The 142,670-nt window shown below is 51.6% G+C and overlaps 1 protein-coding gene and 1 long non-coding RNA gene across 7 annotated transcripts in view; one reads left to right on the top strand and one right to left on the bottom strand.

Annotated features, from left to right (window-relative positions):
* LOC116153139 (uncharacterized) overlaps positions 1 to 347 on the top strand; it is a 17,143-nt gene extending 16,796 nt beyond the window's left edge. For all 3 annotated transcript variants that reach the window (XR_010380738.1, XR_010380739.1, XR_010380737.1), the window contains one exon: positions 54 to 347. This is a non-coding gene — a long non-coding RNA (uncharacterized LOC116153139). The remainder of the gene's footprint in view (positions 1 to 53) is intronic.
* Positions 348 to 44,554: 44,207 nt separating this feature from the next.
* SH3BP4 (SH3 domain binding protein 4) lies at positions 44,555 to 126,806 on the bottom strand. 4 transcript variants are annotated; one of them, XM_064485281.1, is made up of 7 exons: positions 126,671 to 126,806; positions 91,072 to 91,147; positions 90,797 to 90,951; positions 61,211 to 61,456; positions 54,518 to 56,877; positions 47,337 to 47,525; positions 44,555 to 46,534 (listed from the first exon to the last, which is right to left on the bottom strand). In XM_064485281.1, the coding sequence occupies exons 4-7, from the start codon at positions 61,326 to 61,328 to the stop codon at positions 46,304 to 46,306; spliced, it is 2,898 nt and encodes a 965-aa protein (XP_064341351.1). In that variant the 5' UTR covers positions 61,329 to 61,456; positions 90,797 to 90,951; positions 91,072 to 91,147; positions 126,671 to 126,806; the 3' UTR covers positions 44,555 to 46,303. The 4 variants fall into 4 exon arrangements, with proteins under 4 accessions (XP_064341351.1, XP_031308314.1, XP_064341349.1 ...); XM_031452454.2 differs by lacking the exon at positions 90,797 to 90,951; XM_064485279.1 differs by lacking the exons at positions 90,797 to 90,951; positions 126,671 to 126,806 and adding an exon at positions 101,020 to 101,452.
* Between the last annotated feature and the right edge of the window lie 15,864 nt (positions 126,807 to 142,670).

Raw genomic sequence — 142,670 nt, 5'->3', positions numbered from 1 at the left:
AGTGAGCGCATTTATGAGTTCTGACACCTTAATAAATACTGTATTCTACACAGGAGTTAATTCAGAGACCTTCCGTCCACGCGGACGGGATTTCACAAGCTCACTCTGTGCTGTTTGGGTCTCCAACTCTGGGGCTATACGTCCTGTCTTTACCAGGAAATGTGAAGCAAATTGTGGCAGCAGAGCGAGGTAGAGATGGAGACGCAGACTCCAGCTCCTTCACTCCCTTGTGCTGGTTTTAGTTCACACCATCGCCTACTGACCGCAATTTGAAAACTAAATGTATCCTTTTATCATTGTTAATTGTTTCAAAACTAAAGAGTAAATCAAGAAAATACAATTTACAAAGCCAGTGTGATTTAGTAGTTGCCTAAATTGTATCTTCTGTAGATGTTTCCATTTTATTAAAATCCACTCATTGGTTTTTGGACAATTATTTACACAGAACATTATATCAGGCTGTAACCAAAGGATTGTTGACCTGAAACAAACAGACTGCCAGGTATTTCTCCAGCAAAGATGCGTTTACTCAGGCTCAGTAGAGAATTGCAGTTTGGGGTCTGCAACCATGGTGAGCCATATGCAGGTCCTCATATGGCAAGGGAGGTAGCCCGCTTTTATAGAGGGAATAGGAAGCAGGAGGCGGGGGTAAACAGAGACCCTGGCTTTTCATTGGCTGAGCCCTTGCCAGGAAAGGAGTTTTTCTTCTTCCTGTTGGGTTCTGCTGGTGGTACAGGGTGTGAGAGCGCCCCCTTCTGGTCTCCTCTGTTTCACTGACGTTTCTGTTTATTAATTTTTTTTTTTTTTACAGAACTGAAAGTTTAAACATATATATTTTAGTAATTTTTTAACTTAGGGTTTTTTTTTCTTCCTTTTTTTTGGTTTATTTTTGTTTTGGGGGAAGTAATTAGGTTTATTTATTTATTTTAAAATTATTATTATTATTTTTAAATGGAGGCACTGGGGATTAAACCCAGGACCTTGTGCATGTTAAGCAGGCATTCTACTACTGAGCTCTACCCTCCTCCTGTTACATAGATTTTAAAACAGTTGAAAAAAAAAGGCATACTTACTTCCATTTTTTTGTACCAGAACATTCATTTTATTTTTATGTATTTTTTTTTTACTGATACAATTCTGTCTATGAAATTCGATAGGAGAAAATGTTCACTGGTTATGTTTCTTTTCTGGCCATTATTATTGCTTGGTCCATTTCATAATTTTATGAAAAATAATTTAGTTGTATAAAAAGGGAGGCGTGGAAGCCACTCTGGGGTCAGACAAGCATGTGAACTACCCCACATCAATGTCCCAATGTGTCCATGACCTTTGGGGTCAGAACCCTTCTGCCCTTGGGTGGGTGGGTGGATGCTGGCTGCAGGGAGAAACAGCTCTGAAGACTCCATCTATCCTCTCAAGTAACAAAGCATCTGACCGAGCTCAGGGTGAACGCCTTATTGCCTTATGGAGCTGGGCATCTTGTCTCCCGCTAATGTATGCTCTTGGTGCGCAGGCGCTGCAGGGTTGCCCCAATTATCTTTATAAGGGTGGAATCACTCCCGGGAGAAGGGGGCCTGAGGCCCCACTCCCCTCTGCTTCAGGCTCAGAAATATTGAACAAAGCTTGAGGGGCTGAACTGGCCTCAGTGGAATGGATTGAAGATATGGTGTGAAAGCTGGCTCTGAGCCCTCTGGGTGGTTGATAAGGGCCACCATCTTGACCCGGGGACCCGGGGACCATTTGTACCTGGTGGAAGGGGCCTGCCCAAGCGTGAGCTGGAAGGAGCTGTTACACCTGGGGCCCAGGCGATTCTTCTGTGGGGCAAGTCAATTCCATATCCCCCTTTTGGGGAGCCATCACTATCTGGCACAGAGGGGATGGTCTGTTCCGCCACTGAAGGAAGCAGGCAGCTGTGGGACCACTCATTCATGCACTAGCAGCTCTAGGCTTATTTGGGAATATTTGAGGGAAATATTCAGAGAAGTTTGGATCCATTTCAGAAGTGCCAGAGGGGGCCATTCTAGTCTGGGCATTAATGCCAAGGTGACCTCATTTGTATTCTGGGCTGGGGAAACCTGCAGTGAAGCACAAGGCACAAATTGTGAAGCCAGCCCCCCAAGCAATGGAATCCCAGTAACATTATCGGCCACAGGGCTCAGCTGCTCACAGGAACTAATTCATGCAGGCGCTCGCAGTCTACTTCTAGAGAAGTTGTTCTGTGTCCAGACCCTGGGCTATGTTTAAGCTGTAAACATGCCTGCTTTTTCAAAAGAGCCACACAAATGTTTTGATCAATCGATACAGCTGCTTCCAGAAAAAGTTCAGCAGGAAGATGGCTCTCTGGTGACAGGTTTTTGAGTGACCAGAAGTGAAGGAGGCACAAGAGGGAGAAGAGACAAAAAAGGAGTGAGTCAGGACCAGGGAAAGAGCAGGCTGAAGGAAAGATAAGCAAACCCGACAGCGTGGTTGCAGAGTTTGGGGATGACAGGGAGATGGAAGAGCAGCTGAAAGGCACCCCTAAACCCCAGCCTGGGCTGGACCCTGTGTTGCTAAGACAGGGTTGGGGGCACCGCTGCATCCCTGGGGTCCCGGGCATCCCAGTCTGCTGTGGTGTCAGCAGTTCCCAGCAAACAGTCCTGACCTCCCTCTAGGATCCCTCTGGCTCCCCACTACCCCTGCTACAGTCTCAGCTCTTGTCCTCCCCACAGTGACCCCTCCCTCAGCAAAAGAGGAAACCGATTCAGTTCAGCCTCTTCAACCGTCTCCGGGCAGTCAGGGCCGCCAGTCCTTGCTGCTCAGCCCTAAACCGCTGGCTCTTCCGTGTGTTCATGGAGAGCAGGGGGCAGAGCTGGCCTGGGGGAGGAAAGAGGCTGCCCTTGGAGGGAAGCCAAGGGGATGCTGAGAGCAGACTTGGCAAAGGGAAAAGGAAGTCCCTTCCGCCCCAAACTGTCAAGGATGGTTTGAATTTAAGCCACAGCAACAATGACAGTTAATGAAAGTTAGCAAAACGAGTGCCCAGTCATCAGTGCAACCAGTCATGGAAGGCACAGGTGCTGAACATAATTTAAAGTCATAAGGACCGTGACGGAAAACTAGTGACATTTGTCACGGGCATAATCTGTAAAGATTCTGGTTTTGCTCACTGAAAATGCTCTTGAATCAAGTTAAGACCCAGGAGGAACAAAACCAAACAGATTATGTTTTTTCAAAGAAAAAAACACCCAGTCCCCTAGGCGCAGACCTCCTGAGGGCCCGCGATGACCTGTGAGGGGCACCAGGCGTCCCAGCTCTGGAATCTTCCAGTGAGCTGGGCTGCCCAGATACTCCCATCTCCAAGGGACGTTATAATCGGAGGGAAAGAGAGGGGATAGAAAGGCAGAAAATGACACACGTGGGCTCGGGGCAAATGAGGGAAGCTCACAATCGCTCGTGCTTTATTTTAGACTTCCTGGGGGCCAGGAAGCTACTCTGCGCGATTCATGACTTTAATATGGAAAGCAGTCCCTAAGTTGTATTTTTATGCCGAGGGAAATCGCTTCATTATCAGTCACCAGTCAGCAACCCAGACATAGAACTTGGGCTCAAAGAAAACAGATGAGCTGTGAACGGTTCCACCCGAGCCCTGATTAGCTGGCAGGCTTGTTTGGAGCAGCCGGGAAACTCCAGTTGGCTTTACATGCTTAAAAATACCAGTCCTACATTAAAAAATGAAACTGCCCTCAAACTGTCTTTATTTTTAAGGAAAGCATCACTAGGCCCATAGCATCTCACACAAGATACAGCTGGTGTCTGCGCATCTTACCGAGAGCAGGTGTTTTGCAATAAAAAGAACACGGGTGTCATCCTGTTCCGGGCAATCTTTAGTTGAGTGACGGTGGCAGATTCTGTTTTTCAAAGATGGCCCCAACAATGTCTCTCATCCCACTTGGTCTGTGGTGTCACTTTGTCCCTCCCCATCAAGCAGAGGGGCTGAGTTCCTGCTCCTTAAATGTGGGCTGGTTTTAGTGACTGGTGGGCCAATAGAATGCGGTGGAAAGATGCCTTGGAAATTTTGAGGCTGAGCCTTGAAGACATGGAGCTTCTGCCAGGTCTTACTCTTGGGCGTCTTCCCCAGGAACCTGGCCTCCATGCTGCGAGAGGGGGCCCTGCAAGCACTCTGGTCGGGGCCCAGGTGGGCTCCCAGCGCTCAGCCACTGGTGGGCGCCATCTTGACAGCCAGCCCAGTTGGCCTTCAGATGGCCACAGCCCCACCCGACGTTTGACTACAGCACATAAGAGACCCTAAGTGACAGACACTCAGCTGAGCTCAGTCAACACCCAGGGCCATGAGAAATAATAATAAATCATTGTTCTAAGCCGCTAAGTTTTGAGGTGGTCTACTACAGGGTAATAAATCATGGAACAGTGGTCTTGGGCAAGTCTCTCAACCTTTTGGATCTAGTCTTTGCATCTGTTAAAGAGAAAGAGGATGCTTTCCTAGACTGGCTGATACTTAGGACTTTTGTGAAGATCAGACAAAAATGTTTTAAGATCTTTAAAGTGCTTTAAGTTATTACTGCTTTTGTCTCTCACTTCTTCCTTTTCTTTGTATTTCCTCTTTCTTCTATTTAAAAAAAAATACTTCTGTTTTGACTACAAGAATGATACAAATGTACCATAAAAAATGTGCCAAGTAGGCAAAAGATGCAGGAAGAAATTATAATTGCCAACAATCCTTTCAGAGGGCGAGACCTACCACTGACATTTTAAAATATTTACCATCAGTCTTTTCTGTAGATAGACTGACACTCACGTGAGTCATATGCAGTATATGTCCTCTGTCCTAACACAGTCACAAGGATTAATGGTTGGTTGTTAATCAAAAAACTAAAAGCAGGAAATCACTGAAAAATACATAATACACATACACTTTAAATATCTCATTTTTATTTAAAACCTAGATCAAACAGGAGTAGAAAAGACTGTGGCGTGATGCCTTGGCTCTTGCTGGAATTTTGAGTCATTTTTCTACATAAACCATATCAGTGATGCATTCTTCATGGTGAATCATTTCGTTTTCAGTAAAATTAAGTAACTCCTTAAGGACACCCATCAAAAATATCTAAGTGCAGAACCCTTTTAGATTTTACTTTTCTCCCCTAGCCTCACTAACTCCTCCTCATTAAATTCCGTCTGCAGGCAGACCTCATTTTATGGCACTTTAATTTATTGTACTTTGCAGATGTCGAGTTCTTTACAAACTGAAAGTTTGTGGCAACCTTGTGTCAACCAAGTCTACCGGCACTAGTTTTCCAACAGCATAATTTTTAAATTAAGGTGTGTACATTGTTTTTCTAGACATGCTATCATACTAGACTACAATATTGTAAAGTCGTAACTTTCATATGCACTGGAAAACCAAAACAAAATTTGTGTAACTTGCTTTTTTAAGATATTCGCTTTATTGTGGTGGTCTGGCACCTGTAACATCTCCAAGCTATGCTTGTTATTTTAGGGGGTGGTAATTAGGTTTATTTATTTATTTATTTATTTTGATGGAAGTACTGGGGCTTGAACCCAGGACCTCGTGCATGCTGAGTATACGCTTTACCACTGAGCTAGACCCTCCCCTGTATGCTTATTATTTTTAAATACATTGTTTTTGTTTGTCTTTCTAATGGATTCATCTTTGGTTTTGTAGAAGCACTATTTGGGTAGTAATATTTCACTTGTTTATAGTAATTAAGCACATAGAAGTGCTTAATTACAGTAACAAGTACAATAGACAAAAACAGATTTGGGAAAAAAGAAAATGCTTTGGTCAAATTTAAATGGAAGAGCTGAGCCACACAATTATTAAGCTTGAGCTCTACACCCAGCTCTGGAGAAAACATTATTTTCAAGTGCCTGTAAAATATGCACAAAAACATTAGTCATGTTTTGGACAAAAAAAAAAGGTCGTAATAAATTCCATAATAAAATACATTTTGAGAAAAGTAACAAAATATGAAAAAAAAAGCCCCATGTGATTGAAAAGTAAACAATCTTTTTCTAAACAAAGATTGGATTTAAAGGTAAGCATCCTTAAAATAATGAGATACCTAGAAGAGATTTTTTAGCTTTGGCTGAAATTATGTCAGGCGAAAGCGCTATTTAATTTACACTGATCAGCTCAGGGGGATTGGTTACGTGTATAAAATTGGCTTCTAAAAGAACGAGCATCATTAATTAATACTATCGGGGAGAAATACAATCATGAATAATAAACTGGGAGATAAAATATCTTTCAAAAGATGTCTTTTCATTTGTGTAACACTACTAAAGAATTTAAATTGCAAGACCACATCGTAAGTAGGAAGGAAAATGAAAAGCAAGATCATATTTTGAACGTGAAACCGATGGAGATGATTTGTTTTGGGGTGAAGATGCTGGAAATCAACAGACCAGATTTTTCTTCCAAGTTCTTTCACAATACGCTACAATGGATTCAGGAAAAGAAAGATTACGATTGTTACAGCCTGTTTATTTCCACCAGGGGGAAGTATAGTACTGCAAATAAAGTGAAATATTTTAACAAGTGGATAATGAAATAGCTATGTCTCAAGAGATGTCACAGCTAAGACGCCACGAGAGCGTAGGGAGGGGATAACTAAGTGAATGGACCTTTCACACTTGACCCTTGTACCACGTGAGAAGGACCAAAGAAACCCTTGTGAAGAGATTCGATAAAATTTGTCCTGCTTCCTCAGAAAAAAAGTCATATTATGCTATAATTTGGGGAAAAAATGTATTGCTATAAGCCTCATGTTTGTATTAACACTTTCAAATATCTATCATTTCCAAGTAACATCAATTTCAACTTTTGTCAAGGCTAACGGACCTGGGAGAAGAGTTGAATGCTAATAATCATGGGTTTTAACCAGAAATAGACTCACAGGCGTAGGAAACAAACTATGGTTACCGGGGGGGGGGGGGAGGTGGGGGAAGGAGTGGGGGAGGGATAAATTAGGAGTTTGGGATTGGCAGATACAAACTACTGTATATAAGACAGATAAATGACAAGGACCTACTGTATAGCACAGGGAGCTACGTTCAATATCTTGTAAAAACCTATAATGGAAAAGAATCTGAAAAGAACATGTATGTATAACTGAATGACTTTGCTGTACACCTGAAACTAACACAATGTTGCAAATCAACTATACTTCAATTTTCAAAAATGTGGAAAAAATTCTTCTTTCAACAACAGCAACAAAAAATAATAATTATGGATTTTCAGAATGAATTTAAGCAGTTTAGAATTTACCAAGTGCTGGTGCTTGAGGGAGGGTAGCTGTCCACGAGGAACCAACAGTAAAGGCTGAGATGGTTGGTGCTGCAGGACGTCAAAGGGCGAGAGGAAAAAGGCAGAGTGTTTGGGATGGATTCATGGAGGGGCAAGAGCCTGTACTCATCACCAAGGACAGGAAAGTATGGCTGAAGGCAGAGGGGCTTCAAGGGGCGGGAGCCAGTGTGGAGGAGGTGTGCTCCTGGCAGGACCATGGCCTGAGCGAAGGACTGCACAGGTGGACCAGAGAGCCAGGCCAAGGATGAAGGATGTGGCCAGGTGTGGCCAGGGGACAGTGGTGTTAGTGCAGGTGGGAGAGGACTGTGGGCTTTTCTTGTAAGGCCCTCAACTGATTGGACGAGGCCCACCCATATTATGAAAGGTCTTCTGCTTTACTCAACACTCAAAGCCTACTGATTTAAAGACTAATCACATCACAAAAACAAACAAACAAAACAAAACAAAACCAACAACAACAGCAAACTTCACAGCAACATCTAGATTAGTGTTTGACCAAGTATCTTGGCATCATAGCCGAGCTAAGTTGACACAAAAAAACCAACCATCACATCAAGCAAGCCAGTTTTTGATACTTTTAAACTTCATGTCACATATTTAATGTCTGAGTTGTCACAATTTTCAAATTTAGGGGGAGACGAGTAAAGGATTTGGAGAATACCAGGAGGGTCGGCGCACTTTAAGGCGCACTTGCTCCCAGCGGCAGCTTCCTGGTCCATTTCTCAGCTTCCTATTTCAAGAGAGTGTAAAGGATCCATTTGCACTTTTACCCTGCACACCTTAAAGACTCTGCCACCTCCAGGGAACAAAAGGCCAGTCTTGGTTTTATTGAGACCACAAATCCATGCTGGCAGCCGAGTCTGAAACATTAGCTTCACCCTGAAATGCCTTTCTATTAAGAAACTGGGATTGTGACTTCTGGGAGAAAGGCCGCCTTGTGATTAACACAGAGAGCTTCAGCATCTGAGTGCTCGCTTTGGGGCTCTTGTGTCTAAGAAATGCGTGTTCAGCAAGGCTTGGGGCTTCATTCCAGGTTTGCCTCCCTCTTGCCGGCTGCAGTTCTCCCTAGAAACCTAAGAACCTCATTTCTGGACAGGCCGTTGGATGACATTTCTTCATTTTACAACTATATTGACCCCAATGTAGGAAGGAAATCTTCATAAGAAAAAAAAAGCCTACTACTACACATCCATCAGATTGGCCAAAATTTGGCCGTCTGACATCACCAAACACTGGTGAGGATTTGGAGCAACACTGCAGGTGGGCACGCGAAATGGCTCAGCCACTTTGGAAGACAGTTTGGCAGTTCCTTGTAAGACTGAACATACTTTGACCATACAAGCCAGCAATTGTGCTCCGTGGTCTTTTCTCAAAGGAGTTAAAAACTTATGTCCACATATAAACCTGCGCATGGATGTTTATAGTAACTTTATTCATAATCACCAAAACTTGAAAGCACCCAGGGTGTCCGTCAGTAGGTGAATGAATAAATAAATGATGGTGCACTTAGACAATGAAATATTATTCAGTGCTAAGGAGAAATTAGTCCCTGAGACATGAAGAGACACAGAGGGAACATCAATGCATATTACCGAGTGAAGGAAGCTGACCTGAAAAGGCTATGTCTTGCATAATTTCAACCGTAGGACATTATGGAAAAGGCTCAACTAAAGTGACAGTAGAAAAGATCCACGGGGGCAGGGACCGTGGTCTTCTCTTGTCAGCACTCCAGCCAATCACCACTGCTGAGCCTCATAAAATACCTTTTTTGGGGAGAGGGGGAAGTAATTAGGTTTGTTTGTTTGTTTGTTTATTTATTATTTTTTAACGGAGGTACTGGGGATTGCACCCAGGACCTCGTGCATGCTAAGCATGCGCTCTACTACTGAAATATGCCCTCACCCCAACAACATATCATTTGATGAATGAAAGAACGAGTAAATACGTGAATCAGTAGCAAGTAATTTCTTTAAAAAATACTGTAGAATTTACCAAGTTAACCACTTCTAAGAGTACAATTATGTACATCCACATTATTGTGCAACCATCACCACCATCCATCTCCAGCACCCTTTTCATCTTGCGAAACTGAGACTCTGAACCCTGCCCCTGCCACCACCATGCTACTCTCTGTCCCTGTGGATCTGACCCCCCCAGGGACCTCAGAGAAGTTCCTCCTCACAGTGCGGCCACAGAGTGTTGCTCTTCTGGGACAGCTTATTTGACTCACCACGTCGTCAAAGTCCATTCATGCCGTAGCACGTGCTAGTGCTAGAATTTCTCCTGTTTAAGGCTAAATGTGTGTGTATATCATACTGCATGTATATATCACATTTTGTTAATCTCTTTATACTTTGATGGACCCTTGGGTTGCTTCCACCTTTCAGCTTTTGTGAATAATGCTGCTATGAACATGGCTGTCCAAGCACCTCTATGAGACCGTTTTCAGTTCTTTTGGGTCTGTGCCCAAAAGTGGAATGGCTGGAGCACATGGTAATTCTATTTTTAATTTTTTGAGGAACTGCCATACTGTTTGGTAGCAAGTGGTTTTGAGCTAAAATTATTTCATAAAGGGGTGTTTCTCTGCAAAACCAGACCTCAGGAGTCCTTCAGGTTCAGGACCAGTGGTCGTGGGCAGGGCAAAGGTGTACGTTTTGCACCTTTGGAGTGTGAAGCTTGATAGATGTCAGCATCAATTGTGGCTTCCTCATTTCTGCTAAGAAGAGAGGAGGAACCTTCCCAGAAGCTGACCTGGGAGTTCCAGGAACCCACAGAGGCTCCTACAGCAAAACCCATGTCACCTCCTTGTAGCTGTCTAAAAAGGGCTCCTCTCTGGGACACCTCTTGACTGAACCTCCTTTCTCATGGGTTCTTGTTGCTGAAATAAGACCTCTATACCTCACTTATTGAGTTGAGACTTGATGACAGGGTTTTAGATGAAGTAGAAAAGGCAGCTTTATTTCTTTGCCATGCAAAGGAGGTCACAGTGGGCTAAAGCCTCTAAGATGTGATCCTGCCTGAGAGAGAAGGCAGGAGGTTTTGTAGTAAAAATTTAAGAGTTCAAAGGGCATAGCTAGTTTCCATTGAGATCACATACAGGGTAACAGATTGTTGCAAAGTTGTTTTTATAGATGCAGAGGTCCCCTTCCCTCTGCTGAGTATGAAATTCACCTCGGACTTTTTGGGCTTTCTTAATATTCTTATACCTAGAACAAAGGATGGATAGGAAGGGGCTCCATGGAAAAGAGCTCTAGAGAGAAATGTACGCAGTTTAAAGTCAGGTTGAGAAATGCTTTTAGCCTTTTAAGCAGGCTGAGGACTGCAGCTCAAACAACAGGATACAAGGAAACCACAAGGGGTCAAAAGGAGGGCAGTGGGGGCAAGAGCAGGGCACTGAGCATGACCTCTGCACACAGCACCACAAGGGGGCAGACCACCCATGCCTCCTCCTCTCCAGCCCAACCCTGCAGCAAGAGCATGAGAAAAACCCTTTAAACCATATACAGTTAAGCAGTATCAGATGGTCACTGATGATGGTAGGTCCTGCTCAGTTACTTTCTCAGGCATGTTGAAATATCTGGCCAGACTTTCTGATCTCCTGAACACTACCTGTAAAGCTGTGGTTTGAATCAACTGAAAATTGGTAAAATATGAAAGACATCTGAGTTTATTATTATGTATGTTCTGCTGTTTGAATAAGTGATTAAATAACAACATGCATAATTCATAAGTTACACATCACCCACACATTTTAATCTTTTTTCAATTCAGCAGAACACACTAATTATGTTATTATAATCAATATTTCCATACAATTTGCATTTTATTGGTAGTAATGACAAATTAGAACTTTCTTGAGTCATTAGGGTTCTTAGATCATTTTTTATTAGTTTCACTTTAAAAGAAATTTGATCTGTTAAAGCTGTAGCAACTGGAATTGTCGATAAAAGCCTTAAAGGAAAACAGACTCAGAAATGCACCAGGGATTTACCTGTCTCATTCAAACATTGTAATAGGATTGTATTAAAATAGATTATCATTTTATCATTGTAGCATAAAATAATGCAACATGTTTGAATTTTATCACCAAATGATGACCATGGAGATGATTTTCACCACCCCTGACAGCAGTATTGAGGGTCATAGAGAAACATGAAGATTCAGTTTGAACATCATACATGTTATATGCAGACTTGCAGATATGCAAATTAAAAGTGAAACAGATGGTTTCATATTGGAAAATGCTCCTCTGTCATGGCACACAAGTGCTCCAAGTATTCTCCGTGCCCAGGCATATTTCTGGAATCACTTATAGGAACCCGAAGAGAAGTAAGAAAAGGAATGCTGGGCACTGCTGGGAAATGCTACTTAGTTACAGAGAATCGACTGCATTCATGTTGTCTGCCAGGAGGATATTATTATATTATAATAAATATATTATAAATGTATTATTATAAAATACAAGTGAATTATCTTGTATTTTCTCTTCCTATGTGCTCACCGTGCCCTGGGCAGTGACCACCTCCGACAGCTGCAGTCAACAACCAACAGACCATCACAGTCTTAGGACAATGTCACTTTTGGTCTCCAGGCCACAGACCTACGAAGGAGCATTTCCCTGGGACCAGGACGATGTTATTCAGGAGAGGAGAGGTTCAGGGTTTTAGATCACGGTGTGCCTACCCTGAGCTCCCTGAACAAAAGGGGAGCCCGTGTTAATATCTTTATTGGGGGGAGTGTGACTTACAATCGCGCCCTCTAAAGCGGGGTGACCAAGGACTTGGCTCCTCCTGCCCAGATCAAAGGCAGAACCAACCAGCATCTTTGCCTGAGAACTAGACGGGTATGGTCTTTGTAGCCTGGCCTTTAGGCACAGAGACCGACTGAAGAGAGTGGACTCCCAGGGCCAGCAGGTGGCGCTCACTCTCCAGCAGAGGCTCCCGTCGGCCGCTGACCACCTGGGGTCCAGGGGACCCACTCCCAGCGCAGAGGTGGGGAGCCCTGATGAGTGGAACGGGGACAGAGGCGGGGGTCACCATCCAGATGATTAACTTGTCCAAGTCCCTGCTGCTCTTCACCACCCAGGGGCTGCCCTGCTGCCCAGGAAACGGCCCACAGAACATTTAAGGGGGTTGTCGCTGGACCTGCTTCTCTCTGCGCCTGACCACCGGCTGCTGCAGAGACACAGTGGGGGAGCCCACTGCCCAGCTCAGGCCTCTCCTGGGGTCCCTCAGGAGACCTGAGGGGGGCAGGACTTTTGAAAACCCCATTTTAATTGGAAGGCAGGGTTGCTTGTAGGGCTAGGGCTGTGGGGCTCCAAGGCCGGCCGAAAGGGTGCCCATTTCTGGGCAGATGATCCAAGGAGTCTGCCCCCGACGGGCCCTCCAGTCATGTGAAAGGGCCTGGGCATGGAGACTGGGGTCCACAGAGGGTCCCCCGAGGACAGAAAGTCAGCAGGGACGGCCAGAGTAAAGATCACCAACCACGTGCCGACTGCTGTGTGCGCCCAGAACGTGTCTTCTGTGGGGCTCACACAGCCTCCTGCGTTACCATCACCCCTTCTCACATGGGAGGTCACCAGGCTTTGAGAAGCTTCCGGGCTTGGTTAGGTGGTCCGGGTGGAATCCACGCCCATCCTCTTCATTAAAAAAATGTTCTCCAGGTGGAGAGAACAGTGACGCGGGCAATGCCAACAGCAGCAGCAAGCCCACAGGAGCAGGAGGACGAGACCTCATTCAAGCTCTAAAAGATGGACTAGAGGCTAACGACACCCTGTCTCCATCAGCTTCCAACCCCCAGGTAAATTCCAGTCTGAACTAGAAGCAGCTAGAAATAGCTAGAGACAAGCTGCCAATCCAGCTTCAGGCAAGTCACCCACCCAGCCCTCCCACAGTCTACCCCTGGATCCTCAGCCCTCCCTCAGACACATTCTGGAAATTCTGCGGTCACCACTGGGCAGCAATGGGGCTGGACCTGCCCCTGCATTGACAGGTGGTTGTGGGACAACTCACACTGTAAAATTCAACCCCTACTGCTCACCCCATGGAGACATTACGTACAGACCACGGCTCACGGGTGATGCACACGGGTGCATCCTCGCGGCAGATTTCCAGGAACACTGACAGCAAATCACAAACTCACAGGCTGAAATCACCACCATCTACTCTCACAGTTGGATCAATTGGAAGTCCGAGTCCAGCTGGGTGGAGTGTCTCTCCAGGCCTGTGGAGGGGAGCAGGTTGTCTGCGGGGCTGTGCCTTTCTGGAGGACTGAGGTCCTCACTTCCCTGCTGGCCATTGCTCCCAGGGGCTGGACGGTGCTCCCAGGGGCTGGACGTTGCTCCCAGGGGCTGGACGTTGCTCTGGGGCTGCTCACAGTCCTGGTGCTCCCGCGTGGCTTCCCCTCCAGCCACAGGGCTGGAGCCTCTCCCTTCGTCTCTCTCCAGCCTCCCCTGCTGGAGAAATTTCTCTGCTCTAAGGGCCTGTGTGATTAGCGGGCCTGCCTGTGTCATCCTGGATAATCTCCCTATTTTAAGGGCCGTAATCCTAATCACAGCTGTGAGTTCCTTTTACTGTAAAACATAATATATTCACAGATTCCAGGGATCAGAGGGTGGACAACGTTGGGAGGGTGTGGATTCTGCCTCCAGCGGGCTTGAGGGGAAGATTTTATGGACCTCACAGATGTGAGTTAGGAAAAATATTATTTACGAGTTGAACATGGCCTGTAAGTTTCCTCCAACGTTCAGATGTTTTCTTCAGGTTCTTGTAGCCGTGGCTGCCCCCAGGGAGTGGGAGTGGGTTGCTCAGAGAGAAGGGGGCAGGCGGCCACTTTTCACTATTTTCTCTTTTGCAGTTTTTGACTTAATCCATAGCAAGTATCACCTGTTTAAACATTGCTTTTTATTTGTTTATTTTTTGTAGGGGGAGAGGAGGTGATTAGGTTCATTTATTTAATGGAGATAGTGGGGACTGAACCCCAGGCCCTCATGCATGTGCTAAGCATGCACTCTATTACTGAGCTAGACCTCCTCCCCTAAAAATTGTTTCTTAAATGCCACCATCTCCATGGCCATTATCCATTTCTCATTATCAACGCCTGCCTCCCCCCGCCCCGGAGGACACCCATCCCGACTCTGACTGCTATTTGGAACTGAAAGCTATTCGCTTTCATAAAAACTGCAGCCTCTGCTGGAGAAGGGGGTGCTGTTTAACTGTTTAATAACCATTAGGATACTGGCTCTCACATTTATTTAAAAAAATCACTGAGGTAGGGGGAGGGATAAATTAGGAGTTTGGGATTAACATATATGCCCTACTATATACAAAACAGATAAATAACAAGGTCCTACTGTATAGCACAGGTAACACTATATTCAATGTCTTATAATAACCTAAAATGGAAAGGAATCTGAAAAAGAATATATATGTATATATATAATTGAATCACTTTTCTGTACACCTGAAACTAACACAACATTGTAAATCAACTGTACTTCAATTAAAAAAAATGTAAAAAAAAATCACTTAGGGAATTTGTTGGAAATGCAAGTTCTGAGGCTTTATTTAGGACCCCTGGAGATTCTGACGCAGGTGGCCCATGGACCCCACTTTTAGAAATGTTGCTTAGATGAGTGAGGATTTCACCCTGATCCCCAGTTAGCTGGGAGACTGGACAAACTCTTAACGTCTTACCATCACCAGGGCTCAGTTGCCTCACCTGAAACACTGGGGCTAAAATAAAGTTGGTGCCTATGAACCGGGGACGGACTCCAGCAGCAGAGCACAGGGGCTCGGAACTGCTGGTCTGTGATTACATTTCACTTATACTCACATGTGCTGTTGCGGGAGATGGGGCACCCAGGACCCACAAGCACCCCTCTGGGCCACATCCTCTGGCCCAGAATCCCATCAACATCTCTGGAAGCCAGGCACATGGGTCGTTTCCTCTGAAGTGAGTTTCCCAGGATACAATTGTCCCTCTTCACGAATAAGCATCAGTGTCACCTCCGTCCCTCACATAGAAACACTTATCAACAAAGCCCAAACTCCAGCAATATTGACGCCAGCATGATCCTCTATCTCTGAGGGCCAAAGAAACAGCTGGCACTGGATCCCACATTGATGGGACGTGGTTGAAAGTGATTGAGATCCTAGCCCTGCTTATCAATCTAGTGGAAACCAAAATAAGGAAGGCTGGCCTGGACCCTTCTCTGGCACAGTCATTTCCTGCTCAAGAGAAACGCCGGCCTGAAAGTTGCCAGATGGAGCAGCATGTTCCTGGGTGGAAGGATTCAGCCCTCAGCATCCTGGGAAAAACACTTCTTACCATCTCTCAACAGAGGCAGTCACTCAGGAGCTTTGTTCTTTTTCCACGGTAAGCACTCTTGCCGGGGACAGTCCCCCAGGACCCAGGCCAACCTGCTTTAAGCTGCTGTCAGCAAAGAACAATTGTGGTTCCCACAAAATCCCAGGTGCTTCCTACCGACCCCGCCCCGGCCTCTTGCTGCTCCACACGCCACGCCTCCGTTCCCGCTGTTCCCTGTACCGGGATGTCCTCCCCAGGTCTCTGCGTGGCTGTGACCTCTCTTCAGGTTTTGTCTCAATTTCATCTTATCAGAGAGGCCTTCCTGGACCACCCTTTCTAGAACATAAGCTCCAGCGGGCAGAGGGTTTGGTGCAGTCTGTTCACTGCTGTAACCCCAGCACCTGATGAGCGAGCAGCCTGGCGTGGGTGTGAGCTAAATGAGTGCTGAACGGAGGAACCGTCCTCTAGGAGGGCAAGAAAAGTGAGGCAGAAAGAGGTCGGGCAGTTTGTCCAAAGCCGCTGACGAGCCACGTGCCCGGGCCAGGCGGCAGAGGCGCAGGTGTAGGGAGGGGCGCGCTCTTGCTTGGAGAAAGGCACCCTCCAGGCTACTGGCTTAGCCGGGGTGACAGGTGGGGGCGGGGCGACAAAGAACAATCTGGAAACACGGGCTTTTAAATAAACCAGGGGAGCCGACTGCTGCCAGGGTTTAAGAAGGTGAGCGAATGTTCGAATTAATAACTTTTGCAAATGTTAGATGTTAGCCCCTATCTATAAAAATAGATTTTTAAAAAATTTCTTCTGTACAGCACAGGGAACTATGTTCAATATCTTGTAATAATCTTTAATGAAAAAGGATATGAAAATGAATATATGTATGTATATGCATGACTGGGACACTGTGCTGGACACCAGAAACTGACACATTGTAACTGACTGTACTTTAATTAAAAATTAAAAAAAAATAACTTTTGTAATGGAAAGAGACAGGCTGGGGGATTCTTAACAGAGTGGTTTAAAACTTGAAGAAAACTTAGGGAGCCATTTGCCACATTTCCCCATTTTAGGAGGTTTAAAACTGGCCCCTGGAGGAACAAAGTTACTGGTCCAAGTTAGCTGACCAGTAAAGAAAGGACCAGAACCAAGATTGTTTTAACTCCCAACACGGTGCTGTTTGTTTTTTTATGATGCATTGAGGTTTTTCCAGCTGTGAATCCAATGCCTGCAATCCTTGGTTCTAGGAGAGATGCATACAATTCTTTACAAAAAAAAAAAAAACAAAACAGCGCTTGCCACTGAGATGAACGGTGCTGGCCCTCTGACGTGACCTGTATTGGTTTTCTACTGTTGTGTGAGAAACTGGCCCCCACTCAGCAGCTCACGGCAGCCCTGTTTCTTCTCTCGTAGTTTCCATGCGGGACAGGTGGGCTGGGTTCTCTGCTCAGGGTCTCCCCAGGCTGAATTCAGGGTGTTGCCATAAGGGGTGGCAAAGCCACAGGGTCCTTCTCCAGGCTCCCTGGTTGCTGGCAGAACCCAGTAACAAAGCTGGAGGCCCAGACCCAGGGTTTCTGGCTGGCTGTCAGCTCCTGCAGGCCTCCTCAGGGCTTCACCTTGTGGCCCTCTTATGACAGGACAGGTGGCTGCCCTCACAGCTGTCTGCTTCTTCCAGGCCGGTCAGAGAGTCACATGACCACCTTGTCACATGATGTGATCAAGCATCCATCCTCCTCCCCACCCTCACGCGTTCACCAGGAGGGGTGACACCCGGGCCTGCGGCAGGGGGCCGGTCCCCCTCAGTGAACGTGTACAAGCTATTTATTTTAATAAAAAGAAAGTTTGTTTTTCAAAGACATAGATGCTTCATTGCTACCCCCACCCTGTAAGACTCACATGAAAACTAAACACTTAGTGTAGAAAAAAGGAGAAAGATCAAATGAAAGGAAGAAAAGAAAAATGAGTTCACAGCATGTGATTGACTTCTGGACCCTTCTGGTTTCCTGACGGGTCTGTGCGGCCTCTTGAGTCCGCGTCTCTGAGCTCGCCACATCTTCAGCGCGAGGACAGCCGGGCACCCCGCGGCGGCACAGCCCGGCGTCAGCCCTCTCCTTCCCCGGCACTGCGTCCGGAGTCCCTTCAGCTCAATTCCTGCGTGATTTCTGAGAGAAGATTCTGCACAGGCACTTGTGAAGCCCTCCAGGTGAAACTTCAGGTCGTTCACAGCCGTCTAACCACATTTCATGTGGATGTTATGCAGACCCCTCTTTGAACCTGAATCTATTTACTCCCCACCAGAAACGGTATGTTTGGAATGTGATTTTGTTTTATATCATCCACATCCCCCACTGTCGGCCTGGCACAGACAGCTCTCAGGGCAGCTCAAGGCTTTTCTTTTCAAAAACCCGTTAATGCCGCATTTGCCTGGAAGGCTTCCTGAGCCCTCGCCGGTCCCGGTCCCTTCCTTGCTGCTCCTGGGGGCCCCTCCTCCCCGGGCTGACCTCAAGCCTCCTTCCCTGGTGGAGGCCCCAAGGGGGAGGAAGATGGGTAAAATCAAAGGGCTTCTGAAAACTTCTTTGTTCACTTTGATGTTTTGGAAATTCCATGATTAAGGAATACAAAGTTCTTTTGTTTCTAGAGCCTTAATTAATGAAGAATCACCAGGAGGCAAAACTGAGGGATTAAATCAACAAATCCCAAATCAGGGAAGCTGATGCTCTGGAGACCTATTTATTTATTCAGACTGCGTGGTGTTTGGGACTTGGTTCCATAAACCCTCTTACAAGAGGGGAAGTCCTCCCCCGAGATGGGTTTATGTAAGAGAAGGGAAGGACGGTCTGCGCTCCTGTCCTGGCCTCAGAGGCATTTCTCTGATGCCAGTGCCCTGGCTCCGGGTCCCAGGGTCGTGTTGCCATTGCCTGACCTTCAGCTGATGACACAGCTTGTCACAGCAAACGCCTTGCCCACCCCACCCCGCTAAATAGCGCAAGTTCGAAACAACTACGGTGGTTCGTGCTTATCTCTAAGAAGAAGCAGGATTTCTCTATTAAGAAGTGGCCTTGTGCTACAAGGTTATTCTACCATAATCTCCAGACAAATTATTTTCTTGGAATAAGGAGTCATGCGTTTAGAAAGTTCAAGGGCTTGTGGAGAGCAGCTCCTATAAATCCACAACAGGACGATTTTTATGGCATCATTCTGGATTTATAATTTAAAAAAACCCTCTAATTCTCAGAATGCTTAGGGATTTGATGCTCTGGTTAATTTCATTTTCAGGGACACAAAAGCCAATCTCAATCTTTGCTTCAGTGCTGGTTGTTGAAAATCTTTCTAAAATGTGATGGTTGGAAAACCAGGAGAGACTCCCCTTGTGAAAAGGAAAATGTGGTTAATTCTCTTGCTCTATAAGTTTATTGGGCTGAGGAGGAGCATGTTAAGGACTTTTGCGATATGTTTTGGGCTATCTGCCCAGCCCCAAAAGGATGCTTTTCCCTGTCCCGCCCTGGTGAGCTCTGGCCGTGCTGGTGAAAAATGACCTTGGCCTCTGGCCGCAGTGGAGTGGGCGCTGGCCCAGGAGGCCCCATCAGAACCTTTCCTCTGGGAATTTGGGAGCAGGCGCATAGCAAGAGCTCGGTCTCTCCCAGTAGCTGGAATTAGCAACATGGAAACTCGGGGGCTGGGGGCCGTCAATTTCTCTACACCACGTGGACTAAAGAACAGAGGAAGTCAGACTTTTAGGGAGAAAGATTGGAATAAAGGTAAAAGGTGGGAAGTGTCTTCACCCTGGTCCCGGCTCTAGGTCTTCCTAGGCCCAAGGGCATTTCTGCCTTTAGCTTCAATGGGCGCCCCTTCTAGCCTTCGAGGAAATCGCCCCTTTCGGCTGAAGTTAGCTCCAGCTGCCTGATGTTACTGGCGTCCCAAGGAAACAGAGCCCAGTCCCTGAAGCCGCCATGCTGACTGCTGGTCCCCCAAGCGGCCTGGCTTTATCTCCTCTTTCTCGTCCTCTGTTCTGTTCTGGTTCCTCCATCTCTCATCATCCAGGCAGGAAACTGGGATACCACCATCAATGGCTCCCTCTGTTTCAGAGCCAATCAGATGCCAGGACCCCCAGATTTGTCCTCTTTCCATTTCTCCCTGTGCCAACTTAAATTTTTTTCTTTTTAGTTTGAGATAATTGTATGTTCATATGCAGCTGCAAGAAATAGTACAAAGAGATCTTACAAATCTTTCTCCTGTTTCCCCCAAAGTAGCATCTGGCATAACTACGGCGCAGTACCTCAGCCAATATGGTACAGCATGGCGCTGACACACAGAGACACAGAGGAGAAGATGGTGGGAAGACGGAGGCAGAGGTTGGAGTGATGCTGCTGGAAACCGAGCAAGGCTGTGGCTGCCCGAGGCTGGAAGAGACAAGGATTCTCCCCTGAAGCTCTCAGAAGCACAGCCCTGCTGACACGTTGACGGCAGACTTCTGTCCTCCAGAACCAGGAGAGAACAGAAGTCTGCTGTCTTAGCCACTTGGTTGTGCTGGTTTGTTACAGCAGCCCTGGGGAATTAATGCTAACCTTATTTCGATTTCCTCATTTGTGAAACGCCATTTTGTGCAATTTTGTTTTGTGTGTAGATTCACTTGACTGCCACAGTCGAGACCCGGGAAAACTCCACCCCAGGGACCCCTCGTGCTGCCCTGTCCCTCCACAGCCACTCCCTCCCTTCACCTGCCCTCCGCCCAGCAGTCTGCTCTCCATCTCATTGTGAGGGTCAAGAACGCGATGGTCGGGGGAGGGGACAGCTCAGCGGGAGAGAGAATGCTTGAGCGCACACGAGGTCCTGGGCTCAGTCCCCAGCGCCTCCATTAAACTAAGTAAATAAACCTGATTGCTGCCCCCTACCCAAAAGAATGCAATAGGAATGTACTCCCCCAGTGTGTAACCTTTGAGACTGGCTTTTTCCACTCGGCATGGTTTCCTTGGGATCCTTCCAAGTTGTCCTGGGTGCCAGTGGTCAGGTCCTTTCTGTTGCTGAGTAAGAGTCCAAGGTGTGGACCTGTCACCACTTGTTAACCGCTCACCTGTGAGGGACATTTTGGTTGTTTCAGTTTTTGGTTATGACAAATGAATCAACAGTGAACATTGATGCGGTTTTTAGGGTGACAAGAAGTTTTCGTTCCTCTGGGGTAAGTGCCCGAGAGCACAACTGCCGGGCCGCGTGGTGAGCGTGCGTTCAGTTCTGCCACCCGCCGCCCGCGCTCTTTCCCAGGGCGGCTGGATCGTTTACGTTCCCACCAGCAATGCGTGAGCGACCTGGTTTCCTCCCATCCTCGTCAGCATTTGGTCTTGTCACTGTGTTTTGTTTTCGCCATGCTCAGTGTCTAGTCTCCCACCCCAGTGTGGTTTCCATCTGCATCCTTCTGGCCGGCCGCGTTGGGTATCTTTTCATGCGCTTGTTTGCCATCTGTGTGTCCTCGGCTGTGACACGTCTGTTTGCCCATTTTCTAATTACATTGTTTATCGTTTTTGCCAATGAGTTTTGAGGACTCTTCATTTATCCTAGATGCAAATCCTTTGTCAGAGAGCGGGTTTGCAAATATTTTCTCCCAGACTGCAGCTTGCTTTTTCAATCTTTTAAGAGGGTCTTCTGCAAGGTGGATGCTTCTCATTTTGATGAGGTCTAACTTATTATCAGTTTTTCCTTTTATGGATTGTGCTTTTGACATCAAGTCTAGGAACTCTGCTTAGCTCTAGATCCTGAACACTTTCTCCTAGGTGTTTTTATTCCTTACAATTTTTAAATCGTACATTTAAGTCCACGATCCACTTCGAGTTACTTATATAAGGTGTGGCGTTTAGGTGGAGGTTTGTTTGGGGCTTTTTTGGTCCATGGATGCCCACAGTTGCTCTGTGCTGACTGTAAATAACTGGTCTCAATCCTTTTACGGTTCCTTTTGCATTTCACTCCCATCGGAACCCCTTGCTCTGTGTGCGGGGTTGGGGGGATGTTAGGGGTTGGGATGGAGGGTGGGATGGCATTCTTGGATCAAGTAACACAAGATTCTACCCCTAATTCCTGCCAGCACCTGCCCTGCCCTCTTACCATTGTAAGAATAAAGTGAGGACATGCATGAGAAGCTAGTTTGCAACCAGACAGCCCTTGGCTGACCCGGGGAGCTGTCTGATGCTGGTCCCGTGTGGTCAGTGTGATAATGGAACCCCACCGGGTCACTTAAAATCCTCTTGTATTTATAAAGCACATTTATCCTACAGTGCTTTCACAAACAGCCTGCCTTCGCCCTCACAGGTATTTATTTATTTGCAGTCAAAAATAGGGAGGCTATTATTCACCCACTGTTTATTGAACATTTTATTTGTGCTCACAGTGAAAACAAGAGGGAAGATGGACACAGGAAGCCAGGTCAAAGCACAGGTACTGGAAAGGAATTGGAAGTGTGATCAGTTATTCTTTAAAAGTGATTCTTCAGTAACTATAGGTGCTGAGTGTCAGGGGTCAGTGAGCTGCCCAGACAAGCAGGTGCCCCTGGGGGTCTGCTGACCTGAGTGAATTCTCTGCACCTGGTTTCCAGAAACCTGATTTTGTTATTGCCCTGAGTGTGGTTCTGTCTCTCAAGGACAGACACAAGTTAACTAGACTCACAGAGACTGAAGTATAAATCTGAGGCTGATGTATCCGTCAGTCAAGGGAGATGTGACTGTCGAAGGGCTAGGGTGGCCTGTCTCGGCTTCCGGGGCTCATTCCTCTGCAGGCTGGTCTCCAGGGCAGCTGGAGGACAGATGCTGCTCTGTCCAGGCAGAACGGAAACAAGGCGGGTCTGGGGATGTGGATGCTGTCTCACCTGCTCCTGGGCAGCAAGCCAAGAACCCTTAGCCGAGCTCCCCTCCCCTCAGCGGGGCTGGCATGGCTCTGCCCATATCTGAGTCCAGATTTCTGTGTCAGACTAAGAGCTTTCTGTCTCTGACATGGCTGAATACAATTGATGGGGTTTCTGTTGCTTCACTTAAAATCCGTTTCTGCCTTGCTTCCCCCGATATCACTCACAGGTGGCATCCGACATGTCCCGCAGCTCATCGTGTCCCCCAGTTTGGGGGAGCCTCCAAGTTTGCCTCAGTGGCTGGTGACATCCAGCGTATGGGTTTCACCGGCTCGACCCCAGGGTTTTGGGAAACCGCATCAGTGCAGCACCAAGTTCTGGCTACAGACCAACACAGAGTTTCTATTAGGCTGGCACAGGGCTTCTGAAATGAAACACGAAGACTTTGGTAGGAGAAAGCTGGGGGCTTTGTAACAGCACCTTTTCTTCTCTTTCTGAGTGATTCAACCAAATGCCTCGTTCCAAAGCAGCCGCTCGTCAGCAAGAAGAGCTACACAGGCTGAGAGCACATGGTCCTGACAGACAGGAGGACCAGCCTGCCCCGGGATGCCAGTAAGTTACCTGGAGAACACATTTCCTTGTGGATGCCACATCAGGCGGGTGCCGGGCAGCTGAGGAGTATCTGCAGATGCCCCCAGCCCCAGCGGGCTGGCTCCTCGGAAGGCTTCACGCTACGAGGAACTCACATCTGATTAACGGTCACTTTCTGCCCGAGACAGGCATCCGCTCCAGCCTGGCTGTGGTCATCTTTGCAGAGAAGGAGGCCCTTTCAAACACTCTTTCACAGACTTATCATTTCATTTAGAGCCCATAATCACCTCAAAGGGCAGACGGTGTCCATCACGTGTGGGAAATCACATGGCAAAATAAAAGACTGCCCAAGGTCACTCTCCACTGAGACTAGAACCTGACCTTCTGCCCCGGGGGCCCAGGCTCCCGGAGGTGGGGGGAGGGGGCCTGTGCTGCTCAGTGTGCCTGACCTTGACTTGACTGCAGGGTGACCGCAGAAGCGAATGTAATTTGCTTTGTCTACAGGGCCCTCCTGCTGGTTGGGAAATACTTGTTGGTGGGTGTGGACGGGAGCTGGGGGCCGGGTGGGGTGTTTGTGTCCATCATAAAAAGTCTTTGCAAAATTATTCACCTTGTGAAATCTGCGTGGGCTTTAGCAGATAGATACTGAGATCTGGCCCCTCTTCTGCCAACACAAAGCCCTAAGAGAAGGTTTAAAATGGGGATGGGGGTTCTGAACAGGTCTAGAGAAAGCTGGCCAAGGACCCTCCGGGCGGAGCCTCCATGGCCTCCTCCTCAGACTAACGGACCAGGGCCCTGGGGCCTCTCCCTCGCTCTTCCTTGGCCTTGAGTGGAGGGTCTAGAGTTACTCTGGGCCCTGAGTGGCTCCCCGCAGACACACGTGTTCTGTGCCCGCCTAACTCTTACCCATGTGCCTTCTGTGGACCCACACCTGAGCCCTCACACCTGAAAAGTCCCAGTGCATGTGACGAATCACACTGGCACACGTGTGTTGGGGAGGCGAGGGGGGCAGGATGGTGCCGGGACGTGCAGGAGGCCGGTTCAGTCCACGCCTAAAAGCTTCTCATCTCTGGACCCTTGTCCTTTCTTGGCTGGCCTGAGGATGGGCACCAGCTGGCTGCAGATCTGAGTCCAGAGGAAGCCCCTTCTCTTTGACCCGTAAGAGGCGTCATGAGGGATAAGAAAGAGAAAACAGTTTTCAAGTTCTCCCCACTTTCTGTATGGAAAAGTTTCAAACTTATAGCAAAGCTGGAAGATAAATCTGCACATTGATTCACAATTAACATTTTGCCCCCTTTGTTCTCTCTCTGGATGTGTGAATGTATACAGACATATTATACTGCATACATTATATATCTGTGTATGCGCATACGCACGTGTATCTGTATCAACATCTCCAGTCCCCCTTGAACCATTTGATACTTGGAAGTTGCAGGTACCCTGATGCCTCACTCTGAAATACTAAAAATGAAGACATTGTCTGTTATAACCATTTATACCACGATTGCACCCAAGCGACTTAACTTCAATATAATAATATTGGCTAATATTCAATCCAGTTTCAAATTGCCCCAATTGTGTCCTTTATCAATTGTTTTAAAATCCAGGGTTCGAAGATCACGAGTCGTATTCAGTTGTCATGGCTCTTTTATCTTCCCTAACCTAAAGCTGTCCCTTGATTTTTGTTTATTTGTTTGTTTGATTGAGGGATAGTTGATCTGTAATGTGTTAGTTTCTGGTGCACAGCACAGTGATTCAGTTATACACATACGTTCCTTTTAATATTCTTTATCATTATAGGTTATTACAAGATATTGAGTATAGTTCCCTGTGCTGTACAGTAGGACCTTGTTTATATTATACATGCAGTTTGAGTCTGCAAGTCCCAAACTCCGAGTTTACCCCTCCCCAACCCTCTCCCCCCAGTAGCCGTAAGTTTGTTTTCTGTCTGTGAGTCTGTTTCTGTTTAGTGAGTAAGTTCATTTGTGCCATTTTTTTCTTTAGACTCCGCGTGTAAGCTGGCCATTGTTTCCTTGTGTTTCAACACTAATATTTTCAAAGAGCTCAGGCCAAGTTCTTTTCTTTTTTTCCCCAGTGTCCCGTAATTTGGGACATTGTTTTCTCATGATAGATTTGAGGATGGACATTTTCAGCAGGAGTACCACGTGGATGATGCGTGCAGACCAGCGCAGCCCATCGGGAGACACACATGACAAACACGAGTTTGTCCCATTACTGGTGATGTTAAGTTACCATTTTAAAATACACATGATCCTTTAGTAAGTCATTTGTGAAGGGACGTTTTGAGGTGATGTGAATATCCTGTTCCTCAGAAGCCTTCTATCTGACGGTTTAAGCATCAGTTTTAATCCTCATTTGAACAAGTTATTACATCAGTGGCCACAAAATGGTAATTCTTTTAGTTCTATTGTTTCTTCTCTATTAATTAGCTGATGTCACTCATTAAAGAAGATCTGGGAAACTTGGGTGTGGGCAGGGAAGTGCTTTTCATCTTAAACAACTACAGAATGAGATTGTATTTTAGTTCAAATTTTTGAATAGGTAATACATTCGTACGATTGAAAGACCTGTCTTGTTTCTTATGTATCAGTCCAGAATTTTTATGCATGTAAAAGAAAAAATAAATATGAATACAATTTCTGAAAAAAAAGAGAAAGAAAAGATTTTTCCCCTCACCACTTCTCTGAAGTATTATTTTGGACTCATGAATGCTTTTCTAAAAGATTCAATCTGTTACAATAAAAATTTTTTACACCCAAATCATTCCAATTTGTACAGTGAGAAGCCCTGCAAGTCAGCTGTTTTCACAGCCTCCCATTAGTCTTTGGACACTTCCTTCTCTCTGATGCTGTGAAACACTCCAGACAGACCCTGTACTTTCCCTGCTCGAGGCCTGGAGCCAGGCCTTTTTCCCTTTGGTGGAGAAAGGTATTTAGAAACCAAGGTCTGGGGACGAGGTGTGCTCACTGCAGCTGCGTCCATTGTTTCCGTATCTCTTCAATGGAAAGAATTCAAAATGTGTCTTTTAAAAAAATCATGTGTCTGTGCTGATGATGCCCTTACCTCTGATGTCAGAGGGTTTGTCCTCAGACTTCCACAGCTCATGTCAGTTCAGCTTCCATCACGGCAAGAATCCCTGTTTCAAGATTCCTGGTTTCTGACATGTATCTATTGACTCATTTCCCAAGTCCCAGAAAACACACGAAATAGTTTTGTAACTACTACACCAATATCATTACTGAAAACACACCTATTAAGTGCGTTCCAAATTGGTTTTTGGTGATTCTTTTGTCCTTAACATGTGTCCCACTGGAGGGTGCACAGTCAGAGTCAACTTTTCAAAAGTTACCTGACTGCACCGTTCTTTTTCTACATGGTTATGACATCAATTTGATATGTAGTTGGATTCATCTCTTTCTGCCAAGAAAAACAGAGGACACTCCCTTTATATAAACCATGTATATAGCACCATGACAATGAAAAACATTACTCAGGAAATTAAAATGCAAATTTTTATTTCAATTAAACAGAAGGTATTTCTCAGGAGATGTGGTAACACAAGGTTGCCTGGACTTAGAGAATGTGTGTGCTTTGTGTTTCCGTCACTGCTCGTTTGAGCTCTCTTTGGAGACGTAGGGAGACTTCCTAAATGGTCACACAATAAACAAAGGCAAAGATGAATTTGAGATGCAGGAGTGGGTCCTGAAAGACGATCATGGACCAACCAAGAGAGGAAAACTCCTGCCTGCTGAAGGAATACACAAGCACCTCGAGCTCTCAATGGATATAAAATAAAATAAAATAAAATAAACCCCAATATCTGTGGGATGTTAAGACTTGCCAGACACTTTTTTGACTGGTAAATAGAGTAGAAGTAACTGGCAAGATAGGGTCCCAGTAGGAATGGTCTCCATGAAGCAGCAAGGGTTTTGGCCACTTTCCACCGAGCTAATAAATCATCGCACCATTTCTTTTGGACTCACTGCTGCCATTTGATTTACAAACTGTTCTGACCAAAATTTGGCAGCTCAGTGGCTACTTGACATCTTCATTTTCCCAAAGTGTAATGCATAATATTAATTCAAATTTCAATTCTCATGTGACTCACAAATTCCATGATTTTTAAACTTTGTGATCCGAGTACTGCTGACCTCCCCAAGGAGTGGCTGGGCGTACAACCGACTGGCAATAAAATTAAAATGTCAGATGTGAGTGAAATGTGCTTTTCTGCCTTAGTAAACAACGGGACACGTGCACACTGTGAGTTCAGATGCGTTCCCCTGTGCTGCTGCTTCACCGTACCTAGCAGGGCCTCCATTCGCCCTCCCGGGTTTCCCTGGAAACCATTGATAAGATTTCAAAACACTTCAAAACAATACAGCCCTTCTCTGGAGATGTCTCCTCGGTTACCTAGGAAATCTGTCTCCTATTTTGGCTTGGGCGTGGGAGGGCTGGAGGGTCTTATGCCAGAAGCAAAACGGTGTTTGAAAATCCTCGGAAGGAGGGTCAGCCCTGAGCGTGAGGGTCCTCAGGTGTCCGCCCCCTCCGCCCGCTCCCACTGAACTCGGTCCAGCGCCCTCTTGTGGGGGCCCCTCCCACCGGCTGAAGGGCTGTGAGAGCTCTCTTTTCCTCGTGGCTTCTGGCATCGCTGAAGACGGAAACGTTTGAAAAAATGTGCAGGCAATGCAGTGTGCAGTGTCGGGGGCCCCTCTGCTTGGTTTCTTGCTGTTATCAAGATAATTAATAGAAACCAAGCCTGCAAAACCAGGTCCCACTCTCTCCTTGTGCTCCAGCCCAGAAGCTGTGGTTGTGAGAAACGGTCTAGGGTGCCAGACAGGGCGTGGTTGAGGCTACAGGGTGGAGGTGAACGGCTGCCCGGAGAGGGGAGACATCGCTCAGTCTCTCCCTCTGCCTTCCAGCCAGGGGTTCAGTCCCTGCCCCCACCTTCCCAGGGAGCAGAGGGGGTGCAGCACCCAGGTCAAGTCAGCCTCTTCCCCTGGACTGATCAGAAGGTGCCTGGGAGCTTCAGGGGGCGCGTGTACCCGGGGGAAGGGGCAAGGGAGAAGGTGGAGGAAGCTGCGTGGAGACCGGCCTGGCTGTGTGGATCCAGGAGTGGGCACGACTGGGCAGGGGGCCAGGGCGGGCTGAGACCTGGGCTAGAGGAGGTGGGAGGCTCCTGGGGAGGGGAGCGAGGACGAGCTGAGGAGGGCGCTCCCACGAGGAGCCCAGAAGGAATGTTCCAGAAGCAGCCGGAGGTATCACAGGATCAAGAGCTTCCTCACAAACACAGAAGTCCATTTTTTAGAGAAAGCACAATGATTAAAACTGATAAACCACAAGGCCCTGCTGTACAGAACAGGGAAGTACATTCAATACCTTGGAACAGCCTACACTGAGAAAGAATATCAAAAGGAATATATATATATATATACGTGTAACTGAATCACTCTGCTGTTCACCAGAAGTTAACATAACATTGTAAATTGATCACATTGAAATTTAAAAAAAAAGAGCTTGGATTTCTAACAGGAAAAAGACCCAAAAAACAAACTGTGTCACTCAGGCTCAATTTGACTAATGAGTTTGACTCCGAGTGAGGCCTGATTGCCGGCTACCCCAGCCCTCTCTGTGCCCGGGGGAGGGGGACGGAGGAGGCTGTGGGAGCCTGGCTGCCCCGGGCACACAGGATGGCCTGGACACGGCCGGCCGAGGCCGAGGGAGATGGGCGGCCGGGGAGGCGCGGCGGGGTGGGTAAGGGAGGCTGCGGAGGCGTCCCGTGGGAGGTGGATCTGCGTGAAGACTGAGATGCTGTGTACTGCTTCTCGCCCTCGAGAAGGAAGGAGGCTTGGTAAGCCTCATCGCCCGAGATGAAAGCGCGCACGTAGCCACGGGGTCTCTTCCCCTGCCCGTCCTCCTGGCTTCTGCCGTCAGAGGCTAATCGCCACCCGGAAGCCTGGGTCCACCCTCTCCTGCTCTCCTTTCTGTGCAGTTGTCAGGCTGCCGGGTAACGATGACGAGGTCATTGCTCCCGTCACCTGGAACGAGGCTGTTCCCACGTCTTGGCTAAGGTCCCCCGGGCAGTAACGAACATTCTTGTACAAGTTTCCTGTTGTACTTGAGCACCGTCTCCTGGGCTTGTCTCTCTTTTCTTCTTTTTTTTTTTTTTAATTTATTTTATTGAAGTATAGTCAGTTTACAATGTTGTGTTAATTTCTGGAGTACAGATAGTGATTCCGTTTTACATATACATATATATATATATTCTTTTTCATATTCTTTCTCTTTTTTAGATTACTTTATCCAGAACTATTTTCAATGCACACACGTCTGTCTTCCTCAGGAAATGCAACAACAGCATGTCCCCATTTCTACCGTCCTAACTGCCGTCGTTTAAAATGGTCTCCAAGCATCGGCGTGGTCCTTTACCTGCCAGCTTCCGTATTGCACAACTCGCGGCTGATGCAAACAATCCCACCACGGGTGTACTGATGGTGTAACTTCCTTTGAATTCAGATTCACATCCCCTTTCCCTTGATATCATCACAGATCACTGAAAACTAGGGTAAATGAAGCAAATGGCTCAACATGGACCTTGGGCCTCCTCCGAGCATGGCAGCCTCGGAGTCATAGGACCCCTCCCACGGTGGTCAGGACTTCAAGCCCAGGGAAATGGTGGGAAGTCCATGGGCTCTTCTGTCCTGGCTTCAGATGTCACCAGCATCACTTTGCCATACCCTGCTGGTTGAGGCCATCAGTCCTTGTAGCTTCAAAGGGAGGGTGCGGAGAAGGCACGTCCGGGTGGGAAGACTAGCTAAGTGACATTTTCCAGCTACAGACAGCAAGGTGAGGAGCCCAGTCTGAAAGAAAGGGCAGCTCTCCCCTTCTGAGAGTCCCAGGAGAGAGCACAGTGGGATGGAGGTGGGGGTGGTGGGAGCCCAGCCCAGAACCACAAAGACTTGGCACCATGGCCACGCTCTCCCCGAACTCGAGAGCTGGGAGGCTCTGCAGCATCCTGAATCTGGCCACCCTGAGAAGAGCCGACTGTCCCGACTCCACACTGCTAAGTGGTCCACGGCTCATGCTCTCTCTCCCAGTGTCCTCGTTAACTGTCCTCCAGCTTGGCGGCTCCTCCCTGAGTAAGATAAATAAGTTGAGATTTAACTGGAATAAATTTATTCTAATGCTAAAGAAGAGGATCTTTGATAATTATAGTAAAAGTGGGTTTGGGGTCCATTGGCTTTTTGGCTGGAGAGAAGGCCATGGGGTCAGGAACTGGGCAGAAACTCATGGTTTCTTTTTTTAAAAAATTATTTATTTTTATTGAAGTATTGTTGATTTACAGTGTTGTGCTAGTTTCAGGTGTACAGCAAAGTAATTCAGTTATATGTATACATAAATATATTCTTTTTCAGGTTCTTTTCTATGATAGGTGATTACAAGGTACTGACTACGGTTCCCTGTGCTGTACAGTAGGTCCTTGTTGTTTATCCATTCTATATACAGTAGTGTAGACATGTCAATCCCAAGCTCCCAGTTTATCCCCCCCCCCCATATCCCTTTCCCACCCAGCAACCTCAGTTTGTGGGAACTGATAGTTTCTTAATTGTGAAAATGGGAACCAGCACCTCTGCATCGCTATTCTGAAGATAAAATAAACATGTTATGTGAATGATTAGTAACAGAGCCCTGTGTTCTTCATTTTGCTGGTTTTTCAGGTGTGAGTAGTCTCCCCTCAGGGACCTTTTGAGAGAGGTGGCTGGGACCCCGGGCCGGTCAGGGACAAATGCCTAGACAGCATTCTGAAGTCTCCGTTCTCCCGCTCTGTGCTCTGGGCCGGTGGAAACATCCCTGTAGCCGTGGGCCTGGCACCCAGCTTGGGCACATTCCTGCACCCCTCACCACTCCAGCAGGGACTCTGCGCCGGCATTCCCTCAAACCAGTAGATGACAAAAACTGCTTACACCCAATTCCAAAAGATGTCTTGATCAGGACCTGCAGCTCTGAGGAGCTGCTCAGAGCGGGAAACGAAACGCCCACCTGGCAGGTGCTCCACACCCTGCCGGGGAGCGCTGGCGGGGCGGCAGCCACAAGTCACTTCTCAAGTCCTTCTTTCCTACTAAGTTCCTTGGGGGATCTTCAACATTTTTCACAAAGATACTTGGATTACTAAAAAGATTGTTTACACTGTTTTCCTTTAAAAAAATCTTTTGGAAAAACATTCCTCCGGTAGCAGCACACTGTACCTCTGAGGGTGCTGACCACGCTGCCTGCGTGACCCTTTAGCACAGACAGGGCTCTCGTGGGCCTGACTAACCCGAGCTTGCCCCAGGATTCAGGCCGATTTGGGCATGTCTCCGTGGCCTGTCTATGTGCCCTTTGGACTGACCCCACCGAGGTCGTACTGCTGAGAGCCTCTGGGGCTCCCTGGGGGATGGCTCACCCGAAGGGGGTGGAGAATGGAAGAGCACAGGGGCCACAAAGCCTACTCAGGAGGGTAGGGGCCACTGCGCTTCGGGGTAGCGTCTGTTCCACACACTGTCCCAGGGCCCAGCCCACACAGACTCATCTTGTGTCTTAGGAAGAGGATCTGGAAGTTAAAAAGTGAGGAGGAACAAACAGACTTAATGTTTTATTCAACTTCTCCTGTTCTTCAGTATAGACCATGGTAGGGAAAGGATGTGTAACTGATGGCTTTACAGCTTGTCCACGGAGGTTCCATGGTGACCTCTGCAACTCTCTTGTGGCACTGGTGGTCACTGAGGTCACCGACCTGGACCTGCCTGACATACCCACCTGTGGCCTGGAAAGCGAAGACAGTTCCTAGGAGCTGTGCGTGGCATGATTTCTGCATCAAGCCGTCCACAAGGCTGGAGGAGGAAAGGCATGACAGGAGCGGGGCAGAAGCAGTCAAGGCCCAGGGAGGAGCCGTGGGAAGGAGTAGGGATGAATCATGGGGGAGTCCTTTGACTTGAAAAACAAGCAACAAATAACACGGACCGGCTAAAACCGAAAGCTCCCATTTCTCAGCTGTCAAACGGGCAAAGATATTTTTAAATGATCATTCCAGCTAAACCATTAGATGAAAAGCTGATGGGCTGACAATCGCTGACCCCTCTCATCTATCTTTGTGATGACAAAGGTGGGGCAGCCACACGTCGTGTGCCTCCTGCAGCCCTGCTCTAGAAAGCTCACAACCCCACCTGTGAAATATTACTGTCCTTACACTGAACCCGAAACCAATCAAGCCTCTAGCTCTAACTGCCCATTCACAGGAAATGTGAAGTTGAGAAGAAATTTAAATGATGCCCCAATGAGTCAGCCAGCCAAAGCCAGAAGTGAGGCATTCTGTTGGGCAAATGACCTGGAAAATGATCAGACTTTTTCCAGCAAATAACTGGTATGGAAAAACCAGAGGAGGAGGTGGAACTCTTATGATTACAAGAGAATTAAGAGTCATATTAGCTGAAAGCAAAGAGTAGAGCAAATGAACCGTAAAGGCACTTCTGAGACAACCAGGAACAATTGAAGATAGACAGGTTATTAGGCAATACGAAGACATTAGTGCTAATCTTTTGGGTGCGATAATGATATTGTGTGTGCATATGTTTAAGCTTTGATCACTTATATTTTAGAGATGAACACTGGAGTATTTATGAGTGAAATGATATGATATCTGAGTTTTTTTTTTAAAAGGCCCCAGATTAAAAACAAAAGTTTTAAGAGGACAAATGAAACGCAAAGAATAGAATTCGGGTAACTGTGAAAATGAGTGATGGGTCCTGGGAGTTCATCATTCTCTTCTCTGTACTTTTATGTTTTTTTGAGATATTTTCATATTAAAAGATAAAAAAAAAATAGTTCCCTTGGATTGGTAAAGGTGTGGAGGATTTTTTATTTCTGATATTGTATTACCCAACTTATCAGTTTCCTTTGGTTTTTATCTTCTATTTCTCTCTTCAGTATGTTCTCAGTTTCCTCAAAATTCTGACCCATATTTATAATAACTGTTTTAAAGTCCTTCTCTGCTAATTCCATCATTTCTCCATCATCTACATCATTTCTGGTTTTGTCTCTGGGACTAAGTTTTATCCCAGTGATGTGTTACATTTTCTTACACATTTGTGTGTCTAGTGAATTTTGATTGGATATTGGACATTGTGAATATTCTATTATTGAATGTCCAAATTTTGTTATCTTCTTTTAAGTAGTATTGCAGGGATTTTTGGCCGGCAGTTAAAATGAATTGGATGGATTCTTTCAAGTCTTGTTAGTTTTTCAGTGACAGGTTCAGGGCAGCTTTTACCCCTGGGCTAGTTTTATCCATGACTAATGCATGACCTTTCTGGTTTCTTTTCTGAATACCCCGTACTTTCAGTGAGGTCTCTCCAAGTGACTGGTTGGAACTATGTGAGTTCTAGAAATCGTTAACCTTCAACAGTCCCAGTGTTGTTTTTTTCTCCCCCTGACCTTGGAGAGTTGGTTCTATGCACACACAGTGTAATTTTCACCAAAAAACTCAAGGAGACTGAAGGAGATCTCTCAAAGAGCATTTTTTTCTGTGTAGCTCATTCTACTTCAGTACTCTGCTCCACAAGTTCTGGCCGCCTTGGCCTCTCTGAACTCCAACCGCTGATCTTCAACTCAATGAAACCTCTGTGATCTGCTTGGACTCCCTCTGCCTGTGCTGTGGTCCAGAAAGTGCTTCCAGGTGGAAATCTGGGTCAGTGGTGGCATTCACCTCAATTGTTTTCTTTCTCTCAAAATCCTGCACTGACACAGTGACTTTGATCCAATGTCTAAAACCTGCTGTTTCCTATATTTTGTTCAGTTTTTTTCATTGTTTATGGTAGGTCAACAAGTTCAGTACGGTTACACCTTGTGGCTAGAAGCAAGACGCCAACTTTACCATTTATTTTAAACAAAACAATTTAACCAGTCTAGAAGCTTCTTTGACTAAATGAACCAAGGCAGTAATGAGGTTTAGACAAAAGTATGATCAGTGTTTTATGCCCAGTATGAGGGACACCTAAGGGAAGAAGTGACCATGACTTATTATTGCTTTGTTATCTTTGCAGGAATAAAAGAAAAGTGGGAAAAAAACAAAACAACAATAAGCCAGAATAGGAGGGGGAACCAGTTTCTATAGGCCTGAAAGACTTTTAAAGGACTTCAATCCTTAGGGTGAATCACGAACAAGATAACTGGTTAAAAAGAACACAAAAACAGAAATATCCTTGCTCTCCCAGCCCCCAACCAACAGTAAGTCCAGAGGACACGGCCTATTTCCCACATATACTAGTATCTAAATTCTATACATTATAAACTTGCATTGATCTCCTTGGCGTGCACAGGGGACTTTGAATTTCCATTCACAGTGCTTGAGTGGAGAGGAGTTGGTATAAAACCAGTTTTATTAAGAGTGTGAATTCAAAACAAATGAGCCTCTTCAAGAACAGTGAGCAAGGAGGGAGGAGAGGGGCAGCGATATCCCCATACATTTTCTCTCCCGGGCCCTCGGGTTGCGGGCAGAGCCAGCTTCTCTCAGTGCCGGGGGAGTGGCCGGCCTGGCGGAGATCACAGCTGACCTTGGAGGGTGCAAGCGGGTAACCTAGAATGCAGCTCAGGCCAGGAGGATACCGGCCACTCACAGCCACTCAAGTTCATGGGTGCAGTTGGGTCTCCAAGTTTCTGACCTGGCCTCCTCCTGACTTCTGCTTGTAACACAAAGAATCAAATACTTCCCCCTGTTGGGGGTTCAGGTTGACTTCACAGAGGTCAGCTCTTGTTTTATCTTTCTTCAGTTAACGCTGGAAATGTATGTATAACTCAGGAAGAAAAGTGGATAATGGGAAGTACCTGTTGTGGTGGGCGGTGAGAGCAGTTAAAGGCCGTACGTTTTCCCTGGAGGCTAAGAGGCTCCTCAGCCGAGCTCCTGCTGGTCCACGTACGTGGCCCTTCATTTTGATGAAGCTGTGCTATTAAGCCACAGGTAACGGTATTCAAACCAGATGCCTGCAGGCAATTTTCAGAAACCTACCGTACCTTCAGGATCTCTGGATATGAAATGGTTTTATGAAATATGATGGCGGTTTTGTTCCCTGAAGCAACTCTAAGCATAATAGAAGACGCTGCTTGAAAGCGACATTAAGAATGGTGAAGGAGCAGCCGGGAGGCCGGCTGAGCTCTCCAAATGAAGGAAATTCTTGCTCTGAGACTGGCAACGGCTGACTGCCTGCTTTTGGATATGATCAAACACCCTGCAAAATTAATACCGTGTTCAGCTCCAATTTTGAGCTCCGTAGGGTTGTCAGACCACGCCATCCATGTGAGAATTTGGGGGGCTCAGCAATGCAATGCGCCTCCCCCCTCCCCTCTGCTCCCCCCCCCAAGTGTTTACTGTGCAGCTGGGGGCGCAGTAGTGAGCAAGATCCAGAGACTCGGAGGGGAGGCCGCCAGCAAAGAAACAACCACATTAAAGATGGTGAAATTATCAAGCGAGACCAGTTCTGTGAAGGCAAGGGTCAGGGGTCTGACAGAGGAACCTGACCGAGGCTAGGGACGGAATCAGAGCGTCCCTCGGAAGTGCTGAACAGGGTGTTCCCCAGGGAGGGGCAGGAAGGAGATGGTGGGGGAGCATCTCCAAGGAGGGGACCCCACGTGTGTCAAGGAGGCATCAGGGAACTGAGAGCAGCTCCCAGGTGTAATCTTTCAGGTCTCAAATGTGACCCTTCTGATCATCTCTTCCTCAAAGAGGTTTCGGCTACGATATGGTCTCCTGCAGTCTGACAAGAACATTATTTTGGTCCTCCCGGTTCTGTCCAGATAAGGGAACTCTGGCTGCCTTTTATCCAAGTGGCCGGAACACCCTGGGGAGGGGCTGTGCCAGCCCCCAGACCCCCAGTGTATGTTTGTGGGCTCACCTCAATGGCAGACTTACAGCTCCCTACGTTTTTTACTGGATATCTCTAATTTTCCATGCAGTTCCCACAGGGACACTTTAAAGAGTCACAAGCTGTTACAGAAAGCTTCAAAACACTCTAAAGAACCAGACCACGTGAAATCCACCTCTTCAAAATATTTTCAGGCTGTGATAAACAGAAAAGAATATTTATGTTAAAAAAAACACAGGTTCAAATTTATCCTTAGGAACTAAATGAAAGGACTGATATTTCCCGAAATTAAAGCTTTTGAATCACCTTACAGTTATTCCTTTGGGTGTAGAGGAAACAAATCAAAGGTACTTTGGAAGATTTAAAAAATACCATCTTGTGTAGCCATGAAAGAGAGACTATGATCTGTATTCATTCTCAAATAATATCTCGAAAAGGCTGAGCAAGTCTCCATGAATTTTGACTTTTCTCTTTTGGAAACTAAGAAAATCTTCTTTTTCTTAAGCTCTGGGTATTTCTGTAAGGATATAATCCATCATTTTTCCCTCATGTATTAAATTTTGATCCAGGAGAATCTACCATGTTTAGGAAAACCACTGAAAGTAGAACAACGAGTGGAAGCAGCCAGGAAGCATGGGGATGAGTCTGGAGCTACGCCTGCTGAAATATCTGCAAATCACAAACCAGTGTCCACACGCATCGCCTCCTACCCAGAGATGGAGAGCATTTACATTTCTTTTCTGTCTAGCGTTTTCCCACAAGATTAAAAACTGAGCTGGTCCTCAGACTTCAGGACAGCTAGGAATCAGACAGGAATCTTGGTAAAATGCAGATTCTGTGGGCCCCACAGCATCTGACTCAAAAGGGCTAGGAAGGTCTTGGAATCTGCAACTTCAACAGCTTCCTCCTGGCGAGTCCCATTTCAGGTGGTCCGTGGAGCACACTGTAAAAATCAGGTGATGGGGGAAGTTATAGATCAGAGGTAGTGACTGCTTAGCACACACGGGGTCCTGGGTTCAGTCCCAGTACCGCCCCTTCAAATAAATAAATACATAAATACATAAATAAGTAAACAAACCTAATTACCCTCCCCCCAAAAAAGAGAAAAAAAAAATCAAAAATCAGGCAAGTGGTCACAGCAATTACATTTTAAAAAATGACCTTAAATAGCTGAAGTCTTTCATTTTCTGAAAACTGCTAAGCTGGTACCCACTTCACTTCCTCCCAGAGCCGTGGATAGAAAAACATGTGGGAATCCAAAATAATGATAATATTTAAACTGAGTTCTGTTCTGGTTTGATTAACTTGCAAAATACTGAAATAAAAGTAAATTATAAATGTCATTTGCGGCAACATGGATGGACCTGGAGATCATCATTCTAAGTGAAGTCAGCCAGAAAGAGAAAGAAAAATACCATATGATGTCACTTATATGCGGAATCTGAAAAAAAGACACAAATGAACTTATGTACAAAACAGAAACAGACTCCCAGATATAGAGGACAAACTTATGGTTACTGAGGGTAAAGAGGATGGGAAGGGATAAATTGGGAGTTCAAGATTTGCAGCTACTGACTACTATATATAAAATAGGTAAACAACAAGTTTCTACTGTATAGCACTGGGAACTATATTCAGTATCTTGTAGTAACCTATAATGAAAAAAGAATATGAAAAGGATTATATGTATGTATATGTCTGACTGAAACATTTTGCTGTGCACCAGAAATTGACACAACCTTGTAAACTGTCTAGACTTCAATTAAAAAAAGAGGCAAATTTTTAAAAAAAGAGTAAGTATTATAAACATCTGAGTAATCCAAATTTATTTTGAAGGCATTTTGAAAATAATGATGCTAATAAACTGGCCTGTTTGAAGTGAAGTCGATGAATACTGTGCAAAGCTTTTTCATGTAGGGACAGAGGAACTGTCTGAAACATCAAAGGTGTCCAGTAATACTCGAAGCAGGATTTGGAAATATTGTTATGTGTCACAGACAGAAAATGGAGTCGCTTTTACTTGGGTTTGAATTTCAGAATGCAGGACAAATGTATTCTAGTTTGGATACTTTGAGACACCCTGTGCGTGGCATCGTGACACCAGTCACCAGTACACGTCTACGTATTTGCACAAACCCAGTATTTGAAAAATGATCACTATCTCCCAGGTCCTGGGAAAAACACACACATCTCCCAGGTCTGTGTAAATTTTTCCTAAAACTAGGTCAAGTGCCCTGAGTCCCCCAGGACACATTCATCACCTTTTCTGTCTTTAACGTCTCAACTCATCTATAGCATAGAAAATGTGATAATTAGAAATACAGAAAGGTGTTATGCAAAAGGCCTTGCAGAACTGAAATCTGGCTTTCCAAAGAGATTTTTAACACATCATCTTTTTCCTGCTAATTCAGTCATCGCACAAAGAATACACCTTCCTCCAGCACTCCTGTATACACGCACATGGCGCTGCCTTTGTCTGTTTCAGTGTCACACGTCGCTAAGCTGTCTTGTCGGCGTGACTTTTACTATAAATTCTTCATCCCGGAGACGTTGATCCTCACCAGGTTCAGAGTCAAAAACGAAAGCGACTCAGTTCTCCAGACCTTTTCTTTTCTAGACGAAAAAGACAACACTGTGATTCCCCAGTTGCCTGGCAACCCCTCAGCCTGCTTTCCCCAGGTGTCAGGTGACTGTCCAGGGAGAAGCTCACCTGAGGCTGCAGGAGTTCAGAGTGTACCCACACCTGCTTTTCTCAGCTAGGTGTGATCACCCACACCTTGGCTGTGAACTGATTTTGTACTTGGAATGTTAAAAAATAGGTTGATGTGTGAAAAATAAAGCAAACACGTTTTTTCGCCCCGAAGTGTGAGTTTCATTACAGCTGAGCTGTAATCATGGGAAAACCTGTGAACTAAAACAAGTAGGGCTAGAACTGTCTAGAAAAAAATCCCAAAGGGACTCCCCACAAAATTTTTATTTATTTGATTAAAAAAATCGCTACAATTACACACAAAACCACTCGGGCACTAGTACTTGGCCTCCGTTTCCCTAAGTGAATTGGTCTGCTGTGGCCATTTGGGAAGCTGCTCGTTCAATCAGCCATTCGTCCAGGAATGTACTGGGTGTGAGTGTGAGTACTGAGTGTGAGCTGGGCGCGGTGGCATCTTCCTGCCCAGTTTGCAGCCTGTGCGGCGCAGCAAGCAGAAGCGCAGCCCTAACACAGATGCACTGAGTGGGTCATCCCTGTGGTGGGGCAGCGGGCTGGGGATGCGCGCTTGTGTTTTCTGGGTTCCACACACAACAGGTGTCCTCAAGAGGAGGACAAGCTGATCACCTGGAAAGATGACAAAGCCTATATCAGGAGGCAGCCTAAGTAGAAACAACCCCAAGAGCAAAGATCCACGGAGAGGGACGCTCCATTAGTCTCTCCCTTGTTCGTTCAACCATCCGAGACTCGAGGGGTGCACGAGGTTTGCCATCAGCCTGCATTTGACTTTGCCAAGAAAGGCATTAAAACAACTCCTGTGATTTCATTACCAGTTTCCAAAATAAAGGACATTTTGCACCAAAAAGAAATGAAGGGCTTAAACTCAGGATCCAGGAACAGTCAGTTGCTTTCCGTAAATTTGGCTTTCATGACCATCCTCAGGGCACCTCCCTCAGTCTTCTCATTTTGTGGGGACAGGGGGAAGCATCATTGGGGTGACAGTAACCTGTGCGCTGGTCCACCTGCTCTCAGCCACATGGGGGGACCTCGTGGGGTGGGGGTGGAGCAGGCCGTGAGGGGCACGGGGCTGTGTCTCACGAGGACCATTCTGGGGGCTGTGTGGGCGAGCTGAGAGAACAAGGCTGGAGTTGCAGGTACAGGCAGAGACGGCGGTGGCCAGGGCTGAGGTGGAGCCTGCAGAGAGGAGACAAAATGAAAGGGAGTCGACCCAGAAGCCTTAACCGTCAAAGGGATAGACGTGGGCGTGTATCTCTTAGTAGCTGCCCATCCCTGCCCTTCCAGAATCTTCTCAGGATGTCTGCTCTCAGGACCCGGGAGTATGCAATACTCTCACCCAACGGGCCCCCTGCTTTCCCAGATTCTCGCTTGGTCCTCCCTCATGGCTGTGACTCAGTCTCCCTTGAGGTTTGAGTATTTGGCCCCGGAGCTGGATCTTCTGTCCCGGGAGACTAACTCCTGGAGGGCCGGACACTGGCTTCTCTCCCCTGATGGGTCTCCCTTGACCCCCCGTGTGCCCATGACAGCATCCAGACCGCAGACACCGATGAGCGGCCCGTCGACCCCCCTGGGGCCCCTGCGGCCCCCTCAGCCTTGGTGGTCTCTCACTGCTCCCAGAGTGAAAACTGCACTGAAAGTTGTGCTATATGTGTATGACATGATATACAGATACTCTTTCAAAAAGTAAACCTGCTGAAATAGAAAACTGAGGAAAACGACTTTCGATGTTTAAAAAGTCATAGACACAACCAGCCAAGTTGCTGAACTGAAATTTCTTCATGTTTCCCTTCTCCCCATGAGGTAGAATGTTGGCTCAGAGAAAAAAGCTTTAAAAACACCATTCTTGCCAACCTGGAGCAGAAAATATTAATACAAGCATTTTAAACAACAGGTATAGCAAATCCGGGTGAGTCAGTCTCCTTACGTCGAGTCTTTTTTTTTTAAATAAGGGAGATTGCATTTAGATTTTCATTAACTTCCATCTGAACATTAACATTTTCTTCAAGCACATGCAAGCACATGCATGGTGACAATGAATCTCTCTAATATCAGAAATTCTTGTGATTTTGCCGACAGTTCCTAAACCTCAGCTATTCCTGTGTCCGTTAGCACAGCGCCTATCAAAACCCTCATCACTCCGCGGAGCTGCGGTGGATCCAAGGGCTGCCCCCCGACAGCGTCACCTGATGGACGGAGAAGCTCAGCTATGACAGCATCATGATTTCTCAAAACCCTCTGGGCGACTATATGTGAGTAACTGCTTTTACTTGTGACTCCAGGTCCTGCAAGCATGCACATTATTTTAAGCATTTTTGTGACTCTGATGAACCTCCAGGCTTCATCAAACCACCAAGGGGTCATGACACAAAGAGTTAAAAGCCCTGACTCTCACTCCCTAGTTTTCATAACCAGACCCAGGGGGTATGGGGAACTGTGGCTATAACTTTTTTTTCACATTAAAAAATGGTGGTGAAATGAACATGACATCGACCACCTTCCCGGTTTTTAAGTGGTCCTCTAGGATCAGCAGCATTAAGCACATTGCATTGCTCTTGGGTAGAAAGGACTGAGTCTTAAAAAAGGAAAACTTTGTTTAGATGCCCGTTGTACCTCAATAAAGCTGAAACTCCCCCCCCCCCCAAAGGAAACCTTTGGTTAAGTGCAAATATTTTAAATACTTCAGATTTGAGGGAAATGGCCACAAAAATAACGCCCAGCAGGCACACACATCCCGGCCCAGGTCTGTGCGGGTGGAGTGGGGACACGCGCCCGACCCCGGCCCGCAGCCCTGCTGTCGGGGGAACTCCCCTGGCCCTGGCTTTGGGCACCTGCTTCTCAGGAGGAGGCTTTGATGCCATTTCTGGTTTCTAACGCTCGGTCTCTGATGTGGCCCGAGGCGAGGGCACGGCTGGAGGTGGACAGAGCTTGGCATCGGTCCCTGTGCCAGCTGGGTCTGTTCGCTCTCCTTGAGTCTCAGTTTCCTCATCTGTGAAACCACGGTGGCCCCAAGGGTCAAACAGGACAAGCTCTTCCTGGACCCCAGGTGCTCAGCAAAGGCTGCGCACTTGGTGACATTCCTTCTCCTCCAAATTCAGGTTACTAGACTATTTAGGGTGAGGCCATTTCCATCTATTTTACATAAAACCAAATTTTATTACAGCAAAAATCATGGCCCAAATTGACAGCACTTCCCTTGTGCCAGGAAACACCGCTGGGGGGCGTCATCACTTTGGTGTGCACATCCTTGAGTACCATCCCTGCTGGCCTGTCCCCTTCAAACTCTTCAAAACCTGCGCTGGATTTGATGCGTTCGTCGCTGGACAAGCTTTTGCTGTTTTTTCACGTTGGCTGGAAACTCAGCACAAAGCCCACTCTATCCACTCCAATAGCCAAAGCCACCCACATTCTGAAGTGCATTTCCATTGCAGACATACGGGCAATTCCCTCATGCAACAAACATTTATTGCCCCAGGCCCCAGGGACTCAGAGGCGAGTTTAGACACGGCTGCTACCATCAAGGAGCTCATGTGGCTGCAGAAGGAAGGGCAGGTGTTTTGGCTGGAGAAGAGCTCAAAAGCAGGGGGGTCGGAGGAGAGAGGAGTTGAGAGGGAGCTGTGCAGCTGGGGTGTGGGAGGCTCAGCCGGGGCTGTGGGGGAGCCCAGAGCTGACCGAGTAGCAGGAGCAGGAGGGTCTCTGGGTTCTCCTCTGTATCCCGTGGGTGGGGGAGGAGAGCGAGTTAGTGGACAAGTGGACCAGGTAGGATGCTGTTGGAGCAGCTTGGCCATACAAAGGAGTGAGGTCAAAGGGATGAAGCAGAGGTCATTAAGTTCGGCCCCAGTGGTAAGAATGGTTGGGAGACCTACTCCAGGCTGCTGGGATCTGGTAGCCCCTGGAGAGGAGGGGCCCACGGCCAAGGCTGGCTTGGTAGTTGCGGCCAGGACACCTGAGACTACTTGGAGGGGTGGGGGCTGTGTGATCACAAAGTAAACGATTTGGCGCCTGCACCATCTGGTATGACTGCCTGTTGGGTAAAGAAAAGGCAGGGATTGATCACGGACAAAACTGCCCTTTTCTGGGAAATTAGACACAGCTTTTTTTTTTTTTTTCAACTAAATCTTTCTTCTGAATATTTGGTCCTCAAAAACACCACCAACACCATAACTTTCTATGCACATTATTTATTACCATTATCAGTGTCCAAACCAGCATCAGTCAATGACTGGAAATTTTAACTGAGCTTCTTGGACCAGCCTAGAAAATATTCAGTAAACACACAAAAGTCCATATTCAGATTCGTAGTGACCAATTCTGGATGTGCTCCAGCCAAGAAAAAGGAGTGTGACTGAGTTCTCCAAATCTGGACCTGACATCATCCAGACGTGGTGGGGACCTTTCCCTTTTAAGAGCAAACCCCTGGCCCCTCCAGCTTAGCCATCTGGGAACAGCAACCCTAAGATTAAGGTAACAGGGCTGCGGAAACACGTCACCCTTACAGCCCCCGTGGCCTGACAGCTAACTCTAGTTGCCGGACAGAAAGCCTTTCAAGGGGTCCCTGGGGACCTGGGTCCTGCAGTCTTGACTCTCCCTCACCTGTACGTCCCTGGAGTTTTTTCTATTCAATTAGGAGAGTGGAGGGTTCTATGGGCCAGGCCTGTGGCCGCCTGGATCACTTCCACTCCCATCCCGGTCACCAGAGGGAGTCACTTGGCCACACCTACTTGCAAGGGAGGGTGGGAAACACCCTAGCTGTTTGCTCAGGAAGAAAGTGGGTTTTAGTGAGACTAACAGGTCCTCTCTGAAACAGTTTTCCCTTTTAAAGATTTACCTCCTCTGCCCCCTCTGGCTTTTGCATTAAATTGGGCACAGTTCTGAGACAGATCAAACTGGACTCCTTCCCCATTCTCCCAAGCAAGCCTCATCCAAAGGCTGTCATGTAGGAGGCAGTGCTGTGAGCTGGACTCAGCCCTTCGAATAGATCTGCTTAAGTCCCATCCCCCCAACCTATGAACGCGACCATATTTGGAAATAGCGTCTTTCTAGAAGCAATGCTTCCCTGTATGTGGCACTTTGTGACGCAGCCCTGGGTGAGAATCTCCTCTGCCATGTAGGTCGGGGACTGCACCGAGCCCTTCCTCAGCTGCAAAATCCGAGTGAGGATGTGGCTGGTGGGGCTAGAACAGACAAGCATGGAGGGTCAAGGACCACTCCGAGGTTCTTGCTTGTTCAGCACACCCCAGGGCCCGGGGAAGGGTCAGCTTCTTGTGGTCCCTGTACCCTCTCTCAATGCTGCAGACACCTTGCTCCCCAGGCCTGGCCTGGCCTTGGGCTTGGTGGTGCCTACTCAGCCCTTGACCTTAGATTAAAGTCATTTCTCAAGGCTTTCCTTAGCCCCACTCTTCCCCATCACCTCCAGGCTGGGCTGGTCTCCATCAGCAGTTCCCCATCCTGTTCATTGCTAGGACAAGGTGAGGGCAGGGTCCATGGGAGTCCTGCATGCTCCAGCTAGTGCCTGATGACCATCCCCGGGACACAGACGGCTCCGTCCTCAGCTGTGTACTGTGGGTTTGGGATTGCCGGGTCCAGGTGCCCAGGTCCAAGAAAAAGGCAAACCATCCACTTGTACCCTTTGGGGACTTTGGGCAACACTGATTCCCTCTGGTGACTGAGACACTATATTCCAAGAGCAATTAAGTTAATAGCAAGAAACAAGATGCCCGCTGCACCAGTTGTCACGCTGTCCTCTAGGGGTGACTGTGTGTGTGGGGGTGACTGTGTGGGGGAAGGAGCCATCGTTCCACGCACAGATACTTACAGGAGATTTTGTTTTTGTTTTATTTAAAGCCCAGTGGGTACAGAAAAACACACACACACTTAACAGGTTAAAATATCCAAAGAAAATTTACTGCAACTTTGTAGAATTTAATTTGTGCTACAAGACATGTTGCATAGGAAACTATTTAAAGCCCCTGAGGAAAAAATCTCCATATTTAAGGTGCGACGGGTTTTATTTCTTCTTTGGGGAAAAGTGAGAGATGCTCTCTGGGAAGACAGAAGGTGGAGAGTTAGGAAGCAGAATTTAAGGTTGTTTCGTGTGATGATCGGGGAACTGTGTGTCTTGGTTCTTGCAGCATAAAATATGCAGTGTTTTGTTGTTGTTTTTTAGCCAGTTGGATTTCAGTATCTGATTCAATAGATATATAAGAATGTTTTAGCCCAAGAAAAGATTTACACTGATTATACTAAGTAATTAACATGTTTCCAGAAAGCAGATTGAGTGAGTGAGATTCAGGAATCCCAGATGCCCGACATGACTCATCTAAACACAGTGCGTGTCCTGACCACATTCCTGGACATCAGCTGGACTGACCTGCCAGATGTCTCTTAACCTGCCCCTCACCCACTTCTGAGATGATGCAACGGCCTTGGGATGCAGCCTCGCAAGTTGATCTGCAACCATGAAGGATAGCGATGTGACAGTCGGCCAAATCCCAGGTTTTATGTGGGAAACATTTTCAGTTTCAGAAAATGTCCATCCCGCTCACATTATTTTCATATTTAAAAAAAAAAAAGATTTCCCTATGCTATTTATTTCCTACGAGAGATGGGCACACCAGGAGGGGAGTGCGGTTACATTTTAGGTGGAAGGAAGTGGAGTTTGGCAGAGGGCAGCAGGCACCTCTGGACACCAGTGTGGGGTGTGATGCTTGTGGTGACGTTTCCTTCACACCCAGAGGAGTGGCTCCAAGCTCTGCAGGAGGGACCCCCTCCACCCAGGGAGGAGGGTGACATTGGCCTCTCAGAGCTGCAGGGACCACCTCGGTCTCCACGGTGGAGCTCTTCTGCAGGACAAACTGCACGCAGGCAGGGGCTGCGGAAGCCGCCGACTGCTGATGCTCTTTATCTCAAGGGCATCCAGCCGCTCATGCTGGATTCCACTCTGCCGCTAAAGCTCAGAAAAGCTTCCCAGGTGCTGTGGCTGAGCCTTTACTGCAACACGAGGCAAAGGTACGCAAGGTCATGGTAAGAGGGAAGAGCAGGACCAGGCCAGTGTCAGAAAGAACGGGCACCGACTATACTCACTCACTGAAACACCGCGTTTCCTATTTGATTTCCTTTTTACAAGTACACAGCAAAGAAGGTCCAACACCTGGACGAGTGTCTTTCTGCGCTAAGTGTTGAAATGCAAAGTGTGTCCAGCAATCAGAAACACCCTCACGGCCCTTAAATACATATATACATCTGTAACATAATTTAAAAAGGTCTTTACATGACATAAAAACCTCAACAGCATCTGTCCCATTATGTGTTTTTTTTTAACCTTTATACTCCATTAAAAAATTAGATACCACCTTTCTCATTTGCCCCCACCCCCCATACTTTAAAAAAAAAGTGATTTTAAATTTATATTTAACAAATAGAAAGCTATTTGATTGGCAACAACCTGCAGTAGAAATTCCCTTCAGGCTCCCCCGTGTTGCAGGAGGCGGTGGAGCATGGTGTGTGCTTGGTCCTGGGGGTGGGTCCAGCCGGGAGGGGCCCTGGAGCTGTCTGAGCAGCTGACCCATCCTCCCTCCCCAGCTCCGTGTGACCACGCAGGCAGCCAGGACAGACGGAGAGCGTGAGCCCCCTCAAATCACAAAGTCGTCATGGTCATGTTCCACAGGACTGAAGGCGGCTGCTCGCAAGATGTCCAGGGAGTTCACCAGGATCAGGGTTCCCGTGAGGTGTTTCCAGCGCTTGGTGATTGGGTTTTTCATCTTGTCCAGGCCCAGGTGCAGCTCCTGGATGACATCCCGGTAGCTGTCCCCGACCTGGTGGCTCCAGGTGAGTAGAAAGTCGTACGCGGGTTTCCACATGGCCTGGATGACGGAGAGGTCCAAAACCAAAAGAGGGAGAGGAGAGAAGAGGTTAGGGGGAAGTGAGGGGCCGGACCCCAGTGCCTGTGTCCGTCGTTGATGGAACTCTTTAAGAGTGAAGCAAACCCAGAGCAGCGGGGCAGCCGGCTCTGCCCCACCTGCCGGCTCGTTTCGGAGGGAAGAAGGCCCCTGGTGTGCGAGCAGGTGCGTTGCAGCAAGTGCTGACCAGGCAGAAAGGGCCTCTCCTCCCTTACAACCCCAGTAGTGCTTTCCATTTATTTAGATACTTGTCGCATTAACAAGAGACGCCCTTACTCTTGGGAATTCGTGCTTCCTAAGGTCTCGCAAGCCTGAGTGTCTTTCCAGAAGCTGCAAGCAACCTCCAGAAACAAGTGAGGAAACAGAGACTCTGCGCAGGAACCCGTCCAGCCCGGGTTAGAGCTGCGCGATCTCCCTGGGATGCACCCACCTCGGCGCCGGGGCGTCCCCAGCCAGAGCCGACCATCGGGGGCTCCGTCAGGCATTGCTTGGTGTGACTGAATGTAGTTTAAGATCGGAATCAGTGACGGACTGGCAGTGCCACTCCTGCTGTTCCGAACAGTGGCCGTGCCCTCGCCAGGGCCTGGTTCACCATGAAGGATTCCCAGAGAGGCTGAGACTTGCTCCCTCCTGCTCGGCGTGGGCCGACTGCGTGCCGGGCACAGGCGCCCATGCACACATGACCTCCTGTGTCCCCATCAACCCGCTCCAAAGCAGATAGCGTTAGCACCATGTTACAGGTTGAGGGAAGGGCAGCCCCGCTCACCTCGCTGTCCACGACCCCATTCCTGTCCCGGTGGGGGGACTCGTACGCATCCATCTGCTGCTTGGACACCTTGGCCAGCTTCTCAGCCAGCTCCCTCCAGCGCTGCGCCACCTCGACCGCCGTGGTCAGGAGCACGAAGTCCTGGATGAGCCTGACCACCAGGCCCTGGCAGTCCATCTTCAGTAGGGCCTGAGGAGGAAGGAGCGGGTGTGAGGCAGGACCGAGGAGGGCAGGCTCTGGCTCCCCGTGGAGCCAGCACCACAGAGGCCACGCACTTGGACCCCAAACACCGTGAGGCCGGGGCGCAGCACCTCTGTGACTCAGGTGCAGCAGAAACTGTGATTTGCAGGGCGGACTGGGTCCCGCCACCTCCCAATTCCTGTCCTCTGGGAACCTCACCATGTGCAGAAGGGTGGTCTCTGCAGATGCACTGAGCTAAACTGAGGCTGCACTGGATTGGGGTGGGCCCCTCATCCAATGACTGGCGTCCTTATAAGGAGAAAAATAGAGACTCAGAGACAGAGGGAAGAAGTCTGCGTAAGGATGGAGGCAGAGACGGAGTGATGCAGCCACACCCCTGGAGCAGCCAGGAGCTGGGAGAGGCAGGGACCAGATTCTCCCGCAGAGCCTCCAGAAGGAACTGGCCCTGCCGACCACCCCAGAACTGCGGGGGATAAACTGCTGTTGCTTTGAGCCGAAACAGTTTGTGGCGCTTTGTCACAGCAGCTCCAGCACGCTGACCTGCAGGGTGGGCGGGAGGACAGCTGTCCATCCGTCCCCACCCCAACTGGGGCAAGTGGAGAAGTGATGCCCCTCACCAGGACAGCCAGCGTGGCCTGGGGCTCAGGGCCGGACCACAGGACATCAGCGGACGGAGCAGGAGAGACGCGGGTGGTGGGCTCAGAGCAGGGCCTGGAGCTCAGACCGAGTCTGGGCCTCTGAGGTTCTGGACACATGTGAAAGCCCTGTGAGGAGGGAGGATGAGCCCTAAGGCTGAAATGGAGGACAGACCATCGAGAAGCGATCTCCTGAAGCTCCCTCGTCAAAGCTGCAAGAAAGCGCTCTCCAGTGTGTCTCCAGGACAGGGATCACTCACTAGGGAGGGACAGGGACTCATGAGGGAAAGAAATGCCTGTCAGCCGGGAAGGAGGCAACAAGACAGAGCCCCGCCCAAGTCCCTGCTCAGCCCGAAGAGCACGTGGCCACCCTGGGACTTGATCAATTTGAACTTTGATATCTTCAAGTGAAACGGAACGTTTACTCGATGTGTGCTGCAGAAAGAGGATATAGGTGTGTCTTTACCGTACGGGGCAGAGAGGTGTGATAAGCTGATAGAATTTTGGATTTAAATTCTTTGATATGGTGTGGATTGAGCCCAGACACACCGAGGCAGGCAGGGTCCCCTCCAGCTACGCCTGCTGTCCTGAGAAGGCGTCGGGCCGACCACCGGTGATGATGTTCCCACCCGGCCTTCCTCACAGCTGCTCAGCGCACGCAAAGCGAGCCCAGCTCTGTGTGCTCAGCTGCCTGGCTTCACAGGTGGCCTCGTTTCCATGGCAACAGAACACTTCAGAGTCATCTGCGTCTGATTCAGGTACTCCTGGCGGGGGCCATCAAAGCTGCTCTCTCCCTGGGGGCTCTGACAGGCACAAAGGTCCTCAGAAACTCAAAGCATCTCTCCGGCCCCAAGAGGCCACAGCTGGGACACTGCCCACACCATCATCAAGGGGCAGTTTATGCATTTTTCCCCAGAAGGGTGCATTTTGGGTGCCCACCAAGTCTTAGCAATAGAAAATTGTTCAGCGGGAAGGGATGTGGTTCTAGAACCTTTTCCCTGTAGCATCCTCTTTAATGTCTGCGCACACACCAGGACATACCGGTAACACCAGAAAATACCCAATGAAGTGAATAAAGCACAATGCTGGTTCCAGCTGGACTCACACTGATTTGAGTGAATCATGACTTAAATCAGGGTGGCCAAGGTGTTCTAGAAGGGGCGAGGCAGGACCCATTTCTGGCTTCGCAGGCAGGGGGTCTCAATCGCAGCTACCCTGCTCTGCTGGTGGGTGTGAGAACCGCACAGACGACGCCTGGGTGAGGGGGCACGGCTGCGTTCCAGAAAAACCTCATTTACAAAGGCAGGCAGCTGGGCCCCCGTTTGAAAGCCTATTCTTACGAAAATGCAAAAGCATCGTTTTGGTTTCGCTGGGCGTTCATTCTAGCCATGCTTCCACTCCTGAGATGTCCAAACACCAGAAGGGGCAGTCACCATGGCAACGAGTGAGGGGCAGCCCCCTGCTCCTCCCCATATCAGCAGCCTCCTTGGGCGTGGGGACCACCTGGCAGGAAGTCCCCAGGAACTTCCTAAGCGCACAGCTGCTAGGTACCTGCTTCCTCTTCCTCCTCCGGGGAACGAGGTGGCTTTGCTCCTCATTCAGAGAATCCCTCCACACCTTTCTCCCCGGCCCCACCTCTCCCCAGTTCCCGTTATTTTCAAGGTCTTGGTGTTCATTTCACCCCCACCTCACTTTTAAAACGACCACCGCCTTGATTTGCATCCTATGGCAACTTTCTCTTTGTCAGAGGAACATCTCCGAGAGCCCACGGCCCCCCTTCCTTCTCTCCCTCCGGCTCATTGACTCAAATTGTCCAAGCACCACCACTGCTAATGACAGCTGGTCACCAAGCCCCATGGCCTTGTGCCTGGTGGCCCCTGGCCCAGCCTGGAGCGCTGGCCTCGGCCCTGCAGGAGAGTCTGCCCCTAGCACCTCCACCCGGCTTCCGGCCCCGCCCGGAGGGCAGACACGGCGCCTCTCGCCGAGGGTGTAATCACGAAAGTCAGGAACCATTTCTTACCTCGAAAGCATGTTGTTGAATGGAAATGCTTCCAGTTCTTGGAGAGCTGGGTTCCTCAGGGCTCTGTCTGCCACCCTCCAAACACCCGCACTGCCACCCCCACGAGATGGCCATCACCCAAGTCGGCGCGGTCTTACAGCAGGAGCCAAATCCTCCCCTTCACCTGGCGTGGGCACAAGTCACGGTGCAGATTACACAGCAGGACGTTTTCCACTGGGCTCTTGACCACACTCAGAAAACCCTTCCCCAGATGCACAGTTTATCAGAAGCAGCATTAATGCCCTAAAAGCCCAGAACATATCCTGCAGTTTCTCCCCTTCTTAAAACAAAATAACACCCCCTCACCCTGAAACTCAAGGCTCACAAAGGAGGAGGCTGTGCACACACCACAAGGGCCATTCAGTCCAGCCGCTACGGTGGCAGCTCGACACCTGCAGGGTTTCTAAAGCTACCCTGTCATTCTCAGGCCCTGCTCTCCCTGGAGTGACACCTGCTGCCACGGAGCCAAGAGATGGCTTCTCGAGTCTTTGGCGGGGCCAGTAGCCCACAGGGTGTTGTCCTGGGACGATCCTGGACAAGCCTGCAGAGCCAATGGGCCAGGACCTGCCCCAGAACAGCCTCGGTAACTGGGAGGCCAGGCACCTTGGCCCTCCTGGAGCCTGAGTTCCTGCAGCGTCTGGCCCGCCAGGGCTGCAGCCGCCACACAGGCGCAGAGCGCCCCGCACATGCACTTGACGGGGAAATGCAAACGGTGCCTGGCAAATCCTATGAAATGGGTGTTAACCTAGTCTACACTCCAAACCGTAAGGGCAGCTGCCTCTGGGAGACGGGCCGGGGACCTTCTGCTGCTGTTCTTCAGGACTGCCAGGTACCAAAGCAAAAGGCAGCATCTGCTGTCTTGACAAACAGAAAAATAAACTTATAATTTTTATTCTTGAAAAAACAAGGCCTGGGATGAGCCACGGCAGCGGTGCTGACCCCAGGCCCCCGGAGGCTCTGAAGGCCGGCGCCGATGTGCACGTGGCCCAGGGCCGGCGGGCCATGGAGCCCCACCTGCCTGGGGTGGACGGAAGGCGCCCCCCGGCTCCACGTCAGTGCCTGCAGAGTAAGCCCAAGCGGTATCCGGCCCTGGCAGCTGCTCGCCATTATCCCGTTGCCCCGCGCACCGCCATCCTGTGCCCAGCCCGGCCCCCGGCCTCTCCTGCCTCTGGCCACCCCCATCCTGTGCTCCCCTGCACCCTCGGCCCTTGCCCATGTTGGATAGCCATCCTCCGCCACAGACAGGCACGTGTCTACTGCAGCGCTGGCGGGCGGGGACGGAGGGCGGTCTCTGCTGCGGTCACACCGTGGGGGTGAGAAAGGGCAGCAGAGGCAGCGCCAAAAGCAGATGTTTACCCGAGATGCCTCCGGACCAGCTCCGATGTTGAAAACACGCACTGAAACAGTGCAGAGAAGGAACGGACCTCGTGAGACCGCGTCCAGGTCAGTCCCAGCCTGCCTGCACTCCCGCACTCATTCATTCACTCCTCAGATAGCCGAGTGTTTGCTGTGTGCCGGCGTCCTTTCCCTCCTGGAGTCCGCGTTCACGGTAATGACGAGAACCGTGAACGGGAGTCGACAAGACCATTTCAGGTCGAGGAAGTGCTGTGGGGACAGTGCCACCATCACACAGGCTCAGGCACGGCGCTCAGCGGCACAAGGCTGCTTTGCCGAGGGCTGCAGGAGGGACGAGAGGGCATCTGAGCTGGGATCTGAAGGACAGAAAAAGCTGCCACGTGAAACAGGGAAGAGCGTTCCAGGCAGAGGGAACAGCATGTGCAAAGGCCTGAGGCAGGGGCGAGCTGGGTGTGTCCAAGATCCAGAGAAAAGGCTGGAGTGACTGGTGTGCAGGGGGCAGGTATGGGTCCCCAGCGTTGTGGGATGGGCGGGGCCAGGTCTTACAGGGGAAGACGGACAGCTCCGCTTTTTCTTTCTGTTTTTTCAGTTGAAGTACAGTCGATTCACAATGTTGTGCTAGTTTCTGACAACTCAATTCTTTTTTCTTTCCCGTCTCCCTGCAGATTCACTGTCCCAAACCTTCACCATTTCTAATTCGTTTAATCACTGCTTCCAAATCAAGGAGTCATAACTAAACAGGAAACTCCCTTCAAAATGAGGGGGGTGGTGGGGAGGAGGTGGTCCGGCCGTGACAGGGCTGGAGAGGGGCAGGTTGAATCAGTGCCTTAGGCCATAGGAAACGTGACTGACTGGTTGGTGATTTGTAAGCCCTTGGAGATAGAACACCTGGTTTTCAGCAACTCCTCAGACACACCGGGATAAACCAGCTTGTGGTTTCTAGAAGTTTGGCCAACCATTCAAATCTGCCAGCCAACGGGATGAGATAGGAGAAGTGCCGGGGAGAGAGGAAGGGAAACGTTTCACGTTGTCCCACAAATCTGACCTTGTCTCAGGGCAACGTTCCTGCCAAGGTCAAGTTTCATTTCCTTGTCTCTAGGAGGGGAGAGGATCCCAGATGCACACTGACCCCTGCCATCACCCAAGGAAGCCACCCGAAAAACCTGCTCTTGGAGAAAGTTCCCTAGCTGAAAGATGAAAAGAAATGAGGATGCAATGGAAATAAAAGCCACCTCTTAGATTACTGTTCGAGCGTTTTCTAGCTGTAACAAGGGAACAATCAATACTGTTTCTGTTCCATGAAAGCACATCATTCCACTGTGGATGCAAAGTCCCAGCGGCAGGCTCGCCCCTGCCTTCTGTGCGAGGTCCATCCACGAGGAGATGGGGCAGCTCGGGCTGGACACAAGGCTCGAGAATTGATTTCACAGCTGGACCAGCAGGGCAAGCCCTGAAGGGGAGCCCCTGGGTCCTGCAGGAGCCCCTCCCAGGGCCAAGGTAGGTTCCTCAGCTGCCCCCATCCACCCGGCCCCAGTTGTCATGACAGCTGCTTCCTCCGCACTGAAGCTGCCGTCAGCGATGCCCCAGTGACCTCCTGGTTGCCACTTCCAGTTCCTGTCTCCCTGCTCTGGGCAATGTTGGTTCTCATCCTGCTCCACAGGTCCCGCACTTTGAATTACCGTGGGCCACTGTCCAGGGGTCTTTTTCACGCCCTGCTCCCTACCAGGCTGTGGTGCATGCTCCCTGCAGCAGGGGTCACACCTCTGGGGACTGGTTCCCTTCTGTGCCCTCAGCTCCAGGGTGCAGCCCAGGACGGGTGTGCGGTGATGAGCCCCGGCTGTCTGTCTCTGTCCACTCGTGTGTCCTCAGACTCACACAGACACCCCCAGCTCACAAAAGACGGCTGGTGTGGGGGGAGGAGGGGAGTCGGAGTGGCAGAAATGCTCGGGGCACTGGGGTCACCCCTTACAGAAACTGGGAGTGAAAAAGGCTGTGTGGAGTCGGCGGAACAAGGAATAAAAGCCTACGACCGAGTCACGGGGTTTCCTGCGGGAACAAAAACTAGGGAGGTGTCCACATCAGGAGGATCGGAAGGGACTGAGTCGGCTTCTAGCACAGAAAGAAGGCGAAAGAGAACAGCACAGATTCAACCAGTGCTGCCCCGAGGACACTAAGCTTCGAGGTCACCACTCTGAGGCCACCAGAACTGAAGCAACACTTAAGAGCGGGTTGCCTGCGGGGCAAGGGACCAGCGCAGAGCTCAGGTCTGCTGGAGGCCGTGAGAGGGGCCAGTAAGAGCCCCCCCGGTGGCTTGTGGGCCGGGGTATCCAGCAGCAGGGCTCCAATGCCCCCCTTTTTATGTCTCAGGATTCAAGTTCCCAGCTGTGCTCGCAAAATGGAGACTGTCCTCACCCCAACTCAAACACACCCACAAAGGAGGAAGAGGAAACGACACTGAGAGAGCGGAGAACATTTACACGAAGCCCGGAGAGAAAAACCCGCATCGACGTGAAGTCAGACCCTGGGGCGGCGGTTCACAAAACTTCCGAGGAACAGATCCCGTTGGGAATGTGATGAAAGTAGAGATCTTCCCCCGCGAGCGCTAACCTGGGGCGGGTGGAGCACGGGGGCCCCTTGCACCGTGACCCGCACCAGGCGGACGGAGATCCATTCTGAAACCCCAGAGCTCACCAGTTCAGCGTGAAGAGACCTGAACCACCCTTGTGCGGTGGGTCTGAGTGGCTTGGGGGCCCCACCTGGTCCCCCGTAAATGCCTGTGTCCAGGTGCAGGCTTCAAACCCTGTCCGCGAGGCTCGGGGAGCGGAGGGGAGCCCTGACACTGGTCCACTGACTCACGACTGCACGCCCAAGCCCACGCGTGTCGGGGAAAGGGGACGGCGCCGCGAGTCCCTGCCCCGCCGGGCACTCACCATCATGAGCTCCTTCTGAAAGGACTTGCGGTCCTTGTTCTCCGTGTTGTTACAGTCCTCCTTCAGCTTCTCCAGAACGGACGCCACGCGCTCGGGCTCGCTGTCCAGCTCGGCGCGGCAGAAGCAGGTGAGCGGCAGGTCGCCGTAGCCCAGGGCGTCGGCGAAGGAGCGCCAGCTGCTGACGTTCTCCATGAGCAGCGTGCGCACCGAGGCGTAGATGTAGGTGAGGAACTTGCAGGGTCGCAGGATCTGCTCCAGCAGCACCGACGTGCTCAGCTCGGGCCCGGAGAGGAGGCTGGGCCGGGCCTTGCCCACCACGAGCACGTTCTTGGCGTGCACGAGGCCCACCCGGCCCTGGTGGTAGCCGATGTACCACTCCTTGGTCCACAGCTGGCCCTTCAGCCGGACCTTCTCCTCGCTAAGCAGGGCGATGGTGTCGCCCTTCTTGTACTCCAGCAGGTAGTGGTTCTTGCTCTGCCGCACCACCGTCTTGAGTAACTTGCCGAACTTGAGGCTGGACACGGGGCGGTCCTGGAAAGTCGGGTACTTGGTGGTGGCGGCGAATGGGGACAGAATGATCTTGCCGACCTCGTTCTTTTTGAGAAACCGTCTCTGCCCGGATGGCTTGATGGCACTTTTTGGAGGGGGCTGGGGCGTCTGGACGCAAAACTGGGTCAGGATGGCCTCCTGGTCGTCTTTCACCTGCACCCTCAAGGTGAAGTCGGAGAGCTCGCCAGGGTTCTGGCAGGTGATGGGGAAGATGAGGCGGCTGACCTTGCCCAGCTTCACCTGGAACCCGCGCACGGCTTTGGCCTGCTCGCTGGCTCTGACCTCGTAGTTGGTCATGTTGGAGAACATGCAGACCTGGAGATCCTGGGGCCTGGACAAGACGAACTGGTGCTTGCCCCAGAGCTGCAGCGCCACTGGGGCAGGGCTCGGGGCCTGGCGGGTGACCTCGCTGACCAGTAGCGTCTTGGGGGCACAATCATGCCCAAAAATGGTCACCACCGTCTTGAAGGACGGGTGAATGTGTTTGGGGCCATAGAGACCCACGGTGACTTTTTTATGGATGAAGTCCCAGACCGTGGAAGGGTAGAGGATGTTCGGGCCGTGGGCAACGATGGCCAGGTACATGCAGGGCTCCAGGTTGTCCAGCTGGACCTGGACCATGTCCCCGTAGCTGTAGGTGAGTGGGATGGGGACATATGGCCCTTCCTTTGAGTCGCTCCTCAGGCACTGGAGGCCCACTGTGCTTTTGCTGAAAATGTCATTTTTCACCTCGGCTGAAACCTTCATCTCCAAGATGAGATGGGTCTTCACCTCCAGGGTGCTCAGCTTCACCTCCAGCACCGGGCTGACGCTGCTGCACCTGTCGCTGTTGAGTTCCAGCGGGGGGTCCAGCAGGGCCTTCATGGAGATCTGCTGCGTCTCCCCTGGGGCCACGTGGCCTTCGGGCACGTGGATGCTGATGTTGGTGTCGGGGAGCTGCACGGCGCCCCCCGAACTATCCAGCTTGCACACAATGTTCGTTTCCACCGCCTGGGTCTGGCCCCACCCGGGACTCTGGCCCAGCAAGTCCAAGTCGTGGCAAGACCGGGCCAGCTTCCGGTGGCTCAGCCAGGCGGCGCGGAAGTCTTCCCGGCTCTGGAACTGCTCGGGGGCCGGCGATTTCAAGCCTGTGAAAAACCCCGAAGACGCGGGCGCGTCGGACTTGGCTTGAAGGACGGAGAGTTCCGACAGGCTGTAGGAACGTTTGCTTCGGAAGAATGGGTTGTCCCGCTTGACCGGCGGCTCCGTGTGGAGTCGGTGTGTGGCCGGCAGCTCGTCGAAGATGTCGCCAGTGCTGTTGGTGGTCGCCGAGCTGGACTCGGTGAAAGCGGACGTGCCCGTGTCGAAGAGGAGCAGGTCCACGGTGCTCTTGGGAGTCAGCTCGTCCACGCTGGGCATCGCTGGCATGTTCCCATTGAGGAACGGGTTGGTCTGGACCCCGTTCCAGAAAGGGTTATTACTGTAGGGTCTGCTTGACCCCTTCTTGTCTTCTGCCCACCCTCCGAGCAGATCCAGCTCCTTGGCTACCTCGTCGGGGCTGTCTGGAAGATTGTCGATCATCCCACTGTCACTAAGCGTGGAGTTCCGGTAGTTCAGGGGCTGCACGTAGGAGGAAGGGATGTAGCCCATCTCCGTGGTGTTGTGTGCGTACCACCACTCCCCGCCCGATGTGTCCAGGACGTAGAGGTGGTCCCCCTTGGAGAACTTCAGGGTGGTGAAGTTGGTTGGGCAGTAGTCCTTGATGGCGACCACTTCCTTTGCATTTCCGAAAGGTGTGGGATTGTCTGCTAGCAAGGCACTGGGAGAAGGCACTGTGCAAAACACAAAGAACAGGAGGTGAGGGCGGGGCCCGCGGGGGGGGCGTGAGGCTGAGCCTTGCCCGAAACCAGGGAGAAAGGAGAAAGGAGGTCTGAGGAACAAACACCACTGACGTGTAGACAACGAGCCGGGCAAGTTACGAACAAACAAACTGAAGTGAAATCTGGGGTGTGATTCACCTGGCCAACAGCCTAACTCAAGCCTCGTCCTCCCAAATTCCGTCACGTCCCAACGCACAAAGTCGGGTGGAAAGGCCAGGAGGAGTCCCCCCACCATCCATGGACACGCCCATCAGCACAATGCAACAGTCAACATGTCCCCGGGTCTTAAACGTTTCATTTTGACCAAATCTTTATGCAACTAACTTACCGGGATGGCTGCTGGGTCAAAAGAGAAGCTCAAGGTGATTCACTGGGTAAAACGGAGTGATGTTAAGTGACCCACTTAACATCAACCAGGGACCGGAAAGGACCCTCAGGAGAATCTCTCCGTGTTTAAGAGCTGATTCTGCTTTCTGCCTTCAGCATGAAACACATAAACTGAGGGCAGGGTTCCCCTGACAATCAGGCCTGATTCCTAGTTTCCAAGTTGAACCCATTCTTCATCCAACTGTTCATATGAAATAAGATTTCTGAGGTCGGTCTCTTTCAGCCTCTGCAAAATGATCATGCAGGGTAACAGCGTGGAAGTGGCCTCTCCCTCACTCCTTGGAAATGAAAAGTTTAGGTCTAGTCACACCTCACGTTGTGTCTGAACAGCTCCCTAAGCAATCTGAAAAATCCCAACACTTTAAACCATGACTCAAGCTAATTTATAGTTCTTGGCATTCAGCCTTGTTACCGATGTAGACAGCAACTGGACCAGCAAAAACGAAAGTCATCGAAACGAGCAGGGTGTGTTTTGAAAAGTAACGGATAATTAAAAGCTGAGTGTTCTCTCTCCCTCCCATACATGACAGAGGACCTACACCCAGAAGACGAAGAAACTCCTTTCTGATGGAAATAAGCCCGTGTGTTTCTCCCCAGACCCTACCCCAACTGCGCTGTGTTTTGCCGAGTTTGCTGAAATTCTGCCTTCCTGTAACAAAGAAAGTAAACTTTTTTCAGTTGCTTATGTAAACCAGTAGAGAAAGGACTACATTTTTAGTCAAACTACACCTACATCTTGTCTAATATATGACTGAGTCAACAAGCATCCTATGCTATCAAATAGGCCCCCTCCAGAAAACAGCCATCTGCCGCTTTCCCTGTCCTTTAGAAGGAAATAAAGAAAATCAAATTGTGCTTCCTTGGCGCAGTCTCAGAGAATAACACAGGAAGTTTCTAATGCTTTACGTTACCTAACTTCAAGAGATGATGCTTGGCGGGGAGTGTACCTGGGACTTGAAGGCTGTCACCTACCACCCTCTGTCCAGGGTGTCGGGAGAATCTGACTAGGGGGTCCCGCGACCTGGGTTTTTAATCTCTGGAGCCTGAGATTCCTCATGATGGAGAAAAACCATCTTTCCTCCGCGGGCTCTGAGGGGGGACTGAAGGAGAAGACGCTGACGGAGCGATTCGCATGATGATGGTTAGTTCACGCAAGGACCCGCAGAGCGTTATGTTTAAGTAGGCAGCTCCACCCTCCTCCCAATTTAACTTCTCTCCATTGTATTTACCATCAACTTACATAAAATGGACCTTATGTATTTCTTTGTTTTTTTGGGGGTGGACTCTATCACCCCATGAGGTTGTGAGCTCTGTTAGGGGACGTTTTGCTCGGCGGTGTCCCAGGAACGGGACCTGTGTCACGTAGCAGGTGCTCACTAAATGTTCGTGGAGTGAATGCTCATCTTGGAGGCTTACAACAGAGAAGCCACACCCCTGTTCCTGGAACGAGACACTGGCCAAAGGAAAAGCCAGTGTCCCTGGCCGTGTCCCGCTGCTGCAAGACCACACCAGAGAGAAACCACTCGACACTGAAGCGGGGGCCGGAGTAAAACAGCCAAGTCAGACAGAGCGGCTTCGAGGGGGTGGGAGCAGGGAGGCGGCTCAGCTGGGGTCGCGTGACGGTGCACGAGCCTCTCGCCCCGTTTTCTGGTCAGAGGCTCCGGTGATACAAACCGCTTTTTGTTTCCTTGACACAACTGATGAAAACATCGCTGAAACATTAAAACCAAATGAAAATGAAAGAAAGCTTGCCCGTTGTTAAAATCTTGTTAGAATTCCTCGAAAGCTATACCCCTATTATTATGTTCCTCCAGGATAATTCCCTTACAGTAATAGTTTTAAAATTAAAACCCAAAGCTATTAAGCAGGCTTTGATTGTAGCCAAAGAAAATGTATCAGTGCGAATGATCACTTAGGTCTTAACCAGACTGAAGAATAAAAATGGTTTTACTTAAAATTCCAAGCACTCTCCTTAGAAGAGTAGCGGTAATGGATGTCACCCAAGGACTGAGCTCGTCCAGCGGGGGACGGTGTCCCTTCCCGTCGGCCCGCCCCTCCTCCTCACCCCTGGAGGTGGACTGTGGTGTGAGCTCCCTTCTAAGACCCGCCACTGAGCACCTGGGGACGTGAGGCTCGGGCTTCCATCCAATAGAACGCAGGAAAATCCTTATCGGAGTCCATCTTAATGAATTCTGCAGGGTGTCGCCCAGATTCACAGCTACTTTGATTTTAATACAAAAAAAAAAAAAAAATCCCTGAGTGCCAGGAGGTTCACTGCACTGAATAATACGTCTCCTGTCCTTCTGCCTCAGTTCTCACGCAGGAAAGCGTTAACCAGGGGCAGATTTTGCAGCAGATACCCTGGCTGGAACAGAGTCCCACCTTGAAGCCTGCTGACCATCGGGATGTGTGGGAAGCCCCCGGGCTGGAATGCTGCCCTCGGGAGGGGAGTCCAGAGGGTCCCTGCGTCCTCCCCCCGGGAGCCCCCCTCCCCCAAGCTAACCTCCTCACATGCCAGCGGCACTATTCTCTTAGGAATAACAGTTCCTCCCACATCATTATCATTATTGTTCAAAATTCAGCTCTCTGCCCCTTGTTTCAAAATCCCAGCCCAAACCCCACAACCGACGCCTCTAGTTTCCAGCTTTCACCACGAAAGCTGGGTTATAAAGTGAGAAAACAAGGTCCATCTCGGACCATGAACAATAAATGGCTGGGTTATTCACAGCAACGCCTAACAGGTCTGCTGCTCTTAGTAATAAAAATCTCATGATTGCATTGCTAGCCTTCTCTTTAAAAGAACATTTAAAGCGATGCTCAGGGCCGCAAGCATAAAGGCCAGGCGGGAAGAGGAAGAACGTGAGGACAACTGGAGAGAGAAGGAAGGGAGAAACGTGCACATGCCTTTTAGTTCTTCGGGGCGCAGCGTCACAGTTTTATCTGGGAGATGGCAGTTTAGTTCAAGAAATATTTATTCAGCTCCGATATTGTGCCGGGGGCTAAGGATGTAAAAGTAAAGAGGAAGCTGCACTGCTCAGCCGTCTCTGGGGAGCCCAGTGGATAATTTCAGCAGAACTTGGTGATGCGGTGGGAAAGTCAGCCGATGATGATGAGGACGAGGACAAAGACGCGGCCCAGGATGCCAGGAAGCTCACAGGAGGCACTGACCACGGCTCATGAGGGCAGTGTGGACTTCCAGGAAGAAAACGACCCACCGATACCCACCTTGGTGTCCAGAAGGTAGGTTTTCTCATCAGCCCAGTTGTACGTGGCTGTTAGGGAAGCTCAGACTCAGAGCGATTAACCTCTACACCAGGGGTTGGCAAACTAAGGCCCCTGGGGCCAAGTCCAGCCGACTGTTTCTGTAAAGTTTCGCTGGAACACAGCCAAGTCCGTCTGTCCACTCTCCTCCATGGCTGCTTTCTTGGTGCAATGGTGGAGCTGAAGAGCTGGACAGAGGCCATGCGGCCTGCCAGGACTTAAGGATTTACTATCTGATCTTTTACAGAGAAAGCCTGCTGACCCCTGTTCTAGACCCTCCTTTTATTCTCCAGGGACTCTCAGTATTTCCTCGACTTACCACACCCTCCTGGTTTTCTGTACCATGAAGCTCCTAGCTTCCTGTCACCAAAATGCACAAAAAGAGAAAACATACTCTGCATTAAGGAGTTTCGTTACCAAGGGAAAATTCAAAACAACCTCCAAACACATCAAAAGACCAAACCACGACACGTGGTCACTGTTCGGGGCTGACTTTCTAACACGGTGAAGCTCGGAGAGCTAACATGGAACTATCTGAGTGTGACCTTAGCAGCCTGGAAGCAGAAGGGTCCCTGGGTCTCAGAGCCTGTGCAAACCCTGTCTTCGCCCTCAGCCCGTCCTGTGCCCAGGAGCTCACCTTTCACATCGTTAAAGCTCGATTCTGAAAACCCTTCGCTCAGGTCGATCAAGGTGCCCTCGGACTTGCACCGCGGGAGGCCGCTGGAGTTGGCAGCTCGGATCCGCTGAGCTGCCATCTTCAACCTCTCTTCCCGGGCGGCCTGCTAAGGTTTCATAGTCCTCCTTCCAGCTATTCCAGCCGCTGCCGAGGCTTCTGTCTCAGGCAACCATGCTGCCCGGTGTCGGCTTTGCAACGTGCTTCTTCCTGAAAGCAGGGGGAGAAAAGAAGAATTTCCCTTGAGCAAGTGAAACATGGGTTAAATAGTACATTGACGGCCAGCGGGAAGCCTCCTTCTCCCAGAGGCCATGTCACTGTCCCTGGCCCAGGAGAGCAGAGCCGGGCCCACTGCCTGGGTTCTGCGGCCACTTTGTGCCCATGTCCTCCACGCTCTGGGTGCACACAGCCCCCACAGTGCTTCCTGGCCTGCCGTTTGCACCCTCTCTGCTTGAGGCGCAGTGGGGTTTGTGAAATTTGCCAGAGCACCTGGCTAGCACATTCATGACAGTCAAAGGGGAGGACAAAACAGGATCTGTCCACACTGCTAGTTCCAGGGTTCAGGGATGGGGAAATAAATCTCCATCTGCCCAGATGGTGGCTGGTCCCATGGCAGGAACAGCCACCTTTGGGACTCCGGCCCTAGGTGAGCAGTGGTCTCTCATGGCTCCGCTGCACTGGGCTTGAGGGCTCTGCTCCCTGCCCATAGGCTCCCTAAATCCTCCCTGGGCCCCAAGTAAACAAAAATAAACCACATGCGGCCATTTTTGTACATAAGGTACCCTTGTGTGACTTCTGCAGATGGAACCATGGTAGACTCACTCAATCACTGTGCCGTTACAAAGCCACCAGAGAAAGCTTTTAGGGGGAGGAACACAGATTCACTAAGGCCTCAGTTTTTTCCTGGGAAGGGGCACCCAGGAGTTTAGGGGGTGTGTTGGGGGTTGGTTCTGGAGATGAACGAGGTGACTGGCCCTGGGCAGACCTCTCACCACAACCAAAGGACAGGAAAGGAACAGCCGGGAGTCAACATCGGAGCAGCGAGCTTCACAGGCTCTCAGAGCAGCCCATGGCAGACATCACTTCAGCTGCCCACAGCTGGCCCACAGCGCTCGGAGCAAAGGCAACCGAAACAGGTGAATTTCACTCCAGTACAGCTGGCTGCGTGTGACCTGCTCTCAGTCCCTCGTTCCTCTACTGCTCTGTCCAAAGACGGCTGGAAATGCGGCTTCTGACCCAGGTGTGTTGCCCTCACTAGTCAGAGGGACCCGGAGGCCCCAGCACCGCTCCCTGCAGCGGGATGCTGCAGCCCACCCCCGGCTCTGTCTGTAGCCGCCGTGCAGAGAGAGGGCCAGCCTTGCATCCGTCCACACTCTACGGCCCCCAGTTAAATACTTAACACAGGATCAGTTCTCGTCTTTGCGATGTGGGGTGGTGAGAGCACGGTCCCGATCTGGTTTGTCTCAAGGACAAGTAAGCCAGCCCAGCGCTGGGAACAGGGGGTGGGGCTCAGGGACTGGCGCCCCCACAGCCGGGCAGCCGCAGCCCTAGTCCTGACTCTGAGCGACCCGCTGGCAGCGGCTCGAAGGAGGATTCTGGCCCATCCCAAGGCCACAGATTGCCACATTCCTGCACCTTGGAGAGAAGGCCCGGGTTATGGACTGAACGCGTCTCCCTCCAAATTCACATGAGGAAGCTCTAACAGCCCTTGTGGGGTGTTTGGAGATGAGGCCTTCGGGAGGTGATGAGGTTAGACAGGCAGATGGGACCAGCATCCTCACAAGAGGAGACACCAGAGGGCTTTGCTCCTCTCATTGTGTGAGAAGTGGGCAGAGGGGGAGGCAGGGGCCTTGGCGTCCTGAGAGCCTGGCTGGACCCACGTGCACAGGAAGGCGGACAACAATGACCACCTCTCTGGGGAGGGAGCAAAGCTGCTGTCTTGGGGGTGACACATCCCTTAAAAAAATGCCCACCCTGAGCTCAGCCCCGCTGCCCCCCCCACCTCCCACCCTAGTTCCTAGTCCGTCGGAGCCTCCCCACTTTTGATTTACGACCCCTGCATCAGCACTCGCGTGTGCACATGCGTCATTGGAAGGATGGGGGAGGCACCTGGGAGGTTTTCCCCATCCGTGGAAGCGCAGATGGCTTCCGTTCTCCCCCCACGAGGTTACAACTGAAGTGACTGCATCCTGGGACTCCCTCTCCTGCCTGGGTCTTCCCTGCAGAGCCATGCATGGGAACCTGGACCTCCCGGAGAGCAAGGCGCCCACCCAGGCTGGGTGCACAAGGCGGCCGAGGCCGCGAGGCGTTGCTGGGCTCTGCCTCTGGCTCCCTGCGCAGTGACCGCGGCTCCCTGCCCCACAGTCCACCCCCTGTTGGGGACAGAGTCCCCACGAGCAACGGCGGCCACACAGCTCTGTCGGGGCTGGACTGGAGACGGCTCTACCCTGACCTGCGGCTTTTATGGGGGCCCCGTGAGAAAGCCCCTGGGGCACGGAATGCAAGCTGAAGCAGCCTGGAGCAGCTGGCTTCACAAGGGAGCCAGAGCAGCGTGCACGGTATTGAGACGAGAGGACAGGAAAACACCCTGGACCTGAAAGACTCAGCCTCACGGAATCAACACAGAAAGTGTGGACCTCCGGGGGCGGTGGGGGAAGGGCGCTTCAGGGCGGCCTTGAGCCCAGAAGCCCTGTTTGCTGGGTGACTTTCACATGAATGACAATTCCTACCTGAGATGCCAGTTCACTGTGGAACCTGACCACCCCCTGCTGTCTCCCCGACCAGGCCAGGCTGCTCCGGACGGCTTGGGATGAGGGACAGTGCTCTGGGTCCCCTGCTGCACTAACCCCACATCCCCTGCAACCCACCCACGGTCCTGATACGGATTCACAGATCCCAGCAGCGGGGCGGGGCGGGAGAAAGGACCCCGGGGGTTCTCCAGGACAGTGCATCCTGGCCGAACTTCAAGAGACCCCAGTGAAACAGGGGCCGCACCTGCTGCCCCACCCCCGTTGTGAGTATCGCAGACTCCCGCTCACAACCAGGGCAAAGTGTCTAGTGGAGGGTTTTTTTTTGCCCCCAAAAGTCGAGACGGGCACAATTACAAGGTCACTGCACAGCCCTGCTCCCGAGGACCCAGGGCCCGCTGTGACACTGAGGGTCCGCAAGCCCTCCAGCTGCCCCAGGGAGGTGAAGTGCCCCAGCGTCCTACAGGGTAGGGCCGTCGCCAGGCAGAGCGGGCATGCATGCCTGGGAGGACGGGGGCCGAGCACAGGAGGAGCCGGAGGGTGGGTGAGCAGGGGCCAGGATGGGATGGTGAAGGGGCTAGTCTTGGCCCCGGCACCACGGGGAGCCACAGAAGGTTCCCGATTGAGAAGGACGACTCTGGCTGCTGATGACAGAAATGGAAGCAGCGATGCTGTATCTCTGAAAACCAGTTTAGGAGAGGCCGCTGGGAGAGCGGGTGCTGGGGTGTGGGCAGATGGACACGGCAGAGGAGCGATGCCGGGGGAGCCCACCGCCCTTGAAGCCCCGCACAGACGGATCCTTGACAGGGGAGCTGGGTGAAGTCCGGGTGGGGCGGCTTTCACGCAGGGCTGGGACAGTGGTGGCCCAAAGCTCAGCGGAGGCCCCCACAGGGCACTCAGAGAGCCTCCCCGGAGCCGCAGGCAGAACTGAAGACAAGCAAAACGAGTGATCAGAGCCTTCGCGTCCTCACTGGGGCAGACGCAGCGCCTCGGGGTGGGCAGCGGAGAGTGGGTCACAGACACCACTGGGGCGTTCGGAGGCTGACTGGTGATTTTGTTTTGTTATGGATGGGGGACGTAATTATTACCCTGAGCCGACAGAGACAAAAACCGGGCTAGCTGTCACATAAAGAGTTCTGCCGTCCTTCGAAAAGCCCAGAGATACCCTCACTGAGGTCCATTCAAGGGCGCGGTAAGCCCTCACTGCAGACCCGATGGCGCTGCCCTTACCAGCCGGAGCCCAGGCACTGACGTCCGAGTCCTGAGGACCAGGAGCCTGGGTCACAGGACATCGCTGCCTTCATCCACTCTCTTCCTCGGGACTGGGGAGCTTTTGTCCCGTGTGCTCAGCGCCCCATGAGAAGTCCAGTAGGACAACTTTCCCCAGGGGCGGTGGGGGGACCATCGCTGGACGCGGTCCTGGCACCCACCAGTGCGTTCGCGGGGAGCGCAGACTCCAACCCTCACCTTATGATGAGGACGTTATCTTACAGCAAAGAAAGAGGGCAGGGCTACGCCAGGCAGACGCCTCCTCAGGGCCCCTCCTGGACCAGGTATGCTCAGGGTGAGGGCTCAGAGTGAGGCTGCCCCTCCACCTCCCCCAGCGCCTGGGCAGAGACCCGAGTGACCCGCCCACCCTGAGGAAGGCTCCGGGAGGCACATCTATAAAACGCTGTCTCCCGCCTTGCTAACCATTTCTTTCCAAACCCACAGAACTTGCCAGGCCTTCCTGGTTACTCCCAGAGTTCAATCCACACGCGCCCTTAATTTTCTCAGAGCTGCCCTTTGGTCAGGTCCCTCCCCGAGCTCAAAACCCCCTGGGTGTGGTCTGCTGCCTTTAAACTGGGGAAGGCAGGCCTCCCACTCCGCCCGCACTCAGAGCCCTCGGCTCAGCGGCTCTCCCAGGTCAGCACTTACCTCCACCCCCGTGGGGACCGGGGACCACACTTCTCAAGCCTGCCCTGCAGGCTGCACCTTCTGCTCCCCTCACCTGTGCCTCCAGGAAAACTGCCTTCGCTCCCCACCCTCCCTCTGCTCCACCCTCCTCCCCACAGCCCTGCAGCCCTAGTGACTCATGTGCCGGCATCAGCTCTGCAGCCAATGTCCTGGAGCCTCGGATTCACGCCGCCCAAGTTCAGGGACCACGCCCTCTGAATTAGTCCCTGCTTTATTAGAAGCGTAATGTGGGGGTGAACAACCCGTTGCTCCGATTTGCTCTGCGTTTACCATATGTTATACTGTTACTACACATCAGCTGGTTTTCCCCATTTTTCACTATTTTCCTATTTTATTAAGCTCATTATTATTTTTACTTTCATTATTTAGTGATTAATTTTACTATTTTCTTATTTATGTACGTTTCAAAATGTCCATGACAGACTTTTTTTTAAATGTGGAAAGTGACATTAGGAAACTTTGTCAGCCGCCTGCCCAGAAGGGATGTGTCAGGGATGAATGTGTGTGTGAGTGAGTGTATCTCCCTTCGACTAGGAAGAACTCCAAGGAGCCATAAATCCAAATGCCCAGGCGGTCTGAGCCCCTCACAGCGTAAGCAGACATGGCTGGGTTCCCATTCAGTTGACATATGACCCCCGAACCCCAGATTCAGGTCACTGAAGGCTCCCCTTCAGGACTGATGGGCATCTTGGACCTCCCAGGCCCAAATCCCACTCTGGGGTTGACCCCAAACCTCCTCCCCATCTTTACCATCTCAGCCAACAGGTGAAGGGATCATTCAACCAGACCCAAAGCCCGATGTCCCTCTCCACGGGACCCGCCCTCCCCCGGCTCTCCGTGGAGGGTGTGTTTGGAGTGTGGGCACACACCCCACCGGGGCAGCTCCATCTGACCTCTCCCCAGCACCTCCACACCACTGTCAACTCTCAACTCAATTACAGTAATTGGCTCCTTTCTACCAGGTCTACTGCATCCAGTTCTGCTCTCCCACCGTCCACCCCTCAATTAGCAGTCAGAACTTCTTAAAAAGTAAGTCAGGACTCTGTTCAAAGCCCTCCAAAGGCTTCTTAGCTCTTAATGCTTACAATGTCCTCAAGACTGGCATTATGGGTCCTGCTAGCTCTCTGCTCCTGTTTCTTGAGGTTCTCCCCCTCCCACCGCAGGTGCTTTGCACATGCTGTTCCCGCATCTCGGGAGGCCCCTGCCTAATATTCACCAGACTGGATCCCTCACTTCATTCACGTCTCTGCTCAAACGCCACTGAATCAGCAAGGACAGGTGTCTGCAGTATCCACTTCCCTCACTCTGCCCATTTTCCCTACTTTCCTTACCAGCACCCCACATATCCTGTGCTTTTCTGTCTCCAGCCTGATTTCCCTATGAGGCCACAGGACTCAGCTGCCCCCTGAGTTGTGACAGGCCTGTACAGAGCAGACTCTCAAATAAGAATGGGTGAATGAATTCCATTGAAAGAAAGAATGTAGTTTTGGCGCTATCTGGTAGGCACCCCCGGGATAATCTCCTTTCAATAGCGAAGTCCCCAGCAAGTGTCAAATGCCCCCCACCCCCGACAGCTGTGTGACTTGATCACGCACAGCAGGCTAACTCTAGGGATGTTGTCCTATTTTGGAAATCCAAGTTACACATTTCTAAGACACTGATGGGCACCTGGGACACAGCTGGATGGCCTGGACTACAAGGCTGGCCACCCTCCACTAGGGTCTGGACTTCACCCCCAGCCCCAGGAGCCGTCACGTCTCCAGGACAGCCTGCAGCCGCATGCACCCTTGGTCAGGGGGCCAGTGCTGGACCTTAGGACATCTCAGAAGGGCAGGCTGTAACAGCCACTGCATCTCCCGCCCCTGCAAGCACGCCCGGACTTGGGAAGCCACCCGCTCCCCACCCCGCCCTGGTCTCGTGGCCGAAGTCTGGTCTAAGAAGACAGGAAGGGGCATTCAAGCTTACTAATGTCTGACTCACAACCATAAGTTCTTCTTTTCTTTCATATAAAGGCCAATTCATTTAGAGAGAAAAGAACTAGGAGGCTGGCCTCTGAACAGACGGCATCATCGTACAAGGAGAGACTCCTCTGCAGATGCTGGTGGCAAACCCGGGAACCCGCACACGGCCCCCCAGCTGCCCTGTGGACCTGCTGCTCCTCAGACCGCAGAATCACAGGATGTTCTTGTGGGGAAGTACGTGCCAATGTTCTGCCTGAGGAACAATCAAAAAACAAACCGAGCAAGGAAAACCACAGAGCACAGCACCTGCGGGGAGCGGGGCGAAGGCCCTGGCCGGGACCCGGCATGTGCACAGCCCCAGGCCAGGCTCTCGGTGGGGGGGGGGGGCCTGACCCCTGAGGGCGCAGAGGGAAGCCGCCGGCCTGGGCCCTGTCTGCGTCTGCCGGAGGCACGGGGCAGAGGGGCCGCGCCGGGCTCCTCCCTGGCGAGTTCTGTTCTTCGTGCCTTGCTTCAGATGACTCATTCTCCACATTTGATTTTAATTTCTGGAGTAGGAGTATCGTGCTGATTTCATCAGATTTCCTCCGGGTTAGAAAGAAAGCTTGAGTTTCGACCCGCTCTGGGCAATTTTCGTCATCAGGCTCTGTGGACAGAAACTCCACCACGTCTGCCCCCTCACTCCCTCCCCAAGGAGTGGGCTCTGGAGGATGGAAGTGATCCAGAGATAACCTCCCCAGCTGAAAGCCAGACACCCTGGGCCCCTGACCCTATGGGCCGGCCACAGAGAAGCCTGCACACGCCCGGCAGGCTGCGGGGGTAGGCTGGGGACACCTGGCTTCATGGACACCTCCTCACTCTGAGGAGCCCGGAAGGCAGGTGAGCGGGTGGTGACCCAGCGAGGCGAGAGTGAGCTTGTCTGTGTGTCTGTAAAAGTCTGCAACCTCCTTTCCCTCCGATGCCAACAGCCCTGGAGGGAGGCAGATGCCGCAGTCTCCAACCTGCACCCCGGCTCCCCCCGCCTCCTGAACCTTGACCCAACAGGTCTGGGCAATAGCCCACGTGGAGAGCCAACAGGTGACTGGTGTCCCCTTCCCAGGTTCCCCCCTCCCCCGAGCAGGGAATGCACAGGGTCCCGTTACGAGGACCGTCCCACACAGCAAAACTGGGACCTTCCCGCCACCTCGGTGGAAGGCTTCCTCCCACCGACAGGATTCTGATCTCCAGAACCTGTCCGTGCCCACCTGGAACAGAGATGAGAGTGCTGCCTGTGGCCTTGGGGAGGGCCGCCTCCCTCCGTGGGGAATGCGCGTGGCTCCATCGGAGGGAGGGGACAGCAGGGAGTCAGCTGCACGTGCCAGGGTCTGTCTGGGATGTATTTCACTTTGGTTCAACAATGACCTCAATTTAGGGGGTGGCAGCAGCAGCTCTCGGAGCCCCCTAGACGGCCATCCAGGCAGAGTAATGAGGTTCGTGGCAGCATCGTGCGTCCTGGGCCCTGAGGCTGAGCAAGGTGAGCACCTCGGGGCAGGGGCCACGTCGCCTGAGGGAGCAGCCACCGAGAGCTGCACCCGCCTCTAGAACAAGGCTCTGGGTGCAGACGCTGGGCTTCCAACGTGCCCGCATCCAAGACCTTCTCCGTTCATCCAAAGCTGGTGACTCAAACTCACCCCCCGGAGGCTCCGTGCTGTGCGTGGGAGGGACCCTGCAGGAGTGGGTGCCTGCCTCCCACTCGCTGCTTTTACTGTGGAAAGTGATGGCTGGAGGGAACTAGCCTGATGACTCAGGACAGAATAAGGAACCCTGAGCCTGGGGAACCCCAGGGCTGAGGAAGAGAGGGAAGGGGTGACCACACCCCTCTCTCTGGCCTCCGAGGGGCCTGGGCGTCTTACTCCCTGGCCTTTGCCTCCCGGGGTCTTCTACTAGACACCCCACTGTGGGGTTGCTCTCCGTGGGGGGCTGGGCCAATCCCATCGCCTCCTAGGGTAAAAACAATAATCTCAGCCTCTTCAGAGGCTCCCACAGTCTGTAGACAACAATGCAAACCCTCCGGCGCGTCTGCCCAGACCCTCTGAGCACTAACCCACCCTACACTCTCCTCTGTAAGCCCCGAGCTCCCGCCGAGCACAGCGACCGTTTCCTCCACTCGGTTCCCCAGCCATCCCCGAACTCTTGCCTCCATCTCTCTCTGTCCACCCAGCCACCTGAAGACCCAGCGGGGCCCCCAGTTCGTGCCATGTTAAAGCCCCATCGAGCAGTGCCTCTGCAGGTGGAATCGCATCTCCTCTGCGCTCTCGTGGGCTTCACCGCACGCCCTCTGGGCACTCACTGCTCTTATCCTGGGCATCAGGGCTGTCATTCTGCACGTCATTTCTTAGTTCCCTAACAACGACCCTTGTTTGCTTAAAAGCCAACAGACACTGGCTCCTCTGTCTGTAATCCTTCAGCACCAAGCACGGTGCCTGGTCCAGGCTGCTGTTTGGTGCCATCTGTTGAGCGGACAAGTGCTTCATCTGAGCATTTCCTGATGTTCAGGCACCGCTGAGCTCTGGGGACCACCAAAGACAAGCGAATGGAGACCAGTCTCTTCCTTGACTGCTTATCTTTTAGCTGGATGACAACATGCATGGGTCTGACCCCGAGAGGAGGGAAGGCGTGAGTCTCCGCCACGCCTTCGGGGCCTGCGCGGGACTGCAATCCCGCGGACCCCCAGGTTTGCCCAACACTCCACTCACCACCGCTCATCCTCCGGTCCCACCTCCCGCTGCTGGCGCTGGCAAGGAGTTTAAAGAAACGCGGACGTGTGCCTGTCAAGTGCTCAGCAAGCAAGAGGTTCAGGAGGTCTGGGCAGCGCGGTCGGCCCCAGCGTGTCACACGGGGAGGCCACCCACCTGCGCGCGAGGCAGAGCCGACAGCAGACGGGCTGGAAGTAAAATCTTGTGATCAGCCCAGGCCAGAAAGACTGCCCTACTCTGGTCCCCAGCCAGTGCCTAGAAGGAAAAGGCCTAATTATCTCTGAGGATGTTGTAACAGAGATGAGAAAAGAGGCCCATTCACTTGACGGGAAGGTGGGGGTGCCGGGGGTGGGAAGCGAGTTCCTGAGGTTTGAGAACGTCCGACATGTTCAACAAGACTGCAAAAACATCAGCACGGAAGGTCTTGTGATTTCCAAACATCAGTCATTGACTTACTGTCTTCCTTTAAAAACAATCTGAAATTATTTAATACTTCTCTTTATTTCAATCCAGTTTTTAACAATATAAGTTTATTCAAGAAAGTTATAAAAGCAGCTTTCTATAGCTTTAAAAAGGAAGCTTCTATCCTTAAAAGAAAGGCCTTCCTTAGAGAAACTGGTATATCTTTACTAGAAAAGATTAACTTAAAAAAAAATTTTCAGTTCATCTTAGATACCCGGGGAACGCAGACCTAGCTGGTACCGCTCAATGGGCAGATGCGGAAGCTGAGGCTGGTCTGGGTTTTATTGAAAGGATTTCCTCTGGGAAACCGAGGAATGACAGCTCCTGGGGAATCCACCCCCCAAAGAGGTGTCACTCCTCAGCTTGCTGGTTTGGATGCCTCTCAGCCAGACCCTCGCCAGGATGGAAGGGGGCTGCTTCGGTTTTATCCACCGGTTTAAGGACGATCCGGCGTCTAGCACAGGAAGCAACCGATGTAATTCATGGAATGAATGAACGAATTTCTTCACTGAAGATCTACCATGTCCGTGAATTACTAATGGAGATGTCCAGGGCGGTAAACCAATCACAAGTCTCTATAAAGTGACTTCACACACGCTTTACAGTGATGTAGACACGGAGACGATCACTTATCACACGGGCCGAAATGCGTTCCACTCCCAGGGCGGGTTACGCAGCTGCTAAAATGCATTTTCTGATATTTAATAGAATGAAAAAATCCATATAGCATAACACAGAGAAAAGTGAAATCTACAAATTCTACCATAAAACGCATTCCACTCTGTTCCTAGAAGTGTTTACCTGATAGAAAAGGAAGAGTGAACTTCACACTAAATGACGACAGGGATTACGTCTGGGTGCCAAGCATGTGGATACTTCTGTCCTTTAGCTTATTTTCCCTAAGTTCTCTACTTTTTGAAGTTAAAAAGAAATATATTTTATAATATAAGCTTCCATTCTTTTCCCCAAATACCAGGCCACAGCTCCAGCAGGTCCTTGCCAGCCTTGCACGGCCACTTCCTGGGCGTGTCTGAGGGGTCAGTTCCTAGCACTTCCCGACACCTGACTGAGTGCCTGCAAAGCTGTGTTAACCCCACGGGATGTAAACCCAGCCTTCCCTGTTTCAGCTCTGTGACTTGCACAGAGTCATTTCGCCAATAAACAATAAAAAATGCATTCCTGTTCCTCCTGGCCTCGTAATTCCACTAATTAGGAAACGCTGGCTGCCTGATTGTGATTCATAATGAAAATAGACATTTGGTCTTTGTCCTGTTTCTGGCAAAGGGCTCCTAAAACCCTGGGGATTTCCCAAGCAAAGAAAGCAATAAAGGTGTCTTCTGTCATGTTAATGAGGTGACTTTGGGCCCGACCTCAGGTAACCTAAGGATGGGGGCTTTCAGTCTCGCCCTCTGACCTCTGGGGAGGGGAGGAGACTAGCTGGAGGTTGAATCAATCACCAACGGCCAGTGACTTAATGAATCATGTCTATATAATGAACCCTCCGTAAAATCCTTCCAGGCTGGCGAACAAGTGGAGGTTTGGGGTGGGGGTGGCCACTAGGAGAGGCAGCAAGCTCCTCCTCTTTCTCCAGGCTTTGCCTCACGTATCTCTTCCACTTGGATTTTCCAGAGTTGTGTTACAATAAACCTGTAACCCAGTTAGTAAAACATCTGAGTTCCGCGAGCCACTAGCGAATTAAACCCAAGGAAAGGGTGGTGGGAACCTTCCATCTCTAGCCAGTGGGTCAGCCTGGATCTGTGCCTGGCGTCTGAGGTGGGGGGGGGGGCAGTCTTGTGGGACGGAGCCCTCCACCTGTGGGATCTGAGAACTGGTGGTGAGGGGGGAACCCCTGCAGGAAATGGAACCGGGCGCAGAACCGTTCCCGAAAGAAAGTCAACACCAGCAGAGCTGCAGAAAGGGGCTGGATCCGACCTGATCTGCTCCTCCCCACAGGCTCCCCACTGTTCGCTGCTATAAACAGCAGGGCAGTGACCATCTTTACACCTAATCTTCCTCCGAATTTTGGATTCATTTCCTAGGACGACTTTCTAGTAGAGCATGAAGCCTTGCCAAAGCTTTCCTGGAAAGCTGTAGCAATTTTTACTCCCAACAGCACTGGGGGTCCCTTTCCACCCTTCTGCCACCAGCTCCAGAAAAGCTTCACCAATCTGACCAGTGGGGAACGGAATACCAAGTTTAAATTCACAGTCCTTTGACCATCAGTCGGGACGTTTTCAAATACCGACTACTTCTTCCTTCCGGCTTCATGACTCCCATTTCGTATCCTTTGTTCAATTACAGCCTGGAATTTCATCATCTCAGTTGCAAGTATCTTCCCCACTGTTGCTCGCACGCAGACAAATCCATTTGCTAACTTGATAAAGTCTCCATTTATTCAACCCTATCAATCTTTCCTTTGTGATTTCCCCTTGAAGCACAGAAAAGCCTCTCCTAACGAAAAATTTGATAAACATTCCCATCTTTCTTCCTTTATTTAAAAAAAATGGTTTGTGGACTGACATTAATGGACAAAGAATTTATTTTGCTGCTCAGTGAGGAACTTTACAAAATGAATTGGCAAACGGCTAAGCCATGGCTCCTTTGTCAGTTCCTGAATAATCTGTCCCCCCGTGATGTCATCTTAATGCATTGTAAATGTGTACGGACACCAGGGTTTGAATCTGGCCTATTCTGTGTTGTCAATCTGCATATTTTTATAAGAACATCAGCCCTTATGTAACTCTGAGAGTTTTACTACGTTCGGCCGTCTGGAAGGACTTGCCCCCATGAACTGTTCAGTTTCAGTCTCCTACCCGTTATTTTCAAGTATTTTTTCCTTCCAAATGTACTTTAGAATAATTTTATAATATGTCTTCCCATCCCTTCATTCCTTCAGAAAAGCAGCTCCTCTGCGTGTTTGCTTTTGTTGGCACGGGCTTGGTACAAAGTGAGGACCGTACACTATGCTACCTTTTCTTCCGGAGATACAGTGTGTCTCTGTTTATCTAAAAATGAGTGTCAGGACAGTGCAGAGCAGGGACTGGCAAACTCTTTCTGGAAAGGAGCAGAGAGTAAGTGAAGCTCTGGGGACCACAGGCACTCTGTCCAAAAACCTCAAGTCCAGGCAGTCCCCCAAGTCCAAATTCCACCTCCGACATACGTCACTCTGACCACCTCTCTCCACTCTCTGCTCCTGGCCAAGCACCTCGCCTCTCGCCTGGACTCACCGCAGCAGCCTTCCACCTGCTCTCCCTTCACTTCTAGCCCAAACACATGCAACTGAACCATTCTCCTTGGAGCAGCCTGGGCCTCTCAGCACAGGAAGCCCCGCTGGGGACTTTCCCCTGCACTCACAATAAATCAAACCTCCTTCCTGGGATTGCATGACCCTGTTTCCTTCTCAGTGTACTCATTTTCTGAGCTTAAACACATTTCTGCCCCAGGACCCTTGCACTGGTACCTCTCGCTGGCTCTCAAGCTCTGTTCCACCAAACTTCCCTCACTGACAACTTTTTCCACTCAGGTCTCAGGTCAATGTCACACTTCACTGACTACTCAGCAACGCAGCCACGTTCACCTTGACCCCTGTCCTTCCTGGTCTCTGTGCAAGAGGACAGCAGCTAGAGCTTGCACGTGGGATCACGTACACACACAGAGCACCCTCCACAGAGGCTGGTGGTCAGGCTGTTTGTCCTGACTCAGCTCATGCACAAGCCTTGTAGTTTTCATCAAGTTCGAGACACACCCTTTTCTCAAACACAGCACGTGGTCTGGAATGCTACAACTTTTGCTGCAACAAAGAACTAAATCTAGTTGGTTTATAGCTGCTTTATTTGATGAGGTAGTATGATCGCTTTATAAACCACTATTACTTCATAAATTCTACCCCCAGTGCTGTTATCGCAACTGTGTGCTGTGCGCAGTGCAGGGTTAATACTCACTGCGCCTCATTTCCATTTGTTTGAGCTACTTAAGGCCAACCAAGGGGTTCTGCTTTTAGGATAACACAGCAGGTCAAGCACCTAAGCAAGCAGCTTTTGGCCAAAACCGAAAAGCCACCAGGCCGGGGAGAGGATGGTACTGAGACATCCCGTATGTTCACATTTTCCTAATACCATCTTGTAAGAGTTGAACTGTGACCCCCTCAAAGGATGCTCGGTCCTAACCTCCACTCCCTGCAAACACCACCTCATTAGGAATTGGGGCTTTGCAGACGACCAAGTGCAGATACAGTGACAAGGGTGGGCCCTCATCCAATGTGGCTGGTGTCCTTACAAAATGGGGAAACTTGGGCACAGAGGGAAGATGACGTGGAGACATGGGGAGAAGGTGGCCGTCTGCCACCCGAGAGGCCTCGGACAGCCTCAGAAGGAGCCAGCCCTGCCCGCACCCCAATCTCAGACTTCTGGCTTCCAGAGCCACGAGAGAATGAATTTCTGTTGTTCAGAGTGACCCAGTTTGTGGTAGTCTGTTGTGGCCACACCAGGAAGGTCACACATGTTCCCAGAGGTGACACAGAGCCGTCTTCTCAGATGCTCACCCTCAGTCTGCTCAGCCGAGTGGCCTCCTGCCTTCCAGCGAACTTTCTCCTCAGCTCTCTCTCCTTCTGCCACGTCTGATACAGCTGCAACTCCCAGGGGCAAGTGTGAGTCGAGCCCCCCACACTGCTGGAACATTCTCTCCTAAGACCCCAACTGCCAGGCCCCAGCCTGACCACTGCTCACATCACTCACCTCACACTCCTGAAGGCTGAGTCTGGTGCCGGCGGGTGACCACACCTGCGGACCCTCGAGTGTCAAAGTCTTGCTACGCCCCCTCAGGAGCCTTGCAGGGGCATTTCCCAGTGGTAACCAAACAACCGGGGTTTTGAAACAAACTACTTTCACAAAGATACCGGAGCTCTCTGAACACGTCGGTTCACTGAGCAGACTCTGGACCGGCAGAAAGCAGGAGGGGAGGACAAAGTAGACCAGTGCCCCCTGAGCTGTGGGGGATGCAGGGAGGCCCTTCTCCCCTCGGGCTCCACCTCAGGAGCTCTGAAGCCACAATGTCAGGTTCCTTCTGCAGCAGGACATGCGCCAAATGAAAACATACTTAGTAACACGGACAGACACCCCTACGGAGTCACAGCCCTGAAACCGAATGCAGAAGCAAAACCTCGAACAGAAATTTCCAGCAGCTGGTATTAGCTGTGTGGAGAGCAGCTGACGATGAGAAATAAGGCTGCGGGGGGTGGGGGGGCGCTCAGGGTCCCCAGGGACATGGTGCTGGAGGGGCAGGAATGCACAGCTCTGGATACGAGGATGCGCCTCCTGGCTGTTGGAGGAGAAAGGGGGCGGGGAGAGCAGAGGCTGGGAGGCCAGACAGCCCACTGACTGGCATTTAGGGTTTTCAAGTGTCTTCTGGCACCAACTGAATCCCACCTTCACAGATTCATCAAGACACAAAATTCTGGAAAGAGACTGGGGGAGAAAAGACTGCTGTGGGAACACATGTTGTGAGCAGACAAGCTCGTCCTCTGTCCCCCAGGCTGACCCTCTCTGTCGCCCAGGAGGTGAGCGGGTCGTTTCGTTCCTATGCTGACAAAGATGAAGACACTGCAGGCTGGCCCGCCCAGCATCCTGCCGCCAGCCCCACGTCCCGGTTCTGCTGCCGCAGGCCCACAAGGTGCTCTGGCGTGGTCCGTGGTTTCCTCACCCGGCCCTTTACCACCAGTGTCTTCCTCCTCCTCCTCACCTGTAGCTGGGACTAAACTAAAGTGATGGCGTCATACAAAGAATAAAACACAGGGTCTTGGAGTCAGATCTGAGTGTAAACACAGCTCTAGCTGTGTGCTCTTGGACAAGCTACTTAACCTCTCTGAGCCTCTATGTGCATCACCTGCAGCAGGAAGACAGTAAAATCTGGTTCATCAGGTGTGCACACAGTAGGTGCTCAATGCCTCGTCAAGGTGCCCTGGGGTCGGCAAGGCCACGGATGGGCTGCTTCCCAGGGCTGCTGTGACGAATCACTGCCAATGGAGGGGCTTAAGGAAACTCTTCTCTCCCAGGCCTGGTGCCGAAAGCCTGCAGCCAAGGTCTCTGCGGGGCCCTGCTCTCAAAGGCTCCGCGGGAGAATCCACCGTGGCCTCTGTCCCGGCTGCGATGTCGTGGGCAAGCCTTGTCCTTTCCTTGGCTTGTAGATGCTCCGAAATCAGCCTCTGTCCTCACACGGCCTCCTTCCCCCGTGTTCTCCCAGGGCGTCTCTGAGGAGGACACCACTCATGGGATTAGGGACCGCTCTCTGCCAACAGTTACACCTGCAAAGATCTCATTTCCAGGTAAGATCCTACTCTGAGGTTCCGGGTAGCTGTAACCTTTCAGGGACACTGGAGCACCTTGGACATCGAGGAACAAGGGAACAGGTTGGGGCAGGAGGCAGGTGAGAGAGGCCATGGGCTGGCTTCCTGCCAGAGCAGCCCTCTGGGCACTTTGGCCCCGCCGGCCAGGCAGCTGAGGGGGAAATTGTGACAGTGGGTCACTGGGAGCTAAGGGAGCGCTCCTCTTCTCTAGGGAAGTGGGTCATGTGTCCCACCCAGACAGAGGTGCAAACCCACTTTGGAGCCTTCTTTATGGAAGACACACACATAAGTAACGATGAGGGTAGAAACTCCACAGATAACATGGGTTTGTCCGTCGGCTCCCGTTAAAAGAACTTCACGGAGCACGTTCCTAACTCACCTAGCATAAAACTGGGCCTGTTATGATGACCTGCCTGTCTGGCAAAGACGCTGGGTCATTTGCTGCATCAGTCCCTGAGCTCTGCTGCAACTTGGGGGACCCGCCTGCAGGTCTAGAACATTCCCATCCCCTCGCTGGTCTCACTGTCTCCTCTCGGCCAGCGGTCCCCCCGGCGCTCTGAGCAGCTGCCCTGTGCACCACACCCAGGCATCCAGGGAGCGAGCAGTCAGAGTCTGCAGGGACGTCCGAAGTCCTCAAACCAACGGGCCACCCTCTGAGTCAATGCCACGCCTGTGGTCACCAGCCCCGATGCTCCGGTCTCCCTGACAACAGGACCTAATCACATGTTGTGTCTCTCGGCCAGGACGTGAGTTCACGATCAGCGAGGGCGTGTCTTCAGCATCCCTGGCCCACGGCAACAGTCACTCCGTAAGCACTACTGGCACCAGCGAAGGCTTGGGGTTGCTCCAAGCTCACTGCATGTGAACGGGGCTGCTTCTCCAAAGCAAGACCTCTGATGTTCACAGCCTCCTTTGCACCTGCCTACTGCAGATTTCTGTCCTGAAAACCTGACGGTTATCAGACGTGGGGGCCCCCTTACCTGAAGTCACTGCCTACCTGGGGGCTGAGCCTTTGCCACGCACCGTTTCAGCAGCTGCAGGAACGTAAAGAAAAGCAAGTGTCCTGCTCGTGGCTCACGGAAGTGACGAAGACGCTGACGTGGGCTACGACAGAAACTGTAACACAGCTCAGACAATAGACCACACCCACTGTCGTCAGCTGAATGGTGTCTCCCCAAAAGACATGCTCAAACCCTAAATCTCAGTACCCGTGAACGTGACATTTGGAAACTGGATCTTTGCAGATGCACTCAAGTTAAAATGAAGTTGTACTGGATTAGGGTGGGACCTAAATCCAACCACTGGGGTCCCTCTAAGAGGGACGTTTGGATACACAGACGCAGACACACAGAGGGATGGGGACCACATGAAGATGGAGGCGGAGACTGAAGTCATGCAGGTGCGAGCCAGCGAGCATCACGGCGGCGGGTTAACCACGAGGGCTGGGAGGAGGCAGGGACGGCGTCTTTCTCGAGCCCTTGAAGGAAACATGCCCTGCAGATACCTTGATGTCAGGCTTGCAGCCCCAGACTGTGAGAGAATACATTTCTGCTGTTTGAAGCCACACAGTTCATGGTCATTTGCTACGCAGCCCTGGGAAGAAAGCGACAGGCAGACCTCGGGGATGTGCAAGTTCGGTTCCAGACCAACCTCGATAAAGCACGTATCAAGGAAGAGTGGGGCACGTGAATCTTTCGGTTTCCTGGTGCCTAGAAGAGTTATGTTTACACTCTGTAAGGTCTGCTGAGGGTGTAACAGCATTAGCTCTTAAAAATGTCCATGTCTTCATTGAAAACTACTTTATTGCTAAAAATAAATGCTAACCGCCGTCTGAGCCTTCAATGAGTCGTGTTTTTGCAACAGTGCCATCAAAGATCAAGGATCACAGGTCACCAGAGCAAACAGGGTAATAATGACAAGTCTGAAATAGTTCTAGAATTACCAACATGTGCCAGAGAGACACAAGGTAAGCAAACGCTGCTGGAAAGTCGACGTGCTCCACCCAGGCGTGCCGCAGACCTGTGCCTGGTTAAAAACACAGTATCTGAAGAGCAGTGAAGGTGTCAGGAGCTGTTCTAAGTGTGTCCGTGCGCTCCCTGACTTCAGCGACTCAGCCGCCCCCTCACAGACGATGATTACCTCTGTCACACCGTCGAGAAAACTGAGGTGCAGAGAAGCTAGGTGACTGGTCTGAGGTTTCCCAGCTACTGAGCGGCCGGGGCGGGAGGCTGCAGGGCCCGCGGGGCCCAGGGCTGGCGTGAGCCCAGCACGGGGACGGCTGGGCTGGAGCAGCTCCTTTCTGGACAGTTTCAAGAACACTGGCTGCGCCGCCTCTGCCCGCGGGGCTAACAGCAGCCCGGCTCCCGGCGACCAGAGCAGGACCCCCTGCGCCGTGCCGTGGTGGCCGAGCTCACAGGGCGGTCCGAACGTCTTGCTCGTGGTTTTTTTTTAATCAAAGCATGCATTTAGCCAAACTGGTGTGAAATCACCCTCTGTTTTCCGGCAGAGCTTCTGCTGCAAGTCGCACCAGGCAGAGAAGAAATGGAATTCCACCCATCAACAGGTTTCCCGCAGGCAGAGGGGGCTGACCCGGGGCTCTGGAACCCCGTCTGTGGCCTCTCGATAATCACAGCTGCTTTCCTTCCAGTTCTGAGGGTGACGCGAGAGAGGCGCTCGGACTGGGAGTGTGACCTGGAGCCGGAGGGCAGCGCGGAGGGGCTTTCCTTTCACCTCAGCTGAAAAGCGCCCGACGACGCCGAGTTCATCACATGGAGGGTAACGGAAGGAACCACCCACAGGTGGAAGGGGCACCGCCTCGGCCTTCCCGTCCCCTGCTCTGCCTCGTCGCTGTTCCTACCCAGTTGTCCAGTGGGTTCTTGGAGCATCTTCTCCCTGACGCCACGGCCCCCATTCCTCCTCCTCCTCCTGCCCTCAGTCACGCAGAGCCTTGGCTTGGACCAGAGCCCAGGGCCCCCCTGGCTGGCGCGGGGAGAGGAGGCCGGCAAGGACTGCCCTCCTGTCTGCTGACAAACACCCAGCCGGGCTCCCCACAGCCCCTGAGCCCCTCTCCTCCTCCCCTCACGTCCCCGGGGCAGCTTCCCTCGCCTCGGGGCTCGGACACACTGTTCTCCCTGGGGTTGTGACGAAGCCCCAGGAGCCCGAGGGCGCTTCCCTGAGCACGACTCACCCAGCAGCTTTCTAACCACTGTGCTCTGTGTGGCCTCCCAGAGGGACAGCTTCCTCCTCTCTGCACTGGCCTTCAAGGCCTGTCTCGCAGGGGTCTCCCTGGCACCCCCATGGCTGGTGCTTCCCCCTTCTGTCCGAGATTTCTCCTCTTCTGCCTGCCCTCAAGTGTCCGGTGTCCCCAGTGTCCGCCCTCACCCTTCTGCTCTCATCACTCAGGGCATCCTCCTTAGGGAGGCTAGTCACAGCCAGGCCACCCCCGGAAGTGGGGGAATGGGGCCCCCTGGTCTCTGCTGACGCCCAAACGCTGTCTCCACAGCACCTCCTGCCCACCCGCGGGCTGGCCCGCCACCACCTCGGGTCCAGCACACCCGCTCCCCACCCCCCACGCAAGGATGCCCAGCCTCCTGTATCCCCATCCGAGCCAAGGGCACCACCCATCTCCCCCAGCCAGTCAGCTCTCCAGTTGAAACAGAACATTTTTTCCATAAAGCAGCATTTCTCAACTTTGGGACTATGGACATCTGAGGCCGGGTCATTTTTTGCTGGGGGTGTGTGTGTGTGTGTGTGTGTGTCTGGCAGGGCGTGTTCTGTGCGTCGCAGAGTGGTCAGCATCACGCTCGCCTCGACCCACTAGACACCAGTAGCTCCCCGCGACTTCAGCTGTGATGACCAGAAACGTCTCCAGACCTGCTGGACGTCCCCTGGTGACACTGGCGCTGTGAAGGGACAGACAAGGGAGACCGCAGAAGCCCAGGCCGGCTGCCCCGGCTGGCGTCCCAGAGTGAGCTGGGCCCTGAGTCCAGAGCCCGGTGGTTCTGGGGTGCAGAGCACAGGGCTCCTCACTGGTTGGTGCAGGGAGAGGAGGCTGGCAAGAACCACCTTCCTTTCAGCTTACAAACACCCTGCCCGGCTCCTCACGGCCCTTAAGCTGCTGCCCCCTTCCCCTCCAGGGGGATGCTGCACCTGCTCCCTGCCACCCGGAAGTCAAGACCCTTCCCTCCCGGGACACAGATGGGGACTGGGGGATGCAACCTCGGGACTGCAACTGCAGCCCCTGTAAGGGCACCAGGGACTCGGGTGCGAGGGGGCCTGTGGCGGGTGATCCTTCCCAAAGTCAAAGGCACTGGCTCTCCTCCCTCCTGCTCCTCCCATGGCTTGCCTATAAGATGTGTGTTCAACCTGCAAAATCTGGACGTCAGTACACACCTTGCGCCTCCTCGGACAGATGCTCCAAAAGGTGGGGGTAGGACAAGAGCGGTCAGTGTGGAGTCTGGACCCAAGGAAGCTGAGAGTGGCAGCAACTGACTGGGCCAGTCAGGTTGAAGTGCAGGTTCCCGGGCCCTGCCGTGACATCCCCACCGGGTAGGGACCAGCTCGCTGTCACTCAGATTTAGCATCATTTGAGTCAAGTTTAGAAAAGGGACGGTGACAGCGATGTGGGTGGGTGCAGGAGCGCCCTGGGGCAATGACAGCAGGAGGGAGGGGGAGACAGTTAAAGGAGCTTGGGGAGACAGGGACCCTAGACCAGGGGGACCAGGGTGAATCTCAGGCTATGCTGCAGAGAGGGGCTGCCCCAAGCTCCCCGTCTCTCCCTCTCTAGCCTGGCCGTCCTACTGGCCAGTCCTCCCAGGAGGCAAGGGAACCCCATTTGATGCAGTGGTTGGTTCCAGGTCAAGCCCCGGGCTGACCCCACTGCAGGTGTGGGAGGGGAAGGAGGGGCAGCCCCGCGGCAGCCAGCACAGGGGAGACCCGGGAGGCTGCGTCCTCACAGCAGGCCTCTCTGTGGTCCTGATGCAGGTGCGCGCGGCACTGCGCCTGCAGGAACACCTGGCCGAGGCTGCTGTGGACGCCCCTCGGGAAGCAGGACCTCCTGGCCGGGGATGCTCAGCGCGCAGGTGAGGGTCTCGTCTCCACAGTGCACGGCACCGAGCCAGCCTCTGTGCGCCAGCAACCCGAGCCGGTCCGTGCCAAGGGCGATCTCAATGCCAGGGCAAGCCCTGGCTCTCGGGGGTGGACCAGATACCGGCGCCGGGCCTGCGGGTGGGGGCAGGGAGCTGGCTGTGAAGCTTGGGGTCTCGACAGGAGACTGAAAATGAGAGAAGACAGCTCTTAAAATTAAGTCAGAAGCTGTTAGAATTAGGTGAGAGAAGTTAAAATTAAGATAAAGTCGAAGGATGATGACTCCCAGCAGCACTGTTGGCAGCAGCCAGAGGCAGACACAGACCCAAGCGTCCTGACGGGTGGGCGGCCCTACGCGGCGCGGTGTCTCCCTGCGGGGGAGCACCGCTCACACAAGAAGGAAGGACACGCGGCCACGTGCTGCCGCGGCGGGGGCGGGGAGCCTTGAAAACGCTACAACATGGGGAAGAAGACAGTCACCACAAGTCACCTGCTGGACGGTTCCACTCACAGCCTACCCAGAAGCAGCAAATCCACAGAGACAGTGAGCAGGCGGGAGGCTGCCGCAGCCGGGGGCAGGGAGGGGTGTCGCCTGACTGCTCACAGGTCTCCTCTTGGGTTGGAAAAATGGTCTGGAGTTAGAGATGGTGGTTGCACAACTTTGTGACTATACCACATGTCAACCAAACTGGGACACTTTAAAATGAGCCCATAAGACACACAAATGGGGCTAAAGTGTTCTGTGTGTGCAGAACACAGTCTGAAAAGATACTTTTATTTAAAAAAATCGTACACACTGAGACATATTCTTGTTACCAACAAGAATACACTGTAACAGGACAGGGAGAAAAAACCCAACCACCTACGCGTAGTCAGGAGCGGGGCGGGTCCGGCAAGGGGGAGAAGTCACAATGGGAGGAATCAAGGTGGACTGGGACCCGGCCCGGCCAGGAGGCAGGGGCTGGTCAGGGGTGCTGACCCAGAGCTGCAGCACACTGTGGAGGCCGCAGCGCACTGGGAGGACACTCCCCAAGTAGGGACAGGAGCAAGGGCATCTGGGTGGCTTTTAGGACTCTAAAAACCCGATGCAAACGTGCTAGGCAACAATGAGATTGGACTGGGGCAGCCAAATCAAGCTGCGGGAAGCACAGGGTGGGCCTGGCCCCGGGGCAGCCTGGGTCCAGAGACTCGAGGCCTCCCAGCTGGCAGCCCCTCACCTCCTAACTGCGGTTCCACTCCCATTCTGCAGGTGAGCAAACTGAGGCACCACAGCGGGCCACTGAGCGGAGCCACACAGCCATCAGTCCAGTCGCTGAGATCCGCCCCCAGACAGGTTCGCTGCGGAGTCCAGGCCACGCCCCACCAGAACCACACAGGTAAAGCGGGAGGAAAAGGCTCCCCCAGAAAAGGGGGCTTCTTCCCAACAGATAAAACAACTCACAGACATCGAAAACAGATGTAGGGTTACCAGGGAGGAGGGGGTGGGAAGGGTAAAGTGGGAGTTTGTGACTTGCAGATACTGACTACTGTACATAAAACAGGCAAACAAGTCTCCACCACGAAGCACAGGGAACTACAGTCAGTATCTTGCAGTAACCCATAATGAAAAAGAAGATGAGGAGGAATCTACGCATGTTCACGTGTGACTGAGACACGACGCCGTACACCGGAAAGTGACACGGCACTGTACACTGACTAGACTTCTAGTCAAAACAAACACACACAGCTGCCCCTCCCGCTGACGACCCCCTTTCTGGTCTCCTGCTGCACTCCCCCCACCCACCCCAGAGAAACTATTCAGCCAGGACGCTTGCTCTATTAGCTCTGGCAAAGAATCCTCTTTCCTCACATCACATTGATAAAGTGGGAGCCTGGCCTCCGTGGCCTGGGTTTGCAGAATCCAGTCTCGTGTCTGAGGGCCAGACCCCGGCCAGAAGGGAGTCTGCCTCGGTCATGCTGGCCTCCAGCCCCACCAGCCTTCCCGGAGGACGGCAAGAAGAGGGCTGCTGTGGGCTCCCGCCACCCAGCCACACCCCGTCCCCAGGACCCCATCAACGGGAGCGCACTGAGATTCACTCTGAAGCCCACTCACGTGCGGTACCCTAAAAACTGCCTACAGACACTTAGCATCCGGAGGAGGGCAAACTATTTCCCAGTAACACATGCAAACCGGCCTCTCAACAAATATTTATGCCCCGGCAGATGGAAGCCCGGTTCTCAAGTTACATTAAGTCCTTTTGAAATCCAGAGATCCCAGCCGGACAGGAACCTGGTAAAGGACTCCTGCTGGACATCCATCCAGCCCCACCTGGGCTCTGCTACAGCCCAGCGACTCGCTCCGCCAACGGGCAGTTCCAGAACCCTGCCGAGCCTTCCACCAGCTGGTCCCAGGTCTTCTGCTGTGGGGATCCGGGTGCTGGTGTGAGGTTGGAAGGCTCACCTGAGCTCCGTTTAATCACTGCTCCACTCCTGGGGCACCAGCTCCCTCGTCTGTAAAATGAGGCTCCTGACGACCATCTGGCCGGACCCACCTCTCGGAGAAGAGCAAGCCCGAGTTGGGGAGAGCTTTGCAAACTGTAATGCGCTCTGCAAAATGTAAATATAAAAGGAACCTACAGAAGAGCTCTTCAAACACTGTACAAAAACATTTCCTCCCTGAAGCTGCTTCTGCCGAATCCACGAGGGCCCCAGACCACACGCGCCATTCATCAGAAACCCACCCGCCTCTGAGAGTCGGTTTATGATTTCCTCTTCCAACGCCGCTCAAGACCTGAACACCGTGCAGCCTGACGGTTCAGGGGGCCGCTCTCTCCAGCGACCCACCGACGGCCTGCTAGTGACCTGGACCCTGGGTGCCTGTCAACCACCCACACAGCATTTCTGATTTTCAGTTGTGGGTCCAAGCAAGCCCCGGATCAACTAAAATCCAGAGAAGATTCTCATAAGCCAAGTCTACCCTATTCTGTAAAGGAGCAAATACCACCTGGACCGAATGAAAAGCAACAGAAATAATGACCAGATACAGGAGAGAAGCGTTTCACCTCGGTCTGGGCTGAGCGCTCTGGCCCAGGCAGGCGTTCAGGTCCTCGGTCAGACCCAAGCCGGCCTCATCTCCAAGCCAGTCCCAGGTCTTCCTCCAGGTCAGGGGCTTTGAGGACACAGATCATTTGAGGAGTCTATCTGATAAGGGCTGTCGGCTATCGCTTTAGTAAATCACCTATTCCTGCAAAGTTTGGCTTATCATTTCAGGGTCTCGAGGACCCTCTAAATGGACCACTAGAAGTCCATAAGGCCCATGGCGACACACCTGTTGTTAAGATTCTGTTTAATGGGCCAAGGCCCAGAGCACTGTGCTCCAACAGAGGACACCCCAGACCGACCTAGAGCATCAGTCAACACTTTCTACAATTAATTACGTCAAAAACCAAAGGCGGAGATGAGGCTATACATTCCAGCTCACACACAGAAAACAAGTGTAAACAGGATTTATGGGCAACGATGAAGGAGGGGAGAAAAAGAATCAAGTTATGTTTACTGAATGTGAAGTCCAGGGCTGCCCAGGAAGATAGGGGGTCCTGTCTACCCGGAGCCAGGGCCACAGCACACAGCCAGGGACAGAGAGAGGCGGACCCCGCGGGGCCGACAGGAGTGGGCCGACCTGACAGCAGCCCTGCTCTGCCGCCTCCTCTACCAAATGCAGACCTCGGCCCCACGACCTCTCAGGTCCCTTCCCACTGGGACAGAGCGGAGGGGAGACACCGGGTGCATCTCAGTGGGACATCCTACCAAACAGCATCTGAGCACCCTCGAGGAACCAGGACTGTCCCTCTGCTCAGCCTTCCCCGAGGCCGGCTGCTGACCTCTTGGGAAGAGGGCCCCAAATTGCTCACTCTGGCCAGCGGGTGGTGTGAATCCTTCTTCTGACCTTTGGGGCCCCTGCAGCAGCCTGAAGTCGGGAGGGTGACATGTTTGAGAAACAGCGGGAAGCGAAGCGTCCGGGGCAGGGCATCCCCGTTGGCCACACGTGCTGCGTGTTCAGAGGAACCACGTGACTGATGCTCAGGGCCCCGCAGTATAGACACAGGAGAGGGGGGCCCGGGGCGGCTGGTGGGGTTGTGGCAAATTCAGAAGGAGGGAGGGAAGGAAACAGGGAGGCTGGGAAGGAGGGAAGACGGGAGAGGGAGGAAGGGAGGGTGGCAAGTCTGCATAAAGCTCAGGAGAGGATGAACACATGCCACCTCCTCACTTTCCTGGGAGTATCACTGCCTGGCCCAGGCTTGCCCCCAGCCTGGACACCCCGGGGCCCTGTCCCCTCCCTCCGATGGATCAGAGATGGATACCACATACCAGTGAGCCAATCCGCTGTCTGCAGCAACTGAGCACTGGCTCAAAAGAGCGAGCGGCCCAACCTGCTTCTAAGAGCAGGGCGCTGGGAAAGGAGCAAGTGGCCTGGGGCAGGTCCAGCACAGGGCTGCTGGGCCCTGGCTGAGCCGCGAAGGCCAGGTGTCAGCGAGAAGCACAGGCGGGGGGACGTGCAATTCCACCCTAAGAGCAGCTTCATTCCTCACAGCCTGGTTCCCGGGTCCCCTACGATCCGCTGGGCTCCCCTCTGGATCTTTCCAATAATCCTCCCAGTTTTTTCTCTTGAGCCAGTTAGGGTGCATATTTGATTCCTTTTGATCTTTGAGAATCTTTTGAGACTGGGTCCATTTTCACAGATGAGGAAACCAAAGTCTGAGGAAACTGATGCATAATGCTTACGTGCCCATAATCGGAATCTGCCTGTGCTTAGAAAAGATCAAGACTATACGCTCTCTGCGCAGACATTTTTCTGACCCAAGAATGAAACACACTCTGTCCTTCCTAAATTGCAACCGGCCCAGCCAACTATAAATAAGGAACTAACACTAACACTAAAAGGACAAAACTCAGGCCAGAGGCAGGGAAGCGAGGGTTTCTGATCAGACTGGGAAGTTCTCTGTAGTCTAAGCAGGTTGCGGCAAGAGATGGGAAGGCTCTTGAAATAAACAACGGTGGAATCTTTCTCTGACTCACATCTTTTATCTCCTGGGCCTTGAGTATATCAAAAATGTCTCATCTGTCCTCATGACGTGCCTGCTTTGAGAAGGGTGATGAGACTGAGAGACTAAACCACAAGGCTTTTAAGAATGCAGGTGCCTTTTTTAGTTGAACGCCTTGCTGAAGTGCGGGTCAGGTTTCTCATCTGCCCGCATTCCCCAGGCTTCCTGCTGGTGCCACATGACCTCACTCACAGTCAACTGCAGCCTTTATTTATCGAGGCACAGCAATGCGGAGGTGCTGAAGGAGGCTGAGAGCTGCCCCACACTCAGGTGATGAGAGGCCGGGTCCCCCTCCCTGCTGGTAAAACACCTGCTGACCACTGTGATGTCAGACTTGACCTCCAGAGGGCCGGGCAGGCCTGGGCAGGTGCAGCTCGGTGCTTCTGCACCATCTGGCTAGCGTCCAAGTCCAAGCAGGCCTGGGCGTCATGCTGGCTTTAAGGATGCTGGCCTTCATTGCTCTGTCCCAGGGACACAAGAAAGCCAGGATCTCCCCTACAAACAGCTGGCGCCCAGTTCAACCTCCAAAGTAAACAATTAGTGGTTGATTGCCAGGGCATGGGGGCAGGGGGTGATGGGAGCAGTTACTTAGTGGGGAGGGGGTGTTTTCCTGGGGTGACGAAAAAGTTTTGAGACCAGAGAGAGGTGGGGGTCACGTCACACTGAAGGCACTTAAATGCCAATCAACCTGCACACTTTAAATTGTTAACTGAATGCTCAACCAGAAACAAAGCCAAAAAACCTGCACAATGGGAAAAAACGGAGATCCTCAGCCTAAAAAGTAACCCTTGAAAAGCAAGAATTTGTCCGTGATTATCCATGTGGTCCAGGCCGAGGGCGCCCGGCCAGAGTCCGTCCCCGTTCCAGAGTGCAGAGTGGACGAGGCCGGGCCGCTGGATGGCCCCATCCCTGAAGGTCATTCAGCTCATTCCTTAACAGTGTCCTTGTTTTAAGTAAATCTATAGTTCTAAGAGAAAAAGATTTAATCTCACTTCTTGAGTTTTACTCTAAAAAATTATCTACATGGCTCATGTTTGTGGCTCAAAACTGACTTCTATTGGCCGGAGCTGGACTTGGGGATACCTGCCCACGTAGCTCATGTGCCCTCCCAGGCGCCAGGTAAGGGGAGGCAGCAAGGAAACATGCACACAGGCTTATTTATAACCCTCTGAACTTGAACCTGAACGAGGTACTCTGAGCCCCATTTCTCGTCCGTAACATGGGCAAGGCGTATGGAGTGTCCGCGGGCTGAGAGGTGCAACACGCAGGGCATGGGGCCCCGAGGCTGGAGCTCGTGCCAGCCTCCAGGGCCGTCGGCAGCCCGTGGGAACCAGCCTCGGCCTCGGGGCCCTGGCCCCCCCCCCCCCCCCGCTGAGCTCCGTCCTTGGTTGGCACGCACCCCAGGGGGCTGCCGGGCCACATCTGCCTCTTGCCGGTCACTCTGGTGGTCCACACTGGCCTCACAGAGAACTAGCGCTGGGCATCATTTCCGCTCCCTCCCCTGGCCCACCAGCAACACCCCTGGGCACTTGAATGGACTCTTTCCGGCGGTGAGAACGGCAGGCTCAGGCCCCGCGCTGATGGGGTCACGTGCAGACACAACACAGGCGCCCGCAGAAGGCACAGGAACGGAAGCCCGCACAAGCTCTGCCTCACAGTGAACTTGAGACAAATCGTATCTTGAACGTTAAGAAGCAGAGGGAAAACAACGCATTTATGTTTCTGGAGGGAAAAAAACCCCACAAAAATCGGCCAAATGTGTCAAGTTCCCATCTTGGCCACAGCCAGGGGCTGGTCTCTTTAAATGCTGAGAGATGCAGGTCCCCGCCCCTAAATGTCCCCCAAAGGCATGTCAGCAAAGGAGCACCTCCCTCTCCAGGCTACCCGGAGCCCTTAAGGACAAGGTGGGGACTGCGGGCACTGTTCTGACTCATCTCAACCCTCCGGTTTCCTTTGCCCAGAGGTCCTGCTGCCCCGGGAATGCTGGCACAGTGCCAGAAAAAGTAAGCCACATAAGTGACACCCAGGGACCTGCTGGAGCTGGAGCGGGGTCCCAGGCAGCCCCACCCCCCACTGACCTCCTGCCTTGCTCAGGAGGGGGCCTGAACTGGCCAAGCTGAACCCCAAATTCAAACCCAGAGGTGGGGTCAGGTGGGGGTCAGATGGGGAGCCATGTCACACCACCACTGGTGTCCGCTGGGTTTATCCACAGAGGAGGACCAAGCTGTACACTTGCTGTTTGATTTCAGAAACCCCAGCATTCCGGCCCATGCCAGTCCGAAAGAATGCTAGGAATCTGCCTGGCTTCCCCTGCGTTCACCGCAACCCAGACAGACCGCAGCCTGCAGGGCCAGGGCTGCTGGCGGCCCCTTCCAGGGCAGAGGCATTTTAAGTCTCTAAGACCTCAGCGGGGTGAGGACTGACTCTGAGACCAGAACACTCCTAAATTCCTCACAGCGCGATTAAAAGCGCCCAGGTTGTCCCAGGCAGACATCCCAAAGCATTCTTTCTGTCCAGAAGTTTGTGCTGATACCAGGAGAACAAGAGATGTGATAGGAAAGGTGGGGAGTGGAGAACGCTGTAACAAAATCCGGATCATCTTCCCCCATCTGAGGAGAAGATGTGCGTGATTTCAAGGACAACCCGAACTGGGGATGGGCACAGCCCTAGTGACAGAGCGCGTGCTTAGCATGCATGAGATCTTGGGTTTAACCCCAGTACCTCCATTAAATCAATCAATCAGTCACTCAATCATCTCCTTCGGCTGGAAATAAAAAAAGGTCCTGAAAACATCCTAGAACATTCTGCCAGGCCACCACTCGCTCTCCCTTCTGCAGGGGAGGCTGAATGCCTCCAGCTCTTCCTGGACACTGGCTAACGCTTCCTCTGAACACCTTCTGCCACTGTTCCTTCCAAGGACACACCCCTACCGGACTCTCCAAGGGCAGGGCATCTCACACCAGAGGCCATTGTTTGGGAAACTCAAAACCTCTTTCGTTTTAATAATAACTCCTTTGTGCAGACACCACAGGACAGCCAACCTGGGCTCCGTCCCACAGCCGTCAGGGCGGAGGACAGACAAGCTGCCCAGCTGGTTTCTGGGGAGAGCAAGAACATTCCACCGGTGGCCACAAAGAGGGAAGTCACACAGGTAAACGGAAATGAGGGACTGTTCTGGGAACTCACCGGTGCCAGGCACACCAGTGACATCTGCCCTTCATGTGTGGGGACACTGGAAGCTGACGAGGATGTGAAGACGGGGCCGGGAGGGAGATGGTGTGGTGCCGAGAGAGGCCAAGGAGGGTCACGAGAAGCGACTTCTTCCTCCCTCCTGAGTGACCCTGCAGAGCACATGGGGCCGTCACCTGACACAGGTTGGTCCCCTCAGTCATGACACAGCCCCTCTGCTCAGCAGGCCTCGGTCCCGCTACTCATCCAGTTGCCCCGTCTGTGTTTCTTACCTGCAACGGGCCCCCAGCTCCCCGACGTCAGAGGACAAGTCCCAGGACCCGGCCTTCTGTCCGGAGAAGGGGGGTGCTGCAAGACAGAAGGGGAAATGGGACTAAGACTCAGAGTCCTGTGCAGCTGGAGAACTCATTTCCGTCTTTCCCCGGACAGCTCTTCCACCCCAGAGCAAAGTATGTTCCAAACTGCATTTATCTAGAAGATAAGGACGGCGGTGGAAGCTACAATGTGGCCCCCAGGCCCTGTAGACCCCTCCCCGTCCCAGCGTGGCCGGCAGAAAGGCCCTTCCTACAACTGCCTCCTGGAAAGAGGCCCTCCCCCAGGTCACGGCCGCGCCCTGGGCGGCCATGCAGGGGTAAAAGGAAGTCCCTCCCCGCCCCGAGAAGTGGGAAGGGCTGGCCCAGGGCCAACGCCTGTGAGGTCTCTGAGGGCTTCCCTCTGCCCACCCTGCCCTTCCAAGGGGGGCTGACCCAAGAGTGCGCCCCAGCAAACCTGCACAGCGACCCGCGTCAGAGCTGGTTTCTGGAAGCCCGTCAGAGCTGGTTTCTGGAAGCCCCGCGGGGCACAAAGGCCTTATTTGCTTCCCCCCCCAGTGCTGTGTCATCTTCCCTCACCTGCGGCTACTTGGCTGCAAAGTCTGGCAGTGAGAGCTCATCAGAATAGAATAACCTCATCAGCTAAAACCCCAAAGACGCATTCCAGACGCCTGGCCTCCCCAGTCGCCGGCCACTCGAGAGGCGGTTACTAAGGCGTCTGACAGATCCCTTAAACAAGGATGGTGATGGCCAGAGACTGAAGATACCACGGCCGCGCGACGGCCCTGTCAGCATCCGCGCCAGGCTGACCTTCTGGACGGGAGGACCGGAGCTGCCCGCGGCTTTACGGGAGCCCTGAACCTCGTCGCGTTGTGAAATGGGGGTGGAAATTTCATCCCGGACACTTTGCCTAAATCAACACCCTCTCCCGGAACAGACAGCCGGGAACAGACCCTCATCCCCCTGAACGGCTCACATGGCCCAAGAGGAAAGAGCTGCTCCCCAAGACACTGGGACAGCCAGCTGGGCTTGGGACGCCGTTCCCTGGGGGCTCCCACAGTGCGATGAAGTCCAGACGCACAGAGGCGGGCCGAGGGAGGGAGAGGAGGCCCGGAAGGAAGTCAACCGACAGGAGAGAGAAAACCCAGTGTGTGGACTGCTGCTCCCGAGGGAGAGGCCAATCTAAGCGTCCCAGCAGTGTATGAAGCCACAGAGGCAGAAGGGAAACTCCCCTGAAACCAATAAATGCTGCGAAAAAGGCAACAACCTGGGGAAATAGATTCGAATGTGACAGGAAAGATTCAGATCCTGAGAAGATGAGACACGGCGGGGCGCTGAGGGGATGTTCAGGCCCCGGGAAGCGAAGGCCGCTGTCCGTCCACCCAGCACGTGGATTTTGGGTGCATCCACACTGCTGCTCGTGGGTCCCAGGAACTCGGGGTGTTCATCGGAGGGCTCGCGGTCCCCCAAAGGTTCTGTCAAGACAGAACAAATGAGAACCTCATCGTATTAAGGGGGGAAGGTTCTGAAAAGGCCTGGGGCAGTGAAATACTGCAGAGGTGGCCTCTCAGAACTGGGTTTACGGTGTTTTCCTGCTGCTTTGGGCTTCTCTAAACTTTCCAGCGCGTTCTGTGCTGAGTAGAATATGCATTTTTTTAATTTAAAAAAAAAGTTAAGTCACTATCCCAGCCTAGCTAAGAACTTGGGTGTCTCCTTCCCTTTGCAGACCCCAGCCCCGGGGAGTGGGACTTGCTAACCTACATTCCGACCAGGTGCCAACACTGTTGAGCTTCTTACCTCTGCACGGATCCCTCTGCAGATCCTTCGAGGAGGGTGAGGAGGGGTCAGGGGCTGGTAAGGCCGTGGAGCCTCCCTGGAGACAGCATCTCCATGTGGCCAGCATCTCCATGTGGCCAGCAGCCCCGGCCGCCTGCGCCTGCATTATCTCCCACCCTGAAGCCCACCTCCCAGACGCAGAAGAATGGTTCGTGATGAGGAACAGCAGACTGCTCACCCGCTGAGCCTTTAAGAAGAGAGAGGTATGTTCCTCCTCACAGTCCACTCATGACACCCTTCTTCACCGTATCCTTAGGTGCCAGGTCACTCAGCATTTTAGGAATGGGCCTTGCAGGCCACTGGCCTTTTCTGTTGCTTACTCCAGTGGGCTCTGTAGGTGGGGAGCTTTGCTTCCAGCCCGCAGCCCTGAAGCTGAGCGGCTTTCCCTCCCACGGATCCCTGGGGGGTTCCCTGGACAGGGGTGACGGGGAAATGCACAGCCCTTACAGGCCGACATCGCTGCTGTGGTGGGCTGTGGGCGGGGACAGATGCACACGTGGACCTGTGTTCACAGCTCAGGCTGTGAATGGCCGTGCCCGTAAGGTCCAGGGTTGGGGTGAGGGGTAGGTGGACAGGACCAGGTCCATGCTCTACCTCTCTGGAAGCCCTGGGTTTCTGCAAAAAGACCAGCTTTCCTAAGAGGAGAGGGGCGTGGTCTTTCAACCAAGGGAAGGAGTCACTGTGAACCAGTGGGCCCATCCGTTCTGATGGTCCCAAAAGAAGACATATGACTTAGTGTGTGTGGATCAAGTTAGCACAAAGCCCTGGAGCCTAAAAGATGCCTAATTCCCTGAATTTTCTATTAAATGTCCATACACATCCACGTTTTTCTTAGCCAAAGTTTGGGGGAAATCTCCAAGAGCTACAGAGCTGTCAAAGAGCAGAGCTGGGAAAATTCTGTTGTCTTCCAGAGCCTCCAAATGAGACTCCAGTGGAGACACGAGTAGAGTCCAGTGGGAACAGCACACATGTCGCCTTAATGCATCACTTAGCGGCTGTTCTGTCAACAGCCCACAATCTTGGCCAATAAGAGGCGCATGAAACCCAGGCAGGCAACTCTATTCATTCAAAGACAGAGATGACAACCTCGCCCTCAATTCTCATCCCAGGACGGCCCCCCAAAGACACTCAGCTATTCTTTACAGCACCTCCCCTGTGTGACAGATGGACCTGTCCTCCCTCCCATTCATATGTTGAGGCCCCAGTTTCCCAGAACATGACCTTGTTTGGAGATCAGGTCTTTATAGAGGTAATCAAGTTAGGATGAGGTCGTAGGGTGAATCCAAGTCCAGTATCAGTGGTGTCGCTACAAGGGGGAAACCTGGAGGCAGGTGCACACACAGGAAGATGAAGGATGGAGTCAGGGTGACGCTTCTAAGAGTTACAGAACGCCAAGGGAGGCTAGCAGAGCACAGAAGCAGGGGAGGGGTCTGGAACAGCTTCTCTCTCACAGTCTCAGAAGGAACCAATCCTGCGGATACCCGATCTTAGATGTCCAGCCTTCAGAACTGGGAGACGATAAATTTCTGTTGTTTAAGAACCCAACCTGCGGGCCTGTTATGACTGCCTAGCAAACCAACACACCCCATCTGCAAAACGGGGGAAGGAATTCTCCCATCTCCGGAGCTGCCATGAAAGGGACGGATTCAGAAACGCTCTGTGAACCGTCATCCGCCTGGACCTCGGGTCAGCCTGCGTTAGCCCCACAAGACAGGAGGTGTCCAGGCTGCGGGGCCGAGCCTCCCCGGACACCCAAACCTTCGGGCTTCATTTCCGGAGCCTCAGCAGGTGCCTGCCGGCCCTGTCCTCGCGTACGCCCAGCACAGCTCCTCAGGGCTGGCGGAGAAGTGATTCCGGGGTGGCTTTGGGGAAGCTGGAGAACTTCTAGGCCTGTTCTTAGGTTCCCAACCATCACGATGGACACGTATGGCTCCAGCGGCCTAAGCATCCCTTACATCCGGCATCTGCCAGTATCTAGACTGGAACCTCCCCCGGCAGGAATCGGTTCCTCCCATCCTTGCCCCACCAAACCTGAAAACCGTACCTGGAAAGCACCAAGCGGCAGCGCTAAAGCGCAAAGCAGAGCCAAGGCCCGCCCGCCGCCTGTCTCTGCTCATGAACACAGAGTATTTTTCAGTAGCTGGAGAAACAAACATCAAAATTGTATGAAGCTCAGATTGTGGTGTCCGGGAATACAGTTCGACTGAACACAGCCACACCGGTTCCTTTACGTTTTGTCTATGGTTCTTTCATGCAGAGACGACATAGAGGGGCCGCCCCGGACACCTGACGGGCCACAAAGCTGAAATGCATACCATCGGTCCCCCAGCGTGGGTCGGCGCGATCGATTGGTCCCTTTGCAAATGATGCTCAGGGCAGACCGAGGTCCCATCACCCAGCCACGAACTTCACCCTTGTTTTTTCATCGTTTACAGAAGAAACTTACAAGGCAACCGATTTACAAAGCTGAGAAACATCACCCTTCTGCAGACTGACCTTCGGATTCAGCGCTAAGAAAGTAAGCACTAGTAAAACTGTTCACTGAAACAGTATTTAGGTGTGTGGTGGGTGATGTGGCTGAGTGAACGTGTCTGAAATCTCACCTGCCTTACGGGGCGAAATTTTCTTACACGGAACAGAGAGGGCAGTCACCTACCCTCTCCTAAAATTTCATAACGTTTCATAATTTGTTGACCATGTGGTAAGGAAGACCCTTTCCTCTCCCCTGGATTGATGCTATTTTGAATATGAAGCACCAGAAAGGGGTTATGGAGACACACAAACCAGACGCCCCCAGTGGTTTCGCCTGCACATCATCCACCCTCTCACCCTGCACGTCTGTGGGCTCCTACCCGGTGCCTGACGCGGTACCCAGGCGCTGCTTTGCTTCACTGTGTGTGGCCGGTGCTTCTGAACGTCCTGCCTCCCCAGCAGAGCAAGGCAGAGGGTGGAGGCTTCCGTCTGTGCGTGAGGAAGGGGCGCTGGGTTACCCGTGCTCACGCTCTGCTGGATGCGTGGACGCCCACACCTGTGGCCAGAAGGCTGCTTTCTCTTCCTCCTCTGGGCTTCTGCTCCTACTAGATGGAGCTGGTGGGCCTGGCTACGGACATTTTTATGGATTTAATTATTCCACAAATTATTCTGTGCGGCGAGCAGCTTCCAGGACGAGTCACGTTGAATATTTCATCAAAGACTCGATAAAAGGGAATCACTTAAACAAAGGCCGGCAAACTAAACCACGTCAAACGTTTAGGAAAAAAATAATAAAACTTCAGACTCAGACTGGACTCAGACTGCTTCACTGGGCTTTGTGTGCTGTTGCTTGAATTTAAGCCTGAAACCAGGAGGGTGCACCAGGCCGTGGTCCATGCCAGACACAGCCGTCAAGCCCACACGCAGAAGGACCTCCGCTCGACGTCAGGAGGGCCGGAAGGTCCGAGGACACTGGCTTTTCCCATTAAAAAGAAGTTCTGATTCTTTCAGGCTTCGACTAACTTTTTCCACTCGCTGACCAATTACTTAGGGAGTTTTACAATCTGAGCTGGGTCACAATTCTGGGCTCCCAGCGGGGCTGGAAGTCTAAGGCCAATGTCTTAACAACCTCCACTTCAAAGCTGATGGAGGAGAGCTTTCCTGAGGTTTCTGATTCTGACCTGTCGCCTCTTCACGGGAATAAACGGGGCCAGTACCAGCCAGGGCACCGGGTGTGGGAGCTGCCGCGTAGGGGGAGGCAGAAGGAAATGGGGGCCTCTGAGATGCTCCCCAGTCGATCCCGTGGGTCCCCATTTCAGCTCTTCCCTCTCCTGGCTTGACGGACTTCGCTAAATGACCCAATTTGCCCCGGGCCTCGATGTCCTCCAGCGTAAACCAGGGCTCTCCGCTCCACGCCAGGGTATATGCTTTCCTCTTTTTTGCCTGCTCCTCCCTGACCTCAGACAGACCCGCCACAGATTAGGACCACCTGCCCCACCTGCCCTGGGGGTCAACCCTTCACCCCGGCAACCTCTCAGCTTAGCAACAGTGAAGGAGGCAGGAGCAGGGGCAGTGCAGCTGGAGCTACCCAAGCGGGCCTTTCCAGCTGAGCCCAATCCCCTTCCGGGCCTGACTCCCCCGACCAGGGCCCTCAGGAGGCCCCTTCCCCATTCACCTTCACAACGCGGGCTGGGGCCTCCGCCCGCCTCGCTGTTGGACTGGCTGCAACATTCAGTTCAGAAAGCCTGGCCAAGCTGCTGGAGAAAGGGCGGGATGCTTCCTGTATAAGTATTACTTTCAATGATTCGCAATCTGCTCATCTGTTGTGTATCACAGACCACCCCCCACTTTCCGATCACAAGCCAGATCCTCAAAGACATGGAGAGACTGGGGCAGAAACAGAATCGCGGCAACAAGCATCTTCTGAAGCCTGAGACCTGAATCACACTGTAAGGGGAGCGCTCTGTATTTTTATTTATTTCCCCAAAATGAATTCTCAGTTTCCAAATCTCTTCATCGGGAGATCTCTTCACAACATGTTATCCAGAAATGCAGGGTAATGTCCTACTTTTTTTAATAAGATGTTTAAAAAAAATGCAACCTTCAAAAATTTTTTTACCTGTTTTTGTTTGTTTGTTTTTTTAAATGTAAACTTAAAGAAACCAATCCAATGGGCGGGTGTGCATTTTGGGAGACGTCTGCATTGGTGGACATAGAACTGGATGACCCCCCCCCCCCCAGCAAGGATGAGCAAAGGGCGCGGCTCCAACGGGTCATTTCCCTCTGATCCTCTGGCTCCAAACTACAGGCTGAAACAAGTGAACAAGTGTGGAATCAGGTCCTGGTCAGAACACCCCAGTCCAGGGAGTAATTTGGGACATGAAATGTAGGTTCTGTCCCCCACCCCTCCCTCCCCAACAGAGCCATCTGCATCCCTATGACTAAATTAGTCCTTCCACCTAGGGCCTGCTCGAGGTATGCACTTACCCTTACCTTTGTCAGAAGCAACCACCAATTAGGCGTGAAAGGTTAACACAGCTAAACACAGGTCAAGCTCTCCTGGCTGGTGCTCATTTGGTTTTGTGGGACCTGAGGTTAGGGTCAACAGGTCACTCTGTCATCTCACAAATGCTCACTCAGGCTCTGTTCTTTGCAAGCTACAGAGAGACCAAGATAAATAGAACACATGGGTCCTGCCCCTTAGAATGGAAGTGAGAGAGCAGGTCCCTAACCACCAGACAAGGCTGGAGACGGAAGACGCCAAGACAAGGCTGCTGGTGTGAGTGCAGGACAGGACGGAGAGAGAGCTCCCAGACGGGGAAGGTACCACCTGGGCTGGGCGGGCTCCGACAGGTACCGAGAGGATGCTACCACAGGGGTCAGAAGCCCCTCTGCAAGGGAGGAGCGTGTTACCTCCGTGCTCCCATCAGTCCCCGCACATCTCAGCTTTCTCCCACGATCTTCTGAACACCTCCTGCCACACTGATGGCTGACAGTTATGAAGACAGACCTTGGGGGAAGGGGCTCTTGCTGGAAGGGGCTGAAATGTCTGCCTTTCCCAGGACCCATGGGAACAGTCAAGTCTGGGTTTTGTGAAGGCCACGCTGTACTGGGTCTCTGTATAATCGGTTGCCCCCTCACTGTGCTGTCAAGATACTCTCCACATGGGTGGGTGCAGCCCTCATCACAGGCCCCCAAGCTCCCACCCTCGCTCAGCCTGCAGGGACACACTCCCCAGGGCAGCCCTGGGTCAGTGTCCCAGCCCCCGTTCTCCAGAGGGACAATTATCAGGCACAGTCTCATGATTCCCGGGGAGGGCCCCCCAGCACAGAAGCGCCCCAGCCGTCACAGTGACTGTGAGCTCAGTAACTGCCCCTGCACTTGCTTCCCAACTTCCTCATCTCCCCCTCCCCGGGCCCCACTCCTGCTTCTAGAGACCATCTCTCCCCAGAATACCAGCCCCCAAGTCCTGGCCTCAGGCTCTGCCTCCAGGAGTCCTAAACGAGACCAAACGCAAATGTCAGACTGGCACCGGACCACTGGGTCTTCTGGCTGAGACACAGGCACGGCTGAGTCACAGCAGCGCTCATTCCTGTCGGCTCTGGGCAGAGCCGCTGGGCTGTTTTGTGCTGTTAGAAACTCCAATTTAGAAAGCCCAGGAGGGACTTCGTTCCATTAACAAGATACACTTATATTCAGCCACATCCGGAAAAAAGCAAAGGGCATTGACACCCCCCCAACATCCTTATATTAAAAACACATGCAGTCCAAGCCGGAGGCCATCGGAGCTCATGGTTCCCAAGGAGTCCCTGACCCTAAGCGGGGCCTGGATCCGGGTTCAGGCCCCGTGGTCCCAGCCCACACAACAGCAGGGAAGCCCCCCTCCCCACCACCTTCTGGAAGCTCGACTACCTCCAGTCACTTATATCTGGGGCTCGGCTCAAATGTCCCCTCCTCAAACCCCTGATTTCTGTGTGACTTTCCCATGGCTGCTGTAACAAACTGCCCCAAATTTGGTGGCTTGAAACCAATTTATTCTTGAAGGGGAGGGTATAACTCAAGCGGTACAGTGTGTGCTTAGAATGCATGAGGCCCTGGGTTCAATCCCCAGTAACTCTGTTAAAAAATAATCAAATATATGTGTGTGTGTGTGTGTGTATGTATATGTATATATATCGGGGCATTATGCTGTAGAAACCAACACATTGTAATGGACTGTACTTCAATTTGAAAAAAATTAACTCAAAAAATAATTAAATAAATAAACCTAATTACCTCCAGCCCCCTTTCCCCTGAAAAAAAAAACTAAAATAAAATATTTATTCTTACAGTCAGGAGGCCAGAAATCTGAATCCAGTTTCACCAGCCTAAAGTCAAGGTACCGCCAGGTCTGGTTCCTTCTGGAGGCTCTAAAGGGAGAATCCATGTCCCTGTGTTTTCCACCTTCCAGCATCCTAGCAGCCCCTTGGATTCCTGGCTTGTGGCCCCTTCCTCCATCTGCAAAGCCCACCACCCTCGTCTCTGTCTCCATCACCATGTGGACAGAGGATGACATCCTCTGCAGTCACATCTCCCTTTGCCTTTCTCTTAAAGTGACACTTGTCACTCCATGACATTTAGGGCCCATCCCAAATCTCCAGGGTAATTGTTCCCCCTCATGATCCTTCAATTAATCAGACATGCAAAGCACACTTTTTGTCATATAAAGTAACGTTCACAGGTCTGGCACGTGACTCTCTCTGGGGGCCATGCTTCAGCTTACCACACACCCTCCTAGAAACAGCACAGCTTTTATGCCAACCCCGCACCTGGCCTCAGGGATCACCCCAACAATCTCTGTCTACCATCTGTTTATTTCCTTTCTCTTGCACTAGAGTACAAGCTCCAGGAAGGCAAGGACTTCACCCTGGACACCTGGAACCACCTGGAACACTCAGGAAACTGCACTAGAATCCCCTCCAGGAATCAGCCTTTGTATCTTAAACAAGCTAACCTATATGGTCCATGGGGTGGGAACCCACCTGTGTCGCTCAGTGCTGCGTCCCAGCCCCTGCACCTGCTGCACCCAGGACCCGGTAAGATGCTCTAATGTCTGAACATGAAGGAAGTCCCCCAGGTACCTGGCATCTGCAGCCCGGTTTTGGAGTATATGATCAAGGGTCTCCCAGCCAGGCCCAGCTGCAGCTCTCCACCGTCCTCACCTTCAGACAGTATTCCTCTGCTCACAAACACAAAGCACCCGTCTCCCCTCCACCACCAGCCCCCCTGGGGGGCCAGGCTTCCCTGTCCCGGCTCAAGGCTGTCCCCAGTTTGGCCCTATCCCGCCTCCAGCCTCCACTGTCAATTCCCTTCACTCTGGCTGAGTTGGCTGACCGCCCTAAAACTCCTCCAAAAGCATCCCGCCACCTGCTTCAAGGACCTGTGCTCGACCACGGCCCCCGCACCGCCCTGCGACTCCAGGTCTCAGCGACACCGCCTCCCCCCCACCCCACTAAGGGGCGGCACTTCCAGGCAGGCCGGCCGGGCGAGCTGGTGATGCCTCCTGCTCCCTGCGCGTGAGCCTCCGACGAGCACTCAGTTCTCCAGGGAGGAAGACGCTACCTCTCTCCAGTGCCCTCCAGCTTCCGGGCTCCGTGGGGCGGAGCGGGAGACGCTGAGGTTTACGAGCTCTGAGCCGCTGGGCAGGTGTCAGCCCTCCAGCACGCTCTCCATCCATAAAATGGGCACAGCACCACCCATGACTGCGTGGCGACCAGTCGTACCACAGCGGGGGGAGCAGCTGACCCAGCACCGGCACGAGGAAGGGTCCAAACACAAGAGTGGAGAAATCTCGAGAAGCCACAGGTGTGAGCAGCCGGCCAAGAGCAGGCTACGCCCCTCCTCCCGGGAGAGACCCAGGCACCGTGAGATGGAGACCACGGACCACACAGCATCCCCAGGGGGAGATGGGTGTTAGGGTCTCCAGGTAAAATCCAGAGCACTCAGTTAAATCTGAATTTCAGATACACAACAAACACCTGTATTAGCGTAAGGATATCCAATGAACTAGGGTGTCATGCATTTTTATTGGCTAAACCTGGGCCCCCTGGGGGTGGGGCGAGGGTGGCCCTGGCCCCCTGGCTGTTCCAGTCAGAGGGGGCTTCCCAAGAGTCCAGCTTCAAGGGGACAGGTGGAAGGTGACCTCCCGGGGAGGAGGCGGGCAATCGGGAGCCAAGCCGCGGGGTGGGGGGGTCACCTCTCTCCCTCCAGAGCTCACTGACCAACAGGTACATTCTCTGGCATCAACTTCTCATTAAAGAGCTTCTCAAAAAACCAAAATCTTCCTTGCTAGCTATAAAAAGGAGTTGTTTCAATATTTTTCCATTCGACAAGAATTCACAAACAAGGCAGGGATTCCAGCAACAAAGATCGCCATGGAAACAGCTCACCTCCATCCTGAAAATCATGACTTCACCTCACATTCCACCAGAAACCGACTACAGGCTGTTACCAGAAGAATCCTTGTGCAAACAAACACCAGCCCACTGCGGCTGAATGGCAGGAAGTGGAGCTGCTTTGTCTAATTTTAACTTTCTCCAGGAATGCAAGTGCTCTGAGCCCCACCGGCTGCGCTCCCCAGACCCACATTCCTTGAGGATGCAACCACCTCCAGGGTCCTCAATTGAATGCAGATTTAGAACTGAGGGCTGGCAGGGGTACGCCCTGAGCCCCGGGTCCAATGTGGACTCACTGATTTTCTCCAAAATGACTGAGAGACTGAAATGAGCTATTTGAGCAGGAAAGCACTCCCAGACCAGAGGGTGATGTAAGTCGGGGGGACAGAAAGTGAACAGACTCGCCCCAGGAAGGCAGACCGATGATTACAATAAGCAGGAGCTAATCTCCCAGGCAGGATGCCTTGGCCCAAGACGAGGACACGCGGGCCAGAACTGGGAACGCCTTGAAAATAGTTCTGCAAATTAGCCCCCTGGGACGGGATTTGGAACATGCCTGGTTGGATTTTTAAAGCCCGTGTGGGCAAGTAGACTGGGAGGCACTATTTGCAACACTCGCAGCCAGTAAAGGCTTATTTTTCAGAAAATTCAAAGAACTCTTACAATTCAGTAAGAAAAATGGGAGAAACCATGAAAAGGACCTTCAGATCAGAAGAAACTGGGGCAGCCAATCAACATTGGTTTATGGTTAATAATCAAGAAAGCGAAGTTAAAAAGCCTCTTACGTCCATCAGACCTCCTCCCAAAATGAGCAGTCAGACAACATCAGAGAGGGGGAAGATGTGGAGGGACAAGAGTGACCTGGAACATGGCTTGTGGGATGCGAAGGAGACACCCTACACGCTATGGCCAGATTCATCCTGTAGATGGACACGTGGACACCGTGCTACAAACACAGTTTGTAACAGCAAAGGGCTGAAAAGCACTACGGTCCCTGAGTAGAAGGAGTAAGTAAACTGAGTATTAGTGTGCATGGAAAACCAGACCGTCAGCGAGTTGCAGCTGTTCACATAGACACAGGTGGACTTCAGGACCATGAGAGCCAGATGGAACTCCTGGAAGGATGTGTATCAGTTACCCAGTGCTGGGTAACAAAAGACCACAAACAGGAATCCCAGTGTGACTCAGCTGGGCCCTCTGCTTCAGGCTCCAGCTAACGCCGCAGCCAGGGCTGGGGTCTCAAGTAAAGACTTGACTGGGGAAGGCTCTCCTTCCACACTCGTGGGCGTATTGGCATCACTTGGTCCCTTGCTGGCTGTCGGACGGAGGGCCTCAGCTCCTCGCCATGTGGGCCCCTCGATGTGGCAGCTGGTTTCATCAAAGCCAGCAAGAGAAAAAGTCTGCTATCAAGGAAGACATTATAATCTTATGTCCCCTTGTTCTTGACAGTAACACCCTTCACTCTGGATAAATTCCATCAGTTAGAAGCAGGCTGCTAAGCCAGCCACATCTAGGGGAGGAGGACACAAGGACGTGAACGCCTGTGGCAGGGGAGGTCACAGGGGCCATGTGAGGGATGGCCAACCACAAAGAGAGAGCACGTTGTTCTATTTATACACATGAAAAGACGTGAAAAACAGTGTTGCTGACGGACACAATGTTGGCTATGCTGTTTGACTACAGACAGCAAGGAAATAACCACCACAAAACTCAGGATGAGGATACCTACGTGCTTCAGGTGTATTAGACAAAACATCTGGAAGCGGGAGGGCGAGGGGCCGTTGGGATGGGAAAGGGGCAAAGGGACTTCAAAGTCAAGGGTAAAGTCCCATTTCTTGGCCTGGGCAGAGGCTGTACCAGTCTACATGAGTGTTCACTCTTCCTGTGATTTACCACTCATCCCCAATATTTTCAAGGTTTATTTTTCCATTCAAGATTTAGGGACCACGTGGCTTGGCCCCAACACCCATGGAATAGCATGGATGGGCAGTGCAGGGCCACAGACAATGCCGCAGCCTCCTGTCCACCCTGCTCTGCACAGAAATGGGCCAGCTGAGACCTGGAAGCACAGCCCCATCTGGAACTCCTCCTCCCAAACCAGATTCGCAGGCCTGGAGCTTGACCTGAAAGTCTTCTCCTCTCGGGCTGGGTTCTGACTCTCAGAGGTTGCCCCACCTCTTCCCGCGCTCCCTCCCCCGCAATTAAAGGTGCAGGTCCTGACAGACGCTGCAGAGCTGGGCTCTCCAACAGTCCAGCGCGTCCCCCCGCGGGGCCTCGAAGCGCCCTGTGGTTGTGGGGCTTGTCTCTCGAGGCAGCGGAAAACAAGAACCTTCGGTGGCTGGAAGCTGGGAGTCACCCAGACCACATCCTGTTTGGCTGCAGCATGGATTCAGCCATGCCAGTACCAGGGAACAAAAGAACTTTCTACGCAGGCTGATGGGCCCGACTTGCTGCTTGCAGCCGGGCAGGGGCCCAACCAGAGTTCAGTGCCTGGGGCGGCACTGGTGCACGAGCACCAGCGCCTGAGTGCATGCCAGCTGGGCCTGGGGCGCATGGGGCGCAGGGGAGGCTATCTGGTCCCCGCTGCCCACCAGCGGGGAGCGGTCAGCCGGGATCCTGCCCTTTGCCCACCCTCTGCACCCCCCGGCCGCAGCAGGCTCTCAAATACTTGTTGAATGAATGAGTGAGTGACGAAGCACTTCCAGATGGAGCGAGGAAACGCAAAGAATGCAAAATATAAACATCATCCCAGGGACATGAAACTGCCTCTGGCAGCAGGAGGAAAACCCCCCCTGGACCACGCACGGCAAGGCAGCCACCCTGCTCCTGGGCTCCTGCCCCGCAGACAGGAGGGACGGGGGATGGTCAGAACCCAAAATCAGGCCTTCTCTAGAAAACCTCCCCAGCACAAAGTGCACAGCCCACCCCACTGAAGGGCTGAAAGATCAGAAAATGTGTTTTCTCAAACATACCTTGAGCATGTGAGGAACCTGGAGGAATCTCCTGCGGGAATGGATGGGGAGTGTCATGGTATAAACTCAGACGTGCTGTGAGTCGGGGTGGGGGATGACATCTGCACACCTGAGTTTGAGAAGCAAGGTGTGGCGAAGAGAGAACCTTCTGGAAAGCCCAGACAGCAGGGAAGAGGCCCCCTGGTGGGGTCAGAACACCAAAGCAGCCACCCAGCTCTATGTCCACCTACCAGGAGTCCCCAGGCCCCGGTGCTCACCCAGCCCAGGGACCCTACGCTCCAGTCTGATGCACTCGGTGTGAACACATGGGCGGGGAAACGCCACGCCCCACCTGAGCAGCTGCAGGGGCAGGGCTCAGCGCAGACTCCGCGCAGACTCCGGGGGGCCAGGCGTGCCGCTCCCGCCCCCTCCCACCGGCAGGGTCTTGAGCAGGGAGCAGACCTGGCCTCATCTCTAAAAAAGGCACAAACACGGCATCCAACTCACGGGCTGTTGTGGGGAGTAAACAATGTGAGTGAGTTGCTGAGAACCCGTGGGTCCGCAGGCGGCGCTACGTAAACACACACGGTTGTCACTCTCGGGTGATGAACCCCAAGCACACACACAGGCCACCCGGATGGCTGCCACGTCCCCTGCTCCTCCCATCGCCACCTGCTTGTCTCTTTCCAGCTGAATCTGGTCCCTTCGTCCACTCTCAGGCTTAGTTCCTGGTCTGTCCACCTGACAAACTTCAGTCCTGTCTCCCCAAGGGGAATCACAAGCCTCCCCCCCAGGTTGCCCCCACCAGCCCAGACTGAACCTTTGCCTCCCAAAGCGCGGTCCCCACACCAGCAGCCTCCTCCCCGCCGCCTGGGAGCGGGTCAGAAATGCCCCCGTCCCTGGCGAGTCCTGGGCACATAAGACTGAGAGGCGCCGGGCTGGACAACGGCAGGTCCAGGTGGACACGGGCATCGGCCCACATGCCGTCCTGGAGCCGGGCCCGTAGAAAGTCTCCTGGCCTAAGAACATTACAAACTCAGGTGCCGGGGCCCCGTGCCTGCATGCGTGTGCGTGTGTGTGTGCTCAGGGACCTTCCTTGCTCCCTGTGCCCCGACTCCCTGCACAGAGCTCCCAGAGGAGGAGCAGGGGCTCGGGGCAGGTGCGTACTCCGCGCACACCTTCACTGGCCGTCCTCAGAGGAGAGACAATCTCAGTCGCACCCCATCTCCCACGCGTCAACCCTGGAGCTCCTAACGGGGTCTGCGGGGCCCTCAGCCACCACCTCCCCACGCCCAGCCTCATGCAGCAGACTGTCCCTGCCGCCCTTCTCCCTTTCTCCAGCTCACCTGGCACAGGTGACCCCTGTTTGTGCTTGGAAGCCAGCTTCCTCGCTGACTGGGAGAGCAGCTCGCCATTAAGTCTGGTCCAGCAGAGAACAAAGAGCACGCTGACGGGCAGAGACCGGCCACAGCCTGACCCGGAGGAGGCTGGGCACCGTGCTGGGCTGGGCAGAAAAGGTGTGGCAGCCTGGGCTTCTCCCTGGCAGGGGGCGCCGGGGCCACCCGGACACGGCTGTGGTCACTGCGCGGTGCAGACGCGGGAGCCGAGGGCCACGCCTGGAACTGGCCTCCCTGCCTCTGTTCTGTCTCTTTTCTGAAACAAGCTCTTTTAGATTGAGATGCGTGGTAAAGTTGTAAAGATGCCCCAGGGAGTTCCCGCACGCCGACAACACCGAAGCTCCCTATTACTAACACCCCGCCATCGTTCGGCACGTTTGTCCGATTAATGAACTGATGGCGATGTCATTATTAACTAAAGGCAGTTCTTTGTTCTGATTTCCCTACTTTCTCCCTAATGTCCTTCTTCCCTTCCAGGATCCCATCCAGGTACCACCCGACACTGAGTCCTGTCTCCTGCGGCACCTCTGGGCTGTGACGGTTCCCCCGACACACCTTACCTAGGTGACCTGGACAGACCTGAGCAGGACCAGGGACCAGGCAGGTATTTGGTTAAGGGCCCCCCGCTGGGATGCTGGGATGCGACTGGTATTTTTTTCATGCTGAACCTGGGGCTGTGACTCTGGGGGAGGGGGGGAGGCCGCAGGGGCGAGGCACCCTCATCACTGTAACAACGGCATGCGTACTATTGCCAACAGGCCTTGGTTCCAGGCCTGGCCTCTATAACCCCCTCTCCAGGCCCTTCCCTCCCCCTCTGCTGAAGGTCTCCCTGCACCCACTGCCAGTCAGAAGGGCACAAACACAAGCTCCTCTATTTATCACAAAACAAGCAAAAGCACTGAGCCCAAGCCTGGGAGGATGGAGGCCTGGCTGGGCTGCAGGCGGCTCCAGGCGAAGACCCGTCAGCCACACACACACCCTGCCCTCTGCCCTCCTAAGGATTTGAGCTGCAGACTCAGACCTTTCCGTTGGCGCTGACATCAACAGGAAGTTAAAACCTGACAGGCTGGGACCGGTGACAACTGGCCTGTATTTGTAAAAAGGCCATTTCTAGGAGAAGGGCCCAGATATCACCTGCCCTGCTCGGGCCCTTATGCAGACCTGGCCAGGTGAGCTGGTGGTTCCCTGCATGGATGGATGGGTTACCTGAGGTCCCTCAAGTCTGCGGGTGTCCTTTGGAGGGGTCACTGGGTGAGAGCCGACCCCTAACCCTAGGAGACGCAGGCAAACGTAGAGGACACACCATGTCCCTGACACGGAACTCAGCCATGGACCCCACACTCTGGGGTCATCAATCAATTCAGAGAGGTCAGCGTCTAAGTGACTTGGGAACTCTGGGCTGGAGGATACCAGAGGATGAGACAGGAGGAAAGAAACACACCCCCTTAGCTCTTTCTGGAAGAGAAATAGGGAAGCAGCTGGCGGGGGGTGTTCCAAGTCAAACTACTTTCATTCCATTTTTGACCCTCAAAGTTTGGGTAAATTGCTTGAAGCCTCAGTTTCCCCACATGCTGAATGAAGATGCTCAGAGTGCCTGCTTCACAGGTAGGATTCGAGAATTAGGTGTGACTCCCTAGGCAAGGGTAGATGAAAGCTGGTTACCTGGTGGGATCCAGGTGCTGAATGTAAGGGGCCCAGGCTTGGAAGTCTGGGTCGAAGTCTGCCCCTGTGGCCTGGGCAGCTGACCGAACTTCCCTGGGGAAGTTCTTCCAACTGTGAAAGGCAGAGGGGGCAGCCGCTGTGGGCAGGGGGCTCAGCACTGCCTCCCACCCATCCAGTACTCACAGGCCGGAAGGACGGCATTCCTGGAAAACAACTCAATCCCAAATCAACTCCTTCCCCCCACCCCCGCCCCCAGGAGCTCTCCAGCACGAAGCTGCCGGACACAACCAGGTTAGTTCGACTCCTGCCACACACCAAACCAGAGGACTCCACTGCACCCCCGCCACCGCCTTCCCTGTTTCCCGACCCCTCGGGCGCCAGGCAGCTGCTGGCTGGGCCGGCCGGGCCGCTGCCAGGCTGAGACGTGAGCCAGGCACACTCCATCCGCGCCTGTAATCGGGTAAGATTCATGATTATCCCCATCACAAAGCGCCAAGTGTCATGGACGGCAGGCTGGAGCGGTGAAGGGTGAATGCAGCCCCCAGTACGGGTGCACGACCAGCACCTCATTCCCCCCTCTTCCCACCCATTGGCCAGAACGCACCCGACACCTGCCAGTGAACGGGGGAGGGAGCAGACAGAAGCCGGGGAGCTGTGTGGGCAGGAATCCCCCCTTTCCTCTGAGCTCAGGAGGCTGATCCAGGCAGCGTGGGAGTCCAGCCCCCCCGCAGCCGCAGGCCGGCCCATCACGAGGCAGGAGCCTCAGCGCCAGGTCAGGCTAAAGATTCCAGAAGCTCCTGGGCTCCCTGTGGGCCTGATGGCCCCAGAGCTGCGTTTTAGGATCTTATTGTTAGCGAGGGCGGCGTGTCCACGGGGCGACCCACCCCACCCACGGTGCATCTTGGGGGCAGCAAATATCAAGATCACGACGGTCACGGATCTTAGGACGACTGTCCCCAGACCAGTGAGGACCGACCCGCTGAGACGAGTGAGAACCTTCTTGAAGGGTCAGGCAAACTCTCCAAACTACACCTATCAAACCAGACCCATGAAAACACTGTGCAGTTGGCTCGCCCTCCGTGCGGCAGTGCCACCTACGGCCCCCGGCCCAGGCCTCAGCAAGGGGAGCGGAGGCTTCGGGCAGCGCAGGGCTGAGGCGGTGAGGGCGGCACGCCCCGCTGGGGAGGGCCTGTCACGCGCACCTCTCCCCCAGAAGCGGGCGTCGCTCTCAGACGGGGCCTCTGTGGAATAGGCGTCCCTGAGAACTCGGGGGTCTGCCTGGATTTCGGAACAGAGCGCGGAAGCTGCCTCTGCGGGTCTGTCTCCTGCCCAGGGAGGCCACTGCAATTCCATCTCAGACAGCAAGGCTGGGAGGGAAACACTGAAACCAGAACGCACAGTCGACTGTTTAAGTGAAGGGTAGTGAAAAGGACTGCAAACGATTCCCCAGAGCTGGCGCTCCAACCCGTCCCAGGGAGGCCATCAGGGAGCTAGACGGCATAGGCGACAGCCATGTGGCCAGGGAACGCTGATCCTCACGAGCACGGAGGGAAAAGAGCAGGTGTCAGGAGAGAGCACGGATGACCCCACTTCTGTGTGACTGGTCTCACTGTAACGGGGCTGCAAGCAGTCAGGTGACTTTTCCCCCCTTCCTCACACCGTAGTTTTTTATTTTTTATTTTTGTTTATTTTTTACTTTTTAAATTTAAGTATAGTCAGGTTACAAAGTTGTGTCAAAATTTCTGGTGTGCAGCATAATGTTTCAGTCTTAAAAACCATCACCAAAGTAGAAATTGGCTACTTGATGATGGAGAGCACATGGCCCCCAGGCCTTCTGGAGCCTAGGTTGATGGTGTTGACCACCTTGCTCCCTGAACATCAACCAATCAGGATTGTACAAGAGCTGATCACAGACCATGCGACCCCCTCTTCCCTAACCTGGCCTTTAAATGAGCTTTGCTGAAACCCTTCAAGGAGTTGGGGGTTTTTTTGAGCAGAAGCCACCCCATCCTCCTTGCTTGGCCCTGCCATCAACCTTCCTCTGCTCCAAACTCCAATGTTTCAGTTTGTTTGGCCTCACGGTGCAGCGGGCACACGAACTTGCGTTCGGTAACAGTCTACTTACCCAATGGAATATTATTCAGCCTTAAAAAACGGAAGGAAGTTTGGTCACATGCTACAACATGTATGGACCTTGAGGACATTGTGAGATAACCAGTCACAACAAGACAAAGACTATACACACGATTCCACTTCTCTGAGCTGTGTGAAACAGTGAGACTCACAGACACAGAAGAGGGACCGGTGATTACCAGGTGCTCAGGGCAGGGAGGGGCAGGGGAGACGGGGAGATGTCTAACGGGGAAGGTTCGGTTTTGCAAGATGAAAAAGTTCTGAAGATCTGTTGCACAACCATGTGAATACACTGTACAGTCTTCAACTGTACACTTTTAAAAACAGTTAAGACTGTAAATTTTACACTATGCTTTTTAAAATCACAATTAAAAATAAATAAAAATCTTAAAAAGAGAGGGAGGCCATATACAGTAGCCTATTTTGTTTTCTCCATGTAGTAAATGAAATTTGTGTCTGGAATGCCCTGCAGCAACACGTATCTCCCGCCTTTCCGCCCGGGTCTTGTCCCCGACAAGACAGGTCTACAGCAGTTAAAAATAATTCCTTCACCAATCCCTTTTACGAGGCAAAAGGCGACCCTGGTCCCCAAAGCTAACAAATGAAGAAGGAAACTATAGCTAAACCCCACTTGGGAAAATGGGCTCGGAAACCCCAAGTGATAGGACAGAGGCCAGCAGAAGAATCCACACCCCGGGGGAATCAGCCGGAGAGCTTGAGGCCGGCTCGCCCGAGGAGAGCGGCTAAAAGCCAGAGTCGCCGCCTGCTCCGGGGGCACAGTAGCGCCCCTGCCACTTTCCAGGTGTAGGTAATATTTGGAATTGTTACAAAAGCACTTTTACAAGAAAGAGATCTAAGCACACCAACATTTTTGAAAAACCATCATCTCAGGGATAATACCATTCAAGACATGGGCTCCAGTGGGGTCACTCCAAGCTGAGCAGAGTCACCTAGGGTGCTTTTAAAATTAAGGATGCAGGGACCCCAGCCCCAAGCCAACTAATCCCAGGGGAGGGGCCTGAGCAAAACCGCAGCCCTCGTGGGTGAATCTGATGCTCGGAGAATGAGAAGCCCTGACGAGGTTCAGGGACTTGCCAAGAATCCCCTTAAGTCAGGAGCCAAGGAAGGATGCCATCCAGGCCAGTCCTCAGTGCCAGGATGTCAACTGTTCTGATCAGTGTAGCTGAGCTAATACAGGAAGACATTAGGGATTACAGTGTGTGTGTGTGTGTGTGTGTGAGTGAGAGAGAGAGAGAGAGAGGGAGACAGTCAGCCTTAAGGCTTGAGGACGAGGGTCCATTCGCATCACCGCGGCATCTCAGGCACCAGCTGTGGGTGCAGGAAAGGGCAGGCTGGAGATACAAAGCTCAAAGGCCAGCCTGCCAGACCCCGATGCCGTGCTGAAAAGTGCAGGCTTATCTGTGAAACCAGGATGGCCTCAGAAGTCCGAAGGCCAGGAAGAAACACATTCAGATTGTGTTTTCAGTTCTCGGAAAAGGGCAAAGGTCATGACTGAAACGTGTCCAGCGCGCTGAAACCGCCAGGCGTGTCTGCTGAGGGAATCAATGAATGACCGAGCGGGAAGAACGGGCAGGTGGCGGCCTCCCAGGCAGAGGCCGGTTGCACGGCCGCACCATGCACAGCTGAGGCCAGCACCCCAACGTCCCGCTGGAACCCACGGTCCACATGACATCACCTGCCGGACACAAAGAAGGGACTAGACACCTCTGACCGCACCTCAGTCACCTCCAGATCGAAGCATTACACCTACAAAATCAAACCACCTGCACGAGGCTGCAAACCCCATTTGATGAGAGACCCCAGGCCACAGAGAGTGCGCAGCGCTGCGGATGCAGGCTCAGGGATGCTGCGCAGCGGACGCAGGCTCAGGGATGCTGTGCCGCGGACGCAGGCTCAGGGATGCGGGGTCGCGGACGCAGGCTCAGGGATGCGGGGTCGCGGAAGCAGGCTCAGGGATGCGGGGTCGCGGACGCAGGCTCAGGGATGCTGCGCCGCGGATGCAACGACACACAAGGAAAACTGCTTGCGGACCCTGGGAGGAGGGCCAGCAGGGGAGGAGCCAGGAGAAACCCAGGCGCAGCAGACCCGAGTCCCAGCACGGCAGGCACTCGCACACCCACCAAGCCGAAACGCTCTCTTTTCACTCAAGGTAACAAAAGCCACGGCCCCTGGCCTTTCCCAATTGGTCTCAAAGACAGCACATGAGGCAAACTCTGCCAGAGGGCAGTGATGAGACCGGCCATGTGAGTTACGACACCAAATATGACACGTCCAGGAAGGGGCTCCAACCCAGTGAGAAGAGTCCCCTACACAGCACACAGAACAAATCTAAGCTGACCCAGAGAGGGTGACATACAGGAGTCTCTAAAAGGGTACAATTCTGGCCACAAACACTGAATGCACACAGGAGAGGTGAAGCGATAAGAAGATCCAATTATGCTGGAAGGACTGCTATATAAGAAGGGGACACACCAGTGTGGATCCAGAGAAAATGACAAACAGCGGTCCCATCGGGAAACAGGAGCCCGGCCCCCGGACCTGACGGAGCAGCACACGGAACACCGGGCAGGCGCACGACCTAAAACGTGATTAACCAATGAGTATATTCTAGCTGATCTAATCAGCCTCCAGGTCCCGGAGGAAACGCTATTGCCATGCGGGTACCCAAGGAACGCCCGCGGACGCTGGCAGCATTCCTGAAACCCCAATAAACTCCCCAGGACAGAAGACTGTGTGGGAGGACCCCCCCCCCGGCCCCGAAGCAGCAACACCAGGAAGTAGGAGGAGGGAAAGACAGGAAAAGAGACAAAGAAAAACATGAAATACTTAAAAAAATAACTTTTGGGTTAAAGAGGATATTAAAATAAAAACAAGGGGGAGTAGGGTGCAGCTCAGTGGTGAAGCATGTGCATAGTATGCACAAGGTCCTGGGTTCAATCCCCAGTACTTCTATTAAAAAATAATAATTAAATTAAATTAAGTGAAAACAAGAGGTGCCTTCAAAAAAGTGACAAGGACAGCACCTTGAGGTCATCCTGGCTCCGGGCACTCAGGGGACTCTCTGGAGCCACCCCATCAGGGAAACACAACTGCACACCCCCTACTCCCCACCACCGATGGTTCTGCTGATGTCGCTATTTCCAAATACTCCCTCCTGAGTTCAAGCGGCCGAAGAGGCACGATCTGGAACGTTCCCTCAGGCACCACTGTTCTCACCAAGACCACCTGAGGTCCGGACGGTCCCCGCCCACCTTGCGTTCCACCAGCTGTGGGCAGATGGGCGGCGGCCCTCACTTGGTGGAGGGCAGCCTGTGGGGCTTCCCCGCGGCGGGCAGGCAGGAAAGCCAGGGGCACCGTCACCGCAGGTGGGGACCTGGCAGTGATTCTTAGCTGGACATGGAAGCTACTCAGAAAAGCACCACAACTCAGAGATATTTGAGGAGAAGCTCCTCAGACATAAAGATTTATCACCAAGACACGTACCACGCAGGGCCGTGAGGATGCGGGACTCTAGTTCACCTTGACCGTGTCAGGCACAGTGCCTGATGGGGTGTGGACCTTCACGAATGATGGCTTAAATGGAGGCAGGAGAGGACGGGGCCACAGCGCCACACATCACAGCAGGAGGGCTCGCCCGTGTACCAAGTGTGAGGGTGCGGTGGGGGGAGGAGGCTGAGACCCACCCCTGCCCATCCTGCCTGGCTCCTGCTGGGGGTCAGGAATCGCCCCCCTCAGATGACCCACCTGGCTGTTACCTGCCCATCCTCATCTCACCTGAGACTTCACCTTCCCTGCCGCCCTGGTCTGGTTCCCACAAGCACCTTGTTGGCCCTGGGATTTCCCTGCCTGAGGGAGACCTGGCCTCCCGTGCGGCTGACAGCCTGGACGCAGATCCTGGCTTCTGCACTCACAGTTCAGACAAGCCCCTTCCCGTTTGGCGCCTTAGTTTTCCTGTGATCCAGACATGGTGAGGGTCCCTCCTGTCATGGGATGGAAGGATGAAGAGTTTGGAGGGAAAATGCTGAAGGTATTGGCCCAAGGCAGATGTTTCCGGTGTCCTGATTATAACCGCCATCAGGAGCGCAAGAACGTCGGGCAAGAACCCGAAGGAGAGAGGGGACACACATTCCTGAGACACAGTGTGTTAGCAAAGTAGGGTCACCTATTTTTCAGTATTTCTATTACCAAGTACAACGCTAGCTTAGTTAAACAGAGCATTTATGCCCTCTCTGCCAGACAATGTTCAGATTCATTCGGAATCAGCACTATGTGCCATCAGTGAAAAGGACTAATTCTGAACTTTCTGAGAGTCCTTACGATTCAAAGGAAGGTAAGAGAGTCAAGGCATAGGCATCCTCAAACGTAGGGTGGGGAAAAGGTCGATATAACAATAAAAACAAGATGCCGGTGTCTCAGACATGCACCACAGGCGCGGGAAGCGGGCGGCGTGTGGCGTGTGGTCCAGGTGACTTACTCCAGGGCAGCACTGACCTGAGAGGCGCTCAAGAATGAACGCCCTCTGGGGCAACATCAGGTTCTGTGTCATTTTCAACGCACTTAATTCTCCTCCTCCCAAAGCCCACATATCCACAATGGTGCAGCCACACGTGGGAGACTGGCACTCAGGTTTTCAGGCAAATTACCCTCCAGTTACTGGCCAGGCATAAGCGCCGCCTGAAACAGTTGACTCCTTGGTATATTCTCGCTCTGTCCATGGACACGTTAATTATCCTCCTGGCTTCAGTTTCATGCATCATCATCGGTAAGATGTGAACAAGGCCACCTACCCCAGCAGGCTTTGTGATGACCTGATATATAAGGGGTAAGACAGAGTCTAGGGACTGCCTGTAGGTGCTTTACAAAAACTAACTACCATTTCTCCTCTTTTCTTCCCAAAACATTTTAGATTTACAGTTCACTTTGTTTTGTTAGAGACAACAGAGGGGGTTGGCGGGTCTCACACCCAAACCACTGTTACTTCTGTACACTCCCTCCCAGCCTGGTCTGCAGGCTCTACAGAGCTGCCTGTTTGCAATTCCCAGCAGTAAAATCTGAAGGCAAAGGACAACCACAAACAGCCTGACATATTCAAAGTCACACAGGCTCAAGATTTTCCCATAATGCCTAATTTGCAATCATCTGCTAAGCCGAAAAGCAGCTCTTTGTCCTGAAAGCCTCACTCACCTGCTACTCGCGGCCGTCCACCCCAGGCTCCCCCCGGGAACCACTGCTGGTCTCTGTCTTCCTGCTCATCAAAACAACCCCACTTCTTCCCAGAACAATCAGCAGACTCTCCATTTAGCAAGCAGCCAATTTCTTGACAATTTGACTAAAGACAAAAAAGCGATGTTTATGACATCATTTTCCAGCTTTTAGTTGTGTCCTTTTTAACCTTGATAAAGTCATGGTCTCACTCCGAGTGCACTGAGGACAGCTGGTTGTCCTCCTGGAGAAGACGGCTAGACTGGAGTTTCCCCGGAAGTAGACACGGGATTAGCCAGGTTAACGTGGGTTAAACACAGAAATCCCCTGGACGGCCAGCAGAGCCACTACTTTGCAGCAGCTCAGTGGGGCCACAAAGGGGGCTGTCAGGAGCCGTGCCCTGGGGGGGACAGCCGCACTCAGAGCCGGCCAGGGATGCAACTGGTCAGGGACAGGTGCTCTGATCTATCTCACCGGGTCCCTCTGATGTTATTTTACCTGGAAAATCACTTCTTCATCAATATCTTTTCCTTCCTGGAATATAAAATACGACTCTTTAAATAATCCGACAGTCAGCTCAGTTTTGAAGTGTCCTTTTGGTGATACAGACAACTCTTACCACCGCGCAGTGGACATTTAATCAATCGGACGACTCTATGAGAACTCTCACAGTAGGTCAGGAGGGCGAGGCACCCCGTGTGGCCCCAGGAGCCCCAGGAGGGGAGCCCAAGGCGGCTGCGGGGGATCAGGGCTGTGAGGAGGGAGGGGACCCAGATGGGGGTCACCTTGCTGGCCTCTTGCAAGTCAGGCTCACACACAATAATCATCTTCCCGGTGTCCTGAGACAAAAGTTCGAAGCCGAGTGAAGCCCAGAAGGACCTGCCCTTCCCGCCACCTGCCTCTCACATTCCCGCCATGCGCTCCCAGAAAGCCAGCACCTCTGCCAGTGGTTCCTGGCACTCGCCCAACCACCAGCGTCCCCAAATCCCTGCTGTGGGTGCCTGCTCAATTCTTTGGGTCACACCCCTCTTAGCAGGGCTTCTTCAGGGAGCCCGTCCTCATCCCCAGCATAGCCGCAGGATCCTGACCGCTTCTCTTGGGGCACCTTACACAGAAGCCGTCCCTGGTGGTCTTGCCATCCCCTGCCCCCACCTGGCACACAGTGGACTCGGAGGGGGCAGGGGAATGAATGGGCTCAAGTCCAGCTCGAACTAACAAGGAGGGAGGGGCCAGGACAGCGCCCCGCAGGGTTACAGAAGGGCCTGGCTCTCAGATCCACTCTAGGGCCCCCTCCGAAAAAGACTCCATGAGGTGGACCTGGCACCCAGAAATCACCAGAGCAAAAGAGCAGCCCCTCTGCCTTCCGGGCAGCCCCCAAGGTGCCGCCTCATCTCACGATAGGTGGACAATGACTCATACAGGGACGTGTGGTGCCAAGACAGAGGAGGCAGCAGGGCCCCAGCAAAACCACGCTCAGGAGACCGGCCAGAAAATACTCTGCCCATAATTCAGGTTTCCTCCCCTGCCAGAATGAAGAAGTCCTGTGACACCAGACCACAACCAGAAATCAAAATTACGGCCCCATCATCAGTGGAAGAAGGTATTAAGTACTTTCTCCTCTTTAATGAACCTGCAGGTCTCAAAAATCAAGTCTGTGCCGTCACCATGTACCAGATGTTACTGCAAGCCCATCCTGTCAGAGCTCAGCAGTGCACACAGCCCAATGAATCGCTCTTGACTCCATAAGGACATGACCCTGGGGAGCTTGAAGCAACAGCTCTTAAGCTGCTGAAAGCATGGAAGTCAGACCCATCCCCTCCTGGGAGGGAGGGGCCCTGAAGATGTCCCACCTGCAGCATCTCCTAGGTTTTAGGATGCAGGGGTTCCTCCGTGTTAATGTTTCTGAAACTGGCATGTGTGTGCACCTTAAAACTGAGGTGTAAACTTCCACTCCCTACCCCAAAAGCTTACCTTGCAGGGCATATTAGCATTCAGACGATCAGAAATCAATTCCAGTTCACAAATGACAAATGCTGGAGGGGGCTGGAGAAAAGGGAACCCTCCTACACTGCTGGTGGGAACGTAGTTTGGTGCAGCCACTATGGAAAACAGTATGAAGATTCCTCAAAAAACTAAAAACAGACCTACCCTATGATCCAGCAATCCCACTCCCAGGCATATATCCTGAGGGAACCCTAATTCAGAAAGATACATGCACCCCAATGTTCAGAGCAGCACTATTTACAATACAAGACAAGACATGGAAACAACGTAAATGTCCATTGACAGAGGACTGGATAAAGAAGCTGTGGTATATATATACAATGGAATACTACTCAGCCATAAAAAAGAATAAGATAATGTCATTTGTAGCAACATGGATGGACCTGGAGATCATCATTCTAAGTGTAGTAAGTTAGAAAGAGAAAGGAAAATACCATATATCACTCATATATGAAATCCAAAAAAAAGAGAGAGAGACACACAAATGAACATATTTACAAAACAGAAACAGACTCACAGACATAGAAAACAAACTTACAGTTAACAGGAGGAAAGGGGATGGGAAGGGATAAACAGGGAGCCTGAGATTTGCAGAAACTAACTACTATATATGAAACAGATAACAAGTTTCTACTGTAGAGCACAGGGAACTCTATTCAATATCTTGTAGTAATGCATAACGAAAAAATTATGAAAATGAATGTACGTATGTGCATGTATGACTGAAACATTATGCTATACACCAGAAATTGACACAATATTGTAAACTGACTATACTTCAATTAAGAAAAAAAAGTAAAATTAAGAAAGAAAGTAAGAGGAAATCAATTCCCCCAAAGGGAGTGCCAGCAAGTCGAAGACTGGTCTCAAAGTTCACCAAGTTTTATTCAACAGATGGAGAAACTCTCCAGAATGAAACTCCCTCAGGATGTGCTTTTCTGAGCAGTGATTATATATTCACCCAACAATTAACATACTTAGAAATTCTTTACAGATTTTAAGAATATAAGAAAAAATTTTTCATTTGAAGGAGAAAATTAGGTGTATTGAAAGATGTTCCCTGCTGTTTATAATTTCAAAGTCACTGGAAACGGTCTATGAATCAGGACTTGTTCAATGAAGAGGGTGCAGCCCCGAACAAGTCTGACAGTGAAACTGGGGCTACAAATCTGTACTTGTTGATCTGAAGACAGGTCAACCATTTTCAACAAAAGCAGTTTTTACAAAGCATAGTATTCATTCAGCAATGAGGTGGGAGGGTCTAGCTCAGTGGTAGAGCATATGATTAGCATGCAGGAGGAGACAGGTTCAATCCCCAGCACCTCCATTAAAACAAAAACAAAACAAAACAAAACAAAACAATGAATGACTGAAGGATTACTATAGGCCAGGTATCCAGTGACCAAAAAGCAAGTTACCACTCTGCCAACCTGTCTTGTCTGGAAGGGTCTAGATTTACATGCAAAAATATCCAGAAGACACAAAAATGCCTAGAGCAGTGACCATGTCTGGGAGAATTCCACTGACGGAATTTTTTTTCTCCTTTGGCATTTTCCAATGTTTCTAAAATGAATGTAATTACTTGAGTAACTGGGGGTAAACTTTCTTAAGTGAGCAGGATTTTTTAAAGAAAAGAAGGAAAAATCACAAGACACCCTGCCCCAAACAATTCATACACCTAGAAAGGATGTGTATTCAATCCAAGAGGCTTCGTCTCCCTCCCCATCCCCCAAGGTAGCTCGGGTAGATAAGGCCTTCCCACAAACAGAGACACAGAGGCCTCCACCCACTGCAACTTGCCGACTGCACCTCTCACCTCTCCTCCTGCTCCCAGGAATTCTAGAAACGGAGCAAGGATTGAGGGGGAGGCGGAGGTCCTGGTCCTTATTTAGACACTGACCACCATGCCATCTGTCTGCACCTGTACACTTTTTAAAGGTCAGACTGAACACCTAGAAGTATCAAATCTCTGCACTCTTGTTTAATTCAGACGGTGAAAACATCACAAAACCTCTACTTACTCAATATTTTAAAATCATGACAGCAGGCACAAGACTCCAAAAGGCCACAGTCTCGAAGGCCTCCCCAGGAGAGGTATGGGGCCCAAAGCCTGTTAATAAAGGCAAGTTCGTGTGCCCGCCGCACCATGAGGCCAAACAAACTGAAACATTGGAGTTTGGAGCAGAGAAAGGTTTACTGCAGGGCTGAGCAAGGAGGACAGGGTGGCTCCTGCCTAAGCAAACCCTAGCCTCCCCGAAGGATTTCAGCAAAGCATATTTAAAGGCAGGTGGGGGAGGGGGGAGGTCCCAGGGAACAAGGTCACCTCATGCGCAGTCCTCTGATTGGCTGATGTTCAGGGACCAGGTCAACACCATCAACCCCATCAACCCCCAGGTGCCAGAAGGTCCGGGGACAATACATCTTCGATCATCAAGTAGTTAATTTCTTCCCTTTGGTGGTGGCTTTAAGCATCTGAAACACTCAGGAAATATACATGAGACACTATTATGTGGGTGCTTCAGAGAGAAGCTACAGCAGAGGACATGGGGTGGGGTCGGACCCTGGAAGGCCCCATAGGCAGGTTACAAGCCCAAGGCAGGGGGTGAAGCAATAAAATCCAAATCTCCACATTTAAACCTCCCAGCCAGGGGGTTTAAGTTCCACCATCACCAGGTAAGAAAGCCGAGCTTCAAAGACTTCCAAAAATCTACCCCAGGTCAAAACCAGAAATAACAGAAGCCAAAGATTCGAACACAGACAGGTCTGTGGGGTTTAGGAGCCCGTGATGTCACTGGAAATAAAACAGGTCTCAGGAAGACCACTGGAGACGCCACCGAGAAAAGGAACCGGACACTCTCATCCGCGGAAACTCATTTCAGCTCTTCCTGTTCCCTGATGATGGCTCGGGGACAAAGGACAATGTTAGAACAAGATGGACGGTTAGTCACTTAATTCTTAGTAAGCATGTTCTTTGAAAACATCTATGATGACTTTCAGTTGTGCAAATCGGGCTGTTTGATATTTGATCACAAAGAAAGAGCCATTTACAGAAGATTCTGACGTGGGCTTGAAATGTGACCCAAATTTGAAATTTCAGTTTCCCAGTCCGGCACATGAAGGTGAAACAGCCAATGGCTCCCAACCAGCACAAAACCAGAAGAGAGCTTTCTTCCTGAAAAACATCGTAAACACTGATTTCTAAAGCCACAAGAGGGAAGGAAAAATCGCAAGTTCTGCAAGAGGATGTTTGGGATGGGATGACGGGGAGGAGAGTGAGAGCAGACCACAGCAGCCGACTGTTTTCACTGCCTTCGCTGCTGCCACCGCCCACCGCGTGGCTGGGTCACGGCCCTGGCCCAGTGCTTTGCATGAGTTACTTACGTGTATGACACCAGCCTCAACCATTATTCCCAGTTAAATTTGAACATGGTATCTTTATTTTCCATTTCTGCAAGGGACACACAAATATTTGATTCCACTTTTCAAAACAACGATTCGTAGGGTAATTTTAAAATATTTAAACGTACGTGCACTTTTAGGATATTCCATTTACAGATGGTCCCTGACTTAGAATTTTTTGACTTAACAATGGTGTGAGAGCAATGTGCATTCAGTAGAAACTGTACGTCGAATTTTGAATTTCACTCTTCCTGGGCTAGAGTCTGTGGGCCTCATGTTCCTCAGTGAGTGACCACCAGAGCCAACGACCCACAGACTTACAACCACTCTGCACCCACACATCACTCTGCTTTTCACTCTCAGTACAATATTCAATCAATTACATGAGATATTTCAGCACTTTATTATCCAACAGGCTTTGTGTTAGATGATGTCCAAGTGCCAGCTACTGGAAACGTTTCGAGTACATTTAAGTTAGGGAAGCCCAGCTATGATGCTGGGCAGGTGAGGTGTGTTAAATGCATTTTCAACTGATCGTATTTTCAGCATTCGGAGAATTTAATAGGACATAACCCCACTGTAAGTCAAAGAAGAGCTGTACTTCTCTGCATCCTCAAGCTATAAAAATTAAAATCCTTTCCAAAAGGGCAATAGCATGAATGGGTAAACAGAGGCAGAAAGCGGGCTGAATGAAAGGGTAAATGGCAGGGCGGCGCCATGGGCACTTGGACTGCGTCTGTAAGCAGGGTTTCTCCTTTCTTCACTTGCGTGGCCCTGGGACGTTCCTCTAGACTCTGGATCTCTGCTACAACAGCCAAGATCAGCTTGACCAAACCAGCCCAAGGAGCCACCTCCCCAGGGGTGATGTGCTCACCCCATCCTGACCCCTCCTCCACGAAGACCTGTCTCCATTCTAGACCAGCAGAAGCAACTGAGGCAAAACAGTATGTTGACCACCATGGAGGGAAGGGCCATTGGAGTAAGACTGATGATTGGCAACTGGGAAGACAGGGACCCCCTTCACACTCAGGCCTTCTGCTGGAAAACCTTTCCTCCTCTTGCAAGGGAAAGGGTCAATCTCAAACAGAGTCTGCCATGCCTAGTCCCAAACCACACCTCCAATTTCCTTCTCACACAAATTCCCTACATTAGTGGAGTTCAACCCTGGATACACACCAGAATGGTGATTCTCTACTGGGGATTTTTTTAAACCCTCAGGTGAGGTGGATGTAAACTCTGAGTTTGGAAGCACTCCGCTCTTGCTGGCCAAGCAAGGTGACTCAGTGACACCAAGCCCTCTCTCAGCATGGCTCCTGGACAGACGTGGCCCAAGCAGAAGCCAGGCAGCCATTTTATCCATCACAGAAGGGGACTGGGTGGGCGAGCTCAGGGCAACGGAAGGTGAGCTGCAGCCAGCACTTATTGGCTCAGACAGATTGTCAAATATTTAGCAATGTTGCCAGACCCAGCTGGCACCTTGAAATTAGCCATCGTGAGTATTTACACCAGGGCCATTGGCAGATGCTACCATCAAGGCGCTCTGTGGTTTTTTTTTTTTTTTTTTTTTTTTTTTCCCTGAGAGAGCAGGTGGCTCAACACGCCTCAGGCTCAGGGACCTGCTGCATCAGAAAAGCCAGAAAAGGAAACATGTAATCCTTTCAGGCCTGCAGACCTGAGCGGACTTCTATGTTCATAAGAACAGGGAAGAGTTTTTCCCCCAGTTAAACAGAAGGAGACTGTGGGGAGCGGGAGAGAAAGGAAAGGACAATTTATTAAGAATTTGGAACCACAAAAGCCCTTCACAGAATGTATTCTTTTCCATTCGTTCAGAAGAGTTGGGCTAAGAGGCAGCAGCAAAGAGAGTTCCCCGAAGACAAGCTTTCATGGAGCAGATAAGAATAATCCTGTTAGTATGTCATTTATTTGATTGTAAAATGGAAGGTGGAATCCTTATCTTACGTTTACTTAACAGCCTTCGCATAATCTTAATCTTATTCTAGTGACCTCATCTGCCCAGAATACCCATTCACGGTGCGAGGGCAAACTTCATAGCAGACCCTGTCTGAGCCATCCCAGCTTCAAAATCGCCATCTCCCCAGTCAGTCAGGCTTTACCCTGCAGACGGGGTGCAAGGGCAGGGCCCCCGGGGAACGGAGGTGCAAACTGACTGCCTTCCGTTTCAGCGGAAAAGACTTCTCGATTTCTCAGGTTTCAAAGATTTCATCACCTTTTTTAATCATTGTGCAAGGGAGGCAGGCACTCTGCTATTTTCATGCCTGCCTGTGTCTTCCTGCTACCGCACGTGTGGCTGACAGCGGCTTGTGTCTTTCACTTTAGTGAACTGGGAGATACGAGAAAGAGCTCTGGGCTCAGGCAGATCCGGGTTCAAATCCCAGTTCAGCCACTTACTGGACGAGGATGCTGGAGAGGTACTTTGATTCTCAGAGCTTCCCCATAAAACGGAACCCCTCAGCATAGTTTCTGTGTGTGCACACCGGACCTGGCACATCATAAGCCCTCAGCAAGTGATACCGACCTCTACCCATTAAGACACCTCATATCCCAACTTAAGCTAGCAGAACTCAGTACACCACTCCATCCCCACAAGTACGAATTTGCTTACTGATGGTTTGGGAAGGTACTGGTTCACCTAGAGGATGGGAGGAGGTGATGCCCTATAAGGAATTTCATCACACACTTATTTCTAAAATGCCTCCGGCGTCCTCTTGCCTTTTAAAGGCTGAATACTGATATCTTTCCCCCTAAGATGCTGGTCCTGATGGCATTGGGTGCTGCTGTGTGACACACGGTGCCCTCGGAGCCCACCGAGAAGGAGGCTCAGCCCCCCTGAAAGATGCAGTCAGCAGCTGGATGGTCCCCTGGGGTTTGGGGCCTCGGTGAATTATTTTTCGGTCACTCTCCAGAGCGTGAAGGCAGGATGTGGGGCTTCTATTGTAAAAATAGCTGGGAGACCAGGAGACCCAGCTCGCTGGAAACTGAGGGTCAATACTGAATGGCCCCAGGGTCCCTCTTGGCCAGGCAGTCACAGGCTGTGACGGTGAAGTCTATTTAGCTGCTCGGTGACCCTTCCCAGTTCCTGGCTGTCAGGCAGTGACCTCAGGACAAAGAAGTCCTAGTGCCCATCTCTAGGGCCTTAGGAAATATTCTTGGGGCCTGACTCCAATTCTCAGAAGAAAAATCGCCACACGGCCCAATTCAGGTGTCAAATTCGAAACTAACAAAGCTAAGGGAAACCCACGTGGCTGGCACAGGGCCCACCGGCTAAACAACTTCTACTCGGTCAGGTACGAGGCAGGCACGAGGCTGGTACCTCAAACAGGGAGCCACGGAGGTTTGCCCCGAGCCCGGGATGAGGTCAGCAAGGGCCCAACTCAGTGGTTCTTAATCTTGTTTGGGTCAAGGGCTCCCCGAAGAAGCTGAGGGACGCCAAGTGGCTCCCTCCTCTGGAAGAAGAAAGGGCACACACCCCTCCCACGCTTAACTGGCCCAGATGGCAAGGATTGAAATGCAGGAACTGCAGCCTGGACCCAGGGGCGTAAACCCCAGTCACATTAGCATGTCTTATTATCAGACTGAATAAGAAAAAAAAGTCTGTTGAAGCAGCCCGCAGGAAAACAATTCCAGGCTGCTGGGTAACCAGAAATCGAGTTAGCAAACAGCAGCAAAGGAGAAAATCCAGGAAGACTCCCCCTTCCTCCCAGCACCGAGAAAATTAGGGGCACAGTTTTAACAGCCGATGAGCCTGGAAGGACACCTAGCAGCAACTTCTCCAGCCCACTTTTCTGGGTCCTTCGGAAACCCTCCCCCGTGTCTAGGCTGTGACCAGCTACAAAGTGCTGGTGGGAGTGACAATAAAAAAAAAAAATGAAACTATCAAATGACAAACTGGAGTCCATGAGACCTGCTACAGAAAGAGGATCCTCCATCGCGGCTTCTTTGCGAGGGGAGCAAAAGGCAGCCTGTGCGGCACCTCCCTCCGCTTGGCTTTCAGTCTCTGGCATGAGCAAATCATCTGGGTCCCCACTGATGGTTTTAAAAGGCCCCTAAAGCATGGGGCCTGAGTCTTGGGACAACAGGAAAAAAATTAAAGCTCACAGAAGCGTCTCAGGCACCGCAGATCTGAGCTGGTCATTGTTCGTGTCGTAAACAAGAGAGCCATAAAACAAATCCTTAGGAAGCCAGGGTTGTTCCCTGTCCGAGTCCTTCTCCCAGAACTAACTGTTCCCTCTTGGATCAAGGTGGCCTCGGCATTCCAGATGGACAGGCATCAGGCCTGTGAACCTTGGGGCCCTTAGTGTCAAAACCCTCTTACACTCCCCACATCTGCCCATGTGCAGAAAGCAGGGGGTGGGGGTAGGCCGATTTGGGTGTTCTGTCTCCCATTTTCTGAGGGGCTCGGCAGGCTGTACTGAGCAGGGAATCGGGAACCTTCTCCAGGCTCCAGCGGACACTCACAACGGATGGCATCTGTTTCCTGGTCAGGATGGCCAGGTGGGAGGTAGACTGTTTTATCTGATGACGACAGCAACGGAGAAGAGCAAAACGCTCCCCAGGCCCTCAAAGTACAGCCGCTGTCCAACCAAGGATGTCAAAATGCTTTGCAAACCACACATTAATTTTTATGGTGCCCTGAGAAGCAGATGGAGAATCATTACCTGCATTTTTACAAGGCAAGGAACCAAAACCACAGCCAATCCAGCCTGAGCCAGTGGTCCACCTGACTACTGGCTTCTGTCTCTCTCCATCTCAGGCCTACAGAAGGGACGGAGAACACCACCCACCGGAAAGGGGACTCACAGCGTGCTGAGAAGGGAGCCAGGCCGGTAAACCCAAACTTTGGTGCTCAATCACGTGGAGCAGAGTGGGAAGGGGAGAGTCGCACAAAGGCACTGCTTTCCTTTAGGCAAGGGAGGCTCCAGTTGTAAACTTAAGGATTAAATTGGCAAACCTGTGAAATGTGAATACTAAAGAATGCAAATATTGAGGCTCGGAGTAACTGTGGGGTCAGTGACGGTTTCTGTTTTACTGTTTGTATTTCTGTTTTCTACCCAGAACATACATTGCTTTTGTGATCAGAACCGAAGTTACGCGAACTTCTTCATACTGATAAAGCAGACAGTACGGATCTGCTGCACTAACTTTGAAAGAATAAACACGAATGAAATCCAGCCCAGTGTTCCCTTTTTAAATCTCATGGCTCAGTGAGGCTCCACTGGCCTCTCCGCACGCAGGGAGCCTGGACGCTATCTCGCTGCACCTCCGGCCGCCCAACACCCGGGAGAAAGGCCAGCGCGGCCTGGTCCCCCTGGCTGCATGACCCGCCCCGGGCTCGGAGCCTCCAGACTCCAAGGTTAGGATCCTACAGACCAACCCATCTGCACCGCGGAGAGGGCTTCCCGGGAAACACCGCTCAGCAACGTGCCTCTTTCTCCCGGCGGTCCCCACCCGCCCGCAGCCGGCGCTGTCACCTCGCGGCTGCTCGGTCACCAGACGGCCAAGCTACAACCGGGGTTTTCATTTCCATCCTTAAATGAGGGACTTAAGTTGAAATATGCTTTGTCACCAAGTTTAACCCAGGACCGCGAGCCCTTCCCTCCTCCCCAGGGCTCCTTCAGTCCTCGGAGCGCCCCACCGCCCCGCGAGCCGAGCGCCCCGAGGACGCGTCCGGTCGCCGAGGAGGGCCACCTCTCAGGACCGGCCCCGGGAAGCGCGAGGGCCAGGGGAGGGGATCTGCCGTACGCACGCGGGGATGTGAGTGCGGCTTGGCGCCCGGAATTCAGCCTGCTCGTCCCTCCGCGCCGCGGTGACCGGACCCCCGGGGAAGCACGAGGGGCGCGCGGGGCTTCCCGAAGCTGTCCGGCGCCAGCCGCCGCCCAGGCACCACGGGGCCCCGAACTCAGGGGCCGGGGAACGACTGGCGCCCGCGAGGTGTGCAAACCCGCCGAGCCCCAGCAGGAGCCAGGGGAGCGAGGCCGGGCGCCGGGCTGGAGCGGCCCGCAGGGGACAGCCCGGCGCGCAGTCTGCCTACCTGGCTCGCATTGCTTCCCGCGGGCTCCTGCGCCTCTCCTCGCGGTCTGGGAGCTCGCCCGGCCGGGGGCGCGCGCGGATCCGCGGGAACCACCGCGCGGCGGCGATGGGCCGGGACCGCCGAGAGTGCCCGGAGCGCTCGGCTCCCGCCTCCGCGGGCGGAGGGTGGTCCCCGCGCCGGGGCGGGGCCGCGGGGGCGGGGGCGGGGCGTGCTAGGCGGGGTCCTGGGAGCGGGCGACAGGGGTGGTCTCCCCGCCCAGGCGGGGTCTCGGGGGGCGGGGCCAGAGGCGGGGCCGTAGGGGCGGGGGCGGAGTCTGAGCCGAGCGTCCTGCGGCGACTGGGGGGTGGGTGGGAGGAAAACCGGGAAGAGGAGGCCACCGGTCGAAGTCTAGGCCTCCTGGAGGCGGGGGCGGAGTGTGGACTAGTAGGGGGCGGAGCAACGTCGGAGGGGGCGGGGTCTAGACGGCGGCCGAAAGGCAGGGGCTGGGCGTGAGTGAGTAAGGGCGTGGCTAGAGTCGAGGGGCGGTGCCTAGCGGAGGCCTCCGAGAGGTGGAGCGAGTGGATAAGCCAGGGGCGGGGTCGAGCCGTTGTAGCCTGGAGGCTGGGGGAGGAGCGAGCCGGGGCCACCAGGAGGCCTGGGCGGGGTGTGGTTCTCGGGGGCGGGGCGAGTGCGGACCGGCTGGGCCGAGCCGGGACCACTGGAAGGCCGGGCGGGCGAGCGCGCGCAGGCGGGATGTGGCGCCCCGTCTCCCGGAGCCCCGGCGTCTCATCCTCTTCCTCCTCGGGCGCCGGCCCGGAAGCGAGGTCCTGGCGCCCGGGCGTCCCCGGGATCGTGGTCCCTGGTACCGAGCCGATCTAGAGATGGCTGTTTCATTGCAACGTTTTGTCTGCACTCCTGTGCCCTCGGCATCCCCATCCTCCCACCCCTTCTCTGGGAACCCCAAGCAGAGAGCCCTGGGTGAGGTTCGGCTCCGCAGGCTGGCGTAGACCAGGCGGATGGTGGCGCCTAATTCTCAAACCCTTCTTAAAACACGCTTGCTAGGACCGCGGAAGGAAGGTAGATGCGAGACTTGTGAGAACAAGCGCAGTTTATAAAGTAAGAACAAGAAAAAAGACAGTCACATTGAAAATTCCAAAGTACTTCCTGCTAAGCAGAATGCGAATGAAATACAGACCGTCTAGCCATTTACACTTTCTCTGGCCGGCACATCGCTGGATCACCAGCGCCTAGAACATGCCTGGCATGTAGTAGGCGCTCAATAGATGCTCGGTAAATGAACACACCACTTGCTGTGTGACAAGCACTTTCCATGGACTGGCATGTTTAATCCTCAAAAAATCCCACACTGGATTACTCTCACTAGTCCATTTCACGCAAATGTGGACTGAACGTTGGAGGATTAATTTGGCAGCAAGAAACTGGTAGAACCAGAATTTGACCCAAGTCACTCCGGAGGCTGGGCTTTAACCATTTTGGGGACTGCCAGCCACCCTACTACAGGACTGGGAATAGTGCAGAAATCAGGGGGAAGTACAGGTCTTTAGGGGAAAAAAGCTAGTATTTGTTGTTCCGTGCTCAGAGCTACATACCCCTTGAGTCATTCATTCCTCACCATTACCCTGAAGGCAGATATATTATGGTTCCCATTTCACGGGTGACTTTAGACCTTGTGTGCTCCATCATCATCCCATGGGGCATGAGTCTAAATTCAAACCCTGAATTTTCTGGATCTGAAGCCCTTGCAGCTCCCTCAGTCTTGGAGACCTCCCTTTACCTAAAGAATCTGGTTTGCTACCGCCCCGATTTGAGATCCATGTTGAATTTTCAAAGGAGACACAGGAAGACAGAGACATGGTTCTGGAAGGGTGAGATTGGTGTTCTGATTTTGATGTCATCTATGTGTTGCGACAACTGAACTCCTGAAAATGGATACCATTAGCCCTAAAATGTATGCTGCAAATTTCAAAGGGAGGCAGTCACCTTGAAGGGGCAGGTAGAAAAACCTCAGAGGGGAAGGAGGAGGGTGTCTAGGGTGTATGGGGGCCCAGGGAGTCCTCAGTGGTATAGGAACACATTTGGAGCACTGACCTGGGAGCCAGCCTGCTGGGCTTGAATCTCTGGAAAGGTATTTTGCCTCTCTGTGACTCAGTTTCCTAAATGAGCATGAAATTCAGTGCAACATGTGAAGTGCTTAGCAGGATGCCTGGCACAGAGTAGCATTCAATTTGTTTTAGCTACTATTATTACTGCTGTTCCCAATGACTAACATCCTTACCATGTAAAAATGCCTGTAAGGCATTGAACAAGGCAAACCCATAGAAAATGGACAAAAGGTATGAAAAACAATTCCTAGAAGCACCACGAATGTCCCAATGCCAGAAAAAACTCAGCAGCCACGCTGAGGAAAGGGACAAGGGCAAAACTACAAAAGCAGTCACATAAGAAAGCCAAGATCCAGGCTGGGAATATCTGAGTCCACTGAGTAGCGAGGGCGGAAGAGGCATCAAACTTCATGAAGAACAAAGCGTCAGGGAAATGCAGGCTACAGAGTGAATAAACGAAGCACCTGCTTGGTTCACCTGGGGTGGGGGTGGGGGTGTGTGGGCCGAGAGCAGTGGTGCACGTTGCCTGTAGCTGTACCAACAGCACGCGGGATCGTTGTGCAGTGAGCATCCTCAAAGCAGCCTGCATCCTAGGAGAGGGATTTATAGGAGTCAGAATGTACAAAAAGAGTTGCAAAACAGGCACACACATACTCTCTTGTACTCTTACTCCTGTAGTTTGTGCATTTGAGGCTGGAATGAGCTGGGGAGACAACATCGTATGGCCAGATGTGAGTTGTCTGGACTGTTCCGTCTTTCCTGGTCTGGAAGACAAGGAGATCTCACGACGTTGCTCCCTGTTAACTTCATGCTTTCTCTTTCTGCCAGTTTTCACTACAAAGACAAATGAAACAAAGAAATATGAGCTATTTGTAACATTCATAACATTCCATCACTCAGTAAGCATTTCTAGGGGGAACATGTGCAGCAAAATCAATAACTTGGTTTTCTAAGTACAAAAGTAATACACGTTTGTGTCAAAGGATTCAAACGATTAGTGTGTAGAGTAAAAAGTAGGCATTGATCCAGAATTTCATAACCTCTCCCAAGATCCTGTGGTTAACTGTGCTGTTACCTGTCCATCCAGAAACCTTTCTTAAGTATTTACATATGTGTTAGTGTGTGTGTGCACATGTCTATGATATATGTGTGTGCTGTGGGTGTGTACATATGTACACACACGAGTGTAGACATGCACAAATAAATAGAGAAAAACTTGAATGTGGTGAGTACTGAGATCAGGCTGCCTGGCGTTGAGTGCCAGCCCCACCATCACTTAATGGCTGGGTGTTTTCTCATCCTGAGATACAACCCTTGCAAGGACTAAAAGAGATAATGTGTGCAGATTGCTCAGGGTAAAGCATACAGCATTTATTTATATTTATACCCACACACCCTTACCAGTTATTTTTTGACTCACATAAAACCCAAGAGAACGGTCCTAGTTTTATGTCAGTGGTGCACAGAAATACCTTTCTGCAAGCCATCATATGTACCAAGGGGCAGACCATGATGCTCTGCAGGAAAAGTTTGATCAGAATCCAGGGAAGTGACCTTCGGACTTCATGAATGGATTTCACCTGCCAAATCCTCCATGGGTGTGGGCTCCTGTACCATGGGATGTACTCAGTGCATAGGAAAAAGCACTGTGTTGAGAGGTCTCTTGTGTGCAGGAAAGTAAACTGCGGGGGAAGTTAGAGGTGGGTTCAGACTGTCAACATGGCAGCCCTGGTGTTTAAGCCAGCAACAGTGTAAGCTTAATCCACACCAACCACCACCGCTGAACATTCATCCTATGGGCTCCCCAAGGTGGACACAGTGCTACCAGAAACAGCAGCTCAAACAAGAATAGCTCGGAAGGGGCATATATGCCCCGAACGTCACCAAAGCTTGCTGACATTACAGCACGTTGGCCACCTGTAAAATACACTTCTCGTTAGGAAGTAACTACTCAGAAATCGCATGCGGGCTCATCATGAATGTATCACTCTACGCATGCGGGCGTCCTCAACAAGAAAATAAAAAGAATAACGTTCCTCCAGTGATGGGAAATCAATAATGACCAAAACGCCCGTGTCGAGGGGCAAATAGAACAGAAAGATACGAAACACAGCTGAGGGAGAAAAGGAAATAAGGAAGTTCTCCAGTGGAATCTATAGACTAGGAATTGCATCATCAGTGTGGCCGAATGGAACTTCAAGTCTCTGACTCAGCTTGTGAAGAGGGGGCTGTTGTGAAGACCCAAGCCTGGCTGAGTAGCCTCTGTGGATTTCAGTTTAGAGAGAAGATGCTCCTTGCGTGAGTCACAAAGCGTGATATTTGAGCACCTGAGAAATCCTTATTGAACACCTGTGTGCCAGGCCTGGGGCTCCGCCCTGTGAATATGAGGCTGGGCAAAATTGAAGCCGCTCTGCTTTGCTGGCACTGAGAGCCCAGGGGTGATTTGAGACAGAAAGAGAGGGACGTGCCTGTGGGTGGTTGCACTCTAAACCGAAGCACCAGGGGCTGAGACGGGAGAGAACAAGAGACACCTGACCCAGGTAGGACGGCTAGAGAGGGTCCTCAGGGGAGGTGACAGCAGACCCAAAGTGGAAGGAGCATGCCAGGCAGAGGGAACAACACGTGCACAGATTTGAGGCTAGGAAGGGCTTCGTGCTTCTGGAACTGACACGGCACCAGTGCGGCTGGAGTGACAGAGTGAGGTGGAGAATGGTGAGAGGTGAAAGCAGAGAGATTCACAGATGCTGGGCCCCCAAAGTCCAGTGACCCTGCAGAGATTCAGAGAATCAAGGGGTGTTTAGATGCTGTTCCATCCTCTGCCACTCCCCCTGCAGCTCAGGAAAAGCTGCTTTGCCAAGAATTCAATGAAACATTAACTCTTAAGAAGAGCATTTTTGTTTCGTTAGAAAATGTTGGGCAACCTATTTGCCATCCTTAGAAGCCTCTATCCTTCCCACCCTAAAGCGCCGTGACACTGAGCTGTCCATCCTTCTTCTCACCTTTAATTAATTCACACACACGAGGCCATGACTAGGATATCACCAGAGCATGTGATTCTCTCATGCAGAATCCAGAAGGGAGCTAGACAAAAATGTCAGCTGAAAGGAGTTCCGTGGCTTTCAGGAAACGTCTAGAAATAGTTCTAAATAAATATTCATCTCCTTCCTCATTTATGCAGTCATTCATCTAACGCGTATGCCTAGAAGGCTTGCTGTATGCCAGGCAGCGTACTAGGAGCTAGGGAGAGGACGGTAAGTACATTACAGATCCTTTGAGTACGAGATGTACAGCCGTGGGAACAAGCAATGGCTCTACAGAGTGTTAGGTCATCAGTTAGGTGTCAGGGTGCACACAGGGCACCTTCCTGACCCAACCTGGACGCAGCTTCCAACCACTGATCAGTGCACATGACCTATTGTTTCTCCAGTTCACTTGGTGCCAAGAGGAGGCCATGTTTGTCGGTCTCGACCTCTTGCTTCTTTCTTCCCCAGCCGCCAGTAGACCTCACTGCTTGTCTGAAAGTCCCGGAGATGAGTCCTGAAGCTGTCAGGCAGACTTCCCTCTGGGTCAGCCGGGATCCAAGCATCGCTAGAACCACTACCTGGGAGGAGGGGGCAGTGTTGGGACGTGACCCACTCTGGGCTTGGCCTTGGGGTAGTCCCTCTCCAGTAATCTCTTTTGAGCTGATTTTTCAGTGTATCACCTTGAAGGGCTCCAGCCAGTCTTCCCCAGACAAGGCCAAATTAGGGTTTGGGTAGGGCAGAGAGCAGGGGGCAGGCAACCTACAGAGGGAACACCGACCTCTCTCCAGATATCCAGGTATGTTCAGAGAGAACCGCCATGAGAGAATCAGACAGACTCTCTGTCCAAATGCACCTGGAAAGGGGATGATGGTACTTTTTTTGTTTCCACTTTGAGCATTAGAATTGCATAGACATGGGGATGGGATCCGTCTGTTTCTGGAGTCTAATGTATGAGAGGTTCTTTTAGACAGCAGCAAAAACACTTGCTCTTGAAGGATGAATCAAGACTTGTCACATATTAAACATGCATAACTATATGCTGCACACAAGAAAGACCCCGAGGGGTCTGACACCAATTTCTGGTCCCTCCTCCTAGAAGCCACGGTGCGGAACTTAAGCACTAGGACCCTGGGACTGCGTCCTTGTTACTGCATCTGTCAGATGAGGACTCTACGGCCCCGGGTGATCGGCACTCTGTGTACACACTCACTCAAAGTTCTGTCTTCATCAGGTGTTTCCATGGGAAGCTCCTGCTGATGTTTGTTCTGCTCTGTGCTGGGCAGGTGGACCGTCCCGCCTGGGCCTGGAGACTCTCCATCCTCTCACCTCTGGTTCTTATTTCTCAGACAGCTGCAAAAACAGTCAAAGGGTCCTGGGTACAATTTCCAGTACCTCCATTAAAAAATAATAATAAATAATGAAGTGAACGTAATTACCTCCCCCATCTCCCCCCGCCAAAAAAAGAATTTCAAGAAAGCAACAGCAGAGTATTAAACCAAGCACAGAGTTAAAAAAAAAAAAAAAAGAATTTCAAGAAGGCAACAGCAGGAGTATTAAATCAAGCAGAGGGTTAAAAAAAAAAAAAAAAGAGAGAGAGTCAAAGGCACAAATGATCTCCATTGTGTTAAGATTCCAAACATGCTTTCTAGGGCAGCCCTTCCCCAGGAAATATTGAGTCCACTTTAACTAACGGTTCCTGAGTGCTCCTAGCATGCCAGATGTTATGCTACAGGCTTAACCTCATGTTATTTTCATTTTTACAAAGGTCACCCTCAGTGATTAAATGGGTTTGGGCAGGATGACACGTGGCTGGAAAGTGACACATCGGAGACTCGAACCCGGGTCTTTTTAACACCAGATGTTCTTCAGCAGCAACTCTTCACCTGCTGCTGCTTCCTTACAAGTGGGGCCTGTGGTCCCTGGTGTGCCCACTGCTGCCCGTGTGATCCTGAATAGGTCACATTTCCTCTCTAGGTATGGGCCAAATAAATAGATGGACTGGATCATCTCTGAAGTCCCCTCAAGCTCCTGGCAAATATGTAAGTGCTGTAATAGGCTGAATTGTGTCCCCACCAAATTCCCATGTTAAAGCCCTAACTCTGCTGTGACCGTATTTGGAGGCGGAGTCTTGAAGGAGTTAATTAAGGTTAAACGAGGTCATAAAGGTGGGGCTCTCATCCAACAGGATTGGCGTCCTTATAAGAATAGGACCAGACACCAGAGAGCTCTCTCCTTCCATGCCAACAGAGGAAAGGCCCTGTGAGGACACAGTGAGAAGGTGGCCTTCTGCAAGCCAGCAAGAGAGCTCTCACCAGAAACCAAATTTCCAGGCACCTTGATCTTGGACTTCCAAACTTCAGAACTGTGAAAAAATTAATCTCTCTCATTTAAGCTACCCAGTCTGTGATATTTTGCATGGCAGCTTGAGTGGATAAATAGAAGAGCTTTCTACGTGCTAGGCATTGTTGTAGCCATGGGGAATACAGCCAGGGGTAGGTATGTGCTCACAGAATTTAAAATCTAGTAGAGGAAACAGACAATTAAAAACTACATTAAAAAGTCTAGATTAGTTATTTTCCTTTCTCCAGACATGACAACCACTGCAAAAGAAGATCATCAGTGGTTCAGAGAGCAGGAAAGAACAGTCCAGGAGATGGGGTGACTGCCAGAAACTGAGATGCCCTGGACTGCAGGGAGGCCCCCATCAGGGGCTGGGCACACCTGGAAAGGTGTGATGGAAAGAAAGGAAATCTTCCTTCAGGCTTATTTTTCATGCACATGTATCTAAAAGGGTTTAGACAGTTTAGGATAAATAATACATAGGCTATAAAGCCATTAAAAGGAGAATAAATGTTTAAGAGCCTTGTAATACAAATTAAGGGTGAAGGGAATTTTTTCCCCAGCAAAACTTGACTGACCAGAGTGCCTGCAGTTGAGTGTAGAATTGTACTCTGAGCATCCTGGCAACCAAAGAGAAGGGAAAACACAGGAAATCATGAGTGAGTGAGGTGGCTATTAACAGGAATTTTATCACATCATCCAGAGAGACCAGCTTTTTAACATCTGTTGTGCAGATCTCATCTTATGGATGTGTATTTTCTCTCTCTTGAGATACTTAGAAACTTCTCTTTGTTTCCAGGTTGTGAAATTTCTTGAGCAAATTTCCTTATGTTTTTTATCCATCTTCATCTATTATGATTTGTGATGGATAGTTTAACAGTCCTTTCATTCTGGAAACACATATCTTCAAATTGTGGGGAATTTTTCCGGATTTTTTTTCTTTCTTAATAAACTAAGAAGTAAATCAACCTCTATTTTCTCTGTCTGGAGCTCCTATTATTCGGATGTTTGACCTCCTGGATCAAGGTCCTGTTTTTCTTATATTTTTTCCCCACTTATTTTTTTTTAATCTCTTTGTCCTTTTCCTCTGTTTTTTGAAGATCTCACCTCCCATTTTGTTTTCCAAAATTTCTACCAAATTACTTTTACTTCTGCTGTTATATTTCTGATATTCTTCTTTTCCCCCAAGTGTGACCATCCCATGCACAACATTCTGCAGCTTGCTTTTTTGCATAAACAATATCCTACAGATGGTTCTGAAGCAGTTTACAGAGCTCTGCCTCCTGCTCTTTAATGAACAGAGTGTTTCTCTATATGGATGTGCCAGCATCTCCTTAACCAGCTGGGGCTGTATTTTGAAGAACGGTGACACACATTAACTGAAGAGGTTCTAGGCGTTACAAGCAGAGGGACAGCAGGTGGGAAGATACAGGGATACGGAACAGCAGGAGATACTGCCAGGGCCGACTGTGGTGACGCTGGGGTGGGATTGATGAGTGTGTGTGTGTGTGTGTGTGTGTGTGTGTGTCGGGGAAGAGTACTCTTAAGAGTCAAATGGTGAACAGATCAACTTTCCAAGTAATTTGAACTAAAAACTCAAGACTCAAAGCCAAGTAGGAACATAGAGAAATCTGTTCTTCAGAAGTCCCCTCGGTCAGGGATACAGAGGATGGGCCACAAGAGGATCAGACTTAGAACAGTTAGCTGTCTGTCACAGCTCGCAGTGCTGCGGGTTGGGACCAGGACGGCGGCCGCGGAGCAGAGCAGGGGGCACAGGCGGAGAGAGCACAGAGGCTGTGCAGTCTGGTGGCCGCGTAGAGGGAATAAGTGAGGAGGAATCTGGGAAGATGCCACCATTTCAGCCCAGTTGCCTTCCTGGACCGTGTCTCCCTTTGTAGGGTGGCGGTCCCTAGAGAGTTCAACATACTGAAATCAAGGTGCGTATTTTTTTAAACAAACCCATTGTCTTCCTCAAAGGATATTACCAGGTCTGCCGCCTTGCTGACTTTGATGACTGGTTCCCCTTAAGGTTAAGAATGCCTTTTAAATGCATTTTTAAAATCTCTGATGTAATAATGAACAGAATTAAAAGGCTATTTGCCCCACAATACACAGAGAAGTCTAGACAACAGAAGGAAAAAAGGGGAAAAAAACTTATCCAAACAAAATAGAACGGAAAGCAAACACTCAGAAAACACACAAGAGAGCATGAAGCAAAATGGCAGAAGCAAGATCGGATAGAAACGCTGACGATGAGTATAAATGGGTTACTTCTTTAAGTTAAAGGGGGAAAATTGAATGAAAAACAATGGAAATCCAGCAATACGCTGCTTACAAAAGTCAGGCCTAAAACATGATGATAAAAGGAGAGATAAACAAAGGTAGACACGTGTCAGGTAAACGAGAACTAAAAAGGAAGTGAGGAGCTATGTTAGCACCTGTCAACAAAGTCAAAGTGACAATCCCAGGACAGTGGCAGTCATTCACTTTGATGAGAGAGGTCTCGCCCTCTCTCCCTTGGGGAGGGACCTCATCCCTGCACCCAGTTCATCACCAGCCACATGCCAACCATCTCCAGTTTACACCCCATTTTATCAGCTCCATACAACAGCAGACAACTCCGCTGTCTGCTCACCACCCCTTCCCAGCAGCGGACACTCCCACCTGCCTCAGCACCTGCTAGGTGACCAACTAAGGTCCATTTGCCCAGGACTGAGTGGTTTCCAGGGACCTCTGGTACCAAACTGGGACAGTGCCAAGTAAACCAGGACGCTTGGTCAGCCTGAGTCCCTCCATCACCCCGAAGGGAGACGCCTTGCTAGTTCTCTCCACGATGCTCACCAAAGACTATTTAAATTCCAGGCTGACTTCTGTCTCCTGAGTCTCTGAATACAGGAGGGCAAAGCCGGTGCTGAGAGCGTTCGCCCCTGCGTTCCACCCGCTCTCACAGTGTCCGGCGCTCCGTCAGTCCCGGCTGGGTGGTGGCGTCAGTCAGGAGCTTCCTGTGCTGCGTAACCGCGTCAGGGCGTGCAAGGCAACTTCCAAATGATTTGCTCACTTAAATACATTTTAAAACACAATGAAAAATGACAAAACACAACTCTGTATGTGTGTGTTCTATTTGGCCATCATCTCTTACGGAGATCATTCTGGAACACCTCCGTCTCCTCAGAACCCCATCTGCTGCCTTTCAATTGTCTGCATCCTTCTGTCTTGCTCCCCCAAAGCCTAACTTTTGCAGACATTTTCATTTCCTAAGATTTTGGAGTTTCTTCCCCTTTGTTGAGTAAGTTTGGATTCCCCAAATAAAGAACTAAAATAGATTCACCATTTATTACTAAGTTAAGATTTTCCTCTTGACGTAAGAATTGCTCATCGTGGTACCATTTTCAGAAACACTTCACTTCCTTAAATATTTATTAATGAAATATTTTTATCGGCAAACATGCCTTCTAAATATTTATTGCTTTGGACCCCTCTTGCAAAGCTGTTTAGGAAAGTGCTCGGAGCAGAGCAACTCTGAGTTCACAGGACTCGAGAGGTTTTAACAACAGAGGTGAAAGTTTGTTTGGCTTGTGGTTTTGCTGCTATTTTGTGAGTAGATCGGTTCTGTCATGTTTTGTGCAGTGGTTCTAACGTTTAGAAGTACTTGTTCAAGAATTAGATGTGTCGACTGAAAAAAAAAAACGCACAACCTTACAGTTGAGAATTATGTTTTATTTGGGGGCCTTTCTGAGGAAATCAAGCTGAGGAGGCAGCCTCTCAGATCATTCTGAAGAGGCAGGGGAGGAACCAGGACATATAGGAGCTTTTGCAACAAAGACCAGGTAATGGGAACATTAAAAGCTGACTGTTAATTAAAGAAAACCAGATATCGCAAGTTAACGAATTTAGTGCTTTTCTATGTATGCGAAGATGCAAAAGTCTGGGTTCATTGAGATTATTCCTTTGTTGTGCACCTTAGCTGTCCAGGTCCGGTATCCTGTTTTCCCACCCTGAGTCCCGTCAGGGTGCACTGTTGGGGGTGGCCACAGTGGCTGAGGGCTTGACAGCAGGCAGGCAGCCCGCCTGTCTCCATCCTGAGTTCCCTCAGGCAAACTGCTGGGCGGAGGGAGCAGCAGATGGCTTGATGGCAGCAGCATCCTTTGCTGATGTGGCAGGCAGCATTTTTCATCCACGGACGCGTGCATGTTCTCTGCCGGACGGGCTCTTCCCTTAGTCCCAAAGGGGAGAGTGAAGCCTGAGACGCAGGAGTGGGGACTCTGGTTCGGGGCAGTGCTGGCTGCTGGCCGCAGCCCCGCGCCGCCTCACCGCACACACACCCACCACGCACACCTCATGCTTATGTGGACCGGGCGGCCACTCGGGGTCCTCTCTGCCCTCTGGAACGTCTTCCATTCCTAACTGTCCACCTCTGTCCCCATGTTGGCTGAGCAGCACAGAGCTTCCCTTGCCTGACTTCATGACACCTCAGGTTTTAGGGGACCATCTTGAATGTAAATTGTCTGTTTTTTGACCACCTGTAGCAGATTTGTTTCAGTTTGGGGCTTGGAAAATGTAATCCATGACAGCCGGGTGCCTGTCAGTGTTTTACCTGGTAAGAGAGAATGGATGTTCTTAAGTGTGCCTATACCCAGCTTTCCAAGGAGACTTTGGGCTTAAATTTTATATATTTAGTTGCTTGTAAAATAAATGCTACTTTTTTTTGGAGTATGTCACTTAGATGATGGGGTTGTTTCATTACATTCCATGCCAGCTCTTTTCATCTGGGCTGCTGCAACAGCCAGGAGTACCCCGCAGGCTTGGTGCACTCCGAGTCATTTGTTACCGGCACGTGCAAGGGACGGAAGTTGTTGAGTGACTTACTTCACGATAAATCAGACCTGCTCCCTCCAGAATGGCATCCTCACTGACTTGCATGTGTTTTGCTTTATTGGAAGGTGAGAAAGGTTGGAGTGACAGCCAGCAAGCAAGGTCTTACTCTTACACCCAGCAAAGCCCCGGGGACTCTGTCACGCCTGTGAATGTCACCTGGTCAGTGTCACTCGCGGGAGTCAAGCTTGAGGACTCCTGTCTTATGTCACTTGTTTTCCAAAAGTGCTTCCAGTTCTTTTCTTTCTCTGAGGTGAAGGAGGCAGTTCTGGGGAAGGCGCTGGATGTCTGATTGGGAAAGGAAGCCTTCAAGCCGAGCTCAGGAAATAGGCGATTACAAGATCCGTAATAGCTTCGATGTGCCGTCCACGACTAAGTGATTTGCGCTGATGGAGCTGGTCACGAGTAGGCAATGCACAATGGGCGCAGAGCCTAACAGTCCTTACTTTTAGCTTTAGAGCGTGTCTCCTTGTGTTTCCAGCCAATCGTCCTGCCCGGTTCTGTTTTCTTAGGTCAATATGACACTTGCATTGTGAAAGTGGCATTTCCACTTGTGGTGAGCCAGCTGTAGCTAATCACAGGCGACGGTTCCAAAATGGCTGTCGGAGAAAACCTGGAATTTAAGATTTATCTTAGAAATCCACAGATTGGATATTCTGCACTCCCCTAGTTGAGTGTTGGTTAAAAACAGGCAGACAGACAAACAGAAACCAATGCTGTGTCCAAGAAAATGGAAACGTAATAATTTGGCAAGGTTCTAATAATGAGTGATGTCACCGAGATACAGTGAAACTGACCACTTAACAGATTGGTCCCAAGCACTCATTCTGCCGACAAATATGTTTCCTAGATGTCCAGCGGAAAATTCAGTACCCTTCAAGTAGCAATTTTATTTTTAAAATTCACCTAGCAAATTATTCTTGAACTGCCATATGGTATCCACCCAACTGTTATTTTTAGCTGCTATTTTGAATTTTAATTGTTCAACTTTTTCCATGTTTTCTTTTCGTCTGTTCAGTATTGAGGATTATTTTAGTAACCAGGACCCTGTGATGTGCCGAGAACAATGTCTTCAGGGTAAAGTCCAGCCAAGTTTAATTCGGTTTGCTCCTCTCATCTCAGAGCAACAGACATGTTCATAGAAAATATTAAACACCGTTGTTGCTTTCACACAGACAGGACTCACCGCAGACCTGGGGTTCAGAGAGCATCACCTGAGGACCAGAGAATGGACCACAGGATGGTCCATTGATGAAGTTGCGCTGTTTCAGTTATTTTTGTTTTTATCTTGGCCACTTTGAGGGCGTTGCCGAGGGGCCGGGATGATTCACAGGCTCCCAGCTGCGTGGGAGGCTGAGCACCACCCACTGCCCTCCATCACTTGGCTCTAGGGCTGAGCTCCTTGTAGGCTCCCCACCAGCAGCTCAGATCTCCGTCTTTGCCGGTTTGTCTCTGGACAACGGTGAGCCATGGGGTTTCACTGTAAGTGTGTTGTCGCAGGGGTGGGCTGTTCACCCGGCTGTGCGTCCAGGATGTCAGATGGGCAGGCCAGGCAGATGGGCAGCTCTCTGATGGGAGTCAGCGCTTCCATGGTCTCACTTGTCCCTGGACTTTATAGGTTTTCCTGCAGGTAATCTTGAGCATGTCTGTTGTTTCAGAACGGCCTCCCAGATCTGGCACGGGACTCGAACACATTCCTCAGGGTGCCCAGCTCAGTCATGGAGGACTAGCTGGGAGCTCCTGAGGCCACCTGCGGACACCTGGGCCCCACACTTTGTGTCCTTCTTGTCTTCTTTTTAATCCCCCAATGACAAAATTCATATGGATGAATGCATTTGCTAGAGAAATGGAAGGCAAATCAGGAATAAATTACAAAATGCTAGTGATTTCTCATACTCGGTTTCCTAAAATAGATTGAATATAAAACTATGTGTATTGGAGTCTTGCTGTTTTAGTAACAGACTTCATGACACGGGATTATGTTGAGGAGCAAGTTCTAAATATGTGTCCCCTGGTATTTCCAGGAATTTGCCCTTTAAAATGAACTTGGAGATGGAGGCTGCTTACACCCACCTCCTTCTACTGTGGATGGCTCCGAGTGAGCCCTGAAGACTGCTAACACTGCATTCCTGTTTTCTGAATATTTAACGCCCCACAAATGTGTTTGATGGACCATTTGAATGCATAGTCATTTGCCTTTCACTGTAAAATGAGTTGTCAAAAAGATTCACTCAGCTGCGTATCAAGGATTTGATATCAGACGTCATAGTCCAATTATAATGGATCTCACGAAGGCAGGTATGGCTGGAGGTACTTCATCGCCGTAGAAGCTGGGAAGCTTCTAACAGGAAGTGAAATAATTAGCATCATGTTATCTTGAAATCTTGAAAATGCAGTATTGTTAAGGAAAGTCTGTATTTATATCTATCTATCTATCTATCTATCTATCTACCTATCCATCTATCTATCATCCTCCATACCTGGAGGAAGATGTAAACTGCATTAGCTTAGTGATTAGAACTAAAATTATTCTTAGGGAAGAAGCTGTCTATTGAAGAAAATACTGTGATAAGTCACTTGATGAACATCTAAAATCCTGAGGGTATTGGATGGTGAAGTACAGAGAGACAAAGAGATAGCTAATTGGCTTCATTTTAAATTTTAAAGCAACATGCAGGAAAGAAATGGCTGAGAGGATGAAGAGGAGACGGGAGGTGTAGGGCAGTGTTGCTGGAACCTGAGTTGTGAAAATAGATAGAAGCTTTCTAAGAGTTGGCCCTTGGTCGTTATATTTTCCAAAAACTAATGTAATATTATAAAAATATAACATACATACAAAACTCTTTATAATAAGTCTTGAAATCAGGTAGTGTTAACTCCAACCTGCTCCTCTTTTTCAATATTGTTTCGGCTGTTCTAGAGCCCTTGTATTTCCAAATAAGTTGTAGAATCGGCTTGTAAAACACTGCAGAAATGCTTGTTGGGGTTTTGACTGGGATTCCATTATATCCGTAGATCACTTTGGGGAAATGTGACATTTTAACAAAATGGGGTTATCCAATCCATTAATGTGACATGTCTCTGTTTACTTTGGTCTCTTGTAATTCCCTGCAGCAGCACCGTAGTTTACACTTCCCTTGTTGCGCTGGCTAGGAACTCAAGGGTAACACGAGGTTGGTAAGCTTGAAGACACCGCCCTGCTCCCAGCATAAGGGGAGGGCGCCCGGCCTTTGACCCCGGAGCTCGATGTCAGGGCTGGTTTTTTCACGGATGCTGTTTGTCAGCGTTGTGGGGGGGGGCATGTCTGTTCTCAGTTTGTTGACAGTGTTTTCTAAAAATCATGCATGGGTGTTGGATTTTGTTAGATTCTTTTTGTTTTTTTGCACTTCTTCAAATTATCATATGGTTTTCTCCTTTATTCTGTTAATAAATTATGTTGATTGATTTTTAAATGTTAAATCAACCTTTCATTCCTGGGATAAGTCTGACTGATCATGATGTGGTTTCCTTGTTAGATATTACTGGCGAAAAAAGATGGTCACATCTATGTTCATAAAGGATTTCATTTCTTGCAATGCCTTTGGTTTGGGTGTGAGAGTAATGCAGACCTCACAAAGTGACTTGGGAAATGTTTACTCTTTTTTTATTTTCCAAAGAAATGTA

This window comes from Camelus dromedarius, chromosome 4 (genome assembly GCF_036321535.1).
Source record: "Camelus dromedarius isolate mCamDro1 chromosome 4, mCamDro1.pat, whole genome shotgun sequence".
Classification (NCBI taxonomy): domain Eukaryota; kingdom Metazoa; phylum Chordata; class Mammalia; order Artiodactyla; family Camelidae; genus Camelus; species Camelus dromedarius.
The sequence above is the reverse complement of the archived record's forward strand: the minus strand, read 5'-3'. Positions and strand labels throughout refer to the sequence as shown.

What these genes read in the sequence shown, in the direction of transcription:
- SH3BP4 (XM_064485281.1), bottom strand. Translation starts at nt 61,328, where the DNA reads ATGGCAGCTCAGCGGATCCGAGCTGCCAACTCCAGCGGCCTCCCGCGG. An exon ending in TTCAGAAGGAGCTCATGATG is followed by an intron (nt 47,526 to 54,517) that starts GTGAGTGCCCGG and finishes CTTCCTCCTCAG; the next exon opens with GCCCTACTGAAGATGGACTG. An exon ending in ATGGGGTCGTGGACAGCGAG is followed by an intron (nt 46,535 to 47,336) that starts GTGAGCGGGGCT and finishes TCCGTCATCCAG; the next exon opens with GCCATGTGGAAACCCGCGTA.